Source organism: Macrosteles quadrilineatus, unplaced genomic scaffold (genome assembly GCF_028750875.1).
Source record: "Macrosteles quadrilineatus isolate MER2022 unplaced genomic scaffold, UCM_ALF_1.0 Scaffold_8__2_contigs__length_117827958, whole genome shotgun sequence".
Classification (NCBI taxonomy): Eukaryota; Metazoa; Arthropoda; class Insecta; order Hemiptera; family Cicadellidae; genus Macrosteles; species Macrosteles quadrilineatus.
This window is the reverse complement of record NW_026542601.1, coordinates 947,618-1,091,796: the sequence shown is the minus strand read 5'-3', so window position 1 is coordinate 1,091,796 and position 144,179 is coordinate 947,618. Positions and strand designations below refer to the sequence as shown.

General features: G+C 33.6%; 2 protein-coding genes across 3 annotated transcripts in view; both read left to right on the top strand.

The window, feature by feature from the left end:
• LOC128999437 (serine hydroxymethyltransferase-like) overlaps positions 1 to 2,288 on the top strand; it is a 5,062-nt gene extending 2,774 nt beyond the window's left edge. Inside the window, exons 5-8 of the mRNA XM_054425958.1 lie at positions 1,063 to 1,173; positions 1,429 to 1,494; positions 1,673 to 1,738; positions 2,161 to 2,288. Coding sequence (XP_054281933.1) covers positions 1,063 to 1,173; positions 1,429 to 1,494; positions 1,673 to 1,738; positions 2,161 to 2,288 — 371 coding nt within the window. The remainder of the gene's footprint in view (positions 1 to 1,062; positions 1,174 to 1,428; positions 1,495 to 1,672; positions 1,739 to 2,160) is intronic.
• Positions 2,289 to 63,810: 61,522 nt separating this feature from the next.
• Positions 63,811 to 135,111, top strand: LOC129000192 (cysteine-rich motor neuron 1 protein-like). 2 transcript variants are annotated; one of them, XM_054427141.1, is made up of 13 exons: positions 63,811 to 64,088; positions 119,909 to 120,097; positions 120,515 to 120,706; positions 123,308 to 123,520; positions 125,485 to 125,694; positions 127,714 to 127,830; positions 128,312 to 128,560; positions 130,003 to 130,071; positions 131,040 to 131,201; positions 131,658 to 131,889; positions 132,415 to 132,587; positions 132,753 to 132,941; positions 133,478 to 135,111. In XM_054427141.1, the coding sequence occupies exons 1-13, from the start codon at positions 64,016 to 64,018 to the stop codon at positions 133,720 to 133,722; spliced, it is 2,313 nt and encodes a 770-aa protein (XP_054283116.1). In that variant the 5' UTR covers positions 63,811 to 64,015; the 3' UTR covers positions 133,723 to 135,111. The 2 variants fall into 2 exon arrangements, with proteins under 2 accessions (XP_054283116.1, XP_054283115.1); XM_054427140.1 differs by having other exon boundaries at positions 132,744 to 132,941.
• Positions 135,112 to 144,179: the final 9,068 nt, after the last annotated feature.

Below are 144,179 nucleotides of genomic sequence, written 5' to 3'. Positions count from 1 at the left end.
TCACCACCCCCCTATCTTCTCCACCCCTCTTCTTGTCTTTGTGTAAATGTTAGGTCATGATTCTGGACGATATGACTCTAATTACTAGGGATATTGTATTCCCTGGTTAACCAGCTCAAACCTGTTTAAATTTGGCATATGTTACAACGATGTAGGTAGTTAAGTATGAACTGACTTTGATTTCCATATCTGTGTTTTGGATTAATAACCTTTTTTAGCATACTATACAACATATTATGCATTTCCGGCTTTTCTGTTGTAAGGCCTGGCCAGGGCGTTATCCCAGGACTAGATCAAAGTCACAATCCCACTATATCCCGTGTGTTTCAGGCGTAAGGTCAGTCTCCCAAGATGGCAACACTGTTATGTACGACCTGCCTCAAAGTCTTGGCCAGGGTGTGTTTCCAGGACTAGATCAAAGTCGCAATCCCACTATACCCCGTGTGTTCCAGGCGTAAGGTCAGTCTCCCAAGATGGCAACACTGTTATGTACGACCTGCCTCAAAGTCTAGGCCAGGGTGTGTTTCCAGGACTAGATCAAAGTCACAATCCCACTATATCCCGTGTGTTTCAGGCGTAAGGTCAGCCTCCCAAGATGGCAACACTGTTATGTACGACCTGCCTCAAAGTCTAGGCCAGGGTGTGTTTCCAGGACTAGATCAAAGTCGCAATCCCACTATATCCCGTGTGTTTCAGGCGTAAGGTCAGTCTCCCAAGATGGCAACACTGTTATGTACGACCTGCCTCAAAGTCTAGGCCAGGGTGTGTTTCCAGGATTAGATCAAAGTCGCAATCCCACTATATCCCGTGTGTTTCAGGCGTAATGTCAGTCTCCCAAGATGGCAACACTGTTATGTACGACCTGCCTCAAAGTCTTGGCCAGGGTGTGTTTCCAGGACTAGATCAAAGTCGCAATCCCACTATACCCCGTGTGTTTCAGGCGTAAGGTCAGTCTCCCAAGATGGCAACACTGTTATGTACGACCTGCCTCAAAGTCTTGGCCAGGGTGTGTTTCCAGGACTAGATCAAAGTCACAATCCCACTATATCCCGTGTGTTTCAGGCGTAAGGTCAGTCTCCCAAGATGGCAACACTGTTATGTACGACCTGCCTCAAAGGCTAGGACAGGGTGTGTTTCCAGGACTAGATCAAAGTCACAATCCCACTATATCCCGTGTGTTTCAGGCGTAAGGTCAGTCTCCCAAGATGGCAACACTGTTATGTACGACCTGCCTCAAAGGCTAGGACAGGGTGTGTTTCCAGGACTAGATCAAAGTCGCAATCCCACTATACCCCGTGTGTTCCAGGCGTAAGGTCAGTCTCCCAAGATGGCAACACTGTTATGTACGACCTGCCTCAAAGTCTAGGCCAGGGTGTGTTTCCAGGACTAGATCAAAGTCACAATCCCACTATATCCCGTGTGTTTCAGGCGTAAGGTCAGCCTCCCAAGATGGCAACACTGTTATGTACGACCTGCCTCAAAGTCTAGGCCAGGGTGTGTTTCCAGGACTAGATCAAAGTCACAATCCCACTATATCCCGTGTGTTTCAGGCGTAAGGTCAGTCTCCCAAGATGGCAACACTGTTATGTACGACCTGCCTCAAAGTCTAGGCCAGGGTGTGTTTCCAGGACTAGATCAAAGTCACAATCCCACTATATCCCGTGTGTTTCAGGCGTAAGGTCAGTCTCCCAAGATGGCAACACTGTTATGTACGACCTGCCTCAAAGTCTTGGCCAGGGTGTGTTTCCAGGACTAGATCAAAGTCGCAATCCCACTATACCCCGTGTGTTTCAGGCGTAAGGTCAGTCTCCCAAGATGGCAACACTGTTATGTACGACCTGCCTCAATGTCTAGGCCAGGGTGTGTTTCCAGGATTAGATCAAAGTCGCAATCCCACTATATCCCGTGTGTTTCAGGCGTAAGGTCAGTCTCCCAAGATGGCAACACTGTTATGTACGACCTGCCTCAAAGTCTAGGCCAGGGTGTGTTTCCAGGATTAGATCAAAGTCGCAATCCCACTATATCCCGTGTGTTTCAGGCGTAAGGTCAGTCTCCCAAGATGGCAACACTGTTATGTACGACCTGCCTCAAAGGCTAGGACAGGGTGTGTTTCCAGGACTAGATCAAAGTCACAATCCCACTATATCCCGTGTGTTTCAGGCGTAAGGTCAGTCTCCCAAGATGGCAACACTGTTATGTACGACCTGCCTCAAAGGCTAGGACAGGGTGTGTTTCCAGGACTAGATCAAAGTCACAATCCCACTATATCCCGTGTGTTTCAGGCGTAAGGTCAGTCTCCCAAGATGGCAACACTGTCATGTACGACCTGCCTCAAAGGCTAGGCCAGGGTGTGTTTCCAGCACCAGATCAAGGCCCGGGCTTAATGTTAGCTGGACGTGCAGACCAAATTGCTTCCATAGCCTGCGCTCTCCAACAGACGAAATCTCCACTCTTTAAAGAATACCAAAAACAGGTAATATGGCATGTAAATTATTTGAAAATTTATCCGTTTTTTTAAATAGCCTTATTTAGATTAGGGCTACACCTAGGGCATATATTATTTGTTATAATTGTTGTTTTGTTTTGTCATTAGAAACGATGATTGAACTAATTTATTTTTATTTTTAAGGATTTAAAGAAATACGCTATTTATTGAGCAGGGTCAGTGATCACGTGGACACTGAGCATAATAATAATGGCATTGATTATCTAGGATATTAAAAGGGGTAATAAATCTTATAATTTTTTGTGTGTTAAGGTAAATTTGGACAAGTATCTTTTATCATTAATGTAGTTTTTTTTTTTCATTTAAAATGTTTCTCTTTAAGTACCAAAGAAAATATATTCCTTTAATGAGTACCTAAGAGATTACATACAGGATTCTTCATATTTACAGGTTTTAAGAAATGCAAAGACACTGTGTTTTTGCTTACAACGACGAGGCTATAAGATAGTTTCAGGAGGTACAGATATTCATCTCTTCGTCGTTGATTTGAGAAATCATCACATTTCTGGAGAGACCGCGGAGTATGTGCTGGATAGAGTCAACATTACTTGTAGCCGAAGCGCGGGTAAGCAGCTGTTTATAACAGTGGCTTTCAGATGCCAGGACAATCTACATGATCCATCAGTAGCAGACTTTGTATTCAAATAATAAATTTTTTGATAAAACACTGACACAGTGAGCTAATGTCAAAGAATTTACTAATTTTCTCTTATTTGTTGATACTTTAATTGTGTTTGTGATATAAAATAAGCTGCAAACAAAAAAGGTTGAATTTTCGGTTTGAATTACTTAAAAAGTAGGTGTAAAACCACGGATTAAAGAATTCCGTGAAAATAAACTGAATTCAGCAATTAATTAGACTACACCCTGTCAGAGCTTCAATTTAACTACGTAAATTTTCATTCTCAATTCACTACAACTTTAACATAACATTGGGATGTCTAGTTCTAAAGTGGTTGTGCGAACCGATGGAAAATTAGTTTAAAAAAGTGGATGGTTTTTTGGCTTGGGTTTTGATATTCATTGTCCTGGATGTGTATGAACTCTACTGGTGAAAACGAATAATCGTTTTAGTATGTATTGTGGTTTGAATCTAGACCAAGCTAGCAATTGAATGAGTGTAAAGAAATCTTATTAGGATTTATATAGTAGATCACATAAAACCTGCCCTCTGATGGTTCATGTAGCATTTCTAGACTGCTTTTAGATGCAAAATTAGTCAACACAACCTCAGTCATTATCTAGTTCAGTCTGCTTCCAGTCCTATCGCGGCAATGTACAGTCGTGTTTTTGTTTTTGTTTGTGTTACGTGTAAAATGTGAGTAACTTATTTTTACACCCCAAGTGGACCCTTTTGTTAGCCTGACGATGGCGGAGTTTTAACTTACCACCGAAACATATGTAGCAAGTTTTAAACAACACTACAGTTTATGTTATGGAGTGTCCAACAAGGTATTATTAATCACAATTTGACATAAAACGCAATCCCGGGGCTATCAAAATTATTTGTAAATCTTTGCAGTTCCGGGAGAAAAGAGCCTATCAACCGCTAGTGGTATCAGACTGGGAACTCCTTCATTGACCACCAGAGGGATGGTGGAGAATGACATGGAAACAGTCTCTGAGTTTATCCATAGAGGCAAGTATCAAGCGATTGTATATTTCTGACTTGATTACTTCAGTTAATTTAAACATTTCAAGAATTGTGCTTTTGATGACTGTTCTAAAATAACTAAAACAATGATTGCCATTGAAAAACAGTGTGCATAGAATCTTTATGTAGTGTTTATAAGCTACATATATAGTTGATTTTATAAGTTTATTACATCATATTGTTAAGGATATTTACAAATCAATGTAAAATTACGCTTAAGGTGGCATTTAAATATAAGGAATAATTTTATTATTAATCGTCTTACAGGTTTGGTCTTAGCAAAGGATGCACTAATATCCTCCAAACTAAGGTTTGAGGCTCTAAAAACTACTATTTTAGAAGATAAAATCATCGTGGATAAATTACAAGTACTTCGGAAGGAAGTGGAAGAGTACACGGAAGGATTTCCTTTTCCCTCTCTGCATCAACTTTGATTGGGCGCTGACTAAATATGAATAAATGAACTGAATAAAAGTTATGAATTTTATTTCAAAAGAGGTTTTTTCTGTTCCGCTCAAACATGTTTGAATTGAGCTTTTTGATATGTTTGTTTACTTCTTAGATTTATTAACATTATACAATATGTATTAACTTTTGTGATAAATTATTTTATATGTGCAGTTTTTAAACTGTTTTTACCTTTTTATATTGGCTCCTATCCCTACTATATCACATGTATATCACATGTGTATCACATGGAAATTGTGGTTAGCTGAACGAATCACTTTGTCTACCTTCATTTACTATTTATTTCCAGTGTTGTGTAAGCTATTTTCACATGACATTCACCAAACTTTAGTATTTTTTTTTATTGCATTTGGAATCATTTATGTTTGGAAACATGTTAATTTATTAGTATCAACAATATGTCACGACTCTTCGGGAGAGGAATCTTGGATATTTCCCAATCATCATCGTAAATGTCTCCAATAGTCTATCGAATATAATTCACATCCTTCCCTCATCCCATCACTAAAAACTGATTTTCAATAATAATTTTTATTAAAATATTTTTTTAATATATGCGTTACAGTACCCTTACATAGCTATTTATAAGTAGTATGCCTCACAAATAATATACCCAAACAAATTAACTTGTACAAACTATATTAAGTACATTTTCCATAGTTTATTACACGTCAAACCTTCTCTACACAATCATCTATATAAAGGAATGATGATGGCATTTTTATATCAGTGGTTACAATAAGCCAATTTATTATATGTCACAAAACATGCATCGAAACATCCACGGGGCTGACCTCACAGTTATTATGTTGTCATCAAACTGTCGAAGCTGAAATCTACATTTCAATGCGGTTGTGTTAACTCTTTCCTACTTGACCATGTTTTGTCGGTGGAAAAAAAAAACTGTCTTTCTAAACCTAACTAGGCCTATAAACTTATGTGACCTCACCTTTTTTACGATTGACTTCTCTGTACTGTTGTTATTTAAGTTACTAAATTTGCCATTATCAACGAAGTTAAAACAGCAATAAACAACGCATGAAATACAATGAACAGTTATCACTACTACCAATAGTTTATTTGAAGTCTAGGAGAAGATAACTGTAGAGTGTGTGTCCAAACTAAGGAATCCCCTCCTTGTCCTTCACAAGAGCCACTACGATTACACTATTCTGTATATGGAAATAAAATACTGACTTCTAGTCAAAGTATTTTTTTCTACTCGCACGTAGGAGCTTTCGGTTTAATCAAGGACGTTATAACAATTGTATAATTAGCTAACATGAAATGCCAATAGAAATAACCGATATTAACAATATCACAATATAAAAATAGAACACAAATCATAGCTTAAGTAAACGACTTATGTCATATACTACACACTGTAATGACATAAACAAACAACTGATGCGGACTGAATACAAATTTAAAATGTTACCAGATAAATAACGTGAATGTTACTTATTAATTTAAATGATTAAACATTGATTACGATTAGACAAATTATTGTATTATCAAAGACAAATCACCCACGACGAGGAAGGCTTGAATGTGTATCCAAAGTACGTTTAGAAATAACATTAAAATATTTTTGATCCAGGTAACGAAGGTATTTTGGAAAAAATGAATTTTTAGGTTTAAGCAGTTCAACATTATCAGCATGTTTAGCTATGCGAGTCTCAGGGTCATTTTCGTTAACATCACTTACTATTTAGTTATTTCCACTTACTAGGTAGAATAAAAATATAAACTTAAAAATTAATCCTAATGGTAATATTATGCACAATGTATGCATCCCTCGAAAAACAATTAACTCCATAGCTTAACATTAAATTGAGAAAAGCAGGAGGCGTTTTACATATATATTTACAGTTAATTAGGACCTTTGAAGACTAAATAGTTGCAGTAAATTTGCAAGATTCTAGCTAGAACCCGTATGATAATATCTATTGCATGTAATAAATTATGTTTGTAGGAAGTGCAGTAGAACCTCAATAAAAAGACTCTCGTAGAGATTATTAAATAAGACCGTAATAGGTAATAGGTAAGGCCTGCTAATGATTACTGGACAAAGACTTTTAATCAAGTGTGACTTCTTATCGAGGTTCGCATAAGAACACAACATTACATGTAATTATGTGTATAAATAATTCTAGTTGACCTTCCCAAGTCTTTTTCTACTTGTTTAAATGGTTTGTTTGAAACACTGGAATTATATTAGCTATAGTAATTACTGGCATTATTCGTAACTGCTCGAAAACTAATATAAATTTTAATTAGCTCACGAAATCCAGCTTTTATATTGTCATCTCAACAGTTTATCATTCTTAATTTGAATTATTATAATTTAAAATTTCCAGATTTGTAGAAGATAAAAAACATATGTGTATGTATCGTCAGTATAACTTTTTTTTGGTATAACATATATATAATTTAAAACTTTTTGATGGTCAAGAGTGCGTTTTTTACTGATCCGTTTTGTAAAATATAGGATTTAATTTAATATCAAAGGTGGAAAATATATTTATGAGGTTATTCTAACAACGGCTAAAATATTTCTAGTGAATAATAGTTCAAAACAATCTTCAACATTGGTTGGTCTGGTCTATGCCCATTGGCTTATTATAATAAAATAAAATGCCATAGCTTATAAGAACATTATTTAACCAGAGCTTTATCTGAACTCCTTCAGAAGGAGTGATACGACTTTCAGACGTCGGTGTTAACGTCCAGTATTTCTGAATCATCAGTATGACTATCATATGTGACTATCATAACATAGCTATGATTATAATTACATTACTTCAGACTACAAAATTATAATTCTTGAAGAAGCTAGAACATTGAATACAGTAGTAGATTTTTATACACACATTTTCATCAAATTAAAAACTTTAATTCAATTTTATTTTTACATTGAGATAGCTTTAAAATATATACACTCTTATTACAATTATTTTTAGTGTATATATAAATTTGGTATTATGCATATCAAAATATTAGTAATTTAGGATTATATAAGTGTTAATTTTGTCATATTCATAGTTAGGTATGTAACGTTGGCCATTTAGTATATTATATTGATCACATTGTTTCATTGATTATATATAATATATATATAATCAATAATTAATTAATTAATCAATAATTGATTAATTAATAATATTATTATTAATTAATCAATTATTATAAAGAACGTTAGAAACCATTTGAACCTAAAAATCGATACCATTAAAATATAAATCCAAGGAGAACATGCTTATAGACTAATATATGACCATTGAGGGTATATAGTCAACAGTCTAAATTAGTTATTAAGCATATCATATCGGTCTTAAGTAAGTATTTCAGATAGTAATATTTTTGTGATTAAATCAAATTAGTCGTTTAATGATGCATGTAGGTAATAAATTAAATGAAATTTGCAGTTATAATAAGGGCCTTACATAAGGGTTGATAAGTCTCTGTGGCATGAAGGTTTAGGCCACCAATATAGGAAAAGGTAAACGCTGGCTTCAATTTCTACTAACGATTAATTTTGGGGGATTACGCCGTTTTATGTTTATGTTTTGGGTAAATAAAAGCCATACAGTTTTCCTATTTTCAAATTTGCTACCATTTTGGAAAGTGGCGTAATTTTTTTTTTTGTTTTTGTAATACGCTGTAACGCTTAAACGAGTAGCTTCGAAAAAATCCAAGAATAACATCATTTTTGAAAATTTCATTAATAAAAAAAAAAAATAAAATACAGGTCTTCTATTAGAAAAATCTATCTTGGTAACCATATTGTATTAATGGAGGAAAATGTTTAAATATATATATCACTTTTACTCCCACACATATGCAATTAGAAGAAAATATTTGTCCTATTCTATAGAAAGTAAAGTAGCATGTTTAATGACAGAACTTAAAATGCGTAATCAACGGGCACCAGCGACAAAGTTTTAAACCAGTCTCAAATCGTCTTACGGCTGCAAAACTTTCTGACGACTTTGGAACATAATTTGGTGATGAAATATGCTTACCCTTTAAGCTATCTTATGGGCTTACTATGAACTGCAAAATATTTAACACAATTCACATGTTTCATTAATTTCTTTAGAGATAATCTAATATAAGGGAAACGGGAATTTACTAGACTGCTAGTTTGGCCGCTGAGGCGGAAATTATTTTAACTCATAGATTTTTCCTTTTTTTAAGCTTTTTCTCTTAACATATCAGCTGTTTTAGATGTTATACAATTTCCTTTTAATAAAATTGGAAATCAAACTACTACAGAAGGTTATCGCTGATTCATTACAATGGATCTTGGTTGAATCATAAAAATATGATACACTTGGAATTCACATTCCTGTGCTATCTCATCATACCTGGGCGGGCAAGTATTTGCTTATCATATCAGAACTATAAGTACTTCTCGCGAACTAGTTTATAACCTGTTGTTAACATTCTTCATACAACAAGGAATGTGCAGCATGATAACACTTACTGACTAGTAGATATCAAGGTTGACATTGCATATAACTGTAGCCAATTTTCTTTAAAAAGAGAGATGTACTCTCTTATAATAAACTGTTCTTTCACGGAGTAGGCTGTTGTAAAATTATGATAGTTGACGTGGTAGGAGATTATCTAGTTCACAGATAGTAAGTCGCTCTTAAAGATTTCATTGGTAAAAAATTTTCTTATACATCATAAATTAGTAATTTGAAGTACAACACTCTGTCGGCTCCTCAATTCAAATAGATCAATGATTATTTTAATGCTTCAAATTTTTCATCGGAGTGGTTTTCTAAATTCTATTAATAGCAAGTTCAATTCCATTGTATACTATATTATTTTGACTTAACCTATACATGCGATTGTGTCTACTTGGTTTAATAAACGAGTTATTGAGATATTGAGTTATTGAGCAAGAGCTGTTAGTGTATTAGCCAGTGGTTTGCAAGATATAAAGTAAATATATTTTAATGCATAATATATTACGTTTTAGAATTGTGGTGTTAAGAAAATTATTGCTTTTAGCCAGAGTTGTGTTAGAACCTAGTTGAAAGGGATGTTGTCGATGTGTGGAGGGTTCGATACCTGACCCATCCACTCACAATTGAAGGATTTCAACCATTGTCTTGTGGGTAATGAAATCGACATTCCATCTACATGGACCAGCTCTCACCGATTTGTAATTCAGTGAGCATAGTTCTGACAGCCAAACACAGATTGCCGTATTGTCTACAACTCTATTTTCTACCTCATTTGAAAAGATAGTCTACGTGACACGAAAGATGCTCTAGTTTACAATCAGTCGTCCGATCAGCTTGACTTTGTTAACATGTCTACGTATTCAATTCAGTAATTAACATCAGTGCATCCTGTCTGTCGGTGGCTTACTACAACCACGTCCATTATGATTTTCTAAGTCCACTTTTGATTGTTTATTATCCTATCACGTGTAAAGGGTATTTCTCCTAAGCATCGAGGACTGGCTCTTTATTAAAGATCTGTCTCCATGAAAAACCATGTGATTTTTTTTTAGTTTGCAGGGCAGGTATTAATCGGCAAAACATTAAGCAAGAAAATAATTACACATGAATATATAGCGATATTTGTAGAAAGGTAAAATACGTCAGAATATTCTTGGAATGTCAGTATCTTTATGTTACCTAGCATTGACATTGTTTGCATTCCACTTGAGATAACATTCCTCTGAGATGAATAAGGTAGCATTCAAGAGAAAAAAAAACACTTAATTGACTCTAATTTATCATTATCCGTAACACCCAAATTACTTAAAAGGTTGTTCAATGATTTAAGATAGAAGATCCACCCTTAATGTGTTTTGAATATTTTAGAGAGGTATAGGAAACAAATTATAGAACTCATGGTTGAAATAAAAACTCGAATACACATTTTAGTGCATTAGTCTATTAAACTCATTAAAAACCTTAACACAAATATTTTACTGCCAAAATACTAAATAATGTACATTAATTATTGCAGTAAGTTATCTATGCAATATAAACTTAAATTAACTTTTTTAACTTAAATTAACGCCTAATTTTAAACATGGATAATTTGAATTTAGCATCCTTTAGACATGCTAGTAATTTGGTTAATTATTTGAAAAAAAACTATTGCATCGATTTAGATTATTTGTTATTTGGATTCTTAATATAACATGTGTTATTTTATGAACTATTGAACTGTGTTATTAAGTTTGAAATAATTTGCATAGCCTTGGATGTTATTATAACATTGTCGGTAGATATTAAGAACTCTAATGCAAGTAATTATTTCAGTCCTCGGAAATTGAGTTGAAAGTTCATTTATATTCATGAGGAAATTACATTCACCAAACGTAATAACTATGAGGCATCGCTCTAGCAATTTGTCTCTTTTTATCATTTTAATTTACCATCATGTTTATACAGGGTGTATCGGAACTACCTAATCCCCTTTTGTGAGTTTGTTCTTTGTATTGAGACCACATACTAGTATCGTTTGAGATAATGTGAATATGATCTTTGTATTTTACAACATAAACCAGGGCCAATATTGTATGGTTAAATTAGATTAAACATTACCTCATAGTGTTAATTAAACAATAGCTTTGTTATTAAGATCAGCCGGTTCTTTAGATGATATCATTTATTAAAGCCCAATGGCTAAGGAGAGCTTGGTCTAGTATTGAACTATCAGAAGCAACCAGACTTTCTCAGGATTTGAACCGTTAACCTTCTGATTAGTAGGCTAGCACAATCAATAACCACTCAGCTATCCAGGTAAACTCTTATTTTTATGATTTTATAACATTGTGTTGTTTATAAGTTGTCTATGTGTTTGCATTTGAATACATCTAAAGATCCATTACTCATCCACAAGAAAACTCTGACTCCTTTCCACGCTTCTAGCTTTTACCGATAAAAAATTGTGCATATTAAAAACTAATTCGTCATCACCAATCGGATCTGGTAATGATTGGAATGTCCAATCGAAATCAACCGGCACTTACCTTCTCTTATATGTATTCACCGTCTTTTGAATCAACAATAAGTGTAAACTCACCAGGCTTGCTGGGGACTCCGCCCCCAGGCCCCCTTTTTATTTGAGCCGCCAAATGTAAATATATTATTAAAAGATTTATTTACCATATTTGTAGTACTTTCAGATAAAAACTAATGTCACACTAAAATATCTTTTGAATTAAAATATATTTTCTTAATTCCACTATTTTGGATTTTTTCCTATCAAAGAGCACCAAACGTGTGCCGAAGATTCATGCTTTGTCCTTAAATTGAGGAAAATTTGTTTTCTAAATAATTGTTGTGTTAGATGAACGTAATTTAATCGGCGTTTATCAAGGTGAAGCGATTTTTTTCGTTTATTAACCTCCCTTAACTTGATACAGTTATCTAAGTTGTGTTAATGTGTAACATGCTTTTCCAATTAAAATGTATGCCCATGCACATGTACATAAAATCAGGTTAACAGCTTTATTTTCAATATATGGCCCCTAAGTGAAGACCCGTGTTGTTTACTTGTATCAGGAGATGGAAACAAATATATCAAACGATGTCTTTACAGGAAGGATATCTCTCATTCGCTGTTGTTTGCCAAGCAATTGATTTCAAAATGCGTCTCAGTGTTGTAAAGTGCTGCTTAAATAAGCCTAAGCCCCGGAACTTGGATAAGATATGGATGAGTTTGTTTTGATATATGAAACGTAAGTGCAAGAAATACAGTAGTATTTGGCTTTGTATTAATTTGTTGTATCTAATCTTATCTACAAGACAGAGAGTGGACAATTAGATGGATTGTTTTCAATCGAATATTTAAAATAACAACCACGGAAAATATTTGCACCGAACAGTTTTATATAAATATAATATTATATAAACACAAAATTCTGTATAAACATTGATAGTGAATTTGTATTTAACTACTTTTAGCTAATAGTCAAGGATATGCTCTATCTATACTAAGCCTTTTGGGGGGTTGCTGATCTAGTGGTTAGAGTGTGTATTTTCATCCTGGAGGCTTAGACTCAAATTTTGTTGCTCAAAAGCATCAAAGCCTACAGGTATGTTTTAATAATGTTACCCATTTTATGGAGTCCAGCTTCATGTAGGGATTTACTTGTAAAATAAAAATACCATAAGGTGAGAAGAAAAGGATCTTTATGAAAGATATTACTTAAAGGAAATCCGTTGCATTTTTTGAAGCCCAAAATTATGTATAGTTCTGTATGGAAAAAATTAAGACTTAAATGATAACTTAAATTGTACCTTTGAATATTTGCTGAGGAATTTGTGATTTACAATAATAATAACAATGTATTCATTTTTACAAACAGTTTTTACTGAATGAATGTGCTCAAACATAACCGATGTAAACTTAGTTCTAAGGGAATAAAAGTAAAAAAGTATGTCTGTGGTCTAAGCAAAATGTTCGCTCTACGTTTGGATATTTTTTATTAGGTTAGTTTAGGTTAGGAAAATATCACACTAAAAATATATATATATATATATATATATATATATATATATATATATATATATTAATAGGCAAGCATGTTCCTTTAAAACCTTTTTCTCTGCTCCGTTATATACAGTTAGAAAGATATTTTCCTTTAGAATTGTAGGATTTCTTTTAAAATTACAATAGGCTCAAATATAAGCACAACAGATTAAATTGGAATTAAAAAAAAATACATGAGCTTTATGGGTTATCATGCTGGTGACGAAATAACAACGAAATATAAACAGAAAATCTAAACAAATAAAAGAAATTCCAATCACATGTTTTATTTACAGCGTGGGGTGAAAGTTTTTTTATTGAATTCCTCGTAGTTGATGTAAGCCACCATCAGATTGCACTGATCTACGTGACCAATTTCTGTCGAATAAACAATGTTTTTACCAAGTCAAACTTGTTTAATTACTTATTATGAAATATAGCAACTGTTATGACCCATCAACTTTGTCAGCAACAAAAAATTAGGTAGACACGCATTCAGGGACTGGCTCACACAACTACATGTTTTTTGTTTTTTTTATATATAAAAAATGACGACACTAATTGTTAGTATGGAAATTTGAGTTTGGAAAAATATTGAGAACATAATCATAATTCATAGGCAAAAACTGAATTAGTTAAGCAAAATTTACAAGAGACAAAGTAGTGGTACGTATGCAAATATTGTACGTATGTTCCCCTAGCATACAATAATAAATACTGTACAAACTATAGGCTATTAAGAGGCTATTACACGAACAAAGTCCACCTCAAGTTATTCTCGCAGACCTATAGTCTTCCCCTGTTTGACATCAAAAAATATCATTAGCTTTGGCTAACCTGTTAACCAAGTTGAGATCCAGACTTTTGCCACAGTACAGCAACAGACCACCACCATTCTATGGTAACATATATTATTTCAAACAATTAATTTACGTTATCGGTAACTGTAAAGTTGACCTAATAGACGATTTCATGCACCAATCGTCAAGGTTTGAATATCATAAGTTTGAATTAAACTAGATCAAAGTTTGAATATAATAAATGATAGCACATTTTATAGCTGTGACATTAAAATACTTTATTCACAGGTGGTCAATGAAGTATTTTTTAGCTTATTGTTAGCTTTCATTTTCAAACCGTCCTTATTGACACAGCATTGTCCTAATTTGACAACAGATTATTGAATGCAATAATATTATAAGGCAAACAGTGATTTGTGTTATTATTCCATTGGTCCCTGGTTTGATCTTACGATTTCACACACTGAACTCTAATTGTACAACATATACACCATAAGGTCTACGTAATAATATGACATTTATTAGTTTTATATAAAGGTGTCAACTTTACTTTAAAAATGTAATATATCCCTTAACTTTCAGAGACAAAGTATCACAATTTGTTCCTAAATATATTTCTACTCGTTTCCTCTAGATTCACTGTTCTGTTTCCTTCGCGAGACGCACAACATTGGATATTACTTATGATCCAGTGCAGCTGATGTATTGCACAAAACGGGAAATGAAAAGAGAGACTTTTCATGTAAAAACCGTCACTGGCTCCATAGGAAGCTGCGATTTATGTTTCACGTTGTGAAGCGTATATTATATTGTTTTTTTCTCTTCCATCATTGATTATTATTTTGTTTTAAAATAATTAATATAAGGTTAATTATCAATTAAGATATGTCTTATTCAATCCTTATATATAATGCGTGAAGGCGATTTCTACGAAACACTACCCCTCCGTAAGTCGGCCTAATTAACGTATTTTTACAAACGACGTCTCAAAATAAAGTATTTTTTGTGTATACGCCCCCTTTCACCAATTCATGTAATAAAAGTCCCCGGATTTTGCCCCACGGGCCATCACAATCCCAATGTATTTCTTATGAAGAAATGATTTTGTTTACTTACTGTAAACAGACGAATAATTTGTATTAATCACAGCTGTATCGTAGTAAACACATGATTCACATACGAGCGTTTGTTTTCAGAGCGAGTTCGTTTTCAGTTAGATAACTGGAGTGGATTGATTATCTTGGAGTTGACTTTTTTACATAGGAAATTATGACTGTTAGGGTTATTCGCTGCGAAATAACACCTATAATACTTTGCAATTGCTCGAATTCGAGCAACAAGTGCACTAGTCTTATTAAATATTCCGTAACAGCATTACAATAATAATTTTAGAAATATTTCTTTCAAACATTACTAAACAAAATTAAAACTGTCTCAGTGATACATAATTGGCTAACTTAACAACAACCGTGCACTGATACAGATAACCGAGCATCATTAAAATGACAAACAGTTCTCCATAACTCTGGGAACAATCTGCTTCAGCAATGGGGCTGTAGAATCTAATGGCGGAAATCGATCAATGATACATATCTTTACTCGTTTGACGTGCAATTATTTCTCAATTTAAAATGGACATGTATTAACAAAAATGTTGTAAAGCTTTACAAACCAGTAAAAATACACACAAGATGTGGCAAAGGGGATAGCCACATCGGTTGTCATAGAACCCAATCCACTTAAATACATAGATTCGTAAAACCAGACTTTTGAACTAAAGCTAATTTTTTAAATTATTTCCTGTAACACAATTTGTGTATCCCAAATATTATTAATTTATAAATTTCAAACACTTTTTTAACCCGAAAATAATATCCGTAAATAACGATGATGGACCAAGTAAAGTTGTTCCTGTCGATCCTAACCCATTTTAAGGCCTTATGAATATTCAAGAGTTTAAATGGCTTTGTTGTGTGGTCTTTCACAAACCCATCAACTACAAGGATTACGGTCTTTTGAAATAGTATTTCTTTGAAAAGAAACTACGCTATGGATTTACGATTGTTTAGTCGTTTGGCTCGAATATAATCTTTTGTTAATTCTACTGTGATTTTAGAATTAAAATTTATTTTATATTACATCTTTATTTGACTATTTGTGCCATGTAAGATAGCAATCGATTGCGATAGTTATGTGTCGTTTGTGTAAAAATAAACCTTTCAATAAACAAAATGTAAAATGGACTTTTATTTTAAAATACTGTACGTCAGTGTAATTTTTTATGCCACTTAAATATAGACTTTGATCTTTCAATTTTAATTTGTTCTCGTTGTACTGTATAAATACCTATTGTTAAATATTTAGTAATTCAACTAAGGACATTTAATAAAATATTTATTTAATAACATATGAACTATATACAGTCAAATATAAACAATTAATCAAGTAGTATTAACATTCAAGTCAAGTTTTTAGTTCAGTTATTGAAAGGATACAACAGCTGATATGATGACATCACTGTCCAAAGTTCACTACAGCACTTCGTACTAGTCAGTTCAGTTTAGACTCACCTCTCTCACAGTACACAGTGCTTACCTTTTGGTTTAGTTCATATTAAATATTTTAATCTCTCTTTCTCTCTTACCGCTCCAAGTGCATTATTTCATCATTTCTCATTTAAATATGGATTCCAAATTTATAGTACCAAGTGTCAAGCTAGGATCCAAGAAGATATTTTTATTTAAAGTAAATGTGTTGTAAATTTTCGTGTACAGTCCAGAATATTCATGAGTAGTGAATTGCTTTCTTTTTATTAATGAAGAAGAGTTTTAATTTAAATCAGTGAAGAATTACATACTACACAACAATAGTCATTTCTCAACATCATCTTTCATCTGTGGTCCTTCGATTCTCGTCACTCTGGCCAGAGCCATCGCTTCTCTGCTCATCTTGTTCCTGTTCTACCAAAACCCTAATGGATCTTCAGTTTTAGGATCTAAAGGTATTTCTCACAATTTTACCTCTTAATACCATATTTAACATGGTCCTTCGAGCCGGATGTTTCCCAGCCTATGGAAAATAATCTACTGTGACTATTAAGTTTTGTATTTATTTGAACTGAATAAATTAATTGAATAAATCTGTCATCAACATTAAGTATCATTAACAAGAGGATTAAATATTTTTGATCACATTATTATCAATTTATTAAATTGTTGCAGTAATTTGTGAAATAACACATAAAGTTTTGTTGTCCCGGGCAGAAAATTTTGTTCTCAGACTGTACTGTCTACAACTCCTGTATTTTCATGCATAGTTTGTCTATTCTCTATTGTGCATTATCGGGCTGCATCCTGTCTGCCCCCCTCTCTCCCCCCTGTAATGTGAAACAAGTTTCTCTCTTGTTGCTGAATATTCAGAAAATCATGGAAGTCATACCAACTTCACAGCTGATCAACACTAGCGCTGCTGATGGATAGAAATGAAAACTTAAATGTCATTATGCAAGACTTTGTTTATGTTTTCATAACCTCAATTGTTTGCTTACACTTTTAAATTAAAGTGACAGAAGAATGTTTATTAATACGGATTGAACATTTAATTACAGTTTGTGTTTGAAATAACATGTTTTATTGAATTTCAAATTTATTATCTGGAAATAATTGCAGGTAGATATTTTCTGGGACTTAAACTTTTTATAGGCCTATACTATGGCTGAATATTTCTCTCTGATTTCAAGTTGACTAATATTAATATTTAATACAATGAATCCTGGCTGTCTTTAAATAAGTTTTGCTCATTATAAACTTATTTTAATCTGCATTTATTTTTATTTTGGAATTTTATTGAATTTAAGACTTATTCAAAATGAGGTTCTCAACTTTTGTGAAACAATCTGAGCTTGTGCTAGCCAGGCTTAAGTCAATTGAAGCAAAAGTGCTTGCTATCGAAAAGGAACCTATCACTCCTCAACTTATAACAAAGCTCACTCTTTTGGATTCCACCGCTACAGCCAAAAATAATGATTTTGACAAATTAGTGAATAAGTTGTTCGGCACTGTGCCTTTACCTGAGGAATTAGATGAAAGTGAAAATATCACTACAATTTCAACATTACAAGATGAAATAAGTGATCTCTATGTGTCTATTCACTCTTTGTGTGTGAACTTGATACCTTCCCCAAGCTCTAACCAGTCGAGCCAGCCAAACCTGGATGATTCCAATGCAGCTATCAGCCAAGTAGCTACAACTAAGGTTAGTGTACAGCTTCCTAAACTTCAACTTGGTACCTTCTCAGGTCAACATGAAAAGTGGATGGCGTTCAAAAATTTGTTTGAAAATACTATTCATAAAAATGATAGTATTTCTGGTGTTGAAAAAATGAGTTATTTGTTAAGCTGTCTTGAGGGAGAGGCACTTTCAGTTGTTAAAAACATCCCTATGACTAATGCTAATTATTTTATTGCATGGGAATCTCTACTTAAAAGGTATCAGAATACAAGATTACTAATCTCTCTTCATGTCAACAATGTGTTAGACTTACCAGTTCTTCACAATCCCTCAGTGAAGCAACTTAGAAGGTTTTTGTCTGTTTTAAATGAAAACATTGAAGCACTTAAAACTCTAGATGAAGAAATTTCTCAGGAAAATTTAATTTTGACCTCTCACTTGTTAAGAAAATTTGATTCTGATTTTCGCCATCATTTTGAACAGAGTCGAAGTGATAACTCTGTAACTCCTAAGTTAGATGAGTTAACCAAGTACATTGAGTCTCACTGTGTAAATCTTGAAGCAGCTAATCTTACTAATGTGGGATCATCTCTTAAGGGTACCTTAGGCCACCACACTCAAGTAAAACCCCCTCAGCGCTCAAATAAATCGGCGCTTATTGCAACTCCTCGCACTGTTTGTACATTTTGCGCAGGTGCAGATCACAAAATCTATCAATGCAAAGGTTTTCTTAAATTGACTTCACAAGAAATGTATAATTTTGTTAAAGGCAAAAATTTGTGCACCAACTGTCTTGGCGATAAGCATAAGGTAAAGGAATGCAATTCATGGCGTACATGTTCTACGTGTAAAAGAAAACATCACTCTCTTTTGCATTTTATGGATTCTGAAAATAATCCCTCTCCTAATGTGTCTAAAGGTAACACAGACAAACGAGCTCCAAGTTCTGACTCAAATAAAAATGAATCTGGTTTTGTTGGTTTGACAAATACAGAGAACACAGTTCTTCTTGCCACTGCTTTAATTGTGGTAAAATCAAGCGAAGGTAAGACCCTAGTTTGTAGGGGAGTTTTAGATTCTGCTGCTCAGTCTACCTTCATTACTCAAAGATGTGCTCAGTCTTTAGGGATTAAGCGCTCTCATGCTAATAAAACGCTTATTAATGGCATCTCGTCTGCTCAGGTGAAAACAAAAGGGTTAACTCATGGCACTCTCCAGTCCCTTAGTGGATATGTATTGGCAAGCTCTCACCCTGTCTTCATTTTGGATAATATCACTCCAGATTTACCTCGAGCTAAGATCACTCCTGAAGTTCGCTCACAGATGCAACATTTAATGTTAGCCGATCCTACTTTTGATAAACCCGCTCCTATTGATGTTCTAATTGGAGCTGACCTTTTTGCCTCCTCTGTGAAAGGCCAGTTTTTGTCACTTGGTGAGAATATGCCTGTAGCAATTGACACCATTTTTGGATATGCGCTCTTAGGATCGACCCCTGTTGCCTCAACTTGCAAAAATTCATTTCATGGATTAGTCACACTCTTAACCACCAATAGTTTGGATCTTCACACCTCTATCCAACAGTTTTGGGCTGTAGAGGAACCCCCTCTTACAAGCAAGCAATCCTTAGCCGAAGAAAAATGTGAAAAACATTTTGTATCTACGCACTCTCGCACTCCTGAAGGAAGATATATTGTCTCTTTGCCTTTCTCAGACGATCCGTCAACATTAGGCAACTCGAGCAAAATGGCAAAATCCCTATTCTGGTCTCTGGAGAATAAATTTCGTTCTAATCCTGATTTCAAGGAAACTTATGTTGATTTTATGAGAGATTACTTGTCTTCGGGACATATGACACTCTGTCAGTCACCACGTCTTAAAAATAATCCTCATTACTACCTTCCACATCATGGAATTTTTAAAGATGGAAAATTAAGGGTAGTATTCAACGCATCAGCACCTACATCAACATCTCTGTCTCTCAACAGTATTCTTCATCAAGGACCAAAACTCCACAACAACATATGTGACATCATTCTCAACTTTCGCCGACATGCGGTTGTTTTTTCATGCGACATCAAGCAGATGTTTCGACAAGTCCTTGTAAAGGAATCTGATCAGATATTTCAACTTATTTTCTGGAGAGAGAATGATAAAATGCCTCTTCAAATCTATCAGCTAGCGACTGTCACTTATGGGCTCACATCATCGCCCTACTTGGCAAATCGTGTCATTCAACAACTCATTATTGATGAAGGAAAAAATCATCCTCTAGCCGCAACTGCTCTAAAGGATCAGATTTATGTCGATGACGCCCTATTGGGTAGTAATTGCGTAGAAAACGCTCTTTTGTTGAAAAATGATGTGGTTCAGTTACTCAAAAAAGGAGGTTTCGAGTTAAGAAAATGGTCTTCGAATAATCCATTACTCTTACAGTCGATCCCTGAAGATCACAAAGAAAAACCTATTGGTTTTCGAGCTCCCGAACAACCAGTTCATAGTGTTTTAGGACTTAAATGGATTCCTAATGAAGATGTTTTTTCTTATTCTGTAGGAACTCAAAATATTAAGGAAACTCCTACAAAAAGAATTGTTTTAAGTGTGATATCACAGATCTATGACCCGTCAGGATGGTTAACTCCTGTAACCTTCTGGTCCAAATCCTTCATGCAATACTTATGGACACTTGGTCTCGATTGGGATGAACCCCTAGACGACAGCGTTATATCAGTTTGGAACAAGTTCGCCAATGAACTTCCATATATTGAAATGCTCAAGATACCTCGCTACGTGGGACTTTCTTCAGCTAAAGATATTCAGCTACATGCTTTTTCTGATGCAAGTGAAGCAGGATATTGTAGTTGTGTTTACCTGAGAGTTGTAAATTCACAAGGAATTATATCGACTTATCTTCTGATAGCGAAGTCAAGAGTCGCACCTCTGAAGCGTATTTCCATACCTCGCTTGGAGCTCTGCGGAGCACACCTGATGTCTAAGCTCCTAAATTACTGTATACAACTTCTCTCACCTCACTGCAAGATTAGTTCATACACAGTTTGGTGCGATTCCACAATCGTGCTTTCATGGATTGGCATGCCCTCTTATCGACTCAAGGTTTATGTGTCAAATCGAGTTGCAGAAATACAGGAAAATATCCCACCTTCATTTTGGCAACATATTTCATCACTAGAAAATCCAGCGGATGTTGGGTCAAGGGGTACCGCCCCACAAGATTTGATTAACCACACACTTTGGTGGAATGGACCTGTCTGGTTGTGTAACTCTGAAGAAAATTGGCCAAAGTCTGTCTGTAAATCTTTACCTGAAGAGTCTATCCCTGAAACTAAGATTCTCACAGTTAACACTCTCTCTGCTGTTCCGGATGAACCATTTTCTCTCCTCACTCGCTTCTCATCTTGGACAACACTACTTCATGTTTCCGCATACCTGCTGCGCTTCATTCATAACACCAGAAATAAAGTTAAACAAATTGGGAATTTAACTTCTCAGGAGATAAAAGAGGCTCATAACCTGATTTGTAAATTGGTTCAACGAGAATATTTTTCTGAAGAAATCTCATGTTTGAAATCCAATAAACCTTGCTCTGTACGCATTAGACGCCTAGCTCCTTATCTGGATAAAGATGGCCTCATTCGAGTAGGGGGAAGAATAAACAAGGCTGATATCTCTGAAGATCACAAACACCCCGTCTTGCTACCTAAAGGTCATAGGTTAGTTGATATTTTGATTGACCACCATCATGTCTTATATTTGCACTCTGGTCCAACTCTAACTCAGGCTATGCTGGCAAACAAGTACTGGATTCTCAGTGCTAGAAGCTTAATAAGATCTAGGATCTTTAAATGCATAAAATGTTTCAGATGTAAACCTCCTCATTCTTCTCCACTCATGGGGGAATTACCTATGAATCGAGTTACACCTTCAAGGCCATTTTCCATATCTGGTGTAGATTATGCAGGACACTTCTTTGTGAAGCAACATCTACTAAGACGAGTTCAACCTATCAAGGTTTATATTTGTATATTTATTTGCTTCTCTACTAAGGCGGTACACATAGAAGTAGTAACCGACCTAACAGCGGATGCCTATTTAGCCGCTCTTACCAGATTTGTCTCCAGACGAGGAATCGTTTCAGATATTCACTGTGACAATGCTACAAATTTCACAGGTGCATCCGAAAAACTCAGACGCAACTTTGAAAATTTAATCAAGGATTCCACAGTACAATGCTACGCTGAGAATTTCAATATTAAATTTCACTTCTTACCTCCACATGCACCTCATCAGGGAGGCCTTTGGGAGAGGGCCGTCAAAAGTGTGAAATTTCACCTAATAAGAGTCATTGGACAACAGACCCTGTCACTGGAAGAGTTTTCGACTTTAATCACCCGTATTGAAGGAATGATGAACTCTAGGCCTATAACTCCTCTTTCTTCTGATCCCTCGGACCTAGAAGCTTTGACGCCAGGTCATTTTTTAGTAGGTGGTCCTCTCATGACACCTCTTGAACCTGACTTGCGTAGCATTCCTATCAACCGATTAAAACGCTGGCAGTTAGTCCAACAGTTCAGTCAACATATCTGGGCTCGCTGGCAGAAAGAGTATCTGTACACTCTTCAAGAGAGAAATAAATGGGTCAACCCCAAGAAGAATATTGAAGTCAATGACTTGGTTGTCATTCATGAAGACAACTTGCCTCCACTCTCCTGGAAGCTTGGACGAGTTCTCTCCGTTTCACCTGGTACTGATGGAATAGTACGGGTCGTGCACCTGAAGACCGCAAGTGGACACCTCTCTCGTCCTGTGACAAAGGTGTCTGTCCTTCCTATGGAATAGTGAAGAGGAGTTACCACCCCCCTTTTTTATTGATTTTCTCATTTTTTGTGTTGTTTTCAGAACCCAGGGGTTCAGGGGGGGCCGGTATGTTAAATATTTAGTAATTCAACTAAGGACATTTAATAAAATATTTATTTAATAACATATGAACTATATACAGTCAAATATAAACAATTAATCAAGTAGTATTAACATTCAAGTCAAGTTTTTAGTTCAGTTATTGAAAGGATACAACAGCTGATATGATGACATCACTGTCCAAAGTTCACTACAGCACTTCGTACTAGTCAGTTCAGTTTAGACTCACCTCTCTCACAGTACACAGTGCTTACCTTTTGGTTTAGTTCATATTAAATATTTTAATCTCTCTTTCTCTCTTACCGCTCCAAGTGCATTATTTCATCATTTCTCATTTAAATATGGATTCCAAATTTATAGTACCAAGTGTCAAGCTAGGATCCAAGAAGATATTTTTATTTAAAGTAAATGTGTTGTAAATTTTCGTGTACAGTCCAGAATATTCATGAGTAGTGAATTGCTTTCTTTTTATTAATGAAGAAGAGTTTTAATTTAAATCAGTGAAGAATTACATACTACACAACAATAGTCATTTCTCAACATCATCTTTCATCTGTGGTCCTTCGATTCTCGTCACTCTGGCCAGAGCCATCGCTTCTCTGCTCATCTTGTTCCTGTTCTACCAAAACCCTAATGGATCTTCAGTTTTAGGATCTAAAGGTATTTCTCACAATTTTACCTCTTAATACCATATTTAACACCTATTATGAGTTCGAAAACAATTTAACACTCTATTTCAAACATTATTTTGTGTACAGTCTAAAGTGTAATATTACATTGAATTGAATGTCAACTTTCGACAATATGAATAATGAACGATGATGCTGGTATATTAAATTGTGACGGTTTCGTTTAATGGACTGCATCAGTAGATGTTTCCAGTTCATGCTTATGCTTATAGTTTCAGTTGGTTGGCCTGATCGGGAATGGCAATTTCATGCACCAATTGGGTTTTGGCGATGTTAAATGTCACGAGACAATAACTACTGGCTAGAACATTGGCATTTATGGCTAATAATATCAATCTATCATGTACTCGCAACAATGTCTTACATGAAAACAATGTTATATTTATATTTTTTATTATGTTCGTCTTCCCGCAATCGGCACTTTTTAATTTTACAAAGTTAATTCTCCAGCCCCTCGCTTTTTTGTTATCCAACGTATATCTTTTTTTAGATAATCGCCATTAATTGATAGGCTATCCCAATGAAAATTTATAACTGTATCCAACATCGTTAGAAATCGAACAAGTGGCCTTTAGGGTTGAAGGCAAACACTAACCCTTTCGGCTTCCCGGACAATTTTATTAAATTACTATTTTCATAAACGAGCCCCACAACAAAACAACAGCTTTTTATATAGATTTTACTGAAATCTCTGTTTATGTTTTACAAATGTAGGTTGGATTTGACTTTGTGACACTGGGGAACCATAGTGCGTGTTTTAAGGCGAAGACGAGTGAGGTTGAGTTAAGGGAATTAATATTTAACATTCGTTCATGACAAATACCGACTGTTTTTTTTTTTAATAATTTTATTTCCAAATAATCAATATAGCAGCTGGCTCTGTTACAGGACACATCTTTAGATTTACCTCCGCACATCACAACCAACTGTGATTACATTAATTTAAAACAACTATTGAGACTGTTTATTTATGACACAATCAAACTATGTCTATAAACAGGTTATTTAGGATGGCAAGCGATCAAGTAAAAAGTTTTAGTTTTCAGTAGCAAACTCTGTATGACATTGAGCTCATCGGTAGCTTTACCCGTGATTTGCAAAGCACGCGTATAAAATTAAATTCCAAACTTTTTCATTAATTAATTACACAATATAAATTGTTTTAGACAATACACAATTGGCGTTTTAGGTTTTGTGTATAAGCTGCATAATTATCAAAGTATTTCATATTAGGTTATACGACTAAAAAGAACCCAAGCCAACCCAGCCTTATCCTAAACAGTATATGATTATTTGAACTCATCATTATTCCACTGTCAGATTAAAAGCAAATGTAGACATCGTTTTATATTTCGTGCTGTTTCTATGGACCGTATAACAACACCTCATAAGTACGGAGGGCGTCATAATCGGTGGTAAAAAGCAGTTTTATTGCAGTCAGCTGATCTTATTCGAGAAGTACTATTACAGTCAGCTGATCGTATGCAAGATGCGTAATTAATTGTAGTCAGCTGTTCCCGTACGTTTATCATCCACTCAGAGTCCGATGTCAAGTCCATTGTTGCTCTCAGACCGCCTTAAGTATCTAACTATTTTTACTGTGATATATGTTTTAAAATACTGCTGCAAAACGCAGGGAGTGGATGCAGTAAAGCTAGATAAAAATGTTATACTTCTATTTTGTCCGAAGTGTAGAATTATACTTTGTGAAACTAATTTTAAAAGTGTATGTATGTATTACAGATTTCACTTTCAACTTTATTTAAATTATCTAGATATGTTTAACTGGCTGGGCAGTTGAGTGGTTAGTTCACTTAACAATCAACGGGACACTGGTTCGATCCTGAGAAAAGTTGGTAGGTTTTTGATGGTTAGAAACTGGACCCAGTTGTCCTTGATCATTCTATATATTAAAACGTGACAGGGTTTTTTTATTTCACGATTCTGAATCAACCACTTGACGAATTTTCATGACTTTTGTGTTGAAAGAAAGAGAATTTTGAGAACTAGGGAATGTCAAAGCCATAACATTATTTTATGGTTTCAGTTTTTTAGAAATAAGTTTAAAACCTTAAGAAGTCTAGCAGCCGACGCTAAAATTTTACACTAGCTTTTTGGTATAATGCCATTTGCTTAACGTAACAGCTGTAAACATTAAGCGTGTGTGACACAAAATCAGCATTTGGATAATAATGACATGCATAGGTTTGACTTATTTAACTATGTGTAATGCTATACTCATTGATACGTTCATTTTATTGTAAGAGGATGACATACTATTTAAATATACAAGGTAAAATGCTAGATGTTCCAATTTATTTTTTAGAACAGTCTTTAAAATGTTAAGTTATTTTTAGTGCAATATAATTTGTTTTAACTAACAGCTGGTTGAATATATACCCATAAGTTGAATATTCTATAATAGAACTATCAGGTTAGTTTACTATTCTGTGATTTTTCCATTGATTATAGAAAATGAGAAAGATTCTATAACCACTGATGTATGCAAATTGAGGCTCTGCCCCCGAGTCTTCAAAGGAAAGGCAAATTCATTTTTTGTTCAACTTTTTAAAGATTGGGAAATAACAATGATCACATGTTTTAATGCATCTTGGCAGCTTTTTGTTTATAATAAATATTCTACCGCTTAAACAGTGCTTGGATTAGAGATGGAAATATTGACATGATTTCAGTTTTAGTTGGCTACTCAATTCCCGTACGTAGGACGGGCCTACAGATCGTTGGACTTTAAATAAATTATCGAAACAGCTGATCTTAGTCAGTATCAAAGACACACAGATCATCTCACAACATTCAAAATTCATCCTTCACTAATACAGTATTTGGGTTAAAATACACACCTAGGTGACACCCCCATCTCATATGATAATGATAGTACCGGTTATTAAAAGTAATTTTAATAGTACCCAAGGAAACATAATAATGTTTTTATAATTACTTTTGCGTAGTTTGCAAGTTGTTTAACACAATTATACGAAATAGATTACGAATACAATGGTTAGATAAAAACTATGTTACTTTATATATAAAATCGTTTATATTCTTGAGTTTTGTTAACTATAAGACTCCCATTAAAATTGAGTAATTAGATCTACGTAAATATCCCTTTCGTTTTAACTGCTATCCTACAGCAGAATGTGATACACCTTAACTCTATCTACCTAACCGCACTACGCTAAAAATTTTTTAAATCTGTGAGTAAAAATAAACATAGCTTAAAACCTGAACTTTAAATGTTACAAGGTCCAAGAGACAAGGGATTCTAATTAGATTGCACATCTGTTCCTGCTTGCAGCGATCGAAACTTCCAGAACCAATCTCCAAAGGTCATTCTGAGGATCAGAGGAGTCGATACAATAACAATAGGAGAGGTATTGTAGGACTATGTGTACATGGTTGATCACTGTAACTGACAATAGCAATACTAACATGGCCTAGAGGGATGAGGGATGATAACAATGGACGAGATTTTCATGGGTCTAACTGAAGTGATTAATTAATTGAAAGCACACAAAATATGTCAAATAACGCTTATAATAATATATTTACACTTATACTGTTTACTCACGAGTTATAAAAACATATAAAAGATGGTAAGTGTTGATCGATTTCGATTGGACCTCATCCATTGGAATTATCATCGGAGACAATAGGAAATTATATCATCTGAATTTGTTTTCAAAGTTATATGATCTCAGTTTGTTACAGGTCACCTTAGGATGTATATAATTAGCGTAGTGAGTCAATTATCGTGATATAAAAGTAATAATAGTTTATTGTATTTATTCAAGGTACAGCGAAAAAATAATTTGCATTGTTGAATCACACATCATTACCAATGCGTATAACGGCATTATTGACCAGATTTGACAAACACTAAAGATGAATAGTGTTCGAAGTGAAACTTTTAATGTCAGGATAGCCGAGTAGTTCGTGTGCTTGCCTCCAAATCTGAAGGTCGCTGGTTCGAATCCAAGTGATATCGTTACGAAACCCAGATGTCCAATGTTTTTAGACTATCTGTTAAAATAAAGAGGATATAGCAAAAGGTGTGGCAAAGTAAGATAGTAACAAGCCTATTTAAACCGTTTACCCATAAAAAAAAACTTCAAATAATGTGGAAATACAAGTAGTAAACTAAAAAATTAAAGAAGACAGCTAAAAAACTTAAGAAACTACTATTAACTGAACTATCCTTCTAATAGTTAAGTAGTATAACACTCTATATTACTCAAATGAAACGTAATAAATTATGGATAAATGAAGACAAAAATCACTGTTTGCGTCGCAACGTGGCACATAAATCGCAGCTTCCTATGGAGCCAGTGACAGTTTTTACATGGAAAGTCTCTCTTTTCATTTCCTGCTCTGTGCAATACATCAGCTGCATTGGATCTTAGTAATATCCAATGTCGTTCGCTTCACAGGAGATATGGAACAGTGGATCTGGAAGAAATTATATTGCAAGGAAACGCAACTCCGTTAACATAAAAAGGCATTTCATATTTTTTGGAAGTGCAACTATACGAAGGAAGTGAACAAAGTTATGGTTAATTAACATTTGGACTTTTTGAAAAATCTTGAAAGTAAGCTACTTTTATAAAAACTTGCGTTCGTATATTTTGAAATATAATTCGATCAATTCATAAGGCATAGGACACAGTTATTTAAATAGAACAGTGAGTTTGAAAAAAATATATAACCATGTAATGGTAACGAAATTGCTTTAGAGCAAACAAAATTACTCAAAAGCAGTGAAATGTGCCAATTGAAGCACTAAAAGATGAGCTATTATGTTTGGATATAGTTCCTTTGTGTATACTTTTGGTATTATTGGATTTTTGGTTGTTCAAAAGATTATTGTGGATTCCCCCTTTAGTGATAAGTGAAACACACGTTTAAGGATGTTGCTGCATATATATTTTACCGTAAGCTAACCGCTCTCCTAACTAAAGAATATCAGGTAATACGAGTATGTTGCATCGCAACAATATCAGGGTATGGTCCGTTCCTGTATAAAAAAAAGATTTTAAAATGCTAACTTTAGAAGAAGGAGTATAATAAACGGTATCAGCAATCTGACACATACTTTCACCCATTAGCTTGTCAACAACCTAATCAGGTGGGAGTTCATCTATTATATTTCATAAACCAAAAACCATGACCATGATCAAAAACGGATATATCCACTCAAAACTCAAACTCGAAAATTTTGATGAAAACAATACTTTCTCTATATACTATTGTATTGCAGGAAAAAGTAAAAATTAGACATACAAAGAATGAAATTTATAATCCCCGTATTGAAATAAAAAATCTGATAATTTTCCTATTGGATGGTTAAATCAGCTGAGTGTTGAATGGATCCTCGTGTAGTGATAACTATCCTTGTTAAAACTTTCTGCATACGTTCACAATAGCACCGTACAGCTGTTGAAGAACAAGAAGCTTTTCGTTACAACTCCAGCGATGCCAGTTATAACTTTGTTTCCATCTGTTTTTGTAATATTGACAACAATTATTGATAGATGTCTCTCAATCCCTTGGAGGTTTGTTATTATAAGGTAAATGTATTTCAAAACATTCTTAAATATAGCTTTCTTTGTCGTAAATTAGTTTAATAATACGTACACGCTACGAAGACTTAACGCCCCTGTCTCGATATAACAATAATAAGTATTGTCTAATAACCTCTAAAGCAGAAACAATACTGTTTTGCATACAGTATGTACTCATATCTGATGTTTATTGGCATATAAAGACGCGAGTTAATAATAAAAGCTTTCTGGGCGAGCTTGACATTGCAATAAATATCGGAATGAAACTCTGTGAACCGTGAAGCCTGGCCTGCACGTCAGCCTCAGCTGCTATGAAACGGAGACCACCCATTCTAATACTGTGTTAAAACTAAATATTTGTTTTACACATCTCTTAAAGTAAAGTTAATTGATTTTTTGTTGGTATTCACAATATGCTGACGTATAGTACTTTGTAAGATTACAGTCTATTACATCAGTTTGTAGAATATTAGCTGGTTTGATTAATGTAAAATGCGTTAGAGATAAACGTATTTAGTGATTAGGCCAAAATAAATGTCATAAGCTAGAAGTGTGTAGTAGGTATTCCACTATAAACTGTAGGTCCCTTAGTTGCCATTAGCTGTATGGGCTATTATACACAACTGTGTCTAAAGAATACGTCGGCCTTAGTTACTAATAAGACTACAAGATCGCGCCACTCATCCTACACTCATCTCCATTCTTACTTGGCTTAAAATAATCCATTTAGAAGCAAAGTATTAAAAGAGTAATGGAGGAATTCTTATAAAAATATTCCAAAAGCCAGTGCAAGCAATATACTTACACAATCCAAGGGTTTCTTTAATTATGATTCTTCATCACTACATACAGAAAGTAGTGGATTTCTTTGGCAGTTGACAAAATAATTCAATAAATCTCTTATCTTGTGTATATCCTGATTGTAGCACATCTAAATGGTTCTGTATACACTGATACACTAGCTAAGCCAGTGCAGTATGCAACTATGTAACACCATTGCTGCAAAGTGACCTAAGAGCATCCGGAAATAGACGTGTCTCAGTTCACAAGTGGGCTTGGCCTTCATTTGCATGAAACACCTACAACTGCAAGACTGATCATTCACATGCAGGCAGCATGCATTGTGAATGTCACTTCCCGATGAATGGCTGAGTCTTTACCGTGTGATGCATTCCACATGTTAATGGTCATGTTGCGCATGATAGTATAGTGAACTAAACCCACACCTTGTATTCGATACAATACGATTTAGTAAGATGAAAAATAATTTAGTAAACTGATCAAGGGATTTCTCCAAAGGCTGCTTGACGGCAATAGATCTTTCTTCACACGAAGCACAACATACAATTACCAAGATTGGAAAATATATTTGTATTATATCGCTCAAAAACAAAACCAGTTAGTTTCTGAATTATTTACCTAACTATTTTTTAACTAATTATTTTTTCATATCCCACATTTTAAATGTTAGGCTGCTAAGTATGAAACAATTTTATTTATTATTTCAGGATTGGCCTATTATTGTATTATTATTACATGTCATTGGTTATTAGTTCCATTTAAGCCCAGGATCTCGGAGACCAACATCCTCTAGACCAGCTCACTGCCAACAAATACTGCCTACAAAATAATGTTTTAAAGGAATTAAGGTCCTAACTGAACTAAAGTGTCCGATTCCGGAATGAACTAATATAATTTCTAGGCTTTCCATTAACTAAAACCATTTTTAATGGTTAAAGTAGCCTGGTATCTGAGTACAGTAGCTATCAAATTTTCTCAGAGCTAAACCTTTGATGGTTCGATTGGTAAGAAAAGTCAGGATCCTTATTTTAATGTTGGTCCTAGCTGGTCATCATAGTTTGTCTTAAATGGCCCTTTATAGAAAACTAGCTCACTTAGCCGGTAACAAAGTTACAAAAACAATCATACACCTCGTTATTCTGAAATAATTTGCTAAATTTAAGTTCCGCATAACCAAATTGAAGCTCAAACATTGTTACTAGTTTTACTTTAATCATGTTTTATCATGAGTTTACATTTTACAAATACGAATAGACGGAATGAAATGAATACTAACTGCAAATCAAGCCACCAAATAAAGCGGACTATTTGTTGAATAGAATAATACCGGAAATTAAGCTAGTAATCACAGACTGACAGATTTAGCGTTTAAAAGTTGTTTACAGCGGAAATCATAAGTTAGCTGCTATAAACTTGGAATTGACTAAACATTTATTTGAATTCTTATTAATTTAATATTTATTAAATATTTATCTTTGCATTATTTATGATGGTGTAATACAACATCCAATACGTTTCCGTTCATATACACCGGTAGTGGGGTTATAAACTCATTTATTGTTTTTGACAACATCAGAACGACGTATCTTTTTACTAAGTATAAAAGAAGACACGTTCTTACACTTATAATGGGTCAGTTTTGTAGCTGATGAAAGTGGTAAGCTGCTTTGGTCATAAAATACCTCATCTACTCGGTTGGATACCATCCTGAAATCGTTCGTCACAGTATTTCAGGTTAGGTCATTATGTCAACAAAGCCCTTAGGCCCTGCCGTACAATTATGTAGACCACTGTTAGACCAACGCCACACCCCTGTCTACATACAATTTGTGCGGAAAATACCCAGACCATTGCACAAAACATGTCTAACAGGTTTATGGGACCTTAGCCTATGTCATATTGTGTACTATATTATTTCAATCCATTAGGATTGTACAATTAGATTGTTGGTTTTTGGGCCCACTTATAAAAAAACCACTTTTTAAAATATAAGATATACTATTGTGTATTACATGCACGAACAATGTATTGAATTGAAATCCAAGTTATTTTATAATATGAAAAACTCGCATTGCATGTAACATGAGCCCATTATAACTATTATGAGGATGTGATTTATAATTGTGTTCTGAATAATACGTGAATAATCTGCGGCTGTGATGTTAGATTAATCGAGGATTACGCAGTTAAAACAACAAATCTTCGGTGATTAACAATCTACCACAACAAGGGTTTAGCAGCTACAAATGGAACATTTAAGTGCCGCTAGCAGCGTCATACAGTATGTAGAGATAATTATAGTGCTTTGTATAGATCAACTTACATGACAAATGACATGAAGTTATTTATAAATCATTATTTAAAATTACGACCAATTATGTGGTCCAAGATTAAATTACGGTTTCAAAACCGTAGATCATTGTTGTATCTCTGAAAATAAAAACACATACACACGAACAAACTTATACTAACGTTATAGATCAAATAAAAGGATTACCTTATCCAACGACAGTTGATGGTATGGAAACTAGTTTCGTTCCTTAGAACTTTGTCAGGTCATTGTATGCAACCACATATTCCATGTTTTAATACATTGTGGTATGTAAAAAGATACTTTAAAATTCTGTCAAAATCACAATATTAAAAACTAGACATGTTGATTAAATGATTAAGTTGGAATAAAAAGTGATAACACTGGTTATAACTTTAAAGACTGGACAGCACTGTCTTATCACTGTCACTGACTAAATAAAACTGACTGAATCATGAGGTGACTTCTTCTCTCCAGTGCCACCTGTATTTCAGTTTGTTTTGTTCTTCTTAGTTTATACCTCCTTGATTTGTAGCTTGTCAATATATGTATCAAACATAGTATTATATTATTATTTTATCATACAATGGTACTACACCTATTTATAGGACATGCATGTTTACACAGTTTAATCATATACAAAATTATAACTAAGAAATGTGTCATTATCTTTTTGTTAAATATAAGCAACGAAACAATTAATGAACTTGATAGATATAAGTAACCAATGACCAATATGAACAAAGTAAAATACGTGATGAATAATAAATATAACAAATACCACATAGTTATCGACAATGATTGGGTATGAACAACAATTCAGTAACACAAATTATTTGAATGACTTGGAACTTAGGACGAATGCTGAATGTGCTAATGATCGGGTTTAATTTCACGTGTCTAGCTTTATCTAAAAGATTCTAACTCATCCATTATTGGTACATGTATCATTTGAAATCCACATATGTTTTAAGGTATAAAACATGTTGTAGGTAGATTACGGTAATGCTGGGGATGGAAAACACGAAAAACATGTCATACGTCAATCCATGAACCATGAATCACAACAATACTCCTGTCTTGGTCATAAAACTCTAATAAAATCCTACAGAGAGTAATGACTAGCAATGAATTTCGCTAACACTGTGTGTTTTACTTTTCCTTACCCCACAAGGATTATTTTTCTCTAAATGTCGTCAAAGAACTTAAAAGGTTAACAAAACGCAGATTGTTTCAAGACTATGTCACATTTTCTTGGATGTAACTGCACCAATAAACAAAATATAGGTGTATATTATATATTTAAAATTTCATTTTAAATAAAGTTTTAAAAATTAAAATAAATATTATGTTTCAAAACCAGCTGGTTTAGAACCTAATTTACCAGTGCAGCGAATTGCACATTTTAGTCTAGTATAGCATACAATATAATATAGAATACAATATAATGTAATATAATGTAGTATGACGTAGTGTAATTAATTCATTGAAGCTTGTTGTAGCGTTTTATAACAAAGTACAGTCTCAGAGTAATAATGTATATGTATTTATTCTGAGGTACAGTATAGTGATATTGCAATATTTAGCAATATACGGTTATATTTTATGTCTTATAAATAGTAAAATGTAATGGGTTATAACCTGGCAAGATATGATGGTACTAAATTTCGTATAGCATATAAGTACTGTATAGTATGGGCATTATAGCACATTTAAGTGTACCTTGTAGTATTAGGTAATAAAGTGTATTTCAGTTTGGTGTAATATAAGTTAATTGTACTAGTATAGTATTATAGCATTCCATATTGTAAAATGACAGGCTATAGTGTATGTAATAGAATATTGTAATATTGATCTAGTGTTATATGGTCGAGGTTGAGTGGCTGTAGATGGACTGAGGACCATCAGCTAAGGTATGCGGTCAATACGTTCCAATACTCAATTACATCACTTATAGTATTATAGCATTCCATATTGTGAAATAACAGGCTATGGTGTTTGTAATACAGTTTTGTTATATTGATCTAGTGTGTTATGGTCGAGGTTGAGTGGCTGTAGATGGACTGAAGACCATCAGCTAAGGTATGCGGTCAATACGTTCCAATACTCAATTACACCACTTATAGTATTATAGTTTTCCATATTGTGAAATAACAGGCTATGGTGTTTGTAATACAGTATTGTAATATTGATCTAGTGTGTTATGGTCAAGGCTGAGTGGCTGTAGATGGACTGAGGACTATTAGCTAAGCTATGCGGTCAATACGTTCCAATTCTCAATTACATCACTTAATACCGATGTGTTAAATTCTACAGCTATCCACACATATATTGTTATACATTAGCTAACGTGTTTAATATATGCCAACTAGTAATACTGTTAAATTTGTTGAAAAATAAACTGAAATTGTATGTGTTTATATTCTTTGAATGATGCTAGTTTCTATGGTATGAGATGATATTACTTACAGTAAGTAGTCCTTTAGATTTTGTTTAGTCAAAACGTTTTCGTATTTAATCGAAATCAGTAATTGATATGAGCATGCTCTGTCAGTGAACAAGTCCAACAACTTTCATTTGTATACAAAACTTGCTATACCTTTGTGGGAATGGTATGTCTTATTCTATACATATTCAATGGACATGTTTAGTTTGTTCTTATTGATTGTTGATAAACATATGGTACCGGTACGTTATTAATTTGTTTGTTAAAAGAATTTTTTTAAATCGCAAAGACTACACCGACTCTATCATATAATATGAACTCGTGTCATGTTGTTAACTATTGACTATCAATCAATCAATTATCAATTATTTAAGATGGGGACGCCACTATGTGCGTATTTTAACCCAAATATGAGTGAAGGATGAGTGTAGGATGAGTGGCGCGATCTTGTAGTCTTGTTAGTGACTAAGGCCGACATGTTCCTTAGACACAGCTGTTAATTAATAGCCCATACAGCTAATGGCAACTAAGGGACCTACAGTTTATAGTGGAATCCGAACCACATTTTTCCTTGTAATTTACGAATTGGTCTAATTATCAGGATAGTACTGCTATTCAACCTTTATGAAGGTTTGTGAATGTTATTCAACACAATATTCATTCTTCAACTGGCTTCTAAAGACTATTCTGATGGTATAACTTTGTCATTATACAAACTCACATCAATATGCATCAGATATTTTGTTCAGAGAAATGGCTTTAAATTTGCTAAGTGGATCAATGTTTATCCAAAAACGTAGATACTAAAAGTTAATGTCACCATTTAAACATAATTTTATATTTGACTCATTGTCATTGTATTTAGACTAATCCACTTTTATGTCTCTTTGGTCGCATTTGACAAACTTGGAGTACACCACAACATGTTGGGTCAAACTTGATTTCAAAGTTTGACCCTTGAGATGTTACTGTTGACAAAATTGTATCAACTAAGTTTGGATTGGTATCCTATAATATGATGTAATGATAATTGCCAGGATCGTTGAAGAAAATCACATCTAAAAATTTTTATATCGCTCGTAAAGCAAGTGCGTCTGCTTGAATTGCATTCATTACTTTCTATTATTCGTGTTTCGGATAAAGTTTGTTGGTTACAGAAAATAATATCATTTTTTCCTATGAACCTTGAATCACAAGAACAATCTTGACCAAACAGACTTGACCATGAAACTGTGATAAAATCCCATTCAGAACAAAACATTCCCAATTTCTTATGTCAAAAATTATATTTATACTTGCACCGTTTAAAAACAGTAACACATTCAGTCTCCATAAAAACATGATTTACGATACTGTAAATCCTAATTAATTAAGTCTACGATAAAACTCTTTAATGTAATTGTGACTCCAAACAAATTGGAAAATATCCATCCTTAGTAGTATGTTTATTACGGGGAGCGAGCTGGTCTAGTGGTAGAGCTTGGGGCTTCGGAGCCCGAGGTCCCGGGTTCAAATCCCGGGAAAATTTATCACAAATCAAAATCAATAAAATTAATAAAAGGGCAAACATAAAACAAGTTGAAGTCAAGTTAGCAGAAGATATCTTTATAAAAATTAGAAAAATGTATAATTAATTGTAATTCTAATTGCACCTTGTTGTTTAGCTGAACACATTTTTAAGTAGGTACCTAAATATCTTTATTGAAATTTTACAAGTATCAAACAAAACAAAGTACCAAATACGTTATATACTCCCATATGTTTTTAATGCGATACATCTTTCATTACTATAAACATAATTTCTTTTGTTTCTTGATAGTGGAAAATGCAAATGAGGTTTCAAAAGGTAACTTGAATCAGGCGAAGGAAACGTCAAGTGTTAATTAATCTAATTAGACATTTGAACAAAGAGCCTTTTGCTTTCTCGCAGAGCAAATGGATATGATTTGCTTTATAATACACAATGCAGCAGTATTATAATGAATCACCTCTCAGAATATGTGGTTTTAAGAGATTATTCGCTTCTATTATGAAATAAGCATGTGTTTTTAATCCAACAATTATAGTTTTTACATGTTTAGTTATGTAATCTGTTATATCTTGAAGAAGTTATATATTATTATGATAATTATTTAGTAAGTTTTCGTGTTTTTTATTTTTATTAAATACGTTCGAGTGCGGTGGTGTTGAATAAATCTTTTAATCTTATTTTAGGCTATGTTTTACTACAACTGCCTTATTGTTTGGTTGATACCGAATGATATTGAACAAATATAAGAAATTTTTTGTCAATAGTCTCAATGTCTGTTAATCGATTAAACATTCTCTTTTACTCATTTGCAATCCATTCCCGTAATCGAAATGCAAGAAAAATGTTGGTTTTTATTGGGATATAATCCGATATAGAAAACATTTTGTTGCTTGATATTTGTTTCTATGATATAAAATGCTTTTAAACTGTTTTAACCAAGTATAAACATCCAAATGAACATGTAATCCATGGTCTGACATCGGCTTACGGATATTGTAGCAAACATGAAACAAAAGTGACACCATTGCCATATCCGTGGTTATGGAGATTAGGACGCCGTCTTGGAACCCAAATATACGAGCAATGTACTTCTACTTACTCCAAATCAAAGAATTGTTAAAATCTATATCTATATACTTATTTAATACGCAAGCAGATTTTTTGTGACAATTACTCCTCCGAAACTACTGAACCGATTGTCATGTTTTTGGTGTCATTGGAAAGAGCGTAACGTGAAGTTGTGCAGGAAACTTTCTTTTTAGGGAAATAATGAGAGAGTGAGGCCATGGAGCCCTTTAAATTTTCGTATTTCTCCATAAGATTAACATTGGAAACAAAAATTGTTATGAAACTCCAGCTGTTGTCAGAAATCAAAAGTGAGAAGAAGAGCATATGTTAATTGTAAACATTCAATAAGTTTGCTAATTTAACAGTTTGCTGCAAACTTTCTGACTTGGGTGAAATTCGTTTTAAAATAACGCCTGTAATATTTATTGATTGCTCGAATTCGAGCAACAGGGACACTAGTTATTCTAAAAGAACATATATTTTAAATGTCATGTCATTCGGAGAGTCCAGTAAACTGGAACTTGTAGATTAAAATATAAATTCCATTTATACAAATCTTAACCCTAACAGAGACCACGGACTCAGTAAAGAGGGTCGGACCTTGTAGTAATTTTGGGACCACTAGTGTTGTAAAATCATTTACGATGGATCTATTAAATGTTAACGATAGAAAAAAATATTGCTCACCCTGAAAAGTATACAGTATGGCAATATTCCTTTGCAATATACACTGTTGAATTTTCCCAGCGCGTCGTATAATATCGCATAATTCGGAATCAACGGTCTGTGAGAAGGTAACGTCGGAATCCCAGAGACTTTCAACATTGGATATTACTTATGACGCTGGCTTGGCTGATTTATGGAGCAGGGTAAAGAATAAAAGGCTTTCTAGGTTTTATAAAGTATATCTTTTACTACATTTTATGACTTAGTTTTTATTTACGTGATATCCATTAACACGGAAAAAACTGATAAAATTAATTAGTAGTAAGTTAATTAGTAGTAACTTCCTCAAAAGTATTTTTTATGTCTAAGCTATTATGCGAGTCCCAGGACTTTCTAATTTACTTGCTATTAACTGTAGATTTTTTAATACGTCAAAAATCTATGAAAGATGTATTTTATGAGAAAGTTTATTACATCAACTGGGCAAATAGGTCAACAACAATAGAAAATTTGTAAAGCTATAATTATTTATCTGATAACCAACATTATTATTTATTACTTTGTTATATTGAGAAAGACCATAGACAAACAGTGCAGAATATGTTATAAAGAACCAAGTATTTACTTTCCAATTAATATCAGCTGATTCTTAAGCAAGAACGGTTTACAGCTACTGAAATGATCATGAATAGCTTGGTAGGGTTTTAAGCAATCGATACACTGGATGGGAATGACCGTTTGATTGCCAGGTAAGCTCGAAAGCTTGTCAAAGTATGGACAATTTTTAGCAAACCCTGTTGTTCGTACAAGATATTTAACTATGTTTGCAACAAGTTTTTTTTAATAAGGTAGACGACCTTATTAAACGACCTTATTAGACGACCTTATTAAAATAAAAATTAGACAATTAGTTTAAACAGGGGGTTGCTGCAGTCTATTGTAGTTACATACTGACCATGATAGTGTATTGAGTAGTTGCCTAGTAGGTAGTGTTTGAGTGACCACATAGCCCAAGTAATGACCATTAGTAGGATATGTGTTTGGTGCAGTCCATTATAGTTTGATACTGACCATGATAGTGTATTGAGTAGTTGCCTAGTAGTGTTTGAGTGACCACATAGCCCAAGTAATGACCATTAGTATGTTATGTGTTTGGTGCAGTCCATTATAGTTTGATACTGACCATGATAGTGTATTGAGTAGTTGCTTAGTAGTGTTTGAGTGACAACATATCCCAAGTAATGACCTTTAGTATGATATGTGTTTGGTGCAGTCCATTATAGTTTGATACTGACCATGATAGTGTATTGAGTAGTTGCCTAGTAGTGTTTGAGTGACAACATAGCCCAAGTAATGACCATTAGTAGGATATGTGTTTGGTGCAGTCCATTATAGTTTGATACTGACCATGATAGTGTATTGAGTAGTTGCCTAGTAGTGTTTGAGTGACCACATAGCCCAAGTAATGACCATTAGTAGGATATGTGTTTGGTGCAGTCCATTATAGTTTGATACTGACCATGATAGTGTATTGAGTAGTTGCCTAGTAGTGTTTGAGTGACCACATAGCCCAAGTAATGACCATTAGTAGGATATGTGTTTGGTGCAGTCCATTATAGTTTGATACTGACCATGATAGTGTATTGAGTAGTTGCCTAGTAGGTAGTGTTTGAGTGACCACATAGCCCAAGTAATGACCATTAGTAGGATATGTGTTTGGTGCAGTCCATTATAGTTTGATACTGACCATGATAGTGTATTGAGTAGTTGCCTAGTAGTGTTTGAGTGACAACATAGCCCAAGTAATGACCATTAGTAGGATATGTGTTTGGTGCAGTCCATTATAGTTTGATACTGACCATGATAGTGTATTGAGTAGTTGCCTAGTAGGTAGTGTTTGAGTGACCACATAGCCCAAGTAATGACCATTAGTAGGATATGTGTTTGGTGCAGTCCATTATAGTTTGATACTGACCATGATAGTGTATTGAGTAGTTGCCTAGTAGGTAGTGTTTGAGTGACCACATAGCCCAAGTAATGACCATTAGTAGGATATGTGTTTGGTGCAGTCCATTATAGTTTGATACTGACCATGATAGTGTATTGAGTAGTTGCCTAGTAGGTAGTGTTTGAGTGACCACATAGCCCAAGTAATGACCATTAGTAGGATATGTGTTTGGTGCAGTCCATTATAGTTTGATACTGACCATGATAGTGTATTGAGTAGTTGCCTAGTAGGTAGTGTTTGAGTGACCACATAGCCCAAGTAATGACCATTAGTAGGATATGTGTTTGGTGCAGTCCATTATAGTTTGATACTGACCATGATAGTGTATTGAGTAGTTGCCTAGTAGTGTTTGAGTGACCACATAGCCCAAGTAATGACCATTAGTAGGATATGTGTTTGGTGCAGTCCATTACTCGGATACTATTATATTGCACGGTCTAAATGTCAATGCGTTTACATTCATTAGCTACAATAATTACCCACACTTCTAGTGTTTGTTGTTCATTAGACACAAATTCCCGTTGTAATTATATCTGTGTTTAAACAATCGTTAAACGATTACCGTTGGCAACAGTTTTTATTTCGATTAAATATTGGTTATCATTGACAGTTAATAGGGTTTTGTATAATTTGGCAATTGGTGTCTAATAATTTATGGTGGTGTTTCTCCTATAAAAAACCATTAACTTATGGAATAATCTGTCTGCCAAGAATGTGGCTCGATTGACTTCCATTCTAATTTTGTATGTTATGGTCCTTTAACTTTAAACTAAATTCCTATTGCTTTAAATATTTAAGTTATAGTTCAACTTTTGTGATTTCCCTAAAAAACTTTAGTTTTGAAAAATTTGAAAAAAATTTGATTGAAACACCTAGTTTTAGAAACTGAAAATGAACACGTTTCATGAAAAAAGCTTTTCACAAGTTTAAGTAAGGTACACGTGCAGATCCAAGCTAATTTATACAACAATAATTCGTTCGAACCGTTGAAAGATATAGGACATAATTGTGTTATCATTTTACAAAAATCTAGATATATACTATAGTTTCTATACCTATATTGATATCAATCACGAAACTATTGGTTTCAAAAATAGTTAGAATTTCATAAAGTCATTCAATAATGTATTAATGTATAATGTAGTTTAAGTACAGCCTCAAAATATTTATCTGGCCTACTTAAAATGAGGATAAAGGACATTTAAAATAAATATAAAACTTTAAGCAACTAACTACAACCCATCCAGAAGTTTCCCAATCTTCACACGAGGATTCCATTACAGTTGACTAAGTTATGTAAAACCCTGCAGACCATTGACAATGGAAAACTGCAAAGCTATTTTTCCCACTTAGTTGATAGGTATATCGGTATATGCTTAGTTTAAATGTATTTAATTATGTTTAAATGTAAGTAATTTTCCTAATACAAATGATGTATTATTTTATGAGTGGGACAAGCAAATGAATACCTAAAAAGGACACATTTACGTTATATCAATAGTGCTAAAAGGATGGGGAAGTAGCTGTAAAAAAATATTATGAAGTTATATATATATTATAGGTTTCTCATGTTATTTGCACAAAAGTAAAAAGCATTATTCAAGTAAATAAGTAGTGGAATTAATTTAAATGAAAAAAATTCTAATGGTAAAATTTAAGGTGAAACCAATTGTAAATATCAATTAGAAATGTAGGCTATAACTTACAAAATATTTTAATGAAATTAAAAAAAAAAGAATGTTTATGTTCAAGTTTACATTAGTTTTTTTCACTTTAATATTATACTCTTAAAGCGGTGTAAATGTGTAATTTACTCAAATGTATTAAGGTAACCCTTTCTCGCGATTGTTCCTGTAGGACCTACAGACCTCTAAGACCTACTATAGGTCGGGTTTTTTTACTGGACATTGTTTTAAATGGTCGATGTTGTAAAAAAGCAATGACATCCCTTCAGATGGTCATTTTTAAGTGGTTATGACAAATAAAAGCGGGGTATTTTTTTCTTGGCCGTAACTAACTTTTGCATTAGAACAGGAAACAGTAGTATAATGTGTTTAAGAGTACAAAATCTCTTTTCGGACAAATCGTGTTCCATTCAGACACCCAATCCCGAGAATAGTATGAGTTTATCCTAAAAAAAAAACACTGTAACGCTTTAATTTTCAGCATTAGGAAATTTCAAACGTTATTTTAATGTGGTAAGAGAAAATTCAACAAAGAGAGAATATTTTAAATGACCCATGAATGCATAATTTACATCTCCGTTATGTAAATACTCGCAAGGATAATCGCTTGTGTTTACATTTAGCACTGATGTCAGATGCAGGTACATTGTATGTTAATTGTTAAGATGAAAAACGGGGCCCTGCGTGGTTCGAAGAAGTTTTATAAAACGTATTAGTTGATAACATTAATACCCATTCATAGGGTAAAATATGCCATTGGCATATTTAACGTTTGGCGTTTTTAAACCATTGGCGCACATTTAAACAAAAAAAAAAAAAACATTTACAGGCTCTCATGTTAATTTTTCACGTGATCTCATATTCAAGGGTTAGTTTTTTACCTAACAGAATAAAAACTATTGATACAAACATATTTTTGTACAAGACCGATAGACCAAAAAAATCTATTCATTTATGTGATTGAATTTAACGAGATGTAAAGAAAACCCAACATTATACAACATAGCTTAAAGAAGTTTAAAAAATAAAGTTTGATGTGTTGACGACTGCCAATTTCATGTTTTAATTAATATGAGTACTTTAGGAAATAATATATTTATAAATATTTATTTTGTTCTGAGCAATATAATGAAAATCAATTTCTCCAATCTTGGTAATTGAGTGTTGTGCTACGGGTGAAGAAGATCGATTGCAGTGTTTTGTACATCAAGCTGCCTCTGGAGAAATCCCTTGATCAATTTACTAGGTTGCTTTTATTTGGTTTATTTACAAGAGAGGGTAAATATTATCTTATATGATTTACTGATACACACATTTGCAATCATATTTTGTATAAATAGCTTTATTATTCCAGAAATGCATATAAAAATACCAATCCAAGACGTTGAAAATATAAACACATATTATAGTGGGAAAATAGGACCTTAATAAGGTATTAAGACATGGCCAATATATATTTAAATTCATAATGCAGCAATCTTACACTAGTTAACTCATTATTGGTTGTATTATACCACAACCATTTGGCTATTATTTTCATTATTTTATCATTTGGCTTGCAAATCGGAGTAATCAATATAACTTAAATGTTTAAAACTAATGTGCATTACTTATATAATGTATGGTTGGTTAGCCTAGTTATAATTCCTATGATCTTTATCTAATCTTACTCTGTGTCACTACAACACAGTAATATAAGTTCTAAACGGTTTTAAATTTTCTCAAAGTTTATTAGTCTTTTTAATCTAATTTCAATGTCTTTCCGATAAAAATAATGTAAGTTTTATTTTTTTATATAAGTCGCTTAATTATCAAGCTATTTTCATAGTTTAACCTTAAAGGCAGTCTCCATAGCAATAGCATATAAATTAACCCTTTTTTTCTCTAAACACTTAGACGCAATTTTCTTTTCAAGGTCATTAGCTTAACTTATTTTTTGATTCTCCAAAATAATTCAAACCGAAACTAATTCAAGTTTTAATGACTTATTTATCTTCATTAAGTTCGAAGCAATTTTTGTCTTAATTATTCCTTCTTCTAGTCGTGGCGGTGGTAAACGTCAATTTAAATGACTGGAACTGGGTTACTGTGTTCTCTTATCAGCAATGCAAACACCGCCGATGATAATGAACTCTAACCTTGTTTTCAGTTGATGGCGTCTTCAATTAATAACTTGGTTACAAGTAGAGTTGCTTCGATCTACTTCAAATATTTTAGTCGTTGAAACTTCCATGGAGAGTAAAGATGAAAGAGATTAAACAATTGTAAGGAATAGGACTTTCTGTAAGTGAGCTTTTGTAAAAGAGTCGCATAAACATATTATTAAATTATTTTATAAAAAAATATATTCATCCACTCTTTATTTTTCTCCTCCTATTTATTTAGTTAACATCCGTGCACATTATTCTAACCCCACATTAAAATCATAATAAAAACACCTTAAATATTATTCAATAAGTGTTTAAAGAACTTGAATAGGCTCACTTATCTGATGACATTTCCACCTATCTAAACATCTATTTATCAATTATACAAAACTACTGAAAGTCTGGAGTAACATCCGTTGGTGATATATTATCAGGCTGTAGGAAGCAGAATTTTTTGTTGTAACTAACGTGCATCATTAAGTGAACTATCGTAATGAAAACTGGAGCCCAGGAATTTAGCTTGTTAGCAATGAGAAGTCCATGATCACATTGTTATGAACAAGTTGAAACCGGTCAGATCGCATTGGCATTGGCGTTGAGTTACTGTAATTGTTGCTGCATGTAGGAAGAGCATTCACATTTTAACACTCTTGACAATCTAGATTTTTTCATGTATACGCAATATAAAGATTTTTGTAAGGTTCATGGGTATAATTGCACTATTTCTATAAGGGATCATACAGATGTATCACTTCAAATGTATTCAATCAAAACATAGGTATTGAGTTATTTATAACTGTAGCATATCATGACAACCGTACTACTGTAGGTGATATTTTACTTGGTTTACAGAAACGGGCCATAAATTATTTTATCACAATAATTTGTATTGTACTTACTTGCAGTGCAGTGCCAAGCATGTAAACAATAATAGTATAACAGCTTTGACCTTCCGTTGGCAAGTAGTATGGTATATGCCGGTTCTGCGCCGCCCCAAGAGACCTCTCACTTAGTCTGGACACACATGACGTAGTGGAACATGACGTACCTAGTGACGTCACCATACCGTAACCCACCACACCACGTGCTAGGTCACGCACCATTACCACCAGATGCTTAACCGTCAATTAAGCACCACATGGCTCTTGTGACGTCACTCCCCAGCAGCCCTATGTATCCACTACTTTGGCATAATCTTTCCAGAAATTCGGTAAAGGTTTTTGCAGTGTTTTAATTTTTCAGTTTCTTTAGTGACCTAAGTTCTTTTTCACTTATTCAATATGACAGTATGAAGAAACTACTTTATGGTAAGGAATAAATTATAAAAAAATAAATTTAAAAAAGTATCATAACAATATTAGTTGGTGTGTTGGTGTGTTGATGTTGGGGGCCAAATAACGCATTTCTGTGCATAAGTTTATTGGTAGGATCGGGCTGAAATTTGGCATGATGGTGGATCCCAAACGTCCTTAATGAGCGAAGTCAGTGGCTCTGGAGCTTTCCATGTTTGCCATTCATATGGGTATTCATATTTACAAATAATCAGAGAGTCTCCACAGCTTTTTCTTACAAACAAAAAGGTTGGGTTCTATGACCAATAGCTTTCAAAATTTACATGGTTAAGCAACTCAGTGCAGAACGCATAACTTTTTCATTTTGCATTTTCAAAATGTATACAGCTTTGTGGATATACCCATGAAATAGTTTTAAACGTTTGATTTCGTATTTCTTGCCCATTTATAGACCGTACGTTTTGAAACCTTACACAATTTAAAGGTAGATCCTTAAACTATTCTGGAAATGTTTCAGCTCCATAACCCTTGTAGAAACAAAATGGTTGCATATTGAAGTTGAAGGCTATTGGAAAAAATAAATTCAGTACTTTAATATGAATAACCTCTTGATCAGCATCATACGTGTTATTAAATTACCTAAACAAAACAACATAAAGATATACGTCTTATAAAACTAGTAATAATATAATTACACTTGTACTGTTGACTCAATTTATCATGATTTCACATTACCAGTAAAATGGTACGACTAATTGAGTTTTTTCTTTTTTCATGTTTACCTATTAATGAGTTTGGTTTTATATCCTAGATATTAAGCATCAGAGTAAGCATAAAACTGTACTGAAATATAAAAATATGTACTCAAATATTTGCACAAATTATTCCAATTGTTGACAATATGTAGGAAAACACGATTTGATCGAAAGGAAAGACTTAACTAATATAAATAATGTATCATAGACGGTAACCACTTTAAATAAAATCGTGCTGGGAGGAATATCTTAAGGGATTAAAATTTATGAGCTCGGTTTTGTGAGCAGTGCCAGCTGTAATAGAATGAATACTTATCAGGTGATATTTTCAAATGAACTTCTAGACATGATCAAGAACGAGATTCAATCTATTGACTTGGTTGGAGCACTTAAACAATTTTTTATTGGATTTTTCTGCCAATTTAACATGTGTTACCGTATTGATAAAAGATTAAGTATTTAACAGATCAGGAGGCTATTTCGAAAATATTGTATACGACTTATTTATTGGATATCTGAAGTAATGATTGTTAAAACCACGCTGCACACGGACAAGGCTAGTTTGACAATGATGTAAACCCAATTACAATAGTGGTTATCGTGATTGCAATTATTGATTAGTTGTCATGCTAGGTGTCATGATCAATGTTTAGGCCTATCTCAAACATGAGTGGCAATATCAGCTATCTGGTACACTAGCAATATCTCAGGTATAGTTTGTTCTTCTGTTGCAGGAAACATGAAGAGATGATGATTGTGTCATGCTGTATGTAGTGTTACATTCAATGTGTTTTCTTTAATCATTACTAATCATAGCTGTTGTTAAGATTTCATATATTTTCATATACAATTATGGATACAGCGTAACCAATCGTTTTGTGGATGCCCCTTTAAATACAAGGACAATAAATACAAGTTTACTACGGTGAAGTGATCCCCGTCGATTGGACACTCCATTCATCATTGAAATTAAAAGAGGGGTTGATTATTTTTGGATTGATAAAACAATTCTCTCTTATTAGTTCTGATGATGTAAGTGTCCAATTGAAACCATAAACTCTTAAATTTGCTGTGATATCGTAGTTAATCGTTATGTGTAAGTGTGGTTGGTATGATGGGTAACTACTGAAACCAAACAACCTGTAACCAAGAAAATAGCTGCAATTAAACTTTCAGACGAGGTTGAGATGTTCACGATGTTTATATATCTATAAGTATTGGATCTCGTCCTAAGGATTGATTGAACGAATGAATAAATAATTTATTCCATTAAATTTGCTACACATTACAGAATATGTCTAAAATTTTTACTATAACTATTAAGTTTCACAAACATATAAAAAAAGGAAACCAGGTTTCCGCTGGTAATAAAAAAAACTGAATGAAAAAATTACAAAGTTGTGAAGTTAATGTTGAATGATATAAAAAACCTAACAAAATGAACATAATGACTAAAAAATGTGTAGCTAGTCATAATTTGTGATTGGTCTGTGGAACCAGCAGACATAGACAAACTCTGTCTATGCGTCTGCTGGGCTGCTATATTCTTTTACCACAGAAAACGTACTACTATAACCCAGAATGCCAACCGCATGGTAAAAAGCATTAAGTGTTTTGAGAGAGCTTTGCCTGTCAATCCGTAGGCAGCGCCACCAGCGTTGCTATGCTATTGCATGGCAACGCTGGTGGCGCTGCCTACGGATTGACAGGCAAAGCTGAAAGCTCTCTCAAACCGTTAATACTTTTTACCATGCGGTTGGCATTCTGGGTTATAGTAGTACGTTTTCTGTGCTTTTACTGACCTAGATTTGTTAATATACAAATGTAAGCAGAGATCAAATCAAAATGGGAAAACTGTTTGTATTTTACTTGAGGTCGAATAATAATGGATGAAATAAACTAAAGCATGAAAAGGTTAGCACGTAAACCCAGCCTAAGATGAAAATCACAAAAAAAAACCCAACCTGATAGCCGTATAGTAATGCTCCGCATAGTGCAAACAATAACCGGAAAACAAAATGAAGTGAATGAAGTCTTACTTCGGCCTCCATTTCGAAAATAAGTGCTCATTACGTCACTCTTTAAATGTAAATTAATTATGGGTTTCTTTCAGTAGATTTTATATTATTGAGGTGCTCAGTAATCAAATCTCCACGTATTTCCTGGATTCCGACTTTGTGTAGTCTTACTTTGTAATAGGTACAGTACATACTTACCCACCTGAGGCCAGGATCAAGATCCTAGTCACCGTCAAAAAGACCTTGATTCTAACAACGAAACGAATTTCCGGAATTATCCATATGCAACCGGATACAACCAAAAATTAACTTCACAAAGAAGGTTGGGATAGTACAGACGAGAGTTTAAGAGATAACAGCTTAACAACTCACTGTCGGACAGTGTTTGAGATAAGCCCGCCGCTGGTGATAAAGGCTAGCAGGCGCCGGCAAGACAGAGCCTAGACCAAGGAGTCTATTAGTGTTTCAAGAGGTCCTGAAAGTGGCCCGTGCCACTCCAGGGTCTGCTCTAAAGTACTTCCAGTGATGCACGTCTATTTTTGATGATGTAGTGAACCAACAAAGCGTCCCATGATTTATGTCTTTGGAGTTCTTTTGGATTTGATCACAACTAACTACATTAAGAAAGGGATGTTCCAATTATTTAAATTACAAGTGAATGATCCAAAGAAAATCTCCTTACACTATTGACAAGCTCATCCTTATGATTTTCCAAGCGAATGCATGATTATGATGTCTTGTTGCATGTAAATCTTGTCTAATGATTGTTTTGTAAAATGGCGATTGCCGTCGAAATGAATAAATAAATAAATAAATAAATAAATGTGAGATCAATGCAATGGGAAACTTAAAAACATGTGGTTTGAAAAAACGTATAAATACAAAGCTGATGTCCATAGCACCTTGAAATATGCATCCGAGTTTTCAACTTGAATGTTGTAAGAATGTTGGTTTAAAAACGACGGGTTCTATTTTAAATTGAATGGATATATTAGGGCAGATCTACATTTAACACAAATTCACATTGTAATAGTGTAATTATTATGGATTAAGGGTCCCAAAAATATATGAAACGTTTCGATTTTCTGTGGTGAAATTACCCACAGAAAGGCAACCGTTAGTTAAGGGTGGATTAAACACTCGACGCATTCTTTACTTAGCATAAAATACAATGTCAATTGAGAATGGAAATTGTTTCCTTAGGTTTAAACCCGATATGGTATTTTATCAGAAAACACAGTACTGTCCTTATCGATTATCCACTAACAAAGAGAATTGCTCAATCAATCTTCGACAAGAGACTCTCAAACATTATTCAGCCAGTTTTACCACTTCCTGGTATTGTTTTGAAACAATTCCCCCTATCCATAATTTGTCACTATATCGGTGGCATTTTATGCAGTGTTATAAGCCATTCCAACCGACACTTCACGACTCAAGCTCGCTTTATGCTACCTAACTTCCTTTGAAGCAGTAATTTTATGCGCCATTTTGTTCCGGACTATAAAACCCCGGAGGCCATAACAACTGTTCAGTCTACCAACATTTACTGCCTTTGCGTTGACGATTGCGTTGCAGTTTTCCGTGATTTTATTTGTAGTTTATTTTAGTTGCGATATTGGTCTATATTTGTTTTACTTGGGCTGCAAAATAGGTAGTTTCTCGACAAGCTGATCTTACTGAGAAGTATTTTCTGGGTTTATTGAAATTGTTATAGGGGTTTAAAAAATACATACACGGAGAAAATACTATACAAAACGTTCTAAAAGTTCTAAAAGCTTTCGGCCAGTTGAGAACAGAGAAAATAAATTTATTTTAGTGTAGTAAAAATCAACTAGAATTAAATAATTAGAAAGTACTTAAAGGGGTAGTGGATAGTTTACCACTGAATTTATACCTGATTTTAGAATGGAGAGGTCGAGTAAAAGAAATATTAAGGAGGTGGACTGTGAACAGTCTTCAAAAATTTCAACAAGGTGAAAGAAATCATTTAGGTTATTGAAAGGAAACAGAAATTAGTCAAATTTTAGAAACCATTTTTTACATGTTTCATGCACAAACTACGAAAAAGTACGCCTGTAATTAACTAATTTACACGTACCGAATTGTTTGCAGTGCCATTGACTTTTGTTAAATTAGAAACGTCATCTAAATGGACCAGCTCAAGCTAATATGTTTAACAATAAGAACATGCTGTTGTTGAATAAACAAAGACTGCGTTGTATTTTTTTTCTTTAGGATCATCCATCTAAGCGAGCATAAGAAAATATTTGATACAAAAATGGACAAGCCAAAAAATGACAGATAAAAATTCTAAAAATATTTGACAGAAATTATTAAATTATAGCACGACACTGAGTCGGTAGCTCAATTTAACCATTTAACTATATCAATATTTTCTCTGAAATGGATAATGTTTTCACATGGGAATTTGATGTCTTCTATAGCTAATTTTAGTTCCAAAAACTAACTGTTATATTACCGAGTCAAAATGTATAAATTCTATTGGCTCGATGTATGTCTATAAGGGAAGTAAGGGTAGCGTTTGGTCAGGTCGAAGTCATAAACCTCCCTTACCGTTACCCAATATCGGACGTCATAAATGTTCCTACTTCCATCTTTTATGACCTCCTAAGGTTTTATGATCCTGTTGAAATGACGCATGAAATTACTATTCACAAACGTAGTTCGAGTTTCATTTATCATACGAAAACTCATCTTAAGATCGAAAAGAGTCAAAATCTAATAGAACCTTTGTTTTTTTCATAACATCTCGTTAGTTTTTCTATACTGTGCAATTTGAAATGTTCCTAGTTTGAAAATAAGAGTTAGGCGGATGGATTCCATATCAATTCGGTAACTGATCAATACGGTTCACATGTCTGCCTAAAAATGGGGAGTGAAGTAGGTGGCTTTCTGTAGAGTACTAGTGTTATAAATTTAAGTCCTTTGTGCGATATAAAAGAATGAGTGAGACCCCTTATTTATTCTTGGTAACAATTATGAACAGTTGTTTCAGTAGTCAATGCTGTATATTTCAAAACTGAATTCAAGACTATTTTTTTAATTTTAATCCTTCATAAAGATAGCCATCTTCTTCTTTAGTGAGCCCAAGCGTTATATGGCAACAAAAGGCCAACCAAACTTAACTTTACCATTGCTGTGTGATTTTTTTGGTAACTCATATAATTTTCTTTATTTATTAATTAACTATAATTTCATACAGTTTTGGTACCTTCTATATACTGTATAATGAATGATTATTTATTCTTTGGTGTTATAAATCCTTTATTTCATGTCTAGCACTCCACTTCAAGTAGTTAAACACAGTAATTCTCAGAAACCGGAAAGTTTTAATTGTTTTCCTTAACACCAAGTTTCCGTATTTACTCCACTTCCTCGTTAACAGAAAAGTTTCACAAGATGTAAACTTTATGGTAATGCGTTTCAAACATGCCAACCGTAACTCCTTTAGAACAGATTGAACCTCAATCGGAAGTTTAAATTAAATTAACATGTTATTAAAATATTGTATGAGTCATGTTTAGTTATTGGAGACAGTAATATACATTTGGTGTAATACTAACATAGAGGGATAAATAATCCTGTTAAACTACAAAATCATATATCATAATAATTGTTTAATTATTTCCATGTAATGGTCATTTTGTACGACATTGCTATTTTATAGGATAGAATTACTGACTCTTTTGAAATTAAATTGTAAAGGTTCCTCAGTATTTTGTGTTAATATAGGTATTCAAACCAGGAATGGCAGTCGACCAACCGGGTTGGCAGCCATTTGAACAGACACTTTTTGCCCTGGTGTTGGAGTTTTATTTTTTTAATACTAAAATTACAACATTTTTTACGTTCGTAAATTACCTCATATAATAGTTTTCTTCACATTTTTGTTTGTTTGATACGAACCCATTTTCATTTTCTATTTTAAAATCAATACATTCTATTACTGATAACCTTTAACATTTAAATGTGTCTAAATGTAAAAAAAACCGATGTATTTCTGGTGAGCTATATTATTTTATAGTTCAACGTAATTAATAACAGAGACAACTCCTTCTTTTCATACGATAACACCATTATTAATTATTAAAAGCCAAACTATTTTCTTTGGCAAAGTCAGTGGATGAACTTTGCGCCTAAAATGTTTAGTGTCTTGGTTCCCAGATAATTTACTTTCATCCTAGACAAACAAAGAGCTAGTTTTGATGGCATTGAATGTACTGGAAACATCTGTTTTCCTTAAAGTATGTAACAAATAAAAATAGATTAAAAAGTAAGAAGGTATGTGTAATGAGTCGGTGACTCAAACGGTAGCGTCACGGACTCCACAAACATAAAAAAAATTAAACGAAATGTTAAAGGTCACATTATTAGCAAGATGATTTACTGTACATTGACACCACACTATTTTTACATTCTACAAATGAAATATAAAAAAATACATTCCAGTAAGCCTCATAGAAAATGAGATGCCAAGATCAAAAATGTGGGTTAGATAAATTAATTTTTGGATTCAAGAAAAAATACTGTACAAAACTTATGTGATTTTTTTTACATCACAGTTTTAGTAGTACCTTAAACCTACTCATAGCACCTACGCATACAGAGTCAAGTGTGGGATGAATCAGCTTTTTGCAATACAATTTCGTCGGGTGCCACATGACTCAGAATGGATAAGAAACTGTTCGCGGGAAGTCGGAACCTCACTTTAGCAGATGTGGTCAGGAACAGTTTTTGTCTATGATGCAATCGGACTATTTGACAATGACGCAGTCCTTCAACGATAGCAAATCATAACTTTATCTTGATTTTAGTACGGTTCCAATAATTTTATTAAAGTATTAAAAAATTGTTTAGTATACTAGAGGCAAATAAATGTGATTAACGTCCAACCGTCAGAAAGAAATTGAGTAATAATGTTGAAAAGCCAGCCATGAAGGTCCCTAAAAACCCCTTTCGTTTCACACGAAAAATTTAGTTTAGATCTTAGTAAATTATATGAAATTTTGAACGTCAAGCTGTTAAAAGCCTTATACAAGCCCGAGTTTAGAACAGTCTACTTGTAGCTCAAATACATAGAAGAAACTACCAATGAATTATACTGTAATTAAACATTTCGTTCCTATTTGATGAGAGGATTACAACTGTGATTACTATTGGTGTGTTTTTCGAAGCGATGAAATCATTCTTAAGCCTTGAACCCTTTGTCAATTACTTCAATTATCATCCATTGCACCAAAGAAAAGGTTATCTTGGACTAAAGAGGCCGTGTCGTCAATTGAATAGATTAAATACTACCATTGTACATATTAATAGTTTGACTTTAACAGGGAAAATAATCAAGGTCTCAATGTCTTGCAATTAGCGTACTAAAATTGTTTTGATCCGTGGATGTAATAAATACGATTAAAATGTCATTTTATCTAGCAATAATTAGTTTTCAAATCCTTTGTTGCTCTTTTGCAAAATAGTAAACAATATTTATTTAACGGTAATAAACTTTAAAGTGATTGCCATAAGTTCAAGGTTAAAGTTAGGTAATCAAGTTAAGGTTTAAAACGATTCGACGAAGGAACTTTGACGCATTTTTGACCCGCATAACGCATCACGGAACTTTAGGAAAAATTAAGAAATTAATCATACCCAAAGTTGTCTACAAAGTGACATTCGGCCGAAAGGTTTTTTGTAACTCAGAGGCAAGTCTCTCCAGAAATAAGAGTATTGTGGAACATATTATAATATATACAATGGCATCCATAGAGAAAAAGTGCATAGCTTCCTTGAATGTTGACAGAAGATATTGTAAAAAAAGAATAGCTGGGTTGCGAATGTTTTTATCCTCCTCATATTACGTATTTACAGTTTTCTATTTTGGATGTTATTAGTTAAAAACTGATAGATTCGGTAACTGGATATACTAAAATTTTGCTGCTTGTGAAACAAATTGAAATTGTTAAATTAATAGAGTCCCCTCAACTTACTTAATCATTTATTTATTTATTATTTATAGATTTGTGTCCAAGTAACTGGACCTAAATTTTTGACGATACCAGGTTAAACTTCCTTCCTTATTGAAGTGATGTTAATCTAATAAAAAAGTATCTACGGTCACCAAGTTTTATGGTGTTGCAGTCTAAAGCTGTAAAAAATAACTCAAGTTTACTCAAATATTTCCACATATTTTTCACTTTAAGATCACAATAATGTTTACTCTGTCCACAAAAAGAGAACCATTTCTTATTAATTGCGTTCATGAATATACAGCCTCTCAGTTTTATCGAAATCCACTACAACTGGTCCTGTAGTACGTGTCCTGTAAATGAAGTCATCACACACGGGTTTATAGAGATTAGACCGCTTACGAGAGATAGTAGTCCATAGGATGGTAGGATCCTATACTAGGATTACTGACTATAATCCTCAAATGACCTGCAGCTCCGTTAATCAACTGACTATAGTAGCCTGCATTACAGGTCTGTTAACTAAACATGAATGGTATATTGGAGAAAAGCTAAGAGTGGGAGCTTCACGTTTAATTTATAAATGATACGGTTCAAATGTTGAAGAAAGCCTAAATATATGAGTTTTACCGTTCTCTTGTCCAGTAAAACGGTTATTTTTCCTATTGAAGAACCTGTTTTATTTTCTCCCGTAACGGTTTTTTGAGTGGAGTTTTTTTTTTACTTTAGCCTGTAGAGTCTATTTCTAAGAGACAGTTAAAATGATATTTAAAAGTAATCCCTTTCAAAAGAACTAATGACACAAGCCGACTTATGCTTATAAAACACATCATTAGGTGCTTTGAATGAAATGTCAATAAACTAGGTTTTTCTGCTCCGCCGAGAATGTTTTTCTAAAACGCCATAACAGCTGGCTTTCTTTTGATGAAAGAATCTATTTCAAGAGTGTTTCAAACAGGCTGAAAACACAGGGACTGAGTCGTCATCAAACAAACAGTATAAAAACATGTTGCATACTAATAGCAATATTACAAAGAGAGACTGATGACTAGGTAATATCAGTCAACTACTGAATTTCAGAAACAATTTATGCACAGTGAAATAGTTTTCTTTTTACATTGTTGTGTATTTTGCTGGGATTTGTGTTCCCACCATTCCCCACATGTCTTACATCAACTCCAAAATAATTATCAGGCATTATCACACAGCTATATATCTTTGGAGATCGGCGGGTGTGGAACCGAGAATTTCAGGATAAAGATCTGTTGCTCCAGCAACCCCACCACACTCTGTAGTGGCAAGAGAACTCTAATAAGCAGACAGTCGAGACGTATCTACCTCTGATGGACCTGTTAACTTTTTAGTTAGGTCGAGTTGCAGCTTTAGGTTTCCGAACCCCCGGGTCAGGAAATCATCACATACCCAAATACATCAGTGATTGGTGGGACTTCAACCTAGATTCCTGGATAGAAGTCACAAACGTTAGTCCAGTCATCTCCTGATAGTACATTGTATTGCATATTATTCCAACTATTTGAATCTTTATGTTTAATCCTTTTGCTCTACAAGTTCCACTCATTACAGATGATTACGCTCATTGATTATCATTGATAATTAAACGCACGCTAAATGTATTTAAGATAAACCATTGTTCAATGATACGCTTATTAAATGCTGCTGATGATAAAGTGGCATTTTATGTGAGAGTTTGAGACTGTAACACTCTAATAAGATCTAATTTCTATTAATTGCGAATAGCCGTATGTTTTCACCTACTCTGTGATTTACTTGTTATATATGACACAGAATGACACCGATCGCTGTGTCAGATCGGAAGCTGGTGTTATGTGACGCCTCAGACAGACGCTGTCATATTCTTGCTGTGTTCGTGTTTTGTTCGTGTTTGTGCCCGCGTGTGCGTGTCGAGCATGAGTGATTCGACACGCATCACTCGCTCGTGTTTGGTCTACCTTCTCTTGTGACCGTTTATGACACGCTGAAACGGAGAGTCTCGGTTGCAAATAGCGCGTGCAGTTTGTCCAGCTGCGTATATACAGCATAACCATGGAGAAATACAGAAATAGATTGTTAAATTTAGATAAATGAGTGTTGAAACTGGTTTATTAACGCTTGGTTGCGGGAACGCTTGGAGCGGGTACCCAGACACCTAGCAAGAACATTCCCAGGATAGATAAGTGAATATAGATGCATGTTACCAGGTAAACAAGATCGCGCCACTCATCCTACACTCATATCCATTCATACTTGGCTTAAAATACCTACTTTGTATTGTCGTCATTGAAAAGTATTAAAGTATTAAATGCTATCACAGAATTCTTTATTTCGTGACATAAAGAATGCCATGAAGCACACATCGGGTAATCAAAAGGTAGCCAACACAATCCTAAGAGTCATTAGCTTTTTAATGATACAAAACTGGATCCATAAATTTTCATTGATCTTTTTTAGTAGTCCTTACTCAAAAATTGGCTGATTTTAGTGACCATTATACCGTCACTTTTAAATCTCAGCCTTCGTTCATTTTTATGTCAAGATACTTCCAGCTGCGGCATAAACTTAATTGTTAATAATAAATAACATAGTAAAAAGTGTTAAAAATCTAGAGGATAAGACACAAAGTTAAGGTGCATGACATTGTAACTATAGTCTTGGTTCAAACTTGATCTCTTGATTTTTGTCATTATAAAACTAATGAACTTAATATTTAGGCATGTCTCTGCCCGGTAGTTGAATGATGAGCTCAATATTAGACCTTTTCTTCTATAACCCTAAGCATTTCCTTTTTATAACCCTAACAAGGGCTATAGTTACAACAAGGAAGAGGAATGCCTTATCTACGGTAGTGTAATCAACAGCCTTACCTACAAGATACCTACAAGAAACATATAAGATATCGTTGTTGATTGTAATCTAACAACTAACACATTTTGTTAGTGGAAACGAGTTTTTAGACCACTTTAAATTTTATCGTAACTTCAATAAGTTCTTTGTTTGCACCTATACGTTTCGGTATTAATAATTTTTCTGCTAATAAAAAAATGTCTTTCAACGCCTCTTTTGGATGGAAAAAAATATTTTATTTTCAGATACCTAAAAAACGTTATATTAATATACGAATGAGCTTAGCCTACTCACCCAAAAATTAAGTGCATAACGCCTAATTTTTAACTCTTGTGCCTGATAAAACGAGTTAAAATACAGTCAAGAAATGACACAGCTCTTTGTATATCACAAAGTAAACATGATCGCCAAGCTTTACTATGATTGATAAAAGACTTCTAAAGTAACCCAGACAATAATGGCTCTGTCAATCAATTGCAATCAGACTTGTTCAATTGATTCCACATTCCAAATTCCACCCAATTGAGTTTCCAAGTGTGGTCGTTTATAGGTTTCAGTGGTTTTTTTGCCTCTACATTATATTTATGCATATAAAAAGTTAAAATGACTAGAATATAGTACATCATTTTGTTACTACTAATTGTAAATAAAGTCACGCATGCGCCAATGGCTAGTTAACTATAAACAGAAATCATAATCTTGGTGCTGTTATTTTTTTACAGTTACTAATTTTAACAATCCTTTATGTTACCGTAATTTTTTACAAACTTGATTGAACACGAATTATTAGAATTGTTCCGATGATAAGTGTTAATCGTTCTAAATATTGTATGATATCTGAAAAAATAGTTAAATTCATATATCAATGTCATCAGATCTTATTTTCTGCAATTTTTATTTCTTTCGTACTGCATCCTAAATTAGTGCTTAGTCATTTCGATTCTGTCCTGACTCAAAAGTAATCCTCAACTCCAATATTTTTTTCTCACAGAATTAAAAAGACTCCAAAAAAATGCGTTACAACCTATTTTTTTAAGTCGTTGCCAATCAACTACCTAGCTCGGAATTAATTGTGTAATCTAATTAATTAACTATACTAACCTAACCCAATTTTCATTTTTAAGCACTAGGGACAGCTACTAAATGTTGACCCAGACCTCCACCTTGGAAGTGCAGTTATTCCTTAATACGGTAATGTTTACGCATGATCAACAAAGAGCCAATTATTCGTAGCACGAGCATGTCACAGAAAACATAGTAGGGCCTAGTATGTTTTCTGTGGCGCAGTAGATCGCCCACTGGCTTTCCTATCAGGAACCAACAGTGTTATGTCAACTAGAGCCAATTATTCGTAGCACGAGCATGTCACAGAAAACATAGTAGGGCCTAGTATGTTTTCTGTGGCGCAGTCGATCGCCCACTGGCTTTCCTATCAGGAACCAACAGTGTTATGTCAACTAGAGCCAACTATTCGTAGCACGAGCAGTAGACCGCCCACTGGCTTTCCTATCAGGAACCAACAGTGTTATGTCAACTAGAGCCAACTATTCGTAGCACGAGCATGTCACAGAAAACATACCATATGTACAATAACCAACAGTGTTATGTCAACTAGAGCCAACTATTCGTAGCACGAGCAGTAGATTGCCCACCGGCTTTCCTATCAGGAACCAACAGTGTTATGTCAACTAGAGCCAACTATTCGTAGCACGAGCAGTAGACCACCCACCGGCTTTCCTATCAGGAACCAACAGTGTTATGTCAACTAGAGCCAACTATTCGTAGCACGAGCATGTCACAGAAAACATACCATATGTACAATAACCAACAGTGTTATGTCAACTAGAGCCAACTATTCGTAGCACGAGCAGTAGATTGCCCACCGGCTTTCCTATCAGGAACCAACAGTGTTATGTCAACTAGAGCCAACTATTCGTAGCACGAGCAGTAGACCACCCACCGGCTTTCCTATCAGGAACCAACAGTGTTATGTCAACTAGAGCCAACTATTCGTAGCACGAGCAGTAGACCACCCACCGGCTTTCCTATCAGGAACCAACAGTGTTATGTCAACTAGAGCCAACTATTCGTAGCACGAGCAGTAGACCACCCACCGGCTTTCCTATCAGGAACCAACAGTGTTATGTCAACTAGAGCCAACTATTCGTAGCACGAGCAGTAGACCACGCACCGGCTTTCCTATCAGGAACCAACAGTTTTTTTTTTTTTTTTTTTTTTTTTTTTTAGGGTGAGGAGGGAAAATGCTTTTACGCACACAGGTAGCCAGCCTGTAGTGTGAGACTCCTGAGGTTATCACAGACTACTCACTAAAAAACCCCCTCTACTCTGTTGGACACAGACCTGGAATTGTTTGTCACATTACTTCAAGTCAGGCCAACATGTGACCTAAGCCCACAGGGCTCGCACCGTTTCTGGCATTATTTATTTTCTTGACCTACACCGCATCCCGGTCGAGGTCAAGCTTCTTGGCGCGGAGAACACCCTGGATGTAAAGTGACACACAGGTCCAATTGTCCTCACCCTCCATCATCATCGGTATGACCGTGTCCACCGACAGCACTCCTACGAACTGTTGAGCCTCTAGGCGGGGCCTTTCCCAATGCTGGCAGTGGAAGAAAGTGTGTTCCACGTCATCGGGAATGCCTGGGCAGTATATGTAATCGGGTGACACGGCTTTGCCCATCCTGAACAAGTACGACCGAAAAAAGCCGTGACCCGTCAGAAATTGGGTGAGGTAGAAGTTCATCTCTCCGCACCGCCGATTAACCCAAGGTTGAACCTGTTGTATCAGTCGCCTGGTCCAGAGCCCCCTTGTCTCCTGTTCCCAGCTCTCCTGCCACAGCTGGAAGGTCCGGGTGCGTTCCTCAATTCTTGCCTGGTCCTCCCCACGGCGCTGATAAATTGCCTTCCTCTCCGCCGCCAAAAGTTTGACGGGGATGACTCCAGCAACCACCAGGACGGCGGGTTCGGACACTGTTCGATAGGCATATGCTACCCTTAGTGCTGCCTGACGCTGCACTATCGGGCGAGCCGCATCCTATATATCTCCTTGTTGAGAGCGTCTGCCCAGACTTCCGAACCGTACAGGAGCACGGACTGGACCGCAGACATCAACAGCCTTCTGCGGCTGGACCGCGGACCTCCGACATTTGCCATTAACCGACTAAGGGAAGAAACCATTTTAGCGGCCTTGTCCGCCGTACGGGTGATCTGGTCTCGCCAGCTGAGCTTGCTGTCCACCATGACCCCAAGGTACTTTGCGGCACGAGTGGTTTGGACTTCAACGTTCCCCACCATCAAAGGCACGATGGTGTCAATCCTCTTTTTAGTCAGAATCACAATCTCAGTTTTGCTCAGAGCGAGCGAGAGACCATGTTCTGCCATCCATGCGTTTATGGTTCGCATTACTCGATTTAGTTTCAGCTGGGCAAGCTCAATGCTACGTGCAGCTATTAAAGCCGCAACGTCATCTGCATACCCAACTAGGACAGTTTCCTCAGGCATCTCGGATCTCAAGAGGCTGTCGTAGGCGACGTTCCAGAGGTCCGGGCCCAGTATGGATCCTTGAGCAGCACCAGAAGTTACATCCATCGTCCTGGAGCCTTCTGTAGTGTCGTAAATGATGAGGCGGTACCGGAGGTAGTCCTCTATCATGCGCATGAGGTATGCCGGGACGTGGAAAGTGTTCTCGCATTCAACTCCGCGAGGTGGTGCGATATGCTGGACGCACTCAGCATAACGCACCACCTCGCGGAGTTGAATGCGTTTCGCACATCAAGTGTTACAAGCAGCACAACCCGACGAGAATAGTTGTTAAACTCCTCAGCTCTCATTACGGCTCGCTTTACCTCCTCAATAGCGTCAACCGTTGACCGTCCCTTCCTGAAGCCGTACTGACGAGGGGATAGATTTCCTGCAGTAACCACGGCTGAATTCAGTCGAGAACGGATCAACTTTTCCAAGACTTTCCCAGCAGTGTCCAACATACAGAGAGGTCTGTAAGAAGAGGGTAGGTCTGGGTTTCCTTTTCCCTTCCCCACGAGCACAAGCCTAGCTGTTTTCCAGCAGAAGGGAAACTTCCCCTCGGCCAGACAGGCATTGTACGTGCTCAAAAGGATTTGTGGATTTATTGAAAATACTTTCTTCAGGGCCTCACCAGGTACCCCATCCGGTCCAGGAGCCTTGTTGTTCTAGGAACCAACAGTGTTATGTCAACTAGAGCCAACTATACGTAGCACGAGCAGTAGACCGCCCACCGGCTTTCCTATCAGGAACCAACAGCGTTATGTCAACTAGAGCCAACTATTCGTAGCACGAGCAGTAGACCACCCACTGGCTTTCCTATCAGGAACCAACAGTGTTATGTCAACTAGAGCCAACTATACGTAGCACGAGCAGTAGACCGCCCACCGGCTTTCCTATCAGGAACCAACAGTGTTATGTCAACTAGAGCCAACTATTCGTAGCACGAGCAGTAGACCGCCCACTGGCTTTCCTATCAGGAACCAACAGTGTTATGTCAACTAGAGCCAACTATTCGTAGCACGAGCAGTAGACCGCACACCGGCTTTCCTATCAGGAACCAACAGCGTTATGTCAACAGCGGGGCACTGCCCTCAAGTGGCTAATATTTGCATTCGATATGTCAACACCTTTGTTTGGTCTAAAGAAACAACTTTGTCCTCGTTTTCTTGTGTTCCGACTTAGGAAATTTACTCGAAGAAACGGATCAATGTGGGATGCGGATGGATAGGTGGGTAGTGAACCATTGGAAAGTGGTTACGTAGGATTGCAAATAACTTTATATGTACCTATTGATTTGTTTTTGGTTTAATTTTTACATATGATTATTTGTTTTAGAGCGTGTTATTGAATTAATTTTGCAAGGTTGGTAATTAAAGCAAAGTCACTCAGATGAGTTGTTGTATTACAGGACTACCAAGTTGAAGGTTGTCTGTTAGATCCTGAGGTTGGTCGGTAACTCGGTTCGAAATAAGATCTGTCCTTGATTGGGCTTTTGACGTAAGATTGTGACAAAAACAGCTGATCTTCCCTAATAATAAATTAAAGTGAAAAACCATATATTCCATTTATATATGTGTTCAAATACATTTCAGTTAGGCTATTGACTTTTATTTATTTATTGCAAACGGCGATACACCAATACAAAAATATTATAAATATTATGGCATTGAATATAATGTCCAATTTCACAGTTTGATTGATCTAAACCGTATCAATTTATCAACTTAAAAATTACTACATCTAACAAACAATCAAATTTTCAAATTGAGTTCAATGAAGGCGAGGTCGAAAAAATTAATTTTTCAAAAACCAATAACAGATGAAAAATAACAGACTTCAATAAGTGACTTCTTTATCATAATGCCATTGTAAAAGGAGATAGACAACGTTAGTTAGTAGTACGGGGATATAGCTATAAAACGTTTTCATTAAATATTCTACTATGATAACGTTGGAATTAGTATCAATATTTTTGAATTAATAAAGTGTTATGGTCATATCTTTTACATACACTTAATTAGTGGAAATTACCATAATTTTAAATCTATTTTACATTAAAACTATAAAAGAGGCATGCTAAAATCATATTTAATGATTCGTTTATACCTTCAACCAATTCTTATTATATACACAGCAATTGTGTTGAATTTAGTCGCATTATGCTGTGAAATGAATGTTGGTTTTTAACTTCAATTCCCAAGCTTATTATATCTCGAGCCTATCTAGTGTCTTTGCAAACATATATTGTAGGAAGGCAATGTATCTATGCAGTCAATCGGAAATATTCAAATTTTGAATTCGTCAATAAACACTTTGAACGTTTATTTGGTAGTTATTTAACAAAGTACAAACAAACTAGCAAAGTGGAAGATAGAAGTATATCTTGTGTAGTTAATTCATAGAACTTCTCGTCCTTTTTTTGTGCACAATTTTTCATTCTTAGCAATAAAACCACGTTGAATTATACAAAAATTATTAATAATTATAATGAAAGTTACGTACCTTTCGTCACTGTCAAGAAAGATTTGAACGGATGTATACAAACATGAACGTACGATCTTGAAACCAGATTTGCATGACTGACCAAATAGACCGAAACCGTTTCAGAATGCACGGGAGGTTGTGTTGGTTGTGACGATGTTTCTTGAAGATTTTGACGGTCGTTTATTAGTTTTGAAACCGGAGCAATGATAGCCTTACTTCGAAACTAGCCATCTTAGAGTAAAAACATCGACAAAATGTAAGTATCTAATACAACTGATGACACCACTTTGGATTTAATCTACATTTTACATTTTATTAGATTGGACACAAATATGGGTTTTTCCAAGCATCAACCTTTTACAAAACAATTCAGATGACAAAACATGCCAATTTGGCATTTTTTCCCCTAATACAAAAAATTATTTTTGCTAATCCATATCTACGTGTGTTTTCCAAGCATCAATAACTTTAGAGACAAAGCCAACGCTTTCTGTGACTTTTAAAGTTTAAATACAACAATAAGACAATTTAAAACACCTTAAGAAAGTTATATGAAGCAGACTATTATTTCGAAAATGTATTTCGTACAAAACCTCTACGAATAGTTTTTAAACGAAGGAACAAATTTTCAACAGTTCCAAATCCGAGTGCTAACGCTAACAAAAAATCTCACCCTTTTTTGCTCTCGCGTACTTGACATTGGCTCGAGTAGGTGACGTAGCATGTAGCCCGTGCCACAGTCAGCTGATGGAACTTCTCCCAGATGGCGTAGCTCCCCTCTCTTCACGCTCGGCCACCACCGACCGTTCGCTCTCTTGCTCAGTCAGTTGAGTGCGAGAATTCGAGCGAGAACCATATCCGTTTGTCTGAGGAACCGTTACGTCTGGGCAACTGTCAAGGTAGCAGCGGTGACAACAATGTAACAGTTGTGATCAGCTGTTTTGTGCTAGTGATGCAGTGATTGTGTTGTGCGGTAGGGATGCCGATTCCCGCTGCGCCATTTTGTTGACCTGAACCGTTGTTTTGAACCATCGATATGGCTAGTGCACCCGGTTTTGACGTGTGTGTCTGGATGCTGCTGCTCGTAGCGGTGCCTGGCATTCAATCAGGTAGGCTAGTTGAGTTTTGTTTCCTTGTTCTAAGCTTACTGGATTAAAGTTGGAAATGAAACTTGGGGCTTAAAAAAAATACCCTGGGAACAAGTGTTGATGAATTATGTATTATACATAAACATGCAACAGTAAGCAGTATCGAAATAAACAAACCATTGTGGCTTGTATTCAATGGTGAAACCATTTTCGCTGTTCGTTTGCCATGTTGTCATAAAAGATCACCTATATCGTCTTCCTATATCCAGGCTTTATACAGTAGATTGAACACCACCTAAAAACCAAGGTTATTATAGAATACAGTAAATAAATTCATTTCGACATTCATTTCCACGGTTCATTTCCAATAACTTCCTTACGGGTTTGAATACTTTTTTTTCAAAAACTTAGGTTTGGTCTTTTTTTAAGTTTATACAGTATAACGTTTACTCTTTAAACAGCTAGTTAAATTTAGCGCATCTGTTTGATATTGCTAGAATTATTTAAGTTTTACTGTGGGTTAAATTGAACTTTTTCCTATGCATTGGCGAAACAAATGTATGTACAGTAAAAACTTTTGAAGAGTTAACTTATATATAATTGTCCAAAAATTCGAAAATACTTGAAATCATGACTCGCGTCCTAGAATCTAGATTACAACTTACTCGAACTCTCAACATTCTTGTAGAATTGTCGACTCTTGTCACGTAGTAGTTTTATACATCGTCAAAAGTAACAACAACGTCTAAATTCAGCGTGTTTATTGTCTTCATCCAATGACAAAGATAAGATTGGCCTGTCAAGGACAACGATTTAAACACACGTTGCTCGTGTACGATCTACTTCATCTATTGATAACTAGATACATAAACGTATAAATTGCCAGATCTAAATTTATTATATCAAACATGAACAGGACTTATTAATTATAACAATATCTTATGGGATTTACTAACGACTACAATTAGTACAACGCATAACTGATTAATTACGGTACGAATATAAGTTCAAAGAGAAATGTTCCTTTTTAACTACAATTTTAACACTACTAAATATGATCAAAGAATCCACATTTTCTTTAAAACTGATTACAGATTAACGGTACGAGACATTTAATTTTCAATTGCCTTTATGATACAAAATATGTAGGTAGCTTGTGTTGTTTATACATATGTGATTCATTAATAGACTAATTATGTTGATAAAAGATATCTTCATATGAAAAAATTAAGTAGAAATTCGTCACTGTCGATTTCATGGTTCTGTCACTCAATTTACTTCAGATGTCAAGTTCATTTATACTACAGGTAATTATCATGACTATTTATATACATATTTTTACACTAATAATACAAAAATTCTCCCGAAATTAATTGTTACGATCGTTTGTTTAGTTAAATCACAGATCTCCTTAATCTGTCTGATTTGTACTCCCAATTATTCTGGTGTTTCAACTATATAGACTTTCAAATACAAACATAAATAAAAAAACAAATTCTCAACGAAACAAACCCCTATATTAGGGATGCCGATCAATTATTGATCCTGTTGGCTTAGCCATTTTGGGAGGCCGTTTAAGAATGAAAGGGTCTCATTTGATATTCGGACCTTTGTAGTTTGACAGGGGTTGTGGAGCATCCGACTGTTCGGCCCCTCGTAAAAGTCAGGCAAAAACCCACCCGGCTTTGAACATTTCGTTTCCGACCCCTTTACAGTGTATCGTGCTCTTTGCTCAGGATCTTTGCACATTGTGAATTCTTTAGCAACCGATCTCTCTTGGAAATAAGTTATGTGTAATGCCCGTTTTGTATGTGTTGTTTGTTTATCTAGTAATTAGTCACTGCCATGTTTTAAAGTAAAAGTAAATATATATGTTGTTAGTAGATTATCAATAAATTTCAATAAAAACAGACCAAACATTGTAACAATTAAATGGACAATAGGCTTACCTATTAATGTATACGGTAATACGGTACTAGGTTATTTCTATTGATTTATAATTGTTGTTGAGAGATACATTATTCTTCTATTGTTCAAATCGTAAAACATGCATTTAACGTTTCTTTTGTAAAATCTTTGTTTGAAGGAAATGTATTCTTTTTAGTCCTAAATGTGTTTAAAAAGGAAAATTCTCCATTCTTCCATTAATTTGATTGTCTTTTTAATATTTTTCCATTATTTTCGAAATACCTATTGTTCCCTGACTTTTCTCATAATCTTGGAGAAAAACGTCCTGTAGGCTATACTTTTGTCATTATAATAATATTTTAGTGATGTAATCTATACTCAGTTGTTATAATTGTTGAAGTTATACATAATTTTTTAACTTATGCAATTTATAATATTTATTGTTTAAAATCATCGAGTTAAAGAATGTTTGAAGCGTGACCATAGGTTTCTGCATACATTATAATCTTTTAATCTTTGGTCTGCTTTAAGAGAAAATTACATACTACTTTTTCAACATTTATATAAAAACCAAGAAAACATGTATCGTAATTTGATTTGAAATTATACGGATTAAATATATCCTGACTAATAATGTGTTGTCTAGTACCTATACATTTGCTTAAATCTGCACTAAGTGTGTGTTTTTGATTAAATGAAACATATCATCGTAGATCGTATATTGCTCGTCACGATAACAACACACTGTTGTTTGTTTTAGAACTTAGAGATGTTATATCTACAGTTGTTCGCTAATAGATCCACAGTAATGTATCAATTAAGAGACATACTTGGATTTCTCTGAAGTTCTAATGCAGTTCCTATGTCTGTCAATGTTACTGCTCTCCCTTAAAAGGGAGATCTTCGCTATAAACCAAGAAACGCTATTTAACGTTTTGACAGCTTAATAGCTCATAACATATTAGTTTGGAATGTATTTAATAACAAAATTTAATTTGTAATACATAAAGTGATAACTATGATTAAAATCAGAATAATTAAGTAGGTAGTTATTCGATTGAATATACTGATGTAAAGAGGTTTATTAGATCATATAAATATTTTCTTTACTTAGGTGCCATTGTAGGAATTCTGTATTGAATAGATCGTATACCAAGGTCTTAAATTTTATTTATCATGTTTTAACCGTATATAGGCCTACCAACCAAGCAATATTCAATGTTCAAATTTAACGGACTAAATGCAGTTAATAATCAATTTTATTTGCTATGTACTTTTGAAAATTACTCTGTTTCCTAAAAGTAATATCCCCTAGTAGCTAGTGGATGGGTTGGTATTAAACTGAATTAAAGGGTTTATTAAAATCCTATTTACACGCGAATGGTATCCCTAATATTAGTAAAACAATCAGATTATCAAGCAATTGTCTTCTCTACAAACATCCATGTGCAATTGTTAAGTAGACATATTGGTTTACTATTTTATTTCACAAGGCTAATCTGAGAAGGTATAATTGTAAAACATTGTTAAAGGTCCATGACTAGTTCTTAGTTTTTGTATTCAGGAAACTTGAGTATTTTACGAAAGCTATTAAACTCTGTAAGTTTGTTTCTGACTTTGGAACTTTGATCTCTACCTTTGAATGATTGCTGGCACAGGTAACATTTATTCTCTACGATTCAGGAAGAAAGGAAGTTCAAAGTTTTTAAAATTATTGAAAATAAGGATTCAAAATAATAAAACCCCATAGTGTTTTAATATAGTTTTAATATGTTTAAATGATGCCTATGAATTGTTCGTATTAATCTTCCTAATATTTAAGTAAAAAATTATATTTTTACCACAATTAATGTTTTACTCTTCGTCTTTAATGCAAATGGGTGATTAATAGATCGTTTGTTGGATTTCCCCAACATTTGTAACGTTTAAATGACAAGACTCTACTGTACTACTAAAATAACATCACAACATTTATGTACACGGGCAAAAACAAATCGTACAATAATCTTAAACGGATCTACATGAATAATAAACCATGGGGATATTTTCCTCATTTTCCTACGTTTGCAGTAACCTATAAAAAGTGTTATATTCTATTAAAACATAAATGATAAGAAACCGATTTAGTAAACACAACACCTACAACTTAAACCGTGCTGACTTAAAATTACTATCTGCTGCTGATCCAAAGATGATGAATCTACAAGGAAGTATATTTAGTATCTAATACAGTTTAGAGGAAGCTATTAGTCAAGCATCTACTCCACGTTCCAGCAGGCCCTGCTGTAATTGATAGCCATTGGTCAATCAACATTGCTGGTTGGTAAGTGATTGGTCCTATGCGATTGGTTCAAGGTACGCCTATAGATAACACCACAATATTGTGGATACTACATCTCGTCGTTAAAGTTGAGAAAACTATTAAACATGCTTTATGGGTTTAAATCTTACTTACGGATGAGGACAATTTTAAGTGTAGTTCCATCCGGTTTTTTTGAGTGCATTTTGTCGTCTTGTTTATTTCTTGTTATTTTAATTTTTGTTGCTATTGTATCCAAGTAAGCCGTTGCACTTGTAAGACAAAAATGTCTTGATCTCTGGTCTTTCGATTAAAAAGGAAATCTAAAACTTACAATGTTCCCTGAAATTTAAGTGAAAGGTATTATTAATATCAGAGTGCTCTAAGGACAAAACATATATTATATAAAACATAAAATCATATTTGGACCCAGGTTAAATAAGATGAGAAAACTACTAGCTTTATTTGAAATCAAGTCAAAGAATTCCGAACACCGCCAAACAGTCCTAAAGGGTATCTTATTTTAAGAACTTCTTGGCATGAACTGATTCTGGCTGATTCAACATAATATTTTGAGCAGACTGTATTTTGAATATTTATTTTATGATAGTATATGATCACTACGAGAAAATTATATTAGGTGGGTATTTATTTGCAAATAAATAAATACAGAATAAATGCTGTATGTGTATTTATGTGCTGCTCCGTTCAATAAATGTTGCAGAAGTATACAATGATTATTTACACAATTTTTTATTTTGTAATTAGTTTTAGGACTAAATTGAGCCTTTCAGCTACCGACGAATTGTACTGAAGTAGTTTTCGTTTTTGCGTTCCCAAGTTTTAAATAATTCAAAACTCAAAGTGTATTTAATAGCGGAGATGAAGAAGAAGCAAGGGTTGAATGTATGACGTAATAGCTTTGTTACTGCTTAGGAATATCTGGGGTTTGTTTTGCCACAAAAAACTTATATAATAATGAAGAGTATACCAACATTATGCAGCAACTTTCTTGGTTCAGTTCTAGACGATAACTATGGAAAATCTTCTAGCAAAAAGTTATAGAAGTTCTTACATACCATGATTCCAAAATGTTATATGATTTGTATATTTATGTAAATCAGGTACTGCATCCTTTTACAAAATATCATACTTACTTAGTATTAAAGTATTAAAGTAGTAGTCTGCCCCAAGAGTTCTCAAAAGAAATACCTCTGTTCGGAACATCGAACAGTAAACTAAATACGACATATCGTAATGAATTTTGACGAGCGTTAAATTAATTTCATACATTCCCACTGAATATACTGTAGTATCGTAATAATCTAATGCTTCTATTTTTTTTGAGTGGATCTAAAATAGGTATTATTGTACATACAATTACAATACCCCTAAATAATAATAATTTTTAGAAGAAAGTTCTTGCCATTGAACAACCAAATGTAGCGAGCAATATAAGGTTAAAACCACTTCATCTGAGCTGAATCTAGTCAACCACGCGATAATACCCATAAACGACAATCGTTCATTTCAACACCCATTGTTTGAGTTTCACATTTCAGATTCTAATTTCCCTCTTTTTTAATGTGTGGTGGATTTAAGCCTAACTGGATTTTGCCCGATCAAAAACTTTCATCCCTTATTTCACTCAATTTGAGAAAATTAATGTAATTAATACGTAACAACACCTTTCTTGCTGATTTAGTGTCAGGGGTTAAGCTCACCACCACAATAAACATATGTGTTCTATTATAATTGTCACGTGCATACTCATTACTCACACCAAGCGATTGAAAAAGGGTTTCAAATCAGTAAGAAGGCAATTGGTTTTGATTGGATACTCGAATCATCATCAGCCCGAATTAGGGAGCACTAATCATACCTCTATCAATTCAAATGATGATTGGAGTGTCCAATCGACATAGATCACCTCGTCATATTTTGCTTGTATTTATTTACTTATTTTCAAAGGTGAGTCTTTAAAAACAAAAAAGGTAAAAATGTTGTTTACTAATAAATTTACTTTTGTCCATAACCTAATAAATTCTACATACCTTTATTATTTCACTACACTAAATTAACAAATGACTTCTAATATAATTCAACAAATTTGCTCCCCATAGAACTTAATACTATAATATAATTGCACAACAAAGAAATGTATATAGAGGAATAACCAAGAAAGTGGGCCTCTTTTTCCCCCTGAGGTTCCATGGAAGACAATTGTGACCACTCCTGTGGAGATAACACAAAACAAAAACAGTTTAAGACAAAAAAACTTCTAAAAAATTTATTAAGTCTTTTAAAATAAATGATTCATTACGTGGTTATTTTATAATGTTATAATGCGTGATTGTAGAGTTAGTTATTGATTTCTCAACCATTTCATACATTGTCTTAGTCCCAGGGTTTATTGTTCTAAAGGCCTTTAGAATGACTGAACATTCATCGTCGGGCTAATCGTTAATAAAGCTGTAAATGTTAGACAGCAATACAAACAGGGCTTGGACAGTTCCTCTTAAATAAATAACGTATACATGTCAACGGCGTAGGAGAACAGAAAAAGTCCAATTTGAGTAAAAGATAAACAAACCATAACAAAGTGTAAAAACAAGGACCTAAACAAACCATTATTACGGTTTCTGTTCTGGTAATCAAGGGTGGTTTTTTGCCCCAGACTCCACGCAATGTTGATGCTTAACTGTGGTAGGTCTGTAGCTAGGGGCGGCGTCGCTTCTTCCCTATCATTTACCCTGGGCCGAAGGCAGTTTAAAGGGTTTTTATTTCTGTTGTAGGTAGTTTAAAGGGCGTTTTACCCCAGCTGAAAACAGTTTGGGAGTTTTTTCCTCCGATATTAACATCGGATCAGGCTCTAAAGTGTTCTTATTATGGGTTGGTTATGTAAGACTTAATGAATTATTTGAGGCGTTGAGAAGAAAGAAACACATTTATTTTATGAATTTATGAGATGATTGTTGTGTAAGTGACTAAGATCAGCTTGTTTCTTAGCTACGGAAATCCACATATAAATCCCAAAGTACCCATGCACTTTTGAGATAACTAAAAGTCACACTTCCATAAACCATACTGAAAATGTTAATCATGACGAGAAACCTTGCGCAAAACTATCCATTTGAAAAATTGCCCTTTAAGGTCGTAATTCCTTTCTAAAGGGAACTTTCCATATACCTACCTAATTGTACTTATTTGTTTGTTATTCTTTCTATTTATTACCTTACTAGCAGTTACCTGGTGCGTTGCTGCACTAACAACGATATTTTAAATGTCAATTTGTTCTTTACGGTAAATTATAAAAATGTATGAAAAAACAAAGATAGAATATTTATAGGCTATTGCATAACTGCCAGTGGATAAACATTTTTATTTCATTAGGTGTATAAATATAAGTTTTTAGGCGTCCGTTTTGTTTATTTCAGCCTAACTTAACAAACCAATAGTTATTGTTAATACTTATGAAGTCAAACGGGGTTAAGCCCGTGGGTAACAGCTAGTCTAATTAGGCCTAACACCTAATTACAAAAACCATCATTAATGAAAAACTAATGTAATAACGTCAAAAATATATAAAAGTTATTTCATAGATTATTTAGATTGGGATAACTGACCTCAATAAAGTGTAACAAATTTCACTTTTATATAAGTAATAAGATAAAGAAGTAATCAAATTACGACAATAATAACTACTAATTTGCGTCACAATTTATTTATGACCGGTATTCATTTGACTGAATATCCTAAAGTATACAAAACCATCTAAATACTTTTGCGATTAAATGTACAATGATTCTGAAACAGGTTTTTTATTAATGAAGTGACAAAAATGGTTCAGTAGTTGTTGCGCCTCCCTGAACAAACACAGGAACGCACTCACACAAATCACTTATTTAGATTATACTAGATTTATTCGACACCCACACAGTAGAGAGCGTATTTAAAATTAATTACTGATGGATGGTTATTGAATGGATGAGATAGCTTTTTGCTGGATAAGATCATCTGGTTCAGCAAACACTATTTATCACAATCGCAATGTTCACAGAAAGCAGGTTGCAGTGGTAAACCATCAAACAGATTCCACTGACCATTCACAGGATCGAACCTGATTTTTTTCCGTTTTTAATATTCAACCATGTGAAAAAATATTGGTTTTGTCGTAATTCCATGGCTTTCACCACATTTATGAGCAAGTTGAGTACAAACTGGAGCTATAAAGTCAGTGTAGCTTTGGTCGTGGTTGTTTGTGACACTTCAAATTAATCTACGGCCAATTAAGTAAGAGAAAAATCATTTATTAGGAGAGTTACAATACAACAACAAACAATACCTCTAGAAACAAACCTAATAACAAGAATGATCAAAATTATTGCTAAGACAAAATCAGCTGTCGTTGTCACTACATAGGTTTATTACTGGCTATTACTTTACTAACTAACAAGGATTTATTAGAATCCTAACAACCAAGGACATCTGAACCTTCAAAACGCTTTTGACTTCCATCACGATTGAACCTGTGACAATCAAATGTCAAGATGACAAGTAATTAATCACTCAACTACCACAAACTATGATCGATATACAAGGAATCATAAGTATACATTTCACAAAATAATAGTTCCAACCAGCGTTGCCAAGGTCGACACAGTTTGGCAACGTAGCGAGGGCGTGCGATCTGCGTGGCCAAACAAGTTTACAGCGAGTCGCAAATGAGTCTCGGTGCAGACTTGTGGCGCCAACAACGCCAACCTCCGACTGTCCAGACATAAATATCGCAAATTACACATCGCTGCAACACGTAAACATAAACATGCTTATTTACTTCACAAGATTTCGCACAATTTGTTGAGTGAAACAGTTGCTACAAATTGTTGTGAGAAAAATTGGATTTATATTTTAAAAAAGGGCGATTTGGTAGGGTTTAACAGCAGACGAGTAAAAATTTAAATAAATTGGTTAACTCTTTTAAGGTTACGGTGAATCGGTCTAAAAGTTGTATTTTGTGAAAGGCCCGTATAAATCCTACACAGAAACTGAATAGTATAACGTACAGGGTTTCAATGTGCACTAAAAATTAAAGGAATAGGTTTAATGGATCAAAATACAACGAAAATGAGAAATAACGTAATATTTTTTTTACGCGTTTTTAGCTAGATATCCGCCATTTAGTATTTAGGTGTTTCAAATTTATATATTTAAACTAGCTATGATAGCTTTATGTAGATTGTATACGATGTTGAAGAGTCATAAGCTACAAATCCTGTACATATTATAAGCATAGTCTATGCATAGTCAATATGAGGAAAAAATTGAACAACCTCGTTCTCTTAACACAAACTTATTTTGTATTAGAAGAGGCAAAACACTTCGGAAGTCTTGTAAAAAAATTGCCTGACTTGGATTTATTCAATGCTGATGGTCAGTTCAAAGGTGAATGCATTGTTACAATCAGTTGGAAGCAGTGCTGTGTATGCTGAATGCTGCTGTTATGACCAGACATGCAAATGTCGCTGTCCAACCACCACATCGCACACCGCTCTCCCCGGCCTAGATACGACAATGTTATGCAACTGGAGCAATCTCTACTACCTCTACTCCTCACCTGCTGTCCGCTAGAGTGTTTATTTGCAAACATAACCAAAATATACCCAACGTCTACCTAAACTTATTTCAATGACATCTACCAATAGCTACTTACTTCAACTTGGTACCAATCACCTAAATGCTCTAAAAAAAAAAAAAAAACTGCTGTTAGTCTAAATGCTGCTAAATGGACCTAGCGTTACTAGTCTAAGTCCAGCCTCTACATTTAAACATAGGCATTATAGCATCTATCAATAGCTACTACTTCCATATTCCTGTGCCATTTTTGTCCAGCTAGCCTCAATTATAAACCTTTCCTCTGAAGCATCTACCCTAACGTTCATCCCCTACAGAAGATACTAACACTGCTTCTATCACAGGCCACTCCCCATTGCACTACAAGGTGGCTGACATTATCTCATTGTTGGCATTGAGCCAGCAATGCTTACTTCTCTCACACTTTCTACTTTACGAATATACCATCTACTTACCTCTACTACTAACTCATCATCTCTTTACTCATCACCTCTCCGGAATACATCCACTTCCAACCTCCACCACAAAAGTTTAACCCTTAAGATCCACATCTACCATTAAAAATACTCATATATCTTTTACACTTCACTTTCAGTATCAGCCATTCGCCATGTCTAATCTCTCTAGCATCTTTTAATCCTAGAAAGCATAATCCGGTAAAAGTTTCAATAAGTTAAGAATAAGATTAAGTTGTAGAAGGTGTGAACGGAAAAAATAGAGTTGTTTTAAGAAGCCACAGCCATTCGACTTCCAAGACAATCATGCTTTAAGTTTTCATTATTCCTAGGACACTAGATTCTTACACCGCAGTTAAACTATGATCGTGGATCATAGAATACTAAATTATTTTACAGCCTCATAACATTCACCGAGCAGGCACGTCGGGATAGTTGTTGTTTGTAGTCATGACTGAGCGACAAGTAGACTATAAGGTTTAGTCACGTTCGCTCACTGACTCACATACAGAGTAGAAACTTGACATACGTGGTTAACATACAGTGATTACTCAAATGGCAGTCGCAGTTGAACATTTGGTGACTGACGACTGATGAGTCACTTAGTGCGATGAACTTTGTAATCGAGTACATATTCGAATCATGTTCAGGTGTAATAGGACACACATTTGGATAGTGTATATTATCAAATGGCTATAATAGGTCACCTTCATATGATTGAAATAAAAATTGAAAGCTTATCAATTAATTATGTTTTAAAGAATAAAATTTTTTTAGTTTTGGTAAATTAAAGGGTATTTTAGAAAGACAAAAATTCCTTTAAGAAGAGCAAATTGGAATGTAATAGAATTGGTATTAAACAGAATGGATTTAATTTTAAATTGCTTGGTACACCAATAAGTAGTAAAATAAAGATCGTATGTGTGGTTGATTTGAATTAAAATCTGTTACCTATGCAACAGTTACACAATTAGTACAAGGGAACAGAAGTGCGATACAAAAATACAAATCTTAGTCTTATTCCTCGTGCATTTTTTCGATATGGTAGTGAAATTGTAGATTTATTACAACAACCCCTTATTGTTGTAGCCTAATATTCAGAGTTTTGTGATATGGAGTATTTATTTGTAATGAAAAAAAGATCGCTCCATCAAATTATGTACAATGTTACCTAAATTCGTGGTTTCTGATATACCAATAATAGTACACTGAATTCGTTAACCTTCTACAAAAAATCTAGTATCAAATTATTTTATGTTCTGTATCAACGTAATCTATGAATGTAACTCCTTGTACACATTTAAACATTTTTTACGTAATTTTATTACACATTTTTTATATAACTTTGCCAAACACCATGTCTTAATGGTCTATGTCTGATAAACTAGACACAGGTTCCAGTCATTGCATACTGTCTTTAACACCGCACTACCAGTTTTAGGTGACGGTTAGTCGAGGGGTTCCCAACGACAAAAACAAATATTTTTTAGTCACAAAGCAGTAAACACACAAACAATATTTACATTTATTTATATTTATTTATTTAGTTACAAAAGATATTTTGTAAACAACCTGGAGGAAAGGTCAATATAAGTTATTATTTGAACCTAAAGTTTTCGTGGCGATCTGAGGAAGATGTTGGGATGATGGAGTGTCGATTTCCTCGCCTCGGAGAGTTTCCTGTCCGATATTTACAGGAAGAGGTTGTTATCTCTGTACTGTTCGGCAACAATCACTACAACTTCTTCAAAACAATACTCACTTTTTACAAACGTTTTAGTTGACAAGTAGTTAGAGAAACAGAGTTAAACAACATTTTGGATCCTTCTAGTTGTATTATCATTCTTAGCTATCTTTTAAAAGATTTACTGATTTGTGACAACAAAATATTTGTTTATGTCGTTGGAAGCCCCTTAACTAACCGTTGGACTGGAATGTCCATTTATTTATTTATTTTTTAGACTGTAACGTAATTAATGGAACCTGCGTCTACAGTAGTTTATAAGACATGGATCATTGATATTTGGAAAGTTATATAGAACATTTTTATTAAAATTACATAATTTAAGTGCAAATTGCATTTACACATCCCGTTGATACAGAACAAAAAAGAATATGATACCAGATATTTTGTAGAGGGTTAACAAATTCAGTTTACTACTATTGGTATTTTAGAAATCACGAAATTTAGATAACATTGTATCTTAATTTTAGGAACTGATCTTAGTTTTATGACAAATAAATAATCCATATCACAAAAATCTAAGCTGTACAACAATAATGGGTTGTGGTAATAAATCTACATTTGGCCACTATATTGGAAAAGGTTTATGGGAAAATATAACTAAGATTAGTATTTGTAATACAAATATTGCAACTTCCGTTACATTTACAGGTACATGTTTCTCTCTGTATATATATGTAACGCAAAAGGTCAACATTATTTCCTCCAGAATTTAAGGTGACAAAAGAGAAACATAACCCTTTTGTATAGTTTAACCCTTGTCAGACCACAAAAGATCGTACAATGCACGTTATTGAATTGCCCTTCGTTTCGGACTGGTTTAGGGGTTTTGTCTTTTAAAAAATATATAATTATTCAGTAAAAGGTAATATCAAAATTAAATTTAAATTGAAGTTTATGAATTGCTTGAATTCTGTTATTAATAAGCAATAGAAGGCCTTGTGAATGAATATTAAAACAAACTATCTTTATTCACTTTATAGCCAACGTCGTGTTAATGATAAATGCGAAAGGAGTAAATTTATCATAGACCTAATATGAAATTCTTTTCTCTACGAAATAAATCACATTTCTGTTTTGGAATTGAACGCTTGTCGATCCTTAGCCTATTTGAAAACATTAGTTTATTGCTATAAGGAGTTAAATAGATACAGCAATTTTTAATACTTACGTACATTTAATTTGCGACCTATTTTTATAGTGACAATATAAGAATTCTTGTAAATAAATTACAACATAAAAGGGTTTATTTGAAATAGTACAGTGTGCTGGTCCAGATGTAATAAGTAATCCACGTATTATGGTTATTAGTAAGTCTTGACTTTGTATGATATTGTGTATTTTAATACTACCAAACAAATTATTTTTCAATATTGTTTCGAAAATTAGGAGTACCCCCATCTCTAAATCTTGTAGTGCATTTCTTAAGAAGTTCAATGCATATACTGTTTTCACTTCTTAAACATTTAATTTTTCAGTCTTCTCATATTTAAGACATTTAATATTGCGGATAGCCCATTTTCTAGGTACAAACGCGCACTCAGCAAGTAGTGAACCTGTGGTCTAAGGATTCTAGTTAAAATCCCGCCATGTAGGTTTGCTGTTTCTTTGCCCAAACATTTATTGTACAAGTTTTTAAAACGGTTAACGTTACTGACTACACCCTTTGGTTCGTGGCGCACCTTAAGCCATCGCTTAGTAATTTTATATTCTCTAACAGCACAAACGTAAACATGGGAAGGTAAAGAGAGTTCGCTACGCTAACTCGCCTCCAGGTTGAAGTTCGTTCGCTACGCTCACTCACCTTTTGGTTGCAAATTAGCTGTTGTCATAAATAAAAACAAAAATAATAGTGCTGCACCCTGTTGGTAATCCTTGTAACTTGTATGCTATTGAACATCATAGAACAGAACCAACTTGTTTAATTGCAACAGCTGTTAAGATTGATTAATTCCTTTTAAATATGAAAAATCATAAGATTAACATGGGGAACTACAGAGCCACTGGGGTGGAGCCCGAAAGGGTTTTTGAGATAAGAATATGCTTTAATGTTAATCGGGAATGTGAGCTATCATCATGCCAAATTTCAGTCCAATCCGTCCAGTAGTTTATGCGTGATTGAGCAACACACACACACACAAACATACACACAAACATACACACAAACTCACAAACTTTCAGATTTATAATATTAGTAAGATGTCTCTAACCATGGAAATATACACATGCTGTAACCATGGAAATATACACATGTTTCCAACCATGGAAATAACAATAACGATTCAAACAACAGCTAATTGCTGTGTAAATGTATACTCGGATGATTAAACATGTCAATCATCATATGTTTAGCCATTTACAAACATATTCTCCACATAATACAAGCCGTTAAGACATGTCGTCACGCTCCGAGCGCGGCCATTTGTCAAACTAACTCCACTCTTTTATCGCTTTCATTTCGTTCATTTTGAAAGAAACAGCAATATTTTATGTGGACAAAAAGAAAACTTTTTCTCGTTTAGAAACGTTCTTTAATGAGATGTTCTTTGATGAATTTTGCAATAGGGAAATGTCAAGGTAATTGTGCTTAGTTGTGCAAAAGTAGGAAGGGGAGATGTATAAAGATTATTTTTCTGACGTATTTCATGGGAGAGGCCTTGTATTCATAAATATTTCAAACAATAGATACAGTATGTTTGCAGATAATGTAAAATATGTTATTTTATAATCCAAAACTGTCAATGACTTTCGTAGTTTATCTTGGTAGTTTCAATTAGGCCCCGGGTACGATACGAGCGGCGAGCGGCGAGCGGTGAGCGGCGAGCGGCATGAGCGGCGCCGCTCTGACATCGGGTCTCATTTAGTTGCGTGTAAATTTGTTGAGGGTGGCCACGATACGTCTGAGCGGCGAGCGGCGGTGAGCGGCACCGCTCAGCGCCGCTCATGGTTCCAAGTCAAAACCGATTTTCGCGAAAACGCCGCTCGCCGCTCAGGTGAGTCATGCTTCAGCTCGGCCTAAAATGACAGGGAAACAGCAGCAAACATGCGATACGAGTCGATACGTGAGGTGCAGTCCAGGTAATGTTTGTGGAATGACCAGCAAGGAAGTTTTAAAACACTTCAGTCACCAGAAAAGTATGGGAAAAAATAAGGGTTAAGGTTTTTCTAAAAACTAAGTTTTTCTTTACAGGCAAACAATTGTCAGATAGCAACAAAAGTTGAAATACGTCTTGCAGGTAAGCATAGTTTACCATTTTATACTAAACTAACTCATAAAACTTGGGAAACTTGATGAGCGTTAAAAATGTGCCGCTTGTATCGTAGCCACCACCGCCGCTTAAGTGCCGCTCAGGTTGCCGCTCGCCGCTTGCCGCTCACCGCTCGCCGCTCGTATCGTACCCGAGGCCTTATGTAACACTTGATCAGTCACAACTGCCCATTAAATTAGATATATCCTATCTCTAACCAACATGCCTGGTTGTCGGTATCTTAATATTTTAATAATGATAGTAATGTTTGTGTTCATCTATAATTCGTTGAAAATGTAAAACTGTTTAAGTTTTTTTTTTTTTCAAAAGAGACATATCCAAACCTTGTTACCGGAAATTTTTTCGTTCAAGGCCAAATAAATGTTAAACAACTAAATTAACTAATAAGCTATATTATACCATTTATAAAAAGGACCCATTGTAACCTTCATTATGATTGGCACTGTAAAACTTCGGATCGGAGTTGACTACTATGAAATCACGTGCATTCTCTTAAACTGGGTCTTTTCTACAATATAAATGAGGTAAAATATATATATATATATATAAAGTCATAAAATAACGTGCAAAACTAATATACTATTACCGTATGAATATTAAACGTGCCACATTTCAAGTACAGCAATTCTGTTTTATACACAAAACCTTTTAGGTGTAACAATAACTGAGCTCGAAAAGAAGGATTTAACTTGTATAAAAATCGTATATAATTGTCGTATATACATTGCAATTACTGTTCATAAGCGATGTACATATGTATGACCTCTCATTTTTTTGTTCGACTGTGTTTCTATGTTCTGATAATAGGGAAAATATTATTATATAAATCTACAGCTTTCAAACAGACGATACCCCTACTAAAATATTTTTTCACCATAAATTTAATTGTAGTTTCAATGACGTGTTTGATACACATTTAATATATTTTTGTTATAACAATAAAAAAGTTTAAGAAACCGAAAAGGCTTGCTGAGTTTTGACAACATTTTTATTAGTTCGAGTAGGCTAATGGCCCTTTCGGGTGTGTCCACGTCATTGATTAAACTAACAATTACAAACAATGACACATGTATCAACATGGTTACAGACATGTTACTAAGCTATTACCACGAACAGACTTGGGACAAATCAAAACACGAATGGACATTCCAATAAGCTTATTTACGATGTAGGGTAAGGTCATTAGGATGATTAACTGATCATTAAACGGTGCTATACATGTGACTGGTGGGGTTCTGGCGTTGTAAGTGTTCTGTTGGGATAGCCAATAGCATTCTGCTATGCACGATGTGGCGACACCACATTGTCATCAGGGTAGTTTCACAGTGAAGAGATCAAAGTAGAGGCTGTCATAAAGGTTTTGGTAGATGACTACAGATATGTAGACAGGTAGGTACAAGACAAAACATCTACCTTGTTTCCTACTCTTCTCTATCTCTGCTCCTTACCCCTATCTTTACCTGTACCTTTACCATTTGTTTACAATTTGTATTCACCTCCCATCCAACACCTACATTTCTCACTATCTACCTGTACCATGTTTGATCTAATCCACTTACATTTGGATAATATTTCGGTAATAATTACAATTATATATTTCTGTCATTATCAACATGTGCCATTACCTTTAGGATAATAAGCGTAAATACATTTTATTTATCAATTTATTTAACAGTTACGAGCCGTTTCCAAATTAAAGTAATGATAATCCACCTCCTCTTTCCATCCACCAAGACTACGCTACTTGTTATGCATTGTGAATCATTTCTAAAATTAGTAAATGTAAACCATATTACGCATTTAATAAAAGAAAAAAAAAATATGAGGGTTTCAGACTAATCGATTTTTGATGTAGTTGAATATTTTTTTAGACATATATTTTATTTAATATAACATTTGATCCTTATTGTATATTATCAATAGTATCAACGTTGCCAAATAATCCACTAACTCAACTAAATTTAAAAACCACAGCCACAAATGAAAATGAAAATGAAAAATGTAATTCAACCTCTAAAAAGATGGTAGAATATTTAACGGTTTAAAATCTCCAGATAATTGATGGATTTTCAATCCAGCGTGGATGAAGTGAAATGCCAAATGCCAACTTGGCGATCTCTCCGGCGCTCCATAGACCTACGTTTGACGGATTGATAATCAACGATAAACCTGTTAACTACCACTTAAAGTCTCGCGCTGATTCCGATGTCTGATGGGAGGTAAACTTGTCTAACTTAGTTCAGAACGTTTCCAAATTATACTGCAGGAATCTTGATACATTTACTGGATAACTGTAACTTTAACTTCCAATGTTAAATATAGTAATTTTATTATTCAGATTTGTAAAATGTCCAAATTTTGATTATTAATCGTTTTTAGATCTTTTTAAATTTACAAGTAATTTTTACAAGTTAATAAAATATTGTTTTGTGTAGTTAGACGTATAACTATCCAAGTAACCCAAAGTTATGTTATCAAAAGCGTGCTTAAATATGCCGATACAGTATATAATATAAATCCATTAGTTGCTAAACGTATGTGGAATCTGTTTCAGTTAAAAAAGAAAAGTATCAAACTCTCCATAGCATAAACATTATATTACCTTCCAACCATCATTTTATTTTAATAACTCAAATTTTATTTTTTTTATCTATTTATAATTTGTTCAGTTTATAATTTCTTTTTGTTATTTAACATTCAATGTATGAATTTAAATGTATAATTTCTTTGTGTTATTGTTGGTACCCAAGAAAGTATACAAAATATTTTGAAAATCCTTCTCTGGACAGCAATGATATAGCAAATTTGGCACATATAGCAGCCCTACTATTTTCAGTTCATGCAACTTACCTAATAACCAAACTACTTAGTTTATTTTCCTAATAGTCCAAGTCTTCATACGTTACTGTGATTGAGGAGATGTCGCGTCACAGGTCTGATCTACCGTATCACGTGATAGGGCCAATATCAGACCCATTAATTAATTAATTGCTTGACAGTCACAGCTGACTCACGTGAACCGAGTTATAAATTGATATTCATTGTGTATAAAAATAATGTACTAATCATTACGTGTACTAAAGCTTTACTCCTTTCTTCCCACAAGGAAGTTTCCATAATGCATGAGTATCATACACATTTTGGACCCCCTCTTCTAACAAATTTGCACATACTCTTACACTTTGGTTTTATATTTTGAGTTAATGAAAACGTATTAATAAATTATATTAATAATTTAATGAATACATTTAAGAATTTAAGAAATGTTCTTACAAACTTTTGTTTACGATATTCACCTTCCCAGATTTTATTTCCTAATAATGAATTGACACTCTTTTAATTAATAGTATTTAAGTAACATTTTATCTTATAATGTAAAAAAGGCTACGATGCCTCCTGAAATAAATCGTTTTAGGTTTAATAGAAGTTATTGAGTAAAATGACATTTATTTGTCTTGAAACAGATATTTGTTTATTCAATTGAAATTTTATTTAGATTACAATTAGGCTGGATTGTTTGATGTTGTTAGTAAATAAATCATCAGTTTTATTCTAAACAATTTTTTGTAATATTAAAAGAACGTCACGTGTCAATCCAAGCTGCATAAATCCTTATATTGGCTGAATTCTTGTCGTAAAATGATAATAAATGGGGAAACGAGGCTATAAAAAGCCATATAATATTCTTCGTGAGACAACCTTATTGTGCTGAAATGCCCTCTACGGTATTACTGTATAAAGTAGTCCATAAAGACTTTTACATTTAAAATATTAGTTTTTTATATATACTATATTACTTTGTTAACTATAATACTTTATAATGAAGGGGCATTAACCACATTGGTTAAATAAACATTTACTGTAAATAACTCAATAAACTCTTATAGAACACTATTATAGTTTTTGTGCTACTGTAAATGTGTTTTAATATTTGGCCAATTGCATCTATCAGATTTTGTTTAAGACTCTTTAATGTTTGATTTAACAAATCATTTATTTTACAGTTTCAATAGATACCCACTATCATACAGTAAATTACACAAATATTGCATTTTAAATACCTATTTAGTTAAAACAATGTTTTAATGATATTCATATGCAGTTAAACCAATAAATAAATTTCTTTGTAATTTATTTTTACAAACAATCTTTGGGGTTTTCTTTGTCTTCAGATCTGTACATTTTATTAGATGGATTGAAACTTGTTCTCTAATCGAACTGTAATCACACTTCCTCATGTGTTGAAGTACCTTATAAAATCATGTAACAAAACCCAGCCTATTATTTAAAACCACCTTGAACAGCCACAAAGAGAACTGTAAAAAATTAAAATTAAATACCAAACGTAATTTTAAATCAATTTAAACCTTTTTCTTACACAAGTAGTTTTTACAATATTACTTATGATGGACGTTGATTTCGTTCCGATCAAGAACACTGTTGCCAAACAGAGTAGTAAACCATAGCCTTAGTTAGTGACCTGTTTCCTCGCATATTTATGTTACCGCTGCCAATATTCTGGTTCAAAGCAGAATTATTTATGTCTCCCTTGATGCTTTATATCTAGAGATAAAACACCAATGAACTCCACTATGAATACATTCCATTAGCTATCAGTTGAGATGCGATGCATGCTAAATATTACGATGTATATATCACTTTGTAATCAACTTTCTACTTAATCTACTTCCGGAATGTTAAAGTAGAAACATGGATTAACACTCATTCACTCATTCCGTAAAAAAGTACTGCTAAATAAATACATAATGTAGTGGGGTGTGATAGATTTTGAAGAAATACTATCAATGATCAATTTTTTAAGATGGGGACGCCACTATGTGCGTATTTTAACCCAAATATGAGTAATGGAAGAGTGTAAGATGAGTAGCCCGATCCTAGAGTTTTGTTTGACATATTCCTTAGACACAGCTGTTTAATTGACACTCCAATCATCATCAGACCCAATGGCGAATCATTGCTGGTTAGTTATTTAAGATGAAAGTTAAACTACAAAATAAAGCTATCAATAACATTTTTTTGGTAGTCGGGGATCACGCTCATAGTACCTTTGCACCTCTCCAATACACCTATAATAGGGGTGTATAGTCAATGTTAGTATATGCACAATCTGTAATATAATAAGTAGACTTTTTATCCAATTGTAAATTTTTAAGCGAGGTTTTCGTGTCTAAATCATGTTCGATGACACTGATCTCTAGAGTTGACGAAATTTTTGATTCTATTATATTCGGGTTAATTTAATGATTTGTGCTTTACTGTTTGTTTATAAATTAGCTAGGGGAGGAGTTTTTGTTTATGATTAGATAGTTTTATTTGGTTAAACAGGTTTTAAATTACTGAAATCACAAGAAACAAATTGTAAACGAAACACGACCTGTAAACTTCTACAGTGAACCAGATAGAACTTACAATAATATTGGCTTCAGATAAGGTAAGGTGGATTTGTCGTCCATAAGGATGAGAATACCACTAAGAGAGTATGGTTTACACATGATATAATCCATGAATTCGGTAAGTAATATCCATATAAGTTCTGAGTAATATACCCTCTGGTTGTCTTCCCTTTTGCTAAAGGTACAGAATGTTCGTTACTTTTGTTCTGAAGTTTTAATGTCAAAGATTGGGTTATTAATGAGTACTATATTTCGTGATTTCATGTGTAGTGTTTCGTTGCCGTTCCGTAGCAATAATTAAACCTATGCGTTTAAAGTTATCGGCTCATTTTTAAAACTTTAAATACATATTTGAAAATATTATACCTATCCTTACTTTTAACATGATATAAGGCTTATTATTAAATCATAACTGGAAAATACATTTTATTTGAAGCTAAAATCATTTGTCCGAATTTGAGATTAAAGTTCAATCAATCGAGCACAGAACCGAACCTTACCAACATTATAAACGGTCGTTTCGTAAAATAAAAATAAATTTAACTAATAAACAGTCAATATAAAACAACGAATCACTAGATAAAGATAAATAAGTTAACCTTGACATATACTACAACTATCTGGGCAAATGTTTCTGATACAGAGTGGTACAGGGGGATCCAACTTGAATGTATAGCGTCATGCAGGGAATATCAACACCAGAGCTATCTGACTCATTGCTCCTCTTATCACTGTAGTGATAACACCACTTACAGCGCTTAAATAACCAGAACTAGGTTAGTGTACTTTGCGAGCAGAATTTAAACACTAGATAAAATGTTTCACTCCTTTTCAATGTTACACTAGTCGATTTTGCAATAGTGTGCGTTTCAAAACAAGAACGTTTTCGGCTTACGAATTAATTTGAATAATTGTATTGTACTTTACTGATCAAATAATATGTACGCAGAAAATACCTTAATTTATTCATGATATGTTTTGGCACCGCTGACATTTCTTGCGCATTTGTTTGGTCTGGTCCAACGTCTTGTCACTTCCATCGATGACCTTTTTCAAATGTTGAATTAGTCAAAAGTAATGCAAAATGTCACAACGGCAATGACAAAATATTTCTAGTAACAAGAGATCTTTAAGTGATGTATAATAAAACATATGTTTGCATTTGACAATTGTAAGACTTGAACTCGTGAACCTCTGGTTTTGGTACATTCTGTATTCCCTCGGGGTTGCAGGAAACATTCCTTATTTCATAACTGTAGGATCAACACGGGACACCTTACGAGATTCACCTTGTTTATATACGTACATACCTACCGACTGGATTTTTAAAATTTATAGTGTATTTGTTTGTTCTAGGGTTACCTAAACGGTCCTGTACTACCTTTGTTTATAATTATAACCATTATAAAAATGTAATCCGGACTTTCATTCCTCAACTTCCAGTGCTCGGACATATTTGCTTATTATTTGTAATGGATTTTAAAATGCAAAATAATTTTAAAACTTGCAAGGAAAGTGAATAAAAATTATAAAAAGTATTCCTCTTAGGAAGTCTCTCGGCAATGTCAAGTTTGCCATGTAACTGAGTTGAAACGTTTCTATTTTCTCGTGTAAGCGTATTATATGGCTAAAAACAATTAGTTTCTTTTTTTTTTGCAAGAATACCAGCAAAACAAATGGTAAAATAATTTTAAGTATTTTAGTTAACTGTTCGTATACTAGTTTGTGTTTTGTCACAGTTGTATTCGTAATTGACTAAAATATGTGTCTTTGTAAACATATGTCTTACAAAACGTATTATATTTTAGTACAGTCGATTTTCCGTTATATATATTTTAATAAATAATTTTACTTGGGTACTAAGTTTATTAATGTTTAATCTTTATATATATATATATATATATTAATAAATGTTTCTTTTTCTTCATATTGACATCCTAGGTTAAATGAGATTATGATTGGTTATATGAAATGTATAATAGTTAGGTTTAGCTAAGATAGGTCTGGCTTACAACTAAGGGGTTATGCTAGAAGTTCATGTCTTAATAAAAAAAAAAACACTTAATCGGTCTTTCGTCTGAAGATCCTCTAGTCTATTTGGAACCATTCTATGTTTTTGTTGTCAAATATAGTATTTAATTTGTTCTTTGTGTCCATATTGCAGAATGTCTAGACAAGTAAAATTTGCAGAGGATAGTAATAAATAACATTCTGTATAACCTGTGGCTAAAAAGAATATGTAAAATCACGTGTTCTAAAAAAACAGTATTGCCAATTGGCAGTTCATAAATAAATCATACAGCAAGCAGCCAGTTAAAAATAGCACCATTGTAAAATAATACCCCTATGTAAATAAATATCCCATACACATAATTTTCCACTATATTTTTATTTAAATTTATGATTTTATTACTCACGGTAACTCCTTTAAAGAAGGGTGATCAATCAATTTACTTTGATATACACTTTGGGAAAGTATTTCAAGTTGGCTCGGATGAAGGCTGAGTGTAAAATGGAGCAAGATGCCTCGTGTAGCTTTGTTACTGACTTAGACTAATGTAGGTTGTTGTATAGCTATAGTTCGGCCGCTTAGAAAACGACCTGCGCGCTAATGCTAAACCAATGCTGGAGGAGGTCGCTTTCTAAGCGGCTGAACTATAGTTAGATGTTTAGCCAGAACTAACATTGAAAGTCCCATTGTTGCACAGCCGAGTCCAACTTCGATCCAATGAATGGCCACTGACTTTAGTTCAGGATTGAACTAGCGACCTTCTGATTGCTAAGCGAGCACTAATAGTTACTTAACTTCTCAGCTACATTAGGTTCATCCTCTCACAGTTGTCGACGTAGTGATCACATTCACGCAACAGAATTATGAAATAGAGTTGTATGACACATGTTTATACATTCCTGCACATATAAACAACCAGCAATATAAAACGTGTCATATTCCCCGACGAACTTGATACAGTTCCTGTCAGACGACGACGATATAAAAGGCAGTGGCAGTGACAATGGAGCAGGTTGAAACCGGTCACTTACATTGACATTGACGTCCTGGGCTGGTAATTGTTGTTGCGAGTAGAATACAGAATGTCAGAGACTGCAGTCCGTCACAATCCATATGACGTTGATGTCCAGGGTCTAATAGTAGGTTATAATGTAGCGCGATTAGTAGTAGTATAGTTATTGCTTTGGATATCCTGTGGAAAACAGAAGTTTTCATTGTTCGGAACTGGACACAGTCCTCCTGGCTAGAGAATCAGCTGATTATATTCAATAGCCAAGCTACAAAGATTACCTTTCTTCATTTCAAATTCGTCTTTCCTTCATCTTATATATACGCATATATAACGCCTTATAAGAGTCTTTATCTCATCACTTGAAACACCATATGTTTTTTTTTTTTGGTATGGAACTTTAAAACCGAAAAGCAATCCCAACATTATTGATATTGCGGATTTTTTTTTAGGTTTTTGATGGTTTGACACTGGACCCAGCATCCTTGTGACTTTTCAAATGACAGTGGTTCTGGATTCAAAAGCTGCTGTTCTTAGGTTGTAAAAGCTTTCAAAAGTATTTTTCCTAGCTTTTTGGTATGTTATGTTATGTTATTGTTATGTTTTTTTTATTCCCTATATTTTTATTTAGCTCAAAATTGTACATAGTTTACACCCTGTCAATCAAGTGATGACTATTTCCTATGTCTCCACTGGCTATACTGGTACTCGATTATCCGAATGATTTTGGACTAGTTATGATAGTCGCTAATAGTGTGCTACTTATCGATTAACGCATGTTTCGTTATGGTTACAATAAATTAAACTACTTCAGCTTGATTCATAAATTACTTTGACCAACTTAACTTTTCCCCTTGGATGTTTCTTTAATTTGGCACCTTCCTATAATGCAAACATGAGCGTAATTTAGAGAACTGACACAAAATGGAAATATCACACATATACATATTTATCATGTACATAAGTGTTCATATATCTATGTATGTATGTATTCATTGCGCGACTAATCAATAGTTTTCTTAGTTGATATGCTGTATATTAATTAATATTATTTTTTACTATTTTAACACATTTTTCTTTTGTTACAGGTTTGTCATAAATTGGATGTGATAGAAATTAGTCTGTGGGTAAGAAAATTCTGTTATGCCTTTAGTGTACCTATATGTATTCAAACAGTAAATATGTTTAATTTATGCCACCTAGTAGCTGGGTAACGGGATGACGCCACCGTCCCAGCAAAAAAACAAACAAAGTATTAAAAAAAGTACTATAAACAAAGTTAATAAGTACTGTCTATTTTTAAGAAAAATGTGTGGTGATAACGTGAATATAAACCATGGGTTTTCCGTATTTTAACAAGTTTCTTGTAAGTTTTAAACACATCTTCAACAGCAGTCTCGTGACGTAAAAATGTGCAATGTTAGCCTCCAGTGTTTTCAGTTGACTACCATTTTTTTTCGAGCTTCAGCACACTATTTTAGTTTTACTAGCAATAAGCAGTACACATAAAAGGTTTTTAAAAACACTCCCTCGACACTTTTGGATATGTCTACACTTAAATTGTAAAGAATTACAAAAAAGTTTACTATATGTAAAATATATTACAATGGTGATTGATTTAGACCAATGATTACGATAATCATCAAGCCCAACATGAAATTGCGGAATCAAAATACCGTCCTTGCAACTCCTTGGACTTGTTAGTCTTAAACCTCGTGATCTGCTGGTTAACACTCGTTAGCATCTTTTCGTTTGTCTACACGTTAATTTACTCTGCTTCTGTAATAATGTTAGTAGCCGGAAGTCTCGGAAACTAACTCTAGAGTTCAGTATTGGTTATTATGTACTTTTCTAGATTCTTCAAAACAGTTTTGGACTTGGCTGAACCCTAGCGGTCAAGCCCCACCTAGCTCTGCCGCGGTGGTCGTCTGACCTTGATGTAGTTTTCAAGGTCAAACATCACACATTAGTATTCGGAACAGTCTCGTTGTAATTCTGTCCTCGTTTCGTTGAACTCAGCTGCACTGCATCCACTGCCATTGTTATTCCATCTCCGCTAGATGTTCAATGGTACAAATGAATGTGTCATTGTTGCGTGTTCAAAGGTAAATATTTAGTTGTATATAGTTATTTGTGCAACTAGTGAGAAAAGTGAGCAATTGACTCACTCGAGAGAAATCCTTATTCACGAGCCGTAGGTGAGTGAGGAATGGTTTCTCGAGTGAGGCAATTGTACTTTGAACTCGAGTTGCAAATTATACTTTTCCTACAGTTACCATAAAACAAATGAATTGGTGAAGAAACATAACCTATTTTTACACAGAAGTGAACTTTTAATATAACATTTAATGTGAAGTGACAAATACAACAGTACAACAGTTGACCAGCTGATTTACAGCCAGTGGTGCCAACGTATTTCGCGCGCATACGACGTTGCCTGCATGTTACGCGCTCACTATTTTGTGCCTTCACGTTGCAAATCTGGAGTGAGACAAAGTAATTAGAGTGAGACAATGTTAACATTGTTTCACTGATGAGCGAATTGACCACTTTGCTTTCTCAAGTCAGTGAGAGAACATGTACATTGTTAGGTAACTGTAGGAAAAAGATATTTCGCTGAAACTATCTAAAAGCTGATTGTTACGATAAATCATCTCCATGAGTATTTTTTTTAAGGTCTAAACACATAGACCGCAGGCATGTGTGTGATAAGTGTCAAGCAAGGCCAAGGGTGACCAAGGGGCACCACTACATTACAAGGATGACTGTTTTGATTAAGGGTTTAAGTTGGTCTACCAACTGGACCACCAACTCACTCATATAATATATAAGTAAAATTCAAATGTGGCCATTAAGATTCATTTTATAAATATCCAATACTCAATCTTATCATGGGCCTATGTTTATTTTATTTTTTGTAGAAGGTAGACATGTAAGTACTCACATATATATATTTAATTAAGTAAGGATGTTTCTTTAGTCAATAAATTTTTCAATATTTCACGGCTTCAGCTAAATGTACACCTACAGTGTATGCAAAAATGTAATGTGTCATGTAATGTGTATAATGTGCAACGTATGGCATGTATACAAAATTTGAATTTTGTGAAGCTAAACAAACATTTCTAATCTTCCATGACAATAAAAGTAGTAAAAAATTCATTATTTTCGAGGACATAAATCAACTAACTACGTAAAAGAGCTAATCAACATTTATTTAAATATTCAGTCCGTAAAAATCCTAAATAGCATTATACATGTAACTGGGGAACATCATAAGAATAAATATTAATTTAATTCATCTGTGTAAAAATAAAATTCTGAAAATACGGGACGTGAATGCAGGTTGAATAAAAACTCATTAATACGTTAAATTAATGAAATTATTTAATATGAAGTTTTTGTTTTCGCCGTGGGCAGGTCGGAAAGTTAATTAAAATATCCTTTCTGTTGAGGTTAACCCTCTTTTTTTATCATCGTTGGTTCGTTTCCACCATAGTCCTTGTTGTTATAACGTAAATCCGCAAATCACATAATATTTGTATGATTTAACCTCTTTAGTGTGCTTATCTAAGGTGAATATTAGTGAAGGTTTAGTATTTTATTAATAATCTTTGCTATGAACTAAGATCAGTAATGGGGGGGGGGGGGGGGGCAAAGACAATTCTTGTAAATTCTTTTACACTCTCATACGTGTACAATATAAATTGCTTAATATATACGTTAACTATGTTGGTATTATTTTACCATTAAGTTGTGTACCGATTTCCATCCAATACCCCCATTAACATTTCAAGATATATTTTTTATTTACTCGTGATAAACATACGCTTATGATGTTTCACTAATAGCTTCATAATATGTTGATAAAAGTCTAATAATCTTCCAGTGGAAATGATAATGTTTGAACATAAACATGCTATTGCGTGTGAAGGCTTCTTAGTGGACTGTATTGGTTGAAAATGTTAAATTTAATTCGGTTTCGATTTCGAATATCCATGGGTTTTTGTTGATGTGTATACGGATATTAGTTATCACCTCAATGTTCACTAACAAAGAAGTTCTCGGCGTCTTGAGGAAGGTCTGATATAATGTTGTATATCCATAGGTTAACTTTGTTTCACTTGAACCCGCTAAGAATGTTTTTTTCAATTTTTGAAATGCGAAATGTTCACAAAAATAATGCGCACAATTTATAATCGAATAGAAGGGTTAAGTGGTTATGTTCAAAATAAAGATTATATAAAACAAAGCACAATAAGATGAGAGAAAAAAAAACTTACGGTGCTAAGTATGACGATATGTTGTACCAATGCACAACAATGTTTATATTTTGTACCCTATTGTTGGCCATACACGATTTGTGCAATCGGCTGCACTGTTTAGCTGACCTACTTTTAATGCATACCTTGTTATTGGATCAAATCGTCAATCTTCTGAATCTTGTATAACAAGGGCGAACACTGGCCTACATCCAACCACATACCTGCAATTTAAACAATCAGATGTTCGCTGGTTCGATGCTGAGAAAAGTCAGTTGATTTTTGATTACTCGAAACTAGTATCAGCTTTATATGAAGATTTGGGTTTTATTGAATAGTCTAGAAGATGCTGATCATCCATAGTCAGTAGCAAAGTTATACAGCTTATCTCACAATATTCTACTGCCTTCATTCAGTAGACGCAATCTAGAGTGAGTAGCTGTTCAAATAATTTGATTAAATTGGGTTTCTACCTCATGTTGACAAGATCTAAAAAGCTTAAATATTCCATTTACGAATATAAGTCAAACTTAGAGCACATTTCCTTTCTTTGCAGTTATTGAACTAACAACCCTTCTATGTTCTTCTCCTTTAAGGGATGGGAATACATGAGAATTTTTCATTTATCAATACGATCAAATCAATCCGAATGTGACAATCGACAACAAATCACCTCATTTATGAACTCTTTCGGTTGTAAGGAACTTAAGCCTCATTGACAGTCTACTTGTCCTCGTCTCGTGGTGGGAAAGATGACGGGAATATTTGTCACTAAACAATGACTCGGCTTCTTTACTATTCTAAATATAGGAATTCCAAGTAGCCTAGCCGTTGGAGGTGGAGTGGAGGCGAATGACGCAGTTATTCAAATTATTGAACTGAAGAGGCGTAGATTCTTCTTCGAAAGAAAATGACTTACGTTCCACTAATGATACGTGGGTATCAACTCGAGATTTTGTTTAAGAATTTCAATAATAATATGATATTGTCCCCCAAGTACGTTTACTCATATCATAATGATTTACAATGTTCTATACTTACTGACAAAATGCAATCTTGTCGTGTAAAATTGGAAGGACGACTTTTTGCTGAATATTGCCTATTAATATCAATCTAAATAGTGATAGTGCAGTAAATCTTACTAATATTATAAATGTGAAAGTTTGTGTGTTTGTTTGTTTGAGGTTCAATCGCGCATTAATTACTGTATGGATTGGGCTGCAATTTGGCATGGTAATATAGCTCACATTCCCGATTAACATATAGGCATGAATCTTTAATAATTTATTTTTTTATTGTTTGGGTGAAGTGGTAGACTATTATGGCTATGGTAGACGTGTAATACTATAGTATACCGTAAATTTAAAGAAGCAAATTTTATCATACTTTGTCCTCCCTCATTGCAAATGCAAAGCTTGAGTATATACTAAGCATTCTATACTTATATGCCAATCCCGTACGAAGGACGGGTACTAGGCTAGTTGAAGATATTATTATGAGAATGACACAAAATCGTAACAATCGGTTAGGAATAAAGGACCGTACAGAAAACTCCTTACATAAACACCTTACACTAAATACAGAACAAGTGTAACGTATTTATTTAACAACTGATTTGTTAAAGTGCCATACTCGTACCTCAAATAGCCCTTCAATATAACTCAGCTGTCAGACTTTCAGATAGCAACTTGTCAAACAATAAACCCACTGGCATGACCCAGAAGATATTGCGGCATTTTACAACCGATCACAGATTCAATTAATGTTTCGGCTCTTTGTGAGAGGATAACCTTTCATCTTGATACATTATCAGTGTAAGTAACTGATGAGGTCAAGGCTTATAGTCTCCGAACACTTTGTATGACTTCATAGCTATAATTAGATATGGATCAAATTTCACCAAGTTGGTTTTTGGGGTTATTGAAAAATGTATCTTCCGAAACTCCATACAAGGATTTTTGTTTAAATTAACTGTTTTTCTATTTAATCAATTACAAAAATATATGGAGTCAATTTTGAATTTATTCGTTAGATATTATTGAATTCATTTTAATTGCGTTATTATTTTTTTACATATACTGTAGAGTGTGTTTATTCATTTGTATTACTTATATGAAAGGTTTTAGGCTATCTAAAATTGGTGTTTAAAATACAGTCTTTTACGTCCCACCTTCACATCTTAGGACGCTATATAGGATCTCCTTGAAACATACTGTTTTGTTTAGACTGTATGTTAAAACTGCTATGTAAATACAGCATACCCGGAACTGGTTGACCATTACTTCATGCCTGTCCTAGAGGGTCGTAGCATTATCACATAGAGCAATCCATTGGTGATTGGCGGGATTTGAACCCGGGACCTTCGGCTCTGAAGCCCCAAGCTTTCACCACTAGTCCAGCTTGCTGTCAAAATTTAAATGGAGTCCAGTTGAAAATCATTTTTGTCTTAGTTAAAAGTAACATCGGAGCACGTTTTTGCGGTATTTCGTTATTAATTGTTAAGCCAGGTTATGCTGCACTTAATTAGACTACTTATTTGTATTTTTTTACTATTACTGCATTAAACAAGAATTTGCAGGTATTATTATTAGTTACAAGACTTATTATTATTATGTTTTATACAAGTTTTTTTTGGTACAAAATAGGTACTTTAGTACTTGATAAATATAGAGACAAAAACTGGAAAAAGAACACCTATGTCCTTGACCAGATGATTTACCCCTTAAAAACCGTGTATCAATAAATAATGTATTACAAACATCCCTATGTCAACAATTTGTTACCAGTTATAGTTGCTCTCAAGTAGTTCTATATATAAAATTAGCGATCTTAGTCTGTCTTTTAAAGAGCACATTATATACAAAATTGTGGTAATGCAATTCAGTTGAATATGTAACAGTTCCTACTTTAATCTCTGCAATACATTGCCAATATTTACATAAGTAAATGTATGTTTTACAGATCTGGAATTTGGCTGACATAGTTTACTGTACAACAATTTTAGTTAAAACTAAAATGTTAATTACTATGTTTTATTAGATTCAATATGGCTACAGTTCACCTAACAGATGACTTATCCTGTAATGTTTACGAGTAGCGTATACTATTACACACTGACGTACGCAAATGAAAAAGGGGAAGTGCAAACAAAATAATTGTTTAATTGCCACTGCTATGTTGGCTATATATGTTTGTACATGTGATATTTATGTGTTGCTGTGGGATATCACGGAATTGAAAACTCAAAACCTAGAATTTAATTAGCTTGAAAGACCAGGTTTACGTTTGATTACTTAGTAAAGTAAAAGATAATATCAAAATAATTGAACATATCAAATGCAACCAAACGCACCTTGAACAGATGAAACAGATATTATAAACATATTTTTGTTTCAGTAAATCTTTCTGCTCTTCACTGTTTTGTAGTGACAATATAAATCGGGTTTCGAAATCTCATAAGTACTTTTTCATGATTAAGGTGATTTCCGATTATTGAATTGTAACAATCTAAGTGTAAACATGAAAGAAAAATAAATTCAACTATACTATCTGGATAGCAGAGGGATTGTTCGCCTTTATATCATAAGGTTGCGTATTCGATCCCGTAGGTTTTATACCCAAATACCAAAGGTATTATTGTTTATTTGACAATATACACATGTGCTGTTACTCTGCTAGCAATCAATAAATTATGCTATTTGACAAGAGGTCGGTATTGACTTGTATCTAAACCAGGATTTAGAAATTTTCTTTGACAATGACGTGATTCAAAACAAAATGAATTACAAAACCTCAGCAAAGGTTTAAACAAGTACAATATTTCGTTACTTTTCGAAAATAATTAAAATATATGTTTGTGTTCGTATTTCTGGGGTAAATAAAAATTACGTTTAATTAAAAATTCTTCCTAAAATGTCAGCTAGTGTTGATGATTACTCTTGGCTAAGAGCCTAGAGTTTCATGATAACCAGCCAAAAGAGTTGTTTATCTTTTGTAGAATGTCTTAGTCACTAGATACTTGATTATGTGCCATCTACTTTACAGTTCTTAGAAGACAATACTTAACGCTTGTTTTTTATTAGTTTTAAACAATACATGATATAAAGTGTTTGAAATGCATCTATAAATATCATGTAGAATGATGTACTAGATTAATAATTTAACCGTGCTGAAACATAGATTTTCGTTTATATAGTATTTCCTCAAGCAGAAAGACACTACTACTTTGATATGATAGAATGGTGTATTTTTATTCTACCTCTGTAGCACTATGAAGACAGTGACACTACTAGGGTGCATTTAACTCGAAATATGAACGAACGTAGGATTCGTGTGGGATGAGTGAGAAGGTGTTTACCTGCCCTCATTTTCCAGCCTCAAGCTTGAGCAAGTGAGGCAAAAGTACAAATATGTGATGGAATATACGATTTCTTTCATCGACATTAAATAATTTTGATTAAAAATTCAATTACAAATATGCAATTAAAATGTAAATACCTATGGATAACTTAACAGGTAACCTATTCATATTTTGCAATTCGATTACAATATAAATAATAAAGGTTTTTCGTTTTCCTTATTTCTCTAAATTTTATATTTCCACCGTCGTTTCTGGGACCCTCTGGCAAATCTGAAAGTTAATTATAACCAAGCTTTGTGTAACAAGGGGAACACTGATATTTAGCTATTGTTTGGTTGCTAAGTCCCCCGGGCCTTTAGAAATTGATTGTTAATTTGTGCGTCTCGCTAACCAAATGTATATAATTACCTGGTGCTTTTCTATAGCGTACAGTTCAGCTTTGTAATAATATAATGCATCTCTTTGTTATCTTTACAAACACGTTGCTTTGGTTGTGGCTTTATACTTTTGTATTCAATTAAATCTAAATAATCCACGTGCTCTATAGCAAGTTTGTATTATGTTTGTAAAAACAAATGAAGCCGTACAATTTAATTCAGCTAAACTCTCAATTTAAATAAATATCATGAAGTACTAGAATTTTAATACACATGATATGTGTTTTTCATTGAGTTTCACAAAATTACATGCCCTCTATTTGGGCAAATGATTGATATAATGGCCTTTGATTGTTGTATTGTTGCAGCTCAACCGTTGATGATTATTGGTATATTGAATGTTAGGTGGGATGTTTTAAATTTTAGTTTATTAAAAACAAGTATAATTGAAATAATGCTGTTAACATCAACACGCACATGCTTTGTGCCTTATAATCATAGACAGCATTCGTACGAAAAACTATAATAAACTGATAAGTTCTTGTTTATTTCGATGTAAAAAAAATATTTCTCATTTAAATTCTTATGAAATATTTAAATATTAAGTAAACAAATTTCAAACAAAGTTAGTTCAAGCAACTAATTTTAATAAACGTGTCACAGGATATTAAATATTTTATCAATAAATGTATTTATTGTATTTATTTTGATCAATAAATTTTATAAATCCGTTATATTCTGGTTCGGTTTCTTTATAGGGTCAATTATGGATTTAGGTTTTATTGTTAATCGGGTTATTAAAAAAAATTAAAGTTGGCGATGTCTTTGGACAAATAGGTGATGTTAGAAATTAAAAGAGGCTTATTGTGTGAAAAACCAAAAAATAGAAGAACCTTTTGTTTTTCGAAAGTTTTGTAAATTCAAGTTATCCTAACATGGATATACTTATACTCTAACCACAACCCACAAAAAAATTACGGATTCTCAATAAATCGGTTATTTGCCACAACCCACTCAGCTTCAATGCCAGTTTAGGTTTGGACACGACCCATGTGCGGGTGTAAGTGGTTTAAATATTCATACCATTTACTCCCACTTAGTCTCATTCATTCACTCACAACTTTAGATTTCTATTTGAATAATAATAGGACGTGTCTGTCTGAGGATGAATGTGCTTGCCATCCCTACCAAACTAGGAAATTTGACTCTTAATGTGATGACTAGATTTTTGGCCAACAGAGGAGGACGGCGTTATGGAAAATATCAACACGAAGTTTTAGTGAATTTATTGGGGAAATCCCTCCTTTTCATAAACTCTGAGTTCCATGAAGTGGCTCACAAGAAAAGTAAATATTTCATGTACGCCCAACATTATTGTAAATAAAATTATTCTAAATAAATATCTAAGTTCTCTGAAACGCCCGAAAGTGTCTTTAGTACATTTTAAAGCTACTGTAAAATTTGAAAAAGCTGTCAAATTTGATGAAAGTTTATAAAAAAAACAAACAAGCTTTATTATTTGGAGTTTTAATAAAAAATAGTATGAAATACAATACACTACATTTGTAATTGAACATGCCCCAGATATTAATAGGCGTAAGATAAAAATGTCAAGTAAACATTTGTGTATATTCTACATTGTTAAAATAGTGTATTAGTAACAACGAATGGTGAAGTATATTTACCACTTTCTGAGGTACAAGATCCCTAAACCCTTTCCATATGAGTCAGCGGTTGATTTACACGTTAAATCCAAATCGTATAAAAACATGCGTATATTCACGAAATGTACCCTGCGTATATATATTGGCTTTGGCGTATATATATCGGCTTTACCAAATTGCATGAAAACCTTCTTATTTTGTTTATCTAAAGATCTCACCTTAAACCGATCCTTTCATATCTAATTATCGCAGTAGTAGTGGTGAACTAGCAAAGATACCCCACTTTAGGCACGTTTTCCCCATAAGAATAACATGGGGATCATTTTTTGGCCACCAATTCCAAAAATCCTGATCTTTGCCTAAATATCCCTATATAATTGTTAAACCTTATTTCTTACTTATTCCCTATATATATTTGATATTAAGCAAAAAAAAAATTATTGACCCATGCATGTGTATATGTATAGTAGTATAGGTTGTCGCCGCCGTTTTTTGGGGGTCGAGGTTTTTGAGCCAACTCCCCGCCCATGCCTAATTGCTAGTACATCTAACATTCCCCTTTCTAGTTGATATGTTGATATGTTGTAGTCTATATTTCTGTCTTATCTATATATATTAGTTGTATGAGTTGTTTAATATTTTCATTTCTTTGTCTTTTGGGATATACCTCTTAAACTTACTCTTGGGCCTATACAAGCCTATATAAATGTACAACTCCATATCTATATTGTATAATTTCAAATCCATCTCCAACACCCATTCACATGTATATTCTCAAAATCATCAACTTGACAGTGCGAGGTTTGTACGTGAACTCGGTCGTGCTCCCGGCTCATGGCGTGCCCCTGGCTCACGGGCAAGCTCCTGCTTCTTGCTCCTTGTCTCTAGTGGTAGCTCTTGATTGAGTCTTGGGTGGGAAACCTCCTGTTGAAGTAATTTCTTAATTAAAAAAAAATTTATAAATTTCAAAATGTTTAAAGTTAAATTTTGTAAATTAAAAATGTTAAAGTTAAATTTTATAAATTAAAATGTCTAAAGTTAAATTTTATAAATTAAAATGTCTAAAGTTAAATTTTATAAATTAAAATTTTCTAAATTTATAATTTTATAAATGAAAATTTTCTAAATTTATAATTTTATAAATTAAAATTTATAATTTTATAAAAATTTGGAAATTTCCCAAAAGTCTATATATAGAGGTGGCATCAGCCCGAGACCTCATTCCTAAACATGAAGCCGTCATGTCAACACTGCTTCGTGTCGCTCTCCACCAAAAGCAACCTGATTCGTCACTATAAGGTAATGCATCAAATGAATGTGAAACTGTGCAAGGTTTGTGATTTAATCTGTGATAATAACTTGGCTCTAAAATCGCATATATTACAAAGTCACAAGAGTTGTAATTTTTGTAAGAAAAATGTTGTTGGACATTTTAGAAGACATGTCAATTCTTGTAACAAATGTCCATACACAATGATTAAATTTGTTGGTGAATCAATTAGAGCTGAACTTGAAAATACTCTCAAGTCTTGTCCTCTGCCAATAAAATGGACTTTAGTAAGGAGAATTAAATTTATAAAATATTCAATGGATCAAAATGGAAAATTAGTTAATGAGAAAGAATGTATAGCAGATTTTAGAAGTCTTACTACCTTAACTATTGAGAAGAGAGATTTAAAGCCTCAAATTGAAAATGCACTTTTAAAGATTGATGCTTCCATACACAAATATCAAGCCCAAGGCAGTGGATGGATATATGACCATACTAAATATTGGCAGCTGCATGTTTACAAGTATAAGCCCCTAACTCCAAAGTCATATATCCCCACACCAAAAAGTATTCAATCAAAACATGCTGTTTTAAATATAAAGAATTCTGACAATAAATGCTTTCTTTGGTCAATTTTAGCAGCTTTATACCCAAGGAACTTTAATGAACATGCTGAAAGGGTCTCAAACTATACACCCTATGAAAATCAGTTGAATATGACAAACATAAAGTATCCTGTGAAAATATCTGATATAGATAAATTTGAAATACAAAATAATATAAGTGTTAATGTATTTGGAGTTGAAGGCCAGAAATGTGTATATCCATTAAGAACAACCAAACTGAATAGTAATACCCACATCGATTTATTGTTATTACAAGAAGGTCGTAAATCACATTACTGTTTAATTCGTGATTTTGATAAGTTAATGCTGCGGTCTACAAAATATGACCATAAGAAACATTTTTGCAAGTTGTGTTTGCAACATTTTTACACTAACGATATATTAGAACGCCACACAATATATTGTAAAAACTTTGATGCCCAACGAGTGGAAATGTCTAAACAAGATACATTACAATTTAAAAATTATAAATATCAACTTAAAGCCCCATATGTAATTTATGCAGATTTTGAATGTTTTATAAACTCAAACAACCATATTCCATCGGGATTTGCATTTGTCATAGTAAAAGATTCGAAAATTATTATTTCTGAAGAGTTATATAGTGGTGCAAATGTTATGGATGTGTTTTTCGAAAGGTTGTTTGAGACTTATGATTATATTAAAAATCAAATGGCAATATATATTCCTCTTCAAATGACTCCTGAGCAAGAGGTATCTTTCCAAAACTCAACACATTGTCATATTTGTGAAAAGCCCCTATATTTTGATAGGGTGAGAGATCATTGTCATTCATCTGGTCGATACCGTGGAGCTGCCCACAATGATTGTAATTTAAACTATAAAGTAACAAAGAAAATCCCAGTATTCTTCCATAACTTGAAAAATTATGATGGTCACATAATAATGCAACATTTGGGAAAGTTTAATAAACGTAAATTAAATTGTATAGCTAAAGATATGGAAAAATATATATCATTCTCTGTTGATGATTTAGTATTTTTAGATTCATACAACTTTCTGTCCCTTCCATTATATAAATTGGCTTCCAATTTGAACACATTTAGATTCATACAAAATCCACTACTACAACGTAAAGGTGTATATCCCTATGAATATATGACGGGACCAGATAAGTTTGCAGAGTCTCTACCCCCAATTGAAACATTTTACAGTTCTATAACTAAAGAACATATCTCTCCCAATGAATATGAACATGCTAAAAATGTATGGACACATTTTAATATAAATAATTTACAAGAATATCATGATTTATATCTTAAAACAGATGTATTGCTACTGGCTGATGTGTTTGAGACATTTAGAGACCTGTGTTTAAAAGATTACAAACTTGACCCTGTACATATGTATTCACTTCCTGGACTTACATGGGAGGCCTGTCTTAGAATGACAGGAATAAAATTACAATTATTCAAAGATATTGACATGCATTTGTTTGTAGAAAGTGCGATTCGAGGAGGAGTCAGTATGATTTCTACACGTTACGCTAAAGCAAATAATAGATATATGGGTGAACACTATGATCCCAATCAAGAGAGTGTCTATTTAATATATTTAGATTGTAACTCGCTATACTCCACAGCTATGTGCGAGCCACTGCCTGTGGATGAATTCCGTTGGACTAATGAGATGGACTACAAATATAATCAAAATGATGAGTTTGGATACATTTTAGAAGTTGATTTAAAATATGATAAAAGCTTACATGATTTACATAATGACTATCCATTAGCACCAGAGAAAATGAATGGCAAATTAATACCAAATTTAAATGACAAAACTAAATATATTTTACATTATAAAGCATTACAAAAATATGAGGAATTGGGTTTGATTGTTACAAAATACCACAGAATTTTAAAATTTAGACAATCTAAATGGCTTGCACCCTATATTAATTTTAATATTGAAAAACGAAAAAGTGCTAAAACTGATTTCGAAAAAGACTTTTACAAATTGTTAAATAATAGTCTGTTTGGTCGAACAATTATGAATCAACGCAAGTTTCGTGATATATATCTCAAGGATGAGTCACTATTAACAAAATATGTCACTAATCCAAGGTTTGATTGTAGCAAAAAGTTTGATAACAATTTACATGCTATACATTTAAATAAATTAGTTGTAAAGTTTAATAAACCTATATATTTAGGAATAACCATTTTAGATATTAGTAAAGTAATAATGTATGATTTCCACTATAATTATATGTCAAAATTTAAGAATAAAAGATTTCTAATGACAGATACAGATTCATTAATGTATGCTATAGTTACAGAGGATTTTTACAAGGAAATAGAATGTGACTTACAACATTTTGATACCTCTGGATATAGTAAAGACCATTTCTTATACTCTGATAAAAATAAAAAAGTCACTGGAAAGTTTAAAGACGAATTAGATGGTCATATTATGTATGAATATTGTGGTTTAAGACCAAAGTTATATTCTTATATTCCTCTAAAATGGTTATATGAAGAAGACAAGCAAGCTTTAGAGGTGAAGAAAGCTAAAGGAGCTGATGGTGCTACAGTTAAACATCTCCTCAGACATCAACATTATTTGAACTGTCTTGCAACTGGGCAAGATTACTATGAGAATGTGACAAGAATTAAATCTACAAATCATCATCTTCAAACCTTGACCATGAACAAGAAAGTACTATCTTTTGATGACGACAAGAGGTTTATTCTAGAAGATGGCATCAATACTCTTGCGTTTGGTCATTATAAAATTGATGTTCAAAATGTGTAGATATATAATAAATACAAATGTTAAAAAAAATCTTTCATTTATTTACCCTTACCATCCTCTTGATAGAATTGGTCAAACATAAATCTATATTTGCCATTATTCTTTGACCTTTCTTTGTCTATTACGAAAAAGCCATATTTAGTTTTATCCCAACATTGGTGGCAGAGATTTTTAAATTGGTCAAATGAAAAGTCATTACCAACATGATTGTGATATACATGTTTTAAATTTAAATCATCTTGTTTAAATAATATTAGGAAATTTACATTATCACGTAAATGTTTGTGTACTTTGCTGTAAGATTGACACAAGTAAAAACAGTTAATATTTTTATGTCGACCCATTGAGAAAAATTGTGTAATATTTGGACTATTTATGTCATCAAAAACAACAACTGACTGTGATTTTACATCATTTGGTGTGATTTCACAGTCAGTAAACGTGTGTAATTTCACTTCGTCACACAAACTAAATATTTCAATTATTTTTTTATATTTTTCTTGTTCTAAAGATTTAGATATTAAATATAAGTTTGTAAATTTTAATCCTTCCTTTCTTACAATTAAGTTATAAATTACAACCGTCTTCCCACTTCCACTTGGACCGCAAATAACACATCGAATATTGGTAGGAAATAGACCCAACTTCTTTGGTATATACTCCTTAGTATGTGATATTTTAAATTTTTGTTTTTGTTGAATAAAAGACATTTTTTATATAATAAAAATGGTAAAAAATGTTAATAAGAAAACATGTAAAAAGGGCAAAGGTTTATTCCTAAAGCCTTACAGGGGTCGAGGGTTATTGAATACTCTTATAAATAACCTTCCATTCCCACTTCACATACCATCATATCGGTACTGTGGACCTGGAACGAATATACGTGAGAATATAGCTAAAAATGTACCTCCAAAAAATAAACTAGACTCTTATTGTAAAGAGCATGACATATTCTACATGAATAATCCCGATACCGCTGCTCGGAACAAAGCAGACATGAGATTAGCAGACTTAGCTTGGACTAGAGTAACGGCGAATGATGCAAGTCTTCCTGAAAGAGCTGCTGCTTATGCCGTGACAAATTTGATGAAGGCAAAAGCAAAGATGGGAATGGGATTAAAATTTAATAAAAAAGATGGACAACTACCAGCTGTTAGAGGCCGCAAAAGACGTGCCTCACTTCAGAGGGGTGTACCTAAAAAACGAGCTAAAAAATCTAACACCAAGAGTAAAAGAGTGCGGAATAGTTAATTTAGACAGTTCATCTGGCACACATTGGACAGCTTATCGTAAAAATAAAGATATTGTAATTTATTTTGACCCATTTGGAATCCAACCTCCAAAAGAAGTAATTAAATATTTTGAGGGATATAAAATCTACTATACAACTGATCAAATACAAGATTTAAATAGTTCTATTTGTGGAATTTTATGTTTATCATTCATAAAAAATATTTCTTTATAAAAATGGATTCATTTACTATAACATTTTCGGGTACAGAGTCAGAGCTAAAGTCAGTGTTCTTTCCTCCCATAGAATTAAATGATGATTATGTAATTGGATTAGTAGATTTTCAAAGTTATAATTCTATATTTAATGTGAAAAAACCTCTAAATACTTTAACATATTACAAAGTAGAGAAAATAACATTACCAAAAGGAGAGATCTCTGTCGATGATTTAAACCAGTTATTAAATGGCAAACTTAAAGTTATAATAGATAAAAATGGAGAAGCATTAATTAATACTAAATCCAAACTTTTATTTAAAGGGCTTATTCCAAAATTAAATCAACTTAAAGGCAACAAATTAACCATTAGAGAAGGTGATGATGTTTTCTATTATGACCACAATGTTCCAGTTACAATAGAAATTTCTGAAGGAACATATGAGGTGGTTGAGCTTGCAAAGGAAATTCAAAAGCAAGTCCCAGACTTTTTCCTTACAGCTAATAATAAAACTATGAAAGCGACATTACTTTCTAGCCACGTGTTTGATTTTACAAAACCATGTTTAGGATCTGTTTTATTGGGATTTAAAGGTGTTTCTACTCCTGGTGTTCAGTTTGAATCTACAAATAAAATAAACATTAATAATGTAAATGTGATTAGAGTAAAATGTAATATTGCAAACGGGTCCTATTTAAACGGAAACAAATCACACACCATACATAGCTTTTATCCAGAAGCTCCTCCTGGCTACAAAATTATTGAAGTTCCAAGAAATATTATATATTTTCCTGTAAATAAGAGAAGTTTAGATGTTGTCAGTATTACATTTGCCGATCAACACGACAAGGCAATTGACTTTAACGGAGAAGAAACTACAATTACTTGTCATATAAAAAAGATATGAGAATTTATAAGAATTTATCTATAAGTGTGCAAAATGCTAGGTTCCTAAAGTCAATAGGACTAAAGTTAAAATTTTCTATTAATAAAAATGGAAGATTTTCTAGACGTTACAGGGAAATCCCAATTCGACGATAGTGTGGTTAAAATTACAAATCACTCCTATGTTCCCCACAATACTTTAGCAATAAATAATTCTGATGAAATTCGAATATGTATTAATAATCAAGATTTGCTAACTCTCCCATGTAGGAGTTATCTGTATATTAAGGGAGAAATTGAAAATCATGATAAAGGTCATTTTATAAATAATGCATTTGCGTTCTTATTTGATGAAATTAGATACGAAGTTGCAGGTAAAGAAATAGACATTGTAAGAAACCCAGGAATTTCTAGTCTTATGAAAATATTGAGTTCTTACAATAAAACTACTAAATTGACAAATGTAGCATTTGATTCTGACACGAATTTAAAAGAGTTCCATAAAGGTGGCAAGTTTAGTACATGTTTGCCATTAGAGCTGTTAATGGGTGTATTCGAGGATTTTAATAAGGTATTAGTAAATGTCAAACAAGAATTGGTGTTGAAAAGATCGAAAAATGATTTGAATTGTATATTAACAACTGCTAGTGCTCCAGCCAGTGGCACTGCTGATACGATTCCTAAAATTACACTTAACTCAATTCAATGGGTGATGCCACATGTGATACCATCAGATGGAGAGAAGTTACAATTACAAAAGATGTTATTACAAAATAAAAATTTGCAAATTGCATCTAGAAGTTTAGAGCTGCACGAACTTCCTTCATATCCCAATACTACAAGACATACATGGTCAGTAAAGACATCTTCAAGTTTAGAGAAGCCTAGGTATATTATATTTGGTTTCCAAACAGCTAGGGATAATAGTGCACGAAAAAGAACTGATGAATTTGATCACTGTAAATTAAAAAATCTCAAAGTATTTCTAAACTCTGAATATTATCCTTATAGTGATTTAAATCTCGACTTTGAAAATGGAGATGTCTCTAAAGCTTATGAGATGTTTATGAGGTTTAGAGAGACTTACTATAATACTATCCCAGATCCTATGATTAGTAGGGCTGAGTTTATGAAGAAATATCCACTAATTGTAATAGACTGTTCTAGACAGAACGAAACAGTGAAGGAAGGAATTGTTGATATTAAATTAGAGATTGAAACTGCAGAAAATGTACCAGCAAATACATCTGCATATTGTTTGATAATACATGATAAAATGTTTGAGTACAATCCTTTGTCAAATGAGATAAATAAAATGTAAATAAAAGATGAAAAACATTCAACAAGAATTGGTTGACTCTGCAAATCAAATACGAGAGAAATATAGAGCTTTAAAACGTGGCAAGTTTCTAGAGGCTGAAGAGAGGTTCCAAACATTCCAACCTTTACTAGAGCCATTACAAGAGTTAAAAAAAATCACATCAGAGAGGCCTCGAATGGAGATTCTTCCAATGACTCCATCTAGAATACCAATAATACCAAGATTACAACCATTACAACCATTACAGCAATCCACCCCACAGAAATTAGATTTTGGTCTTTTAGCATCAGACTATTTAGGAAATTACCTCAGTAAAAGTAGTATGACAGACACTACATATGGTATTAGACGAGAAGCAAATAAATTTTTTATTGGAAATAAGGAAGTTGATATTGCCAATGATGATGTTACAGTTGCAAATAAAACCTACAAGGGGACAAAAGGTTTATGGGAATTGTTAACGTTAAAAGAACCTGAGAACTATACTCAGACTGATTTGCAAAATTATAAAGAGATTTTGGAAGCTATAAATGGGCATTTAAAGAGTTACAAAGATGGTGCACCAATTTCAAGTAATAGACATACTAAATATCTTAATATAATTAAACCTCTTTTTAAATCTGTTGGTGAAGGTTTGAGACAAGTGACTGGTAATAAAATAGACTATATTTATTGGGATGATCCTAATGAGCTTGTAGATAGGTTAAGACTTCTTTGGCTAAGTCGCCAAGCCGGTAACTCAGGAGTGGATAATGAAATAGATTCCATTATTGAGGAATTGAGAGAAAGTGGAATTATTTATTAAATAAAAATATGTTTATAGATAAATTTTATCGTTTATATAATCCATATAATAAGCCTGCAGAACCCAGGGCGGCAACCATGAGTAGTGAACCTACTTTAAATTTACAAGATGATAGTTGGAATGGTTTAAACCGTAAAATTGGTAATGTTAAAGATGGGGAGATGGTAGAAGATGTATCAACTTTGGGACAGACATTAACTAGAAAAGGTGATGTCTTTTTACAAGGTAAAACTAAATATGAGTTTTTAGAATCTAAGAATAAAAATTGGAATGCTAAAAAACAGAAAATTACTAATGTGGAAAAGGGTGAAAGTTTAGATGATGTGCCCACTTTACAACAGACTTTAATGCGAACAGATGGTGGTACATTTGTACAAGACAATAAAAATTATGAATTTTTAGAATCAGAGAATGGTGTTTGGAATGCTAAGAAACGGAAAATTACTAATGTGGAAAAGGGTGAAAGTTTAGGTGATGTGCCCACTTTACAACAGACTTTAATACGAAAAGAAGATGGTAAATTTGTACAAGACGATAATAATTATGAATTTTTAGAATCAGAGAATGGTGTTTGGAATGCTAAGAAACAGAAACTTAGCAATTTGATGGAAGGTACAGATAGTAAAGATGCTGTGAATGTTTCACAAGTTCCAAAAATGGAAGCAGGCTATTGGAATTTTAATAATAAAAGGTTAGTACGTGTTAAACCTGCCATTGATGACACTGACTGTGTTACAAAAGAACAGACTATAACTTATAATAAAAAACTATATTGTTTTGATGCCAGAAATCTATTTATAAGAAATCTACCAAAAGGGGAACATTCGGATGACATTTGTCTAATGTCACAAGCTATGCGTTATGATGGATCGAAATTTGTGTGTGGAGAAAAAAATTTTAATTTGATGGAATATAATCCTGATTTATTAGTTGCTGACCCCACATCTTTGAGTGGATTTAAGTATATAGATAATAGACCATATATACCAGAAAACTATGTATTTAAAAGAATGGAAGATAATCTATTGATTGGGGCTAATGGTGATGTATTTAGAGTTACAGGAAAGGATGATGTTATAAAAAATGAATGAAATTGCATACGAACTTCATAAGCCTGCAAGAAAGAATTTCATTAGAAGGTCTTTTAAAGTATTGGGTATAAACGAAACCATACAAATAGATTTAATTGATATGCAAAACTATGCTAGAGAGAATTCTGGCAATAAATATATTTTAACTTTAATAGATACATTTTCTAAAAAAGCTTATGCTGCTCCACTAAAGAATAAGACAGGGTTAGTGGTTACAGAAGCCATTAAAACAATTCTACCAAAGGGGGTTAAAAACATTCAATCTGACAATGGAAAAGAATTTTTTAATCAATATTTTAGCAAACTAATGAAAAACTTAAATATTAATCACTATCACACTTTTTCTACAACAAAGGCTGCAATTGTGGAGAGGTTTCAGAGAACTTTAAAGAATTGGTTATATAGGGAATTTAGTGCTCAGGGAAGTTATAAATGGTTGGATTTACTTCCAAAGTTAATTCGAAAATATAATAATAAAGTGCATAGATCTATAGGAATGAAGCCTAACCAAGTGAATATTAAGAATAGTAAATATGTGCATAAGAGGTTGCATGAAAAGACTTCTAAAGTAGTGCAAGTTAAAAAGCCAAGATATAAGGTAGGTGATAGTGTGAGGATTTCCAAGTATAAACATGTTTTTAGTAAAGGTTATACTCCGAATTGGACAGGGGAACTATTTACAATAGCAGAAGTTAAGAATACAAAGCCTGTGACTTATATCTTGAAAGATGAAAATGGCAATATAATCAGAGGAGGCTTCTATACAGAGGAGTTGTTAAAGACCAAGTATAAAGACATGTATTTGATAGAAAAGGTAATTAGAAGGAAGGGTGATTTATTGTATGTCAAATGGCTTGGATTCCCAAGTAGCCAAAACTCATGGATTTCCACTAAGGATGTCCAAGGGGGCGCGCCATGAGCCGGGAGCACGACCGAGTTCACGTACAAACCTCGCACTGTCAAGTTGATGATTTTGAGAATATACATGTGAATGGGTGTTGGAGATGGATTTGAAATTATACAATATAGATATGGAGTTGTACATTTATATAGGCTTGTATAGGCCCAAGAGTAAGTTTAAGAGGTATATCCCAAAAGACAAAGAAATGAAAATATTAAACAACTCATACAACTAATATATATAGATAAGACAGAAATATAGACTACAACATATCAACATATCAACTAGAAAGGGGAATGTTAGATGTACTAGCAATTAGGCATGGGCGGGGAGTTGGCTCAAAAACCTCGACCCCCAAAAAACGGCGGCGACAACCTATACTACTATACATATACACATGCATGGGTCAATAATTTTTTTTTTGCTTAATATCAAATATATATAGGGAATAAGTAAGAAATAAGGTTTAACAATTATATAGGGATATTTAGGCAAAGATCAGGATTTTTGGAATTGGTGGCCAAAAAATGATCCCCATGTTATTCTTATGGGGAAAACGTGCCTAAAGTGGGGTATCTTTGCTAGTTCACCACTACTCGCAGTTAATTTTTACCTCTGTTTATCTTTATAATTACTTTTATGAATGTGTTCGTCATCATGTACACTATTTACATTACGATAAACAGGTTTAGTACCACTCGTCAAACATGTCTTCGTCCATTGCTAGTAAATTCTCACACCTCGACCACGACTCCAGTTACCCGCGTCAGCTGTGCTGCTGATGCCATCATGTTCTTGAAACACTAAACCTGCTGACGCGATGCTGACTCCTCTTTCTCTCTTTTTACTAGTTTTGTGCGCCTGTGGTGAGTATTATCATTCACTACTACGGTGATTATTTCACTACTTGGTAAACGTAATACTTGTGGCTTTTTGGTTTTGGTAAATTTTGAAAGAAATTGATAAGGCTGTGTAATTTATATGAAACACATATTGTTGAAATGGTAATTTTCTTCTTACGTATGTCTCTAAATGATTGCATTTAAACTGTTATTATTTATGGATTAATCATTTACGTCACTAACCTAAGTCTATGATAAAATTAAAATTAACAGCGTAGTAAAAAAATTACAAACCCCAAACAACGGCAAACCTTAAGTGCTCATAGTTACAATTGCAATACGAAATTACCTTATGTTTCTGGAAATAATTATTAAAAAAAACTTTATATCAACGGTTACTTGACCACTAATATTTTTGAGCTAGTAATGTAAGTATATCAAGCATTGGAACAACAATATTTTAACAATTTCAGGGAATTGTTTCTTAAATGTAATGCAATCTTAACGAACGCTAGAAGCATTTCTAATACTACCTTCAACCCTACAGGTTATGAAAAAATATTTTCATTAAATCCCTGCAACCAAAGCCTTGTTTTCACATTTCCATCCATTAGTTTTCTGAAAATTATGCTCTTTCCTAGAGACCAACACAGTTCATAAATTAATAATATGAAATTCAAACCACATGCTAACATATGCTTTCTCGTAATGTTCGCGTAATGGGGATTCCAATTGCCAAACTGGCTGGACCATATAAGGCGTCCCATAATTAACTGAGTCCGCTAGCAAGATAGGAACCTCGTGTTTGGGCCTTGTCTCTCTCAAGGACATTGCAGAGGTGTGGAATGTCGAATGGAGTTTCGGCCGGGAAGAGAACCAGCTGTCTGTTGCTGGAAATATAAAAGCTTAACAAATTGGTTACATCTTGCTAATGTTTTAATTGGTTTTAGATTAGGCCTTTACAAAAACTTAATAGTTAATTTTAATAATCAACTATATCCAAACACATCTTCAACTGGACGCTAAAGACAGATCAACAAAAGTATATTTTGGTATCTTGAAAAACAATTATTGGTGGCGCAAAATCAATAAGAGAGGTGGGTATAACAATTTGCCCATTCACTAAGCTAGCCTAGTAAGTCTTATGGCGTAGTGGTGTAATTAAGCTTTATATTGGTTTCACGGAACCGGTTTAAGAACTGTTTAGATTACAACGTAGCCTAATTCTATCATGTCATGTTTCTGTACTCTTTAAAGTGTCCCCTCGTCGTCGAATACCAAATACTGTACAAACGTGAACCCTACAAAATATGATAAAGTGATACTATTTGCCAGGTGACGGTAGAGTTGGCGGGTTCTAATATCGTCGACCATATTCTAATTCTCTCCTATTTCTGTGCTATATTACAATGCCCCCCTTTATTATATATCGGTCATGGAACCAGTTTTACATTCAAGATTTGGCGTATGGTAATGTGGTCGATATAAATCTTGTAGCTCATCCATGTCTACCCTGTTTGTGTTCTATTTTATAGTTTATAGTAATATTTCCTCGCCATCAAGTAACATCTTACAGCCGCGTTTACACAAGGCCAGCTCGCGGGCAGGTTACTTGCCTCAGGTAACTTGAAATATATTACAGGCAAGTTACTTGCCTCAGGTAACTTGAAATATATTACAGGCAAGTTACTTGCCTCAGGTAACTTGAAATATATTACAGGCAAGTTACTTGCCTCAGGTAACTTGAAATATATTACAGGCAAGTTACTTGCCTCAGGTAACTTGAAATATATTACAGGCAAGTTACTTGCCTCAGGTAACTTGAAATATATTACAGGCAAGTTACTTGCCTCAGGTAACTTGAAATATTTTACAGGCAAGTTACTTGCCTCAGGTAACTTGAAATATATTGCAGGCAGGTTACTTGCCTCAGGTAACTTGAAATATATTGCAGGCAAGTCACCTGCCTCTCTTGTATGCTGCTTCATCTTCAGCAACAACCATATAACGCTAACGTATCCAATGCGAACTGCGAAAGGTGACGCGACGAAGCTATATCGGTCGTGGAACCGGTTCAGTTCAAGAGTTGGCGGATTGCTAATGTTGCCGATAGCGATCTGCCTCGCCCGAGCCGGTTGTGGCTGGTCCGGACATGCAGATACACAACCGGTTTATACTATAAAAGCCGTAGTCGTGACTGACCTGTCAGATGATTCATCATAGGTTCCCATGACCAAATTTGGGCGGCATCTCTAGGCTTTAGAAACGTCTCTGGCGCCGGAGATGGTCCGGCCTTCAGTGATTTGGCCCTTTCACTTGTCTCCTCTTAGTTCACTTTCTCTAGCCAATGTTTTTATTTTTATCTTGGATGCATATCATAATGGGATTGTACAATTTACAGTGATCACCATTGTAGTCGACAGTTTTGAATCATTCTGTTTGTCAACTATTCCTTATAGGAGAAAATTCAAATTGCATTTGTTGTTTAAGCTGTTGCGTCGTTATTTCTGAATTTCTTTTCAATAACTAGGTTACTATATAGAAATCTCGATTGTTTCAATGCTCGTTGGATTTTTGCATAGTGGTAATATACTTTATATCGATCGCAGTTGTCATCAATCTTCTCAGTTAAACACATCTTATTTATAATGAAAGTATACTATTGTAGCCACCGCAGTATCCAGAATTCTGTTAAATGGTTTATAATGAGGTTATCCAGTGATCATGGTAGTCGTATAATCTCTCAACTAATTATTGTATTACATTTCTAATAAGGAAGTTCAGTATGGTGATTGCCGTTCTGCAAGCCGTTAATTTAATTTGGTATTGGTTACGTTTTTAGTTTGTATGTATTAGTATGTATATGTATATTTGTATAATGTAAATTTGTATGTATGATGGTGAGGAAGTGGCGGGGATTTAACATGTATGTGTCAATAAATATTACGTAGAAACATGCAACAATGTAGAATTGCTTATTATTTTTAAACATTGTTTCTTCATAATATTGCCAAACGGCTTAATCATTTTCAAAATAAACTTATCACACACTTTTATAGAAATTTCTTTATTTCGGCATTAGCCTTCTTCAGGAACAAACACAATAACAAATAGAAGTGTTTACCACTCAGTATTTATTATTATTTTTAAATTTAGACTTGCAAGTGGAGCAGTCAAGTGAGTTCACTTGCGTATTTATCGTTCTGGGTGGAAAGTATTAATTGCTTGAATTTGTAAAATGAAAACAAACTTCTAGTTTTTGGAACCCTCCTCTTCATTCACCAAGTAATTATATACAACAATGGTAGCTGAACAATAATTGTGTGTTAATGTAACATAAAACATAACATAAAAAAGGACCATTTTAGACCTTACCAAACTCCAACGCTTCAATAAAACTTGATTTCTCATTACGTATCTGTTATTACTTCAATCTTGGAAGTTAGAGAGGATTAATAGCTTAATTACATCACCATAGTTTATGTCCCTACATAAATTTAACACAGCATTTAGATTGTGGGTGGCGGCTGAATTGATTAACTTTTAGTACACCATGGCATTACAGCTCGTGCGTTAACTAAACTCAAGTTTGGTGGTAAAATTTACAAGTATAGTAACCGTAATAATATTAACTTTAACATAAAGTGTAAATTCGATAGTATAATAAGGTGATAGAAGTGTCTCGCAAATCCAGTTACTTGGTTATGTTAAAACTTAAATAATATACAGTATTTAAAAAGTGATTTTTATTTTCTTTAAATTTCATAGAAACTACTAGATTTTAAAAATGGTTTCATTACGGGTTTGCTTAGGAAAATTAGCAATACGAAGGTAAAGGATAGCCTAACCTAAAATTACTATAAAACCCCAAGTAACTAAATTTAAGTTGCCTGAATAAATAAATTGTTGCTATTCCACCATGAGAGAAACTTTTTTCAGTTGCGGAAAACTATACAAAATGAAAAATAACTGGTTAATCAAACAGATCGGACACATTCGTACTAGTATTTTATTACCTTTCCAGTTTATAGATTGTAAGGAAGGGGGGGGGGGGGGGGGGGGTGATGTTATAGAAACGACCCAGAGTTTCTTGTTGAAATAAAAAACTCATTTTTGTATGTTTGACAATAACCCTTGCTGGGCAGCATTGCAATACAATTATTTCACTCTACCTAGTCCATCTTATGTCTAAGTGTAACATATATTTTATGTCTAAAGCAATAACATATTTACAGAGTCATTGAACAAGTTATTTCAAGCTGTACGTGAAAACTGGCTTTAATTCACTGGAGATAACTTTTAATAAAAACTGAACCAGAATCAAATCTGAATTTATCTACTTAAGTTTGAAGTCACCAGCTAAGTCGCTTGATATAAAGAAGAAAGTAATATTTAAGAGTTATATTTATTTAAGATATATAGTTTAGTTCTATAATCATAGGTGTAAAGGTATTGTTTTCACCAAAGCTGGGCTTAATAATATGAAACTTTGTTGCTTATCCCTCTTCCTAAGTTTTACATTATATACGGATCGATTGTAGATTAATTTGTACATCATAAGGTTTTTTAAGAGAGATTTTTTTATAATATATATTTTGTTAATTAAAAATTATTGAAGTATCAATATTTATGGAAATCACGGACAAACAAAAGTCATTTAAACATTAAAATCATTCTATGCGCACTTTACATGTTTAATTATTTTTATCGCAACTTTAAACGTTTATATAATTTTACGTGGACTTTAAATATTTAATTAATTCCATGAACATGTTATACGTTTAAATGTGTTCATATGTAAGCTACTTTTATGTTCAAATCTTGCCATGAGCACTTTACGTGTTTAAACAGCTTCATGTGCTATATAAATGCTTAATTGGCTCTTAGTTGGCGAATTAATTCGTCAACGTATTTTAGGGCATTAAGAAAGTAATTCCTTCAATTAGACAGATAATTAAATTTTGGATATTGATAACCGAAGTTGATCTGTTTTTAAAGCTGAATGTAGAAGTTGTTAATCACAAATTTCTATATTAGTAAAATATTTTTATGCTAATAAGGTATACTGCAAATACAGTATGTCTATTTTCACCGAAAATTAATAGAAGTAATGAAAAACTAACACACCCATTGCTAACTAGGCTGAGAGAGCGACACGTTATATTGACAAACGTTACTCATCTATGATTCATTGCTTTAGAATTTAGCCTACACAAATGTTGATGTTTATTTTCAACAGTTGCCATCACAGGTTACACCTGCCAACTCACAACAATAAGTGCAGTTTAAACTAACATTTTATTGCCCATTGTTACAGTATAAATGTCATTAACAACGAGGTTTCATGAATACCTGTGGGGTGATTGTTTAGTAAAAAAATATTCCACTTTTACTTTTATGTAATTGTGAAAATGATATTATTTTAGTTTCAAAAATGTTTCAATTAGTGTAATTAGGGTGACATCGCAAAATCGAGGGTTGTACAGGTTATCCGGTCATGTTAGTTCATAAACTCGTAAATAGCGATAACCAGAAAGATTAGATTTGTTGAACTTTGGAGACGAATTGTTAAACAGGTAATGGAATAAGGCCAGTGATAAGATTTCTTCACTCGGTAGTTAAGAGTAAACTAGATAAAACCAATGGAAAATTAGAATGTATCTTTTAAAACGAATGTTTTGCGGCAAAAGTGTAGTGGTTGATATGAAATATTTTAACAATTAATTGCTTTTCGGATAACCGTTAACTAATGGTTAAGGGGAATGAGGGCAAAGATAGATTTAACAATATTTGAAGAGTTCACTAAGGGTCAAAAAGGAAGTTGATGGTTATTAAATATCCCGGTTTTTGAAAATTAAGTCACACGATGTTTTGAATAACGATTTCGTTGCATATTGAATGATTGAAACAATTTAATTTGTCAAAAGGTTTCGGTAAAAGTACACAGGTAGGCCTAATGTCCTAATCCAGCTTAATAGGGATACAAGAAAAATAAACTATCACCCTGCGATGAGCTATGTACTAAATACTGCATTACTTTACCTTCAGGCCTAATACATCTTGTATAGAAAAGACAATTGTTCCTACAGTATAAAGCAAATAGGTACTAGAGTCAACGTGAGTTCATTGAGCAGTTCTCAAAAATTTACACTCATCAATATTGTCCTGAAACCGACAACCAACGAATAGGACAGATGAATCTGCGAGGGCAGGGCAGAGTTTACAACTGTTCTAAACTTTTTCTGATGGCGTATTTATCAAAGCTTCTAAAAACATAGTTCAGCTAAAATCAATGTACAAACTCATGTAAATGTACAAATTCCTTGTACAAACTCCACAAACTTGTCCCAGCGTGGGGTTCCATCCTAAGAACTGGGCGGTTGCATTTGCAAGGTCAAAGGTCAATTGTTTGACACAATGGTACCAACAATGCAATGACGTGTCTGGTGCAAAGTGCAGACACATTAGTTCCGGTCTGTCACCCCCACTTCCGGTCTGTCACCCCCCACTTCCGACCGCACACACTTCCACACTCCACTCCGTCATTTCTGTCACCGCAAAGCGTTTATTACGAAAAATAACTGCTGTTTGGAACAGTCATCAGATGGATTTGCATCCTAGACAGTACTGACTTAGTTGAAACAATGAAAACTACATTCTAACAAAGTTCTTTTGACCGTAAATAGCTATTTGTGTATTAAGAACGCAAAGTTCGCTATTGCTGCTCCAGAACTGTAGATAGCTGCACTAACCTTTAGCTAAGTGTGGCCATACATACATAATACATGATACATGATAAATGTTGCGTTATTTCTTACTGTTTTGTTAACTAACGTACCAGATCCACGGGTGTGGTTGGTCAAGAAACAACAACTGGGAAATCAGAGCGGCAATGAGCTGTTTTGCATACGGTTTACAGGTATACGATCATTTCCATGCAGTGGTAGGAAAACACACTTTCTGGATAGCTAAAATGCTATAATAATTGGATGTAGAACCAACTTCAAATGGATACTTATGGATTACTGTTCCTCTTTAGATGGCGAAGTATACTGTATCGCATTTATATCGTACAAGAAAATGTTAAGGTCAGTTCCGATTTGTCTCCCTCCGATCTCACACACATCACACGCTTCCCTCAGTCTATGATGTTGTTTGGGATTGTGATTGGGTGTTTGTAAATGCCAGAGTGTACTATTTGTAAAGAATCGATGACAAAGATTCCATAATCAATAAGTATAAACTGTATATACATATTTTACTGGTGTGTTATCTTAGCTTAGCAAGCTTCATGTTCTGTAGACTCAAGACAAGTGATTTTCCAGGGAATATTCGTATTGAGCGCTGTTTCAAGTGAATGTCTTAATTTATGTGGCTATTATCGTCGTATTAGTAAATTTACCATCATGAAAACACAATTAAAATGACTTTCGATTTTACAATAGGATGAGAAATGTAATTACTATTTGGAGACAATGGACGGAGTGAAAAGTGATGTGTTATAGCTTTCTATTCTATGTGTTATAGGGTAATCTATTATAGAGTAAGCTTAGTTCTCGAGTTGGATATTCGTGAGAATTTATATAACTCGATGGTATTGTAAAACCACCGATGACCGTAGACAAGGATTATAAGTTAGACTAGACGTATGGTATGCAATCTTAATCTACAATATTATGAAGAAGACATAGTATTCTACTGAAATACACAAATTGATACTTTGATCCAGTCTGTAAGCAACTTTTGTGGTAATGCCTTTTCACGGTCATTAATATATCGCGAGGCGTTTCGAAATAAAATAAAAGTTAATTGTTCTCTTTACGCCGTGATTAAGGATGTTTGAAGTTACTATCATTGACTTTATATCGTGTAGAGATATAAAGTCAATGTTACTATTTACCATTGTATCAATAAAGTTTATAGCATTACTGTCAGTTACACCATAGACAATGAGACCTGGGGTATTGACATTGTTGATCGAACCTTTTGGAATAATCTTTTAAACAATCTAAACTTACTATCAATACAAAATCCAAGTAAATAATTTGGAAAATTAAAAAAAAAAAAATTTCAGAAATTGCCAATGGTTTTTTTTAAGGTACGAGTATTATAAACCTATTTTTTTGTTTAGTCAATAAATGTAATGTGAATATAACTTCCACCCCTGAATGGAATTACATAATTTTTACCTAGTGATAAATTTTCCTCAATAATTCTTTAAACATCTTCAACAACATTGTAATTTAAACATAATTTCTTTACTAACCTTGGATTTTGGTAAACGCATTGCTTACATCTACAAAACGTATAGATTGTTTTGTTTAATAAATCAAATACGAAAATCAATAAAAAATTCGAAAGACATACCGGTAACTAATAATATTTAAACAAAAGAATATTTTATGCATATATGTTAAATATTTATTATATATTTTTAGATAGTATGTAATCCTTTCATCTGGCTAAACTGTGTGTTTATTATAGATGTAATGTATCACAATTTACCTACGAACTTTTAGATAGTAGATACTTTATTTAACAATTAATTCTCAAATGAAATTAGGTGTTTTGTTTTATTCATAAAGTTACTTTGTTAAAAAAAACAATCAATAACCTTAAGTAGAATTTCCATGAGAAAATATCAGTTTAAAAACAAATTAAAAGTTCTAAGTCGTCCATCCTGTGGCACTTGCCTGTTTATAAATGTGTATGAGCTGGCTTCTGCTTCAGCATAATGAATATTTATTAAAACACTGCCCTTTGCTTTATTTATCGTCCAGAGGCTAGATGAAACTTTTTATCCTCGAAATATTCTAATGAATATTCACAGTACTTACGACGCATTGCTGAAAAAAGGGTGTGAAACAGTTGTGAAAATAATTTTTTTTAACTATTAATTTGGGAAATTGAGTTTTTACCAGAAGTTTGCAGTGAAACATCCCTTATTTGTAGAGGTGTTTATTTTGCGAATAACTCAAAATAACGAATATGTTATTAATGAGAATTAGTTATTTGGTAACAATGATAAGGTATGTTAATTTTAGTGGAGAGTTTATTCCCTAAAATACATGGGAAAATAATATAGGGTTAACATATCAAAAACGAAAAATTTTTGAGGCTTTTAATTCTAAAAAGTCATTCTCTGCGAAAATATTACCTTACGTATTATCTTGGTGTAATGATGTATGTTGGAAAATACGGCTAATTTCATGGTGTCGTATATACTTAGAGTAAAAGCTAGTCCACAATATTTCAAAAAGGTTGACTTACATTTATATATTTTTAATGTTGAAATACTTCTTGATAATTAATACCTAAAGGATCTTTTAAGGAGCTCAATTATTTGGGCACATAGTCCAGCAAAGTCAATTAAATGTCCAGGTAAGTGTTTACCAGCTTAAGTACGAGACACGTTTTCCCTTGTTTTGCTATCATCTCGTGCAAGGATTACAAATGCATCTTCGGTTTTAGGTGACAACAACACAAGTGACAATGAGGTGCTGTGTCCTCCAGACTCCACCCTGGACGGCCAGTGTATCTGTGACTCCAGCAGATGCCCTCACCCCACAGTCTGTGACGCCCCTCAGGTGCTGGAGAGGACCGTGGCCTCAGGTCTGCCCGGAGACTGCTGCGACAAGTACGAGTGCGTCAGTCCTCGAGGTGGGTTTAGAAGTGTAATCCTCTAAATAAGTAAGAAGGGTGATTTTAGAGCAAAGGAACGTACAGGGACTACGGGCCTGAGACTTAGACCGTACCACGGGCTTCAGCGAACTATCTCCATGTCAACACATTTCTTTTAAAAACTGATAGCACGTTATATAGGCATAAAAGAACAATATGCATATCATCTCCGTAAACTCCGTTTTACCAATCTTTAAAAGTCTGAGTCTTGAACTTAGGTGCGGGAGAAGCTTAGACTGTTTTTTTTTCATCAAACACATTTTGTGATTGATCAATTCAAATTTCCATCAGCGTTGAAAATAGCAAAGAGTGATAATAATGTTTCTTCCCTTACTTATCTCTAGCTCCACACCGTAAATAAACCTAAAGTTACTAGGACCTACTTTTCGCCCACAGCCACTAACTCCACGGACACCGATGACATGGTCTGCCCAGAGGACAGCTACCGTCTCCGCAGTGTCGGCTGTCAGTGTCTGCCCGCTCCCTGTCTGGTCAAGGTCTGCCCCTCAGGCACCTGGGCAAAGATCGTGCGACCCGGCACGGGCAAACCTGGAGCTTGCTGCCCACTGTACGAGTGCGTGACCGCAGGTAAATAGAAATATTGTTAAGAATCATGTTTTAGCCTCTGAACTGTTATATAATTTAAATAGATTTTACAGTTTACATCTCACTTTTCGTTACGGCCGTTCCATCATCAGACGTGAAAAAAATCACTTGTGTTAACAGTAAATTAATGAAGATACAAGATTTCAAAATGGGGCAGCATGCCTTAAAACTATAGTACTCCCAAAAAACGACTAAGATTGAGACGTGACAAGGTTTTAAACCTATTTATTAGTAATATATTACAGCTAAAGCATTGTCGTCATGGTCGAAACACACAGCACTCGATGGTTTCTCGAGTGAGGCAATTGCAATTTGCACTCGATTTGCACATTATATTTTTCCTACAGTTGCCATAAAACAAATAAACTGGTAAAGAACCGTGACATATTTTTACACAGAAGTGAACTTTTAATATTACATTTAATGATACAACAGTACAACAGCTGAAAAGCTGATTTACAGCCAGTGGTGCCAACGAATTTCGCGCGCATACGACCTTGTCTGCATGTTACGCACTCACTATTTCGTGCCTTCACGTTGCAAATCTGGAGTGAGTGAGACAAAGTAATTAGAGTGAGACAATGTAAACATTGTCTCACTGATGAGCGAATTAGCGACTTTGCTTTCTCAAATCAGTGAGGGAACATGTACATTGTTAGGTAACTGTAGGAAAAAGCGTTTTTTGTAAATCAATGCGAATCAGGCAAGATACAAAATCAATCCATTATATTATCAATCACTGAGATGGGGTGCGTAGCTTAACCCAATAATTGTAGAATAGTGTGATATGCTGATGTAGCATTGATACTGACTAGGATCAGCTGTTTAATTAGACAGGATCATTAATTTAAAGCCTAATGATCAGTAACAGCTGGGCCCAGTTTCAAACCATCAATAAGCTACTGACATTTCTCAGGATCGAACCGGCGACTTTGTCACTGTTAGGCTAGCAATATGAACACTCGGTTACCCAGCCAGGCTTGGTACACAGACCTAATAAAATAAGGAAAATTATAAAACTACTTGATTATGAGAGGTTAAATTAAGCTCATACATGATACTGATACACTACGAGACTTAAAGAAAATAAGATTGTAAACCTATTATGCTGTAAGATTTGGCCACTCAATAAAAATTAGACTAAATGACCGAACCTCTAAAACTATGAGACAGTAAGATCACGTGACCTAAGTCACCGTAAAACTATCGGACTAAGATTACGAGACTGATAAGTTGTGACACTTTAATACCACTGTAAGACCAATAGATAATAACACTGTAAAATAACGTCTCTGTAAGCCTTTCAGATGGTAAGTTTGAGAGGTTGAAGGTTATTATTATAAAACTTAGTTTGTTCCAATTTAACACAATACGATCCTTATCAGATTACAAGATCATGAGATTGTGAGATTAAGAGACTGATCTCACATGTTACTTGGGGAGGCGAATTTTTCTGATACATTTGTAGCACTTTATACTGACATGGACAACAATGCTAATGCATCGGTTTGCCATGAGACTGTCGAATCCGTTACTGCCATTGGGACGTAACGCCCAAACTATCGGACCTGTGACTTTGGCCTTGCTCCAAACAAGAATAGAACGCACCTGTGAGAGATTATGCACCTTAGACACGTTTTCGATATCTTGTTGTTATGCATAAAACGTATACTACTTCAGAAAAAAATCTTAAAAAGCAAATGGGACTAAATAAGGTGATAAGAGTTTCAAGGATTTTCCTTATTTACAGGTTTTTACTATTTTGCTTAGTTTATTTTGTTTTCAGGCACACACTATTTGAAGTCTCCCTTTATCATGAAATATTTTTATGTTGGCGAGTATTGTATTTGTTAGATTACTGATACAGTTTATTTGTGTTTCCAATACAAAAAAAAACAACATTTTTTTGTAATTTTAAATAATATACAATTACTATAGAAAATATTTCCAGGGTAAAGTGATTTTATCATAATGCTTATTATTGATAAACCCAATATGCAATTTTATATTGCTAACATAAACTTTCGTCTAGAACACCATGTTTTACGATATTTTCAGAATGTAGATACAATTTTAAGATTAATTAGATGATGAGTACTTACTCGTTGAGGAGCTACAGGATGCAGAATGTACACCCTGGTGCTAAACGAGTGGCCCTTCTGTTCAACCTGTATATTAATTTGAACAGATGTTCTCTGGGACACCAAAACAAAAAAGTCAAGTGGTCCTGGGTCTAGTTCTTACCCTGAGACCTACGACAAAACAGGTTATTCCCTATATGGGAAATTTTCTAAAAACATCTTAAGCCAACTCGAAAACAATAATTAAATTTTACGATCAAATAACAGTCGTTATGATAAACAGGCCTAAACAAGCGAGTCATTGACTGTTTTAAAACAAGATCCCTAACCAAATGACCTCTCTATATAGTTACATCATAACTACACCTTTTTTAGTCATATAGTTGTTGGTATGTTAAATAACCGTGTATTTATTACAGTATTAAATATCATGAAAGATAGAAAACATCCACAAATAAAATATGCATTATGATACTTAATGAATTTACATTACATTTTCCAGATTCCAACTCGACTTGTATCGACAACGGCACCCTGATGCAGAACGGTTCTTCCTGGTTCCGACCGGACTGTACCCAGTGCCGCTGTGAAGGAGGTCTCACCTTCTGTGTGCCAGTGGGGCGGATGCCTCAGAACTCCTCTATCTGTAGGCCTCTGCCCCCAGACTGTACCCTCAGCACCGTGCCAGCTGGAGAATGCTGTCCTGTGTGTGTCAGTAAGTAAACCATTGGTGCTACCGTACTATTCATACCATACCTCTTGTAGATTGAACAATGAACATACTCACTCCAACATAAACTTTCCATACAGATCAGCTGACGACAGCTTAATAGCTATTTCTGAGCAGTTTATGTAGGGGACTATGTTTTATCATAGACAAAAAACTTAAATATAGACCGTCAGCTGTGCTGCGGTTACCATAGGTTCTGGCGCACACCGCTGGGAGCGCCATGTAGTTACGGCCTACAAGCTACGTTACATCCCGGCGCTCCCAGCGGTGTGCACCAGAACCTATGGTAACCACTGCAAGGCTGACAGTCTAAGAGTAAGTAGGGCATATCTGTTTGTTTTTATTTGATCAGCTTTAAAACAATTTTTACTAAATATAACAATTCATTAATAAAGTAATGCTTAAGGAAAAATATGAGGAAACAGCCATAAAATCAGTACCGTAGGAGTGTAAAAATGTTGTGTAAGCGTCATTATGAATAAACTATCAGATCCAGAAAAAACACGATGAATTTCGGATTCAATGTGTATTTTTGGTTACTGTCATTCAAGAGCGCTTAGGACTACATTTTTCATTCTTATTTTAGGGTAGATAAAAATTCCTACTTTATTCTTTAACCACGATTTCAGACATTAAATGTTTTAAAAACATATTGTTATTATGTATATTTAATGATAAAATTTATATAATTATTTTGAATGTCAAGATATTAAAAACGTATATTTTTAGATGTGATCTGAGTGCATACAATTACCATACAAATACATTTATTTTAAAAGTGATTTTATTATAAAGTTTAATATTGATAAACACCTCAAATAATAAAGATTTATTATTTCAATTCGTAAAAATTAACGAAATGTGTAAAAACTAAAACTCCTAATAAAAATCTAATGTTATATTATAACCCTGCTTTCTATACCGAAAGTACAATTGGATCTTGGTCATGATTTTTTAATTAGATATATTAGTCCCTACTTTGTGATAATGTTGACCTGGCCACAGCTGATTACATTAGCATTGCAGAGTCGCATTACCATATTGGCTGAACTAATGGCTTTAAAAAATAATTACTTTTCAGTGCAACAGTTTTTTTTTTTTTTTTTTTTTTTTTTTTATAAGGTCCTTATTTAAAATGTTTAAACAGTACATCATATCAACATGCTGTAGAAGAGACACACATTTAAAAAATTAATATGCAATTATTTTATACCAAATCTCATGTCCCTTTATTAAAGTTTTAAATCAGTGAGGAATGGAATTATTCCACTATATTTTTGTGGCAGTTAGAAGATACAAAATAAAAAATTGAATATGATTTTGCGTAAATTTTTAGATGTTTTAGCATACTAATTTTTAAAATCAGTACTTTCTTACCATCATGGCTGGACTAATTTTATTGTATCCAGTCAGAATGTATATGATATTAGACTGTTTTGTATCATATTAAGTATGCAAGGCAGAAACAAATTAAAAAGAACTAAAATGAATCCATAAATATTTTTCTAGTAAGTCTGTCAATTGTTGTTATATTTAGAATAAAATTCATTATTTTAACATAGACAATGTATTTTTTTTTCTAAAATAAAATGTTTTGGCAATACTAGCTCTTAAATTTCAGTATTTTATACCAACTCTTCTATTAATCATTTACCTATTAGAAACGTACGTGTCACATATTAAGTAATAGCATTTTGAAACATGTTGGTATTATTGAAAGATCAATAGGGACACCACTGTTGTAAACCATACTTTTATCATTCACTAAATGGTTTAAACATTTTTAAACGTAATGCACTCAAAGTGAAGAATTAAAAAAAGTACAATACATTTTACATGTTCAAAGGAGAAAATATGCAGTTTCGGCAGGTTAAACTTTCCTAACTGTTAACACTATTTTACCTTGAGTAAGGTCATATAAAACTGGACTCTGCCTCATTAATTTGCAGGTAACCCCGATGACCTGGACACCCCTCCACCCCCTGGCAGCTGTGTAGCCCGCCTCTATGGCAAGATCATACCCAACGGAGGTTCCTGGCAGGAGGATGACTGCACGTCCTGTGTCTGCAAGGATGGACAGAGACAGTGTCAGGCGTATATGTGTGAAGCTTGTGCCAACCCTCAGTATGAACCTGGCGAATGCTGCCCAAGGTGTAATGGTTAGTCGTTCATTGTTGTATGATAAGGCGGTACAGCTTATTAGAAACAAACTTTGAATGTGGGTACTGAAGTTGATTATTGAGATAAAGTCATTAAAATATGTAGTTTTCTAGTTTTCTTGATGATTCAGGATCTGCAATCAGATCATGATTTCAGGTAAGGAAGAACATACCTAATAGCAGCATTATTCCAATTTAGTAATTCACTAAACCACACTAGCAGGAATACCACACAGAACACTGTGTAGTAGTCAAAACAAGATACACTACCGGTAACTTAAAAAACAATGTAAACACCAAACAAAAATATTTCGGTAATTTCATTGCAGACGACGGCTGAACTGTTTTGTTTTGTTAGTGATTTTGATTTTGCTAGTCAAATGAAACACTAACGAACCAAAAAAACGTGTCAAATAACAAACTTTATTGAGTTAAGTTAAATCGGAAAAATTCACCAAATTTATTCGAATATAGCTTATTAAGAACTACACGAAAAAATAAATACGTGGTACAAAAATCAGATTTTTTAATGCTGTAATAAAAAAGCCTTTTATTAACATAAAATTAGCAAAGAATTTTTAAAAGTCAGTACTGAGTCCTCAACTTCGTTTCGTCCAACCAAATAATAAGTAAACTATCTTGTTATAATTAACTAAGCATCAATTTTTGTATGCTAAAGTAAACACCCACATGGTCACTAACCAGCTTAAAAGTTAACCAGCTGTAACTAATCATCTTGCTAATACTATAAATGTGAAAGTTTGTGTGTTTGTTTGTTTGTTTGTTTGTGTGTTTGAAGTTCAATCACGCATAAACCACTGGACGGATTGGGCTGAAATTTGGCATGATGATAGCTTACATTCCCGATTAACATATAGGCATATTCTTATCTCAAAAATCCTTTCGGGCTCCACAATAGTGGCTCTGTAATTCCCCATGTTAACCTTATGAGTATTCATATTTAAAGGGAATTAAAGAATTTAGTCAGCTGTTTCAACTAAAAAAGTTGGTTCCATGATTTATGTAAAAACATTAAAAAGTTATACGATTTACCAACAGGGTGCAGCACTATAATTTTTTTGCATTTATGAAAACATCCAATTTGAACTAAGCAGCAACAAAAAACTGTGATTCACAATGAGAACTGTCAAAGTAGGATTGTTTACAGTTATGTTTATGTTTTTCATTTCATGAATAATTTGTGATATTTTCCAAATTGTTGATAATTTATTTTTCTCTGTTGTTTGGGTGAAGTGGTAGAACATTACATGGCTATGGTAGATGTGTAATACTAGCCTATAGAATACTGTAAATTTAAAAAAGCAAATTTTATCAAACTGTGTTCTCCCTTATTGCAAACGCAAAGCTTGAGTATAACTGCAATAGGCATTTTATACTTATATTCCAACCCCGTACGAAGTACGGGTACTCTGCTAGTTATTTAATAAAAAGAACAAGTTGAATGAGTAAAGCTTAAGAGTTTTCTTGTCCTTTTCAGCTTTCATATTTTTTTGTTATATCAATCTGAGCTTTTAAGAAACAAATTTAATTATGGATAGAAATTAATATTTCATTCTCTTGTTAAAATAGAGGCCGGTTTTAGAATGAATAGAAACAGTTTAACTAACTCTTGAACAGTGTGCTGCTTTCAATTAATATTTTCTGACAAAAACACAAAATTGTTTGTCAAACCACAGTCAAAAGTCATATTATTGTTCTTTATCATATAAACTATTAAATTATGAAAACTATAGTAATAGTTCTCGCTATGAGTGCCTTAATTAACTGTTTTACAGCATAACTGCATGGGTAACTGTTTGTGTGTCATCCATTGTGATTGGCGTTTGCCGTTTGCATGAAATAAATAAATAAATACACAAAATAGTTTCAGTGTTGCTGGTTTATATAACAGAGTTTTCCCACCTGACATCTGTCAGTCGATGACAAAACTTAAATATAATATAGTAAAAAATATTTTGTTTAAACTGTAAATAAATATTTCTATACATTTGTTTACAGGTTCCGTCATAGTAACTGTCCCCTCACATTGTCCTTCTCTCGACAACTGCTCTCTGCGTTGTGTTCATGGGTTTGTCAGGGACATCAACGGTTGCTTTACCTGCCACTGTCAGCAAGGTAGGAACCAATACTATTTTATTTTATTTTTATTTGCTATAATTATTAATATAAAATATAATCATTAATTTTATAAGTTAGTCCATACAATTATAGCCTTCACTTTTTTATTGACAGAAAATTCCTCATGATGCTGCAGGATAATATTTTTCCTCAGTGATTCTAATCTTTTCTCTAAAAAAAAAAACTTATTTGGCTCAGTGATTCTGTGATTTTGTCTCTTCTTGAACACGTTTTTATACTGGTACAAAATTTATAATTGCCCATAAAATTGATTAAAATACAAATTCCCTTATATTGGCAACAAATAGTTTTTCTTGTCTTGTGTGAAGTTTTCATGAAATGTTACAGAATATTCTCCACTATCTTTTTATTTAGTTTTGTCATAGTCTCTAAACTGTTTCTAAACCATTTTACCTGTAGTTTTAATCCTTGTATGCTACCTGCATCCATCCAAGTTTATCAACTGATTCGATTTCAGACGAGTGCCTGCTGGAGTGTGAGCACGGTTACGCGCAGGACAGTCACGGCAACAAGCTGTGCAAGTGTGCAGAACCCAAGTGTCCTCCGTTGACTTGTCGCAAGGTCTGTCCGCACGGCTACCGCATCAACAAGGCAGGTTGTGAGATCTGCAGGTGTGAAACATGCAAACCTCTGGACCAGTGCACCAAGCGATGCGCTCACGGCCTGATGGTCAACTCCAACAACTGCATTATGTGCAAGTGCATACGTAAGTCTAACATGGGAATAATGAGTAATACACGGACATCTCCGGTATATATTGTTCAATAGGGTAGCAAACTAGCTGAGCACACTAGAACAAGTGACCAAGGAATATCAGAACTTGACTGTTATAACCCGTCGCTTTGGTTATTTTGTTATGATTTGCCCTTGGACTAATGTAATAACTACATAACATCTACTGATGTGACGCTCAGTCTTGTTGATAGTGCCCCCCTCATCACTTCTTCGTGATGGATACAATCTATATCATGTTTATCATGAAATATCAGGGCTACACAATAGTGTCATGTGGTATATTGTGCCATCATGAAGTCACATGGGGTATCATATGGTATATTGTGCCATCATGGAGTCTCATGGGGTATCATGTGGTATATTGTGCCATCATGGAGTCTCATGGGGTATCATGTGGTATATTGTGCCATCATGGAGTCACATGGGGTATCATGTGGTATATTGTGCCATCATGGAGTCTCATGGGGTATCATGTGGTATATTGTGCCATCATGGAGTCTCATGGGGTATCATGTGGTATATTGTGCCATCATGGAGTTACATGGGGTATCATGTGGTATATTGTGCCATCATGGAGTCACAGGGGTATCTTGGTACCATCCTTGGATGTGGCGCTAGCCTAGTGGTTAGTGGCTCAAACTTCATCGCGAAAGCAACAGATTTAACCCTCCAGTATAGTATACAGCAGACTCAAAGTCTGCACATTTTAAAAAGCGTGCCGAAATAAGTGAATCCGCATGCGAATGACATGAAGTGCCATCTACCTTCCCCCACTAACTTTCCAAGGACAATTGCGGTGGTCAGTTGGCCCTGAGCTACGAGGGTGTAAAGTTAGGCACGCCCTGTTTCAAGATAATAAAGAACAGGCCAGCCATTGACTAATTGGTTTTCAACAGGACATTTTTAATTTTTAATATTTGTAATATTTTTTGAAATTTATCGATAATTATTTACCTATATTTGGATTATTTGAAATTTTAATGCTATATGAACTTTATTATGTATATAAAAGAGCGTTACCAATAAGAAGTAAGACGTGGAATGCCAGTCCGCACGTGTGAACTGGTGTTACTATAAGCCGCGTGTGTACTGAAGGGTTAATCCCAGGTGAATCCACAATAGTTTAATTTGTTTACACCCCTTCCCCTTTTAGTGGAAGGGGAAAGCAAATAAAAATTGTTTATTTTATTAAAAATACTATTGGTACATGTGAATCCTTTTTTATTGAAAACTATCCTAACACCAACACCATTTTGTCTCATTAGAAGCTACTACTGTTTTCTTTTATTTCCATCAATCAGGGGTGTAGTTGGCAATAATAATAATAATAATAATAATAATAATAATAATAATAATAATAATAATAATAAACCATAATCTTATTGTAAAAAAAATTATGAAACTTGTTTACAGCTCATGGCGGACTTATTGGAGGCATATCCAACACAACTGACACAACTGTAGGAACACCCTGTATATCAGGTAAGAAACTTAAATCTCAAAATAGTAAATAGGCCTACTAGAAGACTACAATAAGAAAGACAAATACCCCCGTCGAAGCAAACGTGCAGAATAAGCAAATTTCCATTTGCCAGATTAGATTTACTCTAAAATATCTCCTTAAAAATATCACATTTATTCCCTATTTAAATATCATTGGTTTAACGAGGGTATAGGTTTGTTGCGACAGGGGAGGGTAAACAGTGTTTTTAGTGTGTGAAATGTTAATAGTTTAGAATGAAATAAATACATTTTCCAAAATGTATCAAAATATGTTCATAAACAAGCAAATTACAACAGTTTACTTATTCTCCATTAAATAACTTAGGAATTTAAATTTAAAAATGTTTGGATTTTTCTCTGTAACCAATAGGCACATAATAACCCTTCAATATACTAAATTATTTGTTTTTCAAGCTCTAAAAATTAGTTTGGAAATGAGTTGCAAAACTTTGTTTGTAGGGTCAAAAATGGGAAAACCAATTTTTACACTATAAAACCCTCCATAAACCCCCGTTCCCATAATCTGAACATGCTGGTTCGCAAACGTGTTCGAATAAATGTAGGTTTACACTTTTATACAAAATTTCATCAAAATTTGATCTTTTTTTTAGTTATTGCGCTAATGGACACATGAACTTGAACTGATGGTGTTAATTGGCCACCCAATCATTGTACTAAAAACTAATTTCATCTAGCTCAATTTAAAGTGTTGGTTTTATAAAAATAGAACATCGAGGCATGGAGCTTGAAAATTATAAGTAATATTAAATTATAGAAACAACAATGTTTTTGTTATTATCTTTTGTATTGTGTCCTTTTCAAGTAAAATAACTTCAGTAACTTGTCGATCAAAATGTTATAGACAAGAAAAATTTGTTTGAATGACAAAAATAAAACCATTGTGAATGTCTTAAAATGTTCCGAAAACTTGTATTGTGGTTTTGCAGACAGTAAAGTGTGGCGGGACGACGGTGAGACCTGGTTTGACGGTTGCCGCCAATGTTACTGTCTCTCTGGAAGAGAAATGTGTTCTCTGCTGAGCTGTCCTCCCATCTCATGTACCAACCCTGTCTACAACTCATCCAAGGATTGCTGTCCAACTTGTCAAGGTAACCAAAATACATAACACATTTTACGGAGTTATATATTTTAAACTTTTAAATTAATGTGTATTGACAGTTTGTATTCATATCCATTAAGGCACTGGTAAAATGTGTTAAAATACAATTTTTTTTTCTGTTGTAAAACCAAATAGGATATTTTGAACTAGTGTTCGAAATCGTTGGAAAATTCGAGGTTGGAAATACGCAAGGTTTAAAAAGGCAAATCTTTATCATAATATCATACTTTAACATAGTCACAATAAAAATAAAATCATCTTTTTAGATAAGCTGCCAAAATTATTCCAAACTTGTTTTGCTTTAGCCTCTCTTTTTTTCTCTAAATTTTTTATGCACTTTTTAGACACAAAATATGAAATATTGTTGGCCAGCTTGAATGATCATGCAAATTAAAACAAATTGACATTCAATTTACACAAAAATGACTACAACCTGTTGCCATAGGTACAGACTTGGTGCCGGTCACTCACATGGTGTGTCAGGGAGAGACTCCAGGCAAGCTCTACAAGGAGGGGGAGACCTGGAGACTGTCTCCCTGTGTGGAGTGTGTGTGTCAGAGTGGCAGAGCTCTGTGTCATGCAGCCTCCTGTCCCCCCACTCCCTGTAGGCGACCACTCCACCCTCCTCCGGGCGAGTGCTGTCCTGTCTGTGCTGCTGAACAGCTTGCTAACTTTTCGTGAGTATATTAGAAACCTTTTTGAGTGTGTGTCAGAGTGGTAGAGCTCTGTGTCTTGTAGCATCCTGCCCCCCCCCCCACTCACTGGTGGCAACAACCTCTCATTACAGTTTAAAATGCTAACTATTACGTTACCAAATCATTTATTCCTTCTCCACATTTCTTCTGAAACTAACAGTTCTATCGCTAAGACATGTTTACAATTTGGATACAGACATTCTTTCCTCAAAACGCTATCTTATCTGCGTTTCCAACATTTAACCTACAATTCACAACAATATCACATTACATATTGCTGTTGGTGGTTGACCAGCTTCAATGCAAACCCTCAAGAACAGAAATTCCCTGCTCTAATCACCAGCTTTGGTAATTTTTTCAATGCTTATTGCAGATTTTTTTATGACAACTAACTCTTTTATGAGAATGTGGCCCAATCTAAACCCTCAACATTTTCTTCCATTGCTTTTATCCAGACCAAAGTCAGCTTACAACGTTTTGAACAATTATTATGTCAATTTGTTCCAGACTGGCCACATCATGTGATAGGCGGCAAGGAGAGTCCATGTGGAGGGAAGGCAACTGTGTGAGCTGCCTGTGCGATAGCGGACGACCATCCTGCTTCACCGAACTGTGTGAACATCAAGGGCCGTGCAACAACGCCCTACAAGTGAAGAATCAGTGCTGTCCTATTTGTCTTGGTAAGTAGAGTTCCCAGTTATTCTTTTTCTAGTAAATATCGTTTGAACTTTAAATTGGTAATTTTAAATCCGCTGACATTTTTCTTAAAATTCATTTGAGTATTTGCTCTGATATCTGAATTCCTTTGAGATTAAATCTGAGTACTTTGACCGCAGATGTTCCAGAAGAACTAGACAGCAAGATGTGTACTGTGAACAACACCGCATACCTTGTAGGGCAGGACTGGCGAGAAGACGAATGTACTACATGTGAGTGTATTGCTGGGGGAGAGATCTCTTGTACCAAGCTGGTGTGCTCTGTCAACTGTCCCAACCCTGTCAAGAAACCTGGAGTGTGCTGCCATGTGTGTCCAGGTAGGAACTAGCTTAGGGAATAGTTAGACTGTTGCTTTGTATTATTAATGACAAGAGTCATAAGGAACTCCTGAATCACCTTCATTTGATTATTTACGTAGGATAGTGTAAGATTAATGCCGTTGTTTATTTAAGAAAACAAATAACATGCAGACAAATTATCTTGTATCTACTCTTGTTGATTTTTCTTCAAGGTAAGAGTCAGATTTTCTTGCACAAAAAGCTTTTTGACATCCCATCACATAACTGTCAGTTGAAATAATCAAAACTGTGTGATTTTTACTGAAGGGTAATCCTTGCCTGAAACAAATTTACAAAATCAGAACCTTCTCTAACGCCAATAAATTAGGCATATATTTTTTATGAAACTTATTTGTGATGTCTGTTCAAAGATCATATTGGTAAATAACACGTAAAAATAATTTTTTGAGCAAATAAATTTGTAGCTGTCTAAAAATTGATTCACTTGATAATTGCATATAATTAAAAGATGCATGAATGTTATATAAATCCTAACATAGTTGAATTTTTTTCAGAAAACAAACTGTTCTGGACCAGCAGAGAAGTGGTTTACATCGTGGTTCTAGCTTTGGTTGCCTGCTTCTTCGTCTGCCTAGCTGTCTACATTGCCAGGCAGTGCAGGCTGAAGAGGCATCAACTAAAGTTGCCCAACAGTTATGGATGCCCTCCACCCCAATATACCCAGTATAAGTATATGCCTACATATGACACACCCCAGCCACCCCTTACATCTGAGAAGACTGCACTTACACCTCTGTAGATCCGAATCATCTAATAGCTTTATGTAAATCAAATTGAATCATCAAATAGTTCTATTCAAATATAATTGAGTTATCAAATAATTCTAGGTAAATCAGATTGATTCAAAACTAGTTCTACATGAGCTGTGAAGTTGGCTTTAAATTATTACCAGTGAATAATTTTAGTAATTTTTCTCTTTGAATATATACGGTGTGGTGCAAAAGGAAACCCAAACGCCAAGAACTATTTAATGCATATTTCAACAATAATCCATCAGCTGATTGTCAAAAATGGTTCAAAATGTTGTATCTTTTATATTTTAACAGTTTTCCCGAATGATAGGACTATGATAGCCATGCCACAGCACAGTATTAAAAATTAATATTAAACTATTTAATACTTTGTTTTTGGTTTTCCTTTATTTTTCATCAACCAGTATATTTTTAAAGTATTTAAAAAGGTTTTACACATTGAAAATATACAGGCTAACTATACTAGGCCATCATAAATACCAAACATAAAGATTAAAATCACCCTTATAACTATAAACACACATTTAGTGGTTTTACTTTTCCTCTAATTTTACTTAACAATCGAACAAATGGTAGTACAATATTATTTATACGTTTTATTTATAAAATCATTTGCTGTCATTTTCAACTGTGAAAAAACGAATGATATAATTTAACATTCTATATTTATGTGACAATTGTTCAATTTTGTCTATAAAAGTTTTATTATGAAAATAACGAAGAAGAAGTAAATACAAATCATTCATTATTTTTTTTAACTGTCACTGATCCTAAAAAAACCAAACCAGTATATTTTTTTAAATAAATTTGAATTTGAGGATTTTAAGTTGAAATATTGTACATAAACTCATGTGTGCTCTAATAATGTAAAACTGTACTAGCAATGCAAATCATGTCATTATTGGCATAAGTAATTAATGTTATATTTATGTATATAGTGTAATAAACTAATACTATGTACATTTTGTTTAGGCAATGTTGTAATAATTGTTTGATCTCCTTTGAGCTCTAAATTATATTAAAAGTAAGAGTAATTCCCAAATTGGTTTTTAAGGTTCCTTTTGTTGTTCTTTATAGCATTCCTTATAATATTAAACATAGTGAGTTATTTTTTAGCTGGATAGTGTTATTTTGAGCTTTTATAACAGCTGTTATGTAGCCGTAAAGGTGATGGTGATATTAGAATCTTTATTTATTCACTTTACTTTTATGGCTCTGTACATTATAATTTGTAAATTTTTTTATGTTGTAACAATATAATAGACTATGACTTACTAGCAAAAGGCTAAAGTACTTTGTAAATAATAATACTTGTGATTTACGAGTAACATATTTATAAGACTTGTAGATAATAGTAAATACATGTTTGTACAATAGCTGAGAGTATTATTTATACCTTTATACACACACACACAGTTTGAGTAGGCACCTTTAAAATGTATAGGCATTTTTGTACCAAACAAACTAAAAGCAACAATAGGATTGCATAATAATAGATAGTATTTTATAATATATTTGTTATTTTTCTCTCTAGGATTGATACAGTAGCTGTGCAAATGCATTATTAACCAATCCATTAGGTATTAAAAAATTACTAGTTTAAAATTAGTATTGCTCCATTACCAATTCAAGAAAAATCTTCATACATGGACGGTAGCTATAAACACTTATATATTTTATTTTTTTTTTTTAATGCTACAAAACAGCACATGTCAATTATAGTTACCATTATAGGTAACTTATATAGACATCAATGATATGGCGTAACCATTGAACAACAAAAATTGTTAATATGGTTGGTTTCTGAACATTATCATCAGTGCATTCCGTGTCTCACACACATTATGATATAGTAGATAGTTTAAGCAGATCAAGTAAGGATAGTGTTAACGACTCGAAGGCTTGTGCCTTAAAAACTTCAACGAGTGTCTTTGAGTCTATTTACACGAGTTGTGTATACTACTTTACCTACGACAGTATTTTTAATTATTAAAAATCACTACTCATAACTTCTAAGAGAGGTTACCTCTTTATTTATTACCTCTCATTGCCACTGAAAGTGATGCAACGAATCATTGTACCACAAACTAATTGCACCACTCATTAAAAATTAAATTGGTCTAAACAGCTGATTAGTTGACACATTCAAGGCAATAAAATTTTACTTTTTCTCTCTCAATCTTTGAACTTCATTGGTCCATTACCGTGTTATTAAGTAAAACAACAATGCTCTTATGTAAATAAACAATTCTGTTAAGTGAATATTTTCAATTCTAGGAACTGAACTGAAACAGCTACATTAAAAACCTGTCGTAGGTAAAGGCATGTTTCTAATGACAATATGCAATGTTTAAACTTGTTTGTTTTTGCAATTACATGTCTGTATTGACGATTTTGAACTTATAATTTTATTTGAAAACCATGCAACGATGCACAGAGCGTAGTCTTCAACACAGGACGAAGTAATACAGGGTGAATTGATGAGGAGTAACTACAGTAAGTTTCTATCATAATGCATAGTGATAGAAGGATAGTTAGCAAATGTATAAATATGTGTGATATGTTTACCAGCAATTCCTAATCTTAAATTAAATGCACATTTTATTGTTTGAATTGAAATTTCTTAAAATGCATGTGCCTTGATGATTGGTTTCCGCTATCTTGTTAATTCAAAGGAAAGTTAGTTTGAAAGAAGCAAGCTACAAGTGGATCTGTCAATAGCAGAGAAGTATAAAGTTAAATTCAAAGCAGAAAGTTTTCTATTTAAGGATTTTCTCATCTTAAATAAGCTAGACAAGTGATGGAATTACCAATAGTTGGTATCTACCTCTTATTTAGCTGCATATTTTTATGAATTTACCCACATCTCATAATATTTTCATGTTACTATGTTAACCGGTTAAAACTTCTTCCTTTTAAGAGTATGAAATAATAAAATAAATAAAATATTGTGTATCTACTTAGAAATAAAACAATGTATTTATCGGAATTGTTAGTTTCACAACTTAATTAAATACAGATGAAGGATTTTTATTAAATCAAACTTTACAAGTATCTTCAAATTTCTTCTAAAACTAAAACGGAGTATTTCTGAAAAAAAAATAGTTATGCAAACACTTGTTTATAATTGCAACAAAGCAAGATTTTTTTATATCGATTTATGACTATTATAATGGAGGTTATTTTTTTAGTTCATGCTATGCTGTATAATATTTTATTATGAAAAGAAAATATTTTAATCCAATTATAACCATGTGGTTTATAACAACTTGTAATTGGATTTTGTTATTAGATAAGATTTAATTCCCATGATCATGAAAGACTCTTATTTTCTGTATGCTCTTTTATAATTTTCCTAAACAGATTCTGTAAGTGTAAAACACTTGCAAATAAAATTAATCTCTGTTTATAGCAATCCCTGATATTTCATCAAACTACTTATTCCTGTGCTGAATTGTTGAAATTGTTGAAATTTACTTTCCTTGTGACAGTCCACAGGAGTAAATGAGTGAAATAAACACATGCTCACATACGAGCTCGATTAACTTTTAATATTTATTGGTAGTGCGGGGACTATAATAGCAGCAATAAGAGGAAAAATACAACTAGCTTTCGACAAAATAAAACAAAAATTTCACTCTGAAAATTAGCACTTTCCCCCTTTTATTACGCATAATCCAAATAAAATCTTTAAAACTAATACTAAAATGCAAATATTTTTTTTTCTTTTCCAATAATGTCACTGTATACTTTCTACACACTTTGGAATAGTAGCTTTAAATAATTTCTTGAATATGTCACACACAGTGTATAGCTTGCAGTATAAATAGAGATTGGCCAGTATTAGAAGCTCCCGGAGATGAAATAATGAAGTTCTCAGTACAGTTTACGTATGATAAACACATCAGAACTCTTGTCAGCAAAGCGTGGGTGTATCTGAGAGTGCAAGGCTCGAGTACAGCCAGTGCACAACAAATACCTCTGAGTCGACAGCGGCCAAGTGGTGATATTTATGTGTTGTGAGACGGTCTATTTGTAGTCTTGAGGTCAATTGGTCGAGCTCACTTATAAATACCCTGGCTTCATTGTACTGGCCAGCCTGTTACCTGGTATATCATAGATTTACACACAAAAAATGGGTGAGGAAAATATTGTCGTTTTGTATGACAGATTTATAGTTTTTAATCTTAAATTCTTAGGCTACATGGTAATTCAGATTATTTTGGATTAATAGATTGGTGGTTAAATTGTTTATTTTTCACAATTATCATTAAAGCAAATTTTATCCCTTGAAACGATTTTTGTAAAAGCACTGAAAAGAAAAATAAATAAATATAAACATTATTTTACACTAACCCTTTAACACTATTACTTGAAAATGAACCATAAATAATTATTTCTTACTGCATTATGTTCATTGATATAATTTACCATCCCTTATCGTTTAAGAAAAAAAAAGTTTCAGCATTTTGCATTACTATTCTTTTATTGTCAGATAAAGAAAATATATTAAACAAAACATAAACAAAAGAAAATATATTAACTAAAACATAAACAAAACAAAATGCTATTAAAAACATCCATTTTTCATTTCATATTTAAATGTTTAACTAAAATGGCAACACTGATAAATATATTTAAAACCCTCTGATCCTATAAGAGGTTATGATGCAACTTGCAACCTACCTCTATTCAGAAGCAAAATAAAATAACTACTACGGCATACAAACCAAGCACTAAAAGAGATTGCCATAATTGTATGAATCTAAAATATGTCTTTTGACTAACTAAAACGTAAATTGGCGAACTTCTGGTTTGAAACTCAAGCGTAAAGGACCCTTGTTTCACGAGACCTAATTGTTCTGTATTTTGACTTTTTATTGAATGGATGACACAATTAAATTTACAAAAACAGTTTTCAGATTAACTATCTATACTAATAGACTAACCATTCAAACCAAATGTATCCTAACAATTGTTATTAAAAAGCTTAAAACTGAACTAACTTAAAAAGTTAAAATTACGTTATACATGTGTTATTGTAAGCATTTGTTATAGTGTACGATATTATACTAACCTGGCAAATTTAAGCTGATAATGTACAGTTAAAATAACATATGATGTAGAGGAAAACAATATTAAAACATGCGTTTATGTTTATGTTTACATTTAAGTTTTGGACAAATCAAACAACAGTTAAAGAAATAAACAACTGTTAAATTAAGTGATATTTTTGTACATTATAACATTGACTATAAATAGAATAGACTGCCCAAGTAATTTATTAATTTGAAGCCAAAGAACGTGGTGAAATATATTGAGACGGTCTACCAACTAGTGACGATATCATATAGTGTCTATATATCAAGGAATAAATCAATCAGCTGTTTGCTATGATACTGCATTGATTTTAATTAATAGTTAACCCTAATAGTCAAAGATAGTACCCTAAGGTAAGATTGTCCTGAACTTCATCTATTTTCTTGGATTTAAATTTTTTAGTTAAATGTGAAGTTGATTCTGTGTATAGTTAATAATTATACTCATATTTTAACAACATTATTTTTGTTTAGAAATCTATCGTAGTATATTTTAACGAAGCGCCAACACAGAACTGATTTCATTTAATGTTCCACTATCCGAGTACCTAGTGTGAAAGACAATATGGTGGCCACTAAAGTAGTTCACATTTACAGCCCATAAACACTGCGCATTTCATACAATAAACTCTGTCTGTCTTATTGTATTTTGTGGGCCGAACCAAAGTGGCTTTTCTTGTAAAAAGAACTTGCTTTCCGCCATTTCCTTGGATAAGTTATACATCAATAGCTTGTATTAATTTTATGTATTAGTATTTTAAATATTATTCAACGTTTTACATAATATTACTTTGCTGTTTCAATCGCCATTGTATTTTAATGTTTGGTACATAAGATAAACTAAAACTAAAACCTATCAAAATTGACAATTATGTTAAACTTAACAGCACAGATGAACAGTATAGTTATAAAGAAATCCGTCACATGACCAGTTTTTAGATTTAATTTAATTAAAATAAGTTCATTAAGCAATAGCTAACTCATATTTACTATGTAAACCTACATTTCACATATTGAAAATACGATACATAAAAGTTGCATAGTAATAACAAAATAATCTACCAATTTTAACTTGGTACTAACATAGGTAAAAGGAGTGTCTACTCCTTTTATCTATGGTACTAATAAAACAGCAAATGTAGGTTTCGTTACTGTCAGTCACGGTTCTTCTGATCCAGTTCTTGTATTTATTTCATATATCAACACATTTTAGCGAATTTCCCTATAGGGAAGTAGCTATTACCGTAGGTGGCACGGTAAGACCTAGACCCGGGACCGATTTACTTTTTCATTTTGATGTCCCCAGAGGCCAAAAACACCATTCGTTCAAATTTTTATATATGTATATATATATATATATATACTTATATATATATATATACGTCCGTGAACGCGATAACTTGAGTAATTTTTGTCCGATTTTGATAAAATTTGGTTTAAAGGTGTAAAGCAGGATAAACTTGAATTAGTTCGCGAACCAGCACGATCGGACCATGGGAACGGGGCTTTACGGGGGGTTTTATGGGGTAAAAATTGGTTTTTCTCACTTTTGACCCTCAAAACACAAAATTTCCCGATTTATCTTTAGACCTTTTTAAAGAGCTTAAAAAAACAAATAATTTAGTATATAAAAGTATTTTTGTTCGATTATTAGTAACGGAGAAGATAAAAAAAATTGTAAATTTAAAATTCCCATGTCATTCTTATGGAGAATATTGTCAAATGTTGTAGTTTGCTTGTTTATGGATATATTTTGATCAAACTTGGCAAATTTATTTATTTTGTACTAAGCTATCAATATTTTACTCAAAAACACACTTAATTAGTTTCCTTGTAGCAGCAAACCTAGGTACTCGTTAAACCTAATGTTATTAAAATATATTTAACTGAAAATCAATTCAGACAAATGGAAATTCGCTTAGTCGGCAGGTTTGCTGCGGCGGGGGTATTTTTCAATATAAACATGGATTGAAACTACGTAGTTATCCGTCTCCTTTTATGAATGCGTGATAACGTAATTTTTACAAGCTTAAGATGCACGTAGGCTACAAATTTTAAGCTTACAATATTCACTGTTTAAGGATTACTGATTAAATTTCATATTTCTATGTTATGTGTATAGATTTCAGTCAGAATCATACTTGTTTTGATGTATACAATTCAAACTTTTATTTAGATATAGAGAGTCTTGTTTATAACTGTACAACAACGAAACTTAACGTGCATTGTATGTAACATAATTACGATAAATTCCATTAATGAGCAATTTCACAAAATAACTAAATACTATGTTCTATTCCAGGCATTGTGGATACTGGTAAATAGAAGTATAGTGGGTGCAATACTCAAGTTCGCTTGTTGACTAAACCATAAACGAATGGTTCTACTTATGGATTTATGTGGGTGAATGTTTAGTAGCTGGGTGTAATAGAACTGTTATAAACATGAGTAGGTTGATGTCTCATACAGTCGACAGAGGAAACTTAGCAGCTATATATAGATGGTATGAGGTGACTAAGCGATTGACTATATATAATGCAAGCTATCATCTTATCGTTAAATCTGAACATATTTTGATCTGTGTTTCATGTAAGTTACCTACTTATAAAAAGTTAATTTCCTTTTTAATGAAGGTTATATTACAATAAATATTTATTCACTTTACACTTGCTTTTGCCCTTGTATACAATTTAATATACAAACAAAAAACCCAATACTTGTAGGTATAAAATAAAACAAACGGTATCGACCCTAACAGATCAATATAAAAATTATAATGAACGATTAGAAGTAATTTGTCAGAAAAGCCAATAATTTGCATGGATATTAATTAGCACTAATTATAGGATTCAACCCAAATCCTACGTTTACCTAAAGCATAGAGTGTGATGGATGGGTTGAAATCACAAATTGAAAGAGGATTACAAGCTTTGTCGTAATCGTTCGCAGAATACATCTGAGAATGTATAGATTTTGGAGTTGCATTATACAATATACATGTTTATTCGAAGGATTGATTATCGTCGTGTTCAGCAACTTTTGAATTTTAATATATGTGGTTCACAGTTTACTGTGTAGCAATATACAGAGAAAAATACAACAAACAAATACGTTATTGTATAAATTGCACTGCAATAGATGAATTGTTTGCCTGCAGAAATGAAAAAAATATCATAATTATCAATTAATTAGTAATATTTAAAAATATTATTAAAATAGTACCTACAAATACAATTTAGTAAAAACAATTTGCGAATGTATTTTTGAAGATTTGTATTGTATTTTTATAAACGAACGCAACTTGAAAACATGGATTTTTGAGGGATCTTAAAACGAAGAAAAGTAGATTATCAGTAAAATAGTAACGTACAAAAACAATTTAGGCACAGAAGTAAAACAACGGTATCTTCGTCATAAGTCTGTACATTAATGAAGACAAGAGAACTACAAACAAACATTTCATAATGAGATGATTGACTTGAATGTAAACAGGAAGAGAAAGAATGAACACTTGACCAAACAAACTGGTTTGTTCCTGGGCAAAGAAGACAGCTGTAGCACCTGGAGTATTGTTTGGCTAGAACAGTTGTTTATGACAGCTAGCTCATTGTTAATCAGCTGTTACACCACGTGCCAATACAGAATATCATTAGTTATTAATTCTAAAATTATGTTCACATTAAGGACTGGCCAAAATGTTTGCCATGAATTTCTAGCTGAAGAAATGAGCAGGCCAGAAATTTTATTTTTAAATTATTTTAATTCTATACATTGATGAACTCACATACTATAATAATGTTACTAGGGACAAGTACATACTTTTATGTATAAAATTAGTCCTCTTCATCCCTTGGAAAGAGATGGAGCAATTCATTTTGGAATGTATTACTCTTGTTTACTATAAACTTATTAGGATTGAGCTGGCCCAGTGGGATAACTCGGACATTCGTTCTCCGAAGTCCCCAGTTCACATATCGCCAGCTACTAATAACTTTAACTTTGATTCCGGGTCCCTTTAGGCCTTGATTGAAGTAAGGCATAACACGGTTCAGTGTTTGGAAACAAACTATATATTTATTGACTGTAGGTTTTTAACCAAGCAACTGTGCCGATGCTAACACTTTAGTTGAATATACATGACTTCACAGGCAATATAATCATAGACCAATGTTCAAGACTGTTTCTAGTGTAAATTTAATTGTTTGTAATATTTTTTGTTTAGCAAACATTGTAGGTAGTTCGAAGCTCTATGAATAATTCTAACAAAACTTTAACAGCAGTATGATGGGATATCAAGTTGTATTTCACCCTGAGGTTGAATACATTAACTATTGGCCTTACCTGCCCATAAAATGTATTCATCAGGGACAATGTACAACACATGCAATGGATGAAAGTCATAATAAACAAATTAATAGACTAAGGTGCTATGGGGAATGAAAGAGTGGCTCATGTGGCACTGGTATATCGAAAGTATCAAGTTTTCTAGATGTTAAGCCTACATTCAATGACTAGCAATAAACATAAATATTTCAAAACAATTACTTTCTGAACCACCAAAATAAATGGAAAATCAAATTAGCTTAGGCCTAGACTATATCACTGTCAAATATTAAAACTAGTGCTAATAGTAGGAGACCATTGCAATGTACCAATAGCACACAGATGACTGGAACTTAAACTTAAACTTAAACTTAGTAAAAGGGAGATGTGTAAAAAATTATAACTTATGAAATACTTCAATATACAATATGCGATGCTGGGGCTGTCTTTTATCGATGAGTTTTAGATACTGAAGTAAATATCCGATGTATATAAAATTTAATTTTAAACTGTCTTTTAGACATCATTATGGTTAAGAGAGAGGGACTGACACGTGTATGGTCGGGTCTTCAGTCTGAGAATCGACCTGGAGAGTGTAGCCTAGTCAGTGGGCGCCTTAGGGTGGGCGACAACGTCGTCTGTCGGAAGTGATACGGATACCTCCAGTAGGCGGTAAGGTTGGCGGGAGATTAGATGGCATTTGGCGGCAATAAAACCCACAAGGTAGAGATGATTACTGGCAACATTGTAGCTCCAGCTGAGTTGATGTAGGTTGAAGTCAGAGTTGAAATATTTGAACGAAATGCCTTCAGTAACATGACAAAGTCCACTTTCGAATTACAAAATGTGATTAATGACTATTAAATTAAACTATAGCTTTTTATATTATTTCGGAAACAGGTCTTAAATCAGGGGGCTGTGATAATTTGATTTTTTATCATAACTACCTGTCATTAAAGAGTATCACTGACATATGCCAGTGATTAAAGACAGTAAAACCCCCTGTAGATAAGACAGAATTG

Coding starts and splice junctions, on each gene's coding strand:
- LOC129000192 (XM_054427140.1), top strand. CDS start 64,016: ATGGCTAGTGCACCCGGTTTTGACGTGTGTGTCTGGATGCTGCTGCTC. Junction 120,707..123,307: donor GTACGAGTGCGTGACCGCAG/GTAAATAGAAAT, acceptor TACATTTTCCAG/ATTCCAACTCGACTTGTATC. Junction 130,072..131,039: donor AGGAACACCCTGTATATCAG/GTAAGAAACTTA, acceptor GTGGTTTTGCAG/ACAGTAAAGTGTGGCGGGAC.